At 40.8% G+C, this 138,989-nt stretch overlaps 13 protein-coding genes across 24 annotated transcripts in view; 7 read left to right on the top strand and 6 right to left on the bottom strand.

Moving 5' to 3' along the window:
• Positions 1–27,355: 27,355 nt before the first annotated feature.
• Positions 27,356–39,951, top strand: cunh14orf180 (chromosome unknown C14orf180 homolog). The gene is made up of 9 exons (XM_038728232.1): positions 27,356–27,798; positions 28,583–28,613; positions 31,761–31,847; positions 33,339–33,459; positions 34,946–34,976; positions 35,092–35,200; positions 36,393–36,556; positions 36,728–36,860; positions 38,315–39,951. Exons 1-9 carry the CDS (start codon positions 27,646–27,648, stop codon positions 38,518–38,520), a joined length of 1,035 nt encoding a protein of 344 aa, XP_038584160.1. The 5' UTR covers positions 27,356–27,645; the 3' UTR covers positions 38,521–39,951.
• LOC119909937 (transmembrane protein 179) lies at positions 39,660–53,794 on the bottom strand. Of its 3 annotated transcripts, XM_038728218.1 has the most exons (21): positions 53,672–53,791; positions 53,254–53,412; positions 53,068–53,157; positions 52,834–52,977; positions 52,584–52,742; positions 52,410–52,491; positions 52,125–52,308; positions 50,573–50,716; positions 49,960–50,150; positions 49,698–49,833; positions 49,521–49,590; positions 49,304–49,436; positions 49,035–49,206; positions 48,603–48,939; positions 48,456–48,525; positions 48,267–48,370; positions 47,995–48,173; positions 47,407–47,875; positions 46,606–46,703; positions 44,350–45,192; positions 41,455–41,548 (listed from the first exon to the last, which is right to left on the bottom strand). In XM_038728218.1, exons 2-20 carry the CDS (start codon positions 53,342–53,344, stop codon positions 45,082–45,084), a joined length of 2,964 nt encoding a protein of 987 aa, XP_038584146.1. In that variant the 5' UTR covers positions 53,345–53,412; positions 53,672–53,791; the 3' UTR covers positions 41,455–41,548; positions 44,350–45,081. The 3 variants fall into 3 exon arrangements, with proteins under 3 accessions (XP_038584148.1, XP_038584146.1, XP_038584147.1); XM_038728219.1 differs by lacking the exons at positions 41,455–41,548; positions 44,350–45,192; positions 46,606–46,703 and having other exon boundaries at positions 47,631–47,875; positions 48,267–48,345; positions 53,672–53,794; XM_038728220.1 differs by lacking the exons at positions 44,350–45,192; positions 46,606–46,703; positions 47,407–47,875; ... (15 more) ...; positions 53,254–53,412; positions 53,672–53,791 and adding exons at positions 39,660–41,149; positions 41,236–41,314; positions 42,026–42,438 and having other exon boundaries at positions 41,411–41,548.
• Positions 53,795–54,525: 731 nt separating this feature from the next.
• prph2la (peripherin 2-like a) lies at positions 54,526–58,939 on the top strand. Its single transcript, XM_038728236.1, has 3 exons — positions 54,526–56,060; positions 56,249–56,495; positions 57,404–58,939. Exons 1-3 carry the CDS (start codon positions 55,480–55,482, stop codon positions 57,674–57,676), a joined length of 1,101 nt encoding a protein of 366 aa, XP_038584164.1. The 5' UTR covers positions 54,526–55,479; the 3' UTR covers positions 57,677–58,939.
• Positions 58,940–59,253: 314 nt separating this feature from the next.
• On the bottom strand, positions 59,254–76,945 carry ubr1 (ubiquitin protein ligase E3 component n-recognin 1). The gene is made up of 47 exons (XM_038728217.1): positions 76,790–76,945; positions 75,423–75,682; positions 74,459–74,537; positions 73,849–73,959; positions 72,359–72,486; positions 72,134–72,272; positions 71,922–71,984; positions 71,652–71,775; positions 71,376–71,483; positions 71,182–71,270; positions 71,001–71,099; positions 70,677–70,834; positions 70,491–70,590; positions 70,266–70,394; positions 69,957–70,137; positions 69,813–69,865; positions 69,527–69,637; positions 69,348–69,413; positions 69,146–69,247; positions 69,004–69,067; positions 68,788–68,912; positions 68,543–68,595; positions 68,348–68,450; positions 68,207–68,255; positions 67,936–68,090; positions 67,734–67,833; positions 67,540–67,643; positions 67,321–67,401; positions 66,628–66,809; positions 66,176–66,384; positions 65,981–66,074; positions 65,742–65,894; positions 65,560–65,660; positions 64,952–65,051; positions 64,710–64,858; positions 64,569–64,624; positions 64,366–64,462; positions 64,131–64,198; positions 63,864–64,011; positions 63,646–63,733; positions 62,199–62,335; positions 62,001–62,109; positions 61,841–61,897; positions 61,670–61,747; positions 61,402–61,572; positions 61,166–61,267; positions 59,254–60,592 (listed from the first exon to the last, which is right to left on the bottom strand). Exons 1-47 carry the CDS (start codon positions 76,832–76,834, stop codon positions 60,451–60,453), a joined length of 5,220 nt encoding a protein of 1,739 aa, XP_038584145.1. The 5' UTR covers positions 76,835–76,945; the 3' UTR covers positions 59,254–60,450.
• A 313-nt stretch (positions 76,946–77,258) lies between these two features.
• On the top strand, positions 77,259–82,171 carry atxn3 (ataxin 3). 2 transcript variants are annotated; one of them, XM_038728230.1, is made up of 11 exons: positions 77,259–77,408; positions 77,946–78,110; positions 78,206–78,250; positions 78,340–78,425; positions 78,535–78,601; positions 78,670–78,757; positions 78,842–78,971; positions 79,078–79,241; positions 79,487–79,643; positions 79,984–80,048; positions 80,164–82,171. In XM_038728230.1, exons 1-11 carry the CDS (start codon positions 77,385–77,387, stop codon positions 80,208–80,210), a joined length of 1,038 nt encoding a protein of 345 aa, XP_038584158.1. In that variant the 5' UTR covers positions 77,259–77,384; the 3' UTR covers positions 80,211–82,171. The 2 variants fall into 2 exon arrangements, with proteins under 2 accessions (XP_038584158.1, XP_038584157.1); XM_038728229.1 differs by having other exon boundaries at positions 80,158–82,171.
• An 83-nt stretch (positions 82,172–82,254) lies between these two features.
• si:ch1073-416d2.3 (protein Z-dependent protease inhibitor) lies at positions 82,255–84,451 on the top strand. Its single transcript, XM_038728226.1, has 5 exons — positions 82,255–82,410; positions 82,627–83,259; positions 83,379–83,652; positions 83,837–83,984; positions 84,077–84,451. Exons 1-5 carry the CDS (start codon positions 82,374–82,376, stop codon positions 84,266–84,268), a joined length of 1,284 nt encoding a protein of 427 aa, XP_038584154.1. The 5' UTR covers positions 82,255–82,373; the 3' UTR covers positions 84,269–84,451.
• A 150-nt stretch (positions 84,452–84,601) lies between these two features.
• ddx24 (DEAD (Asp-Glu-Ala-Asp) box helicase 24) lies at positions 84,602–90,599 on the top strand. The gene is made up of 9 exons (XM_038728221.1): positions 84,602–85,150; positions 85,368–86,248; positions 86,347–86,820; positions 86,907–87,060; positions 88,315–88,830; positions 89,433–89,508; positions 89,643–89,831; positions 89,917–90,046; positions 90,142–90,599. Exons 2-9 carry the CDS (start codon positions 85,372–85,374, stop codon positions 90,411–90,413), a joined length of 2,688 nt encoding a protein of 895 aa, XP_038584149.1. The 5' UTR covers positions 84,602–85,150; positions 85,368–85,371; the 3' UTR covers positions 90,414–90,599.
• Positions 90,071–92,596, bottom strand: LOC119909946 (ubiquitin thioesterase OTUB2-like). Of its 2 annotated transcripts, none has more exons than XM_038728234.1 (6): positions 92,504–92,596; positions 92,295–92,375; positions 92,077–92,195; positions 91,907–91,991; positions 90,973–91,164; positions 90,071–90,880 (listed from the first exon to the last, which is right to left on the bottom strand). In XM_038728234.1, the coding sequence occupies exons 2-6, from the start codon at positions 92,373–92,375 to the stop codon at positions 90,674–90,676; spliced, it is 684 nt and encodes a 227-aa protein (XP_038584162.1). In that variant the 5' UTR covers positions 92,504–92,596; the 3' UTR covers positions 90,071–90,673. The 2 variants fall into 2 exon arrangements, with proteins under 2 accessions (XP_038584162.1, XP_038584163.1); XM_038728235.1 differs by lacking the exon at positions 92,504–92,596 and adding an exon at positions 92,458–92,476.
• Positions 92,597–94,343: 1,747 nt separating this feature from the next.
• si:ch1073-416d2.4 (coiled-coil domain-containing protein 42 like-2) lies at positions 94,344–97,359 on the bottom strand. Its single transcript, XM_038728231.1, has 9 exons — positions 97,042–97,359; positions 96,887–96,932; positions 96,544–96,720; positions 96,284–96,441; positions 96,117–96,199; positions 95,811–95,983; positions 95,616–95,726; positions 95,419–95,535; positions 94,344–95,344 (listed from the first exon to the last, which is right to left on the bottom strand). Exons 1-9 carry the CDS (start codon positions 97,146–97,148, stop codon positions 95,165–95,167), a joined length of 1,152 nt encoding a protein of 383 aa, XP_038584159.1. The 5' UTR covers positions 97,149–97,359; the 3' UTR covers positions 94,344–95,164.
• asb2b (ankyrin repeat and SOCS box containing 2b) lies at positions 95,919–106,297 on the top strand. Of its 4 annotated transcripts, none has more exons than XM_038728224.1 (9): positions 95,919–95,978; positions 101,034–101,217; positions 103,603–103,772; positions 103,899–104,054; positions 104,167–104,412; positions 104,496–104,667; positions 104,883–105,477; positions 105,572–105,725; positions 105,876–106,297. In XM_038728224.1, the coding sequence occupies exons 2-9, from the start codon at positions 101,096–101,098 to the stop codon at positions 106,004–106,006; spliced, it is 1,746 nt and encodes a 581-aa protein (XP_038584152.1). In that variant the 5' UTR covers positions 95,919–95,978; positions 101,034–101,095; the 3' UTR covers positions 106,007–106,297. The 4 variants fall into 4 exon arrangements, with proteins under 4 accessions (XP_038584152.1, XP_038584153.1, XP_038584151.1 ...); XM_038728225.1 differs by lacking the exon at positions 95,919–95,978 and adding an exon at positions 100,292–100,530 and having other exon boundaries at positions 101,037–101,217; XM_038728223.1 differs by lacking the exon at positions 95,919–95,978 and adding an exon at positions 100,292–100,530.
• On the bottom strand, positions 106,246–107,982 carry LOC119909945 (protein FAM181A-like). The gene is made up of 2 exons (XM_038728233.1): positions 107,645–107,982; positions 106,246–107,520 (listed from the first exon to the last, which is right to left on the bottom strand). The coding sequence occupies exon 2, from the start codon at positions 107,458–107,460 to the stop codon at positions 106,675–106,677; it is 786 nt and encodes a 261-aa protein (XP_038584161.1). The 5' UTR covers positions 107,461–107,520; positions 107,645–107,982; the 3' UTR covers positions 106,246–106,674.
• Positions 107,983–112,626: 4,644 nt separating this feature from the next.
• On the top strand, positions 112,627–124,523 carry prima1 (proline rich membrane anchor 1). The gene is made up of 4 exons (XM_038728027.1): positions 112,627–113,487; positions 114,355–114,496; positions 116,880–117,009; positions 122,336–124,523. The coding sequence occupies exons 1-4, from the start codon at positions 113,206–113,208 to the stop codon at positions 122,433–122,435; spliced, it is 654 nt and encodes a 217-aa protein (XP_038583955.1). The 5' UTR covers positions 112,627–113,205; the 3' UTR covers positions 122,436–124,523.
• A 2,364-nt stretch (positions 124,524–126,887) lies between these two features.
• LOC119910942 (protein unc-79 homolog) overlaps positions 126,888–138,989 on the bottom strand; it is a 34,122-nt gene continuing 22,020 nt past the window's right edge. For 2 of the 5 annotated variants that reach the window (XM_038729802.1, XM_038729806.1), the window contains exons 26-51: positions 138,976–138,989; positions 138,194–138,262; positions 137,521–137,858; positions 137,199–137,381; positions 136,830–136,992; positions 136,520–136,669; positions 135,107–136,393; positions 133,993–134,094; positions 133,405–133,521; positions 132,815–132,917; positions 132,585–132,725; positions 132,420–132,458; positions 132,179–132,291; positions 131,821–131,906; positions 131,270–131,443; positions 130,893–130,961; positions 130,694–130,804; positions 129,334–129,438; positions 129,155–129,232; positions 128,944–129,033; positions 128,663–128,838; positions 128,347–128,530; positions 128,045–128,248; positions 127,755–127,832; positions 127,619–127,660; positions 126,888–127,500 (exon numbers count right to left, since the gene is read on the bottom strand). The exon at positions 138,976–138,989 is cut by the window's right edge and continues 169 nt beyond it. In XM_038729802.1, coding sequence (XP_038585730.1) covers positions 127,312–127,500; positions 127,619–127,660; positions 127,755–127,832; positions 128,045–128,248; positions 128,347–128,530; positions 128,663–128,838; positions 128,944–129,033; positions 129,155–129,232; positions 129,334–129,438; positions 130,694–130,804; positions 130,893–130,961; positions 131,270–131,443; positions 131,821–131,906; positions 132,179–132,291; positions 132,420–132,458; positions 132,585–132,725; positions 132,815–132,917; positions 133,405–133,521; positions 133,993–134,094; positions 135,107–136,393; positions 136,520–136,669; positions 136,830–136,992; positions 137,199–137,381; positions 137,521–137,858; positions 138,194–138,262; positions 138,976–138,989 — 4,405 coding nt within the window. In that variant the 3' untranslated portion in view covers positions 126,888–127,311. The remainder of the gene's footprint in view (positions 127,501–127,618; positions 127,661–127,754; positions 127,833–128,044; positions 128,249–128,346; positions 128,531–128,662; positions 128,839–128,943; positions 129,034–129,154; positions 129,233–129,333; positions 129,439–130,693; positions 130,805–130,892; positions 130,962–131,269; positions 131,444–131,820; positions 131,907–132,178; positions 132,292–132,419; positions 132,459–132,584; positions 132,726–132,814; positions 132,918–133,404; positions 133,522–133,992; positions 134,095–135,106; positions 136,394–136,519; positions 136,670–136,829; positions 136,993–137,198; positions 137,382–137,520; positions 137,859–138,193; positions 138,263–138,975) is intronic. The other 3 variants (XM_038729803.1, XM_038729804.1, XM_038729805.1) reach the window with 3 other exon arrangements.

Here is a 138,989-nt window from a genome sequence, read left to right as displayed (position 1 = left end):
CTCACGCTGTCAATTCACTCCGATTGATCCATGACCTACTGTAACAGTACCCATCACTGCAACTGCTGTGACAACAGTGTGTCTGAAAACAGAAGAGAATGTTCTGGGCATTGGCAGTGAATCTCTTTTTTCCTTTCAGTATGCTGACATACAATATTCCATGTACTTTGTCATGATAAACTCCACTAGGGCAGTAATGTGCAATATTTGAGGATTGTCTGTAGATTTACAGCCTTTTGTTTGCAACAGTTCTTTTTTTTCCACATACATCACAGTGACATCCTCAAACAAAAGATCTTATTCACCACTTCACCATTGTATTCTACAACCTTGGTTCACAACGTATGAATAAGGACTTCAGTGCTGTCATTATTAGTATACCGTGACAGCTGCTAAATGACAATGAAGGTCAGCACTTTCAAATTTCCCAGAAACTTTGTATTGTCTCTAAATTCGTTTTTGTTTTTTGAGGTACAAAAGCTACTAACTGCTCTGCTGTGTCTCTGCACTTCCTCACTTATGTTTGCAGTTGCATGTAAACCTATTATGTAAATTTATCAGATCAAGGCTTGTTTTGCTTGTTTTTATATTGAGAACTCAAGGTGAAATGCAAATTCACATTTCCGTAGAAAAGGCAAATTCCCATGTTTTCAGTTTGTATCAGGAAGCCAACTTTGCTGCATAATTGATGGTGAGCTTCCTGTTCATGTGGAGTCGATTCCTGTTTTATGAAATTAGAAGACTGAAACCTTTGATGGTGAGTGTTTACCTTACAGATATTGTTTTCAAAGATGCTACATCAGCAAACACTTCTGCCAGTGACTGGCACTTTAACAGCTGCACCATCAGACTTCAACGGTTTTATATATTCGCAAATTGTCTTATCTTGCCATCAAAAGTCTTCTTAAGTGGCATTGACTTGACTATAACAACTTTATCATATTTTTACAATAATCCCTTTGTCAAATAAGAATCTGGGAATAGGTCTTGAACCCTGTCAGTTCATAAAACTTAATACTAGGCCTTTAAAGGTGAATATCACCTTAGAAGAAATTTACAATGCAGGTCATGATTCAGAAACCTATAGCTTACTGTTCATGAAATGCATGCCAATAATTGCCTACCTACATGCTGTACATTATTCTGATGAAAGATGTCCATAGTTAAAGGTGAAATTAGCAGCTTTTTATTCTTATTTTAATATTAAGATATAGCAGCCCTTATATGTCACTGCTGAATGTGTCAGCAGTGTGTTAACATCTATGGTTGATTTACTGAGTGGTTTCTCTAGCTTTCATTGTGACATTTAGAGAGCTATTGAGACCCATATGGCCGAGGATATATCCAGGTCCCTTCTGCAACTTCCCCACAGACCTCCATAAAATCTTCCGCTCCAGGGACAAACAGTGAAATACCAGCAGACATTTGGGGAACTAAGAGAAAATTTGATTGTTCATGCTCCATGACTGGAACTACATTCGACATGCTGTGATTGTGACACCTTTTGATGGTGTGTAAAAGGCCTGTATTTCCCTCATCTCTAGACTCAATCTATACCAATTCAGAGTAGATCAATAATTCACTCTTGGCTTATGATTATGTCTTATTAGGGCCACTGCTCAAAAGGAAACTGTATAATGGTTTCAAAAGTTTAATTTCTGTAGGTTTCAGTAGTTGCTCAGAGCATAGTCTTACACTTACGATAGAATTAATACTGCCCTGCAAAGTCAAAAAACAAAGTAAGTAATACGACTGACTTGCTGACATTTGTTGTCACATAGAAACACTTTTTTATCCATATAAGGTATAATTTCAAAGAAAACAGCTAAAAACCAATCCAGAGAAATAGCCAAATCAGTGAGATTGCTAGAGCTACCTGTAGCTAAAACTAAATTTTCCTATAATTGAAATATAACAATTTTGATGAATGTTTTTGTAATTTATTTCTTATCCCACATAGATAAGCTAAGTCATACATCATACAGACTAAAAACAGCTAAACTAGTAGCACCTTGGTAGCCCAATTGTTTCAGTGCATGCCATATAATTGAAACGTCACTGGATAGACTTCAGCCAGCGACCTTTGTAGTATGTCGTGCCCCATGTCCTGTCTAATAAAGGTGAAAAAAATTAGCAATAAAATTTCACCTAAATGGTAGGGCAACTTGCCGAGTTTAACAGAGCAACAGTATTTGCCATCTCAGCTTTTGACTCTAGTGGAATTCACAATTTGGTGTTAAGCTGCTTTTTAATCACGTATTCAAACATAGAAATGTAAAATAAAGAATTATGTTGAATTCATTGTAGTTATTAATAAATGCTACACGGGAAGCTGAAAACCTTTTGTTAGCTGAAACTGTGTTTTCCTCTCATTCCTTTTGAAGACAGAGCAGATTTAATTTGTTCAGAATAACTGAACATATTATATGTTGTTTACAGATTAATAATATGTGTATTCATTTATTTAAATAAGAGGCAATGCACATGTATAATACAGAATTTGTTTTACACCAGTTACAAAAAACCCCCAGAAGAAATAATTGCTGGAGGGGAGGAGACATAATTGCTGAGCTCTCGTGATCTTTCTTCAGGAGGTTAGCAGTTTGACAATGTGAAACCCCTCTTTCATCTAGCCCATACACATCTACAGTAAGCAAACTGCCGAATGAAATGGTGAGACAATGTTATCTGAAATTGAATTGGTGTATGAGAGTTCATAGTATCATCAGGTAGAGATGGGATTGACCCTGAGAGATAAATGGAACTGTGTAATTATGTGTCTTTATCAGGTCCAGGCAGCCTTGGTGCTAGAAGAAGTCAAATGGGTTGTGTCCTTGTCATCTCTCCATGAATGGCATGCTGGCCAGGAAACACGATGCCAGCGTGGCCCCATGGCACTGTGACAGGAAAGGTGCCTTTCAGGGTACTTGTTCTTTTTACAGTGTATCAAATCATTGATGCATGTGAGATGCCACAATTTAATGTTACTACAGGTTACACTGGCTTTCTTCACACCAGTCAACCACATCAGAGCAGCTTTTTTACAGCATGTTGTAATATGTTTTATTCCACAAGAAGAAAGGGTTTTTCACTTGCAGGAGGCCTTTTAACAGTTATGGGAGTAATAGTAGTTCTGTCTGTGAGCTATGTCAAGCACTCAAATGTAAACGTAGACATCTCATGGTTATACCTGTGCTTCTTAATGGAGCCATGTCTACTCAAACTGGTATTTCAGCTGACTTCATCCATTAGCACTTGCTTCTTGTGGGTAGTCATACACACACACACACACACACACACACACACACACACAAATACACACACATGAAGCAGCCATCATGTTTGATGCATGTGATGTGAGCTGGCACTTTGACGCTTCACAGTGTTCACAGAAATTTTCAGGCCAATGAACCACTCTGGTTGTCAGCAGGGCCGAGGCACAGTGGCAACAGGATGCTCCTTCTATGCTGTGTTAGGGCACTGTCCTGGGGAAAAAAAGGAACTGGGAAGTGCAATTTGCTCCCTGAGTACAGCAAGGTTGTGTTGCTGGAACAAATGACATCATCGAGATCCTGTGTGGATGAACTGGCACACACGTATACACACTTTAACAAAGATTAAATCAATAATAGAAAAGAATAGCAAGTGATGCGTAAGAGAACCTGCTGTAAAGACTAGTCTTGCTTGTATTTCCAGTGTTCAGGTAGATTTTAGCTGAGAGATCTGATCTACACTATATAGTGTATCGCATTATGTGCAGTGAATCACGCTTGTTTTTGTTCATCTCTAATCTGTTTTGCTACATATATTTTTGTCTTCTTCCTCCCTACTATATAGCTTATCTGTACCTGAGTGAAGGTGGCAGGTTATTTTTCCAGCAGCCGAAACCATTTATGAAATAAAGTATAAGTTGAGCTTCAAAAACACACTCGCCGTGTCAGGAAAAGATGAACCGTTTGAAGTGCAGGGAGAAAACAAAAGCGTATTTAGACCCCACTCATTTTCCATCAAATGCCTCAAACCGCATGGGCTTTCTCTTCTGCAAAGTAGCACTTCTAAAATTACCAATAGCTTTGGAAAAACATAACCATTCTCTTGGATAGATTAGCTGTGTAATAAACCCCCTTTATCCCTGAGTATCAGCTGAGTGCGAAGACACCATTGAGATCAACATAAGCATGATTAGGCTATGAGCAGCTAGTCTTTTTCATAACTCGTTTGAGGGCCTCATTCCACTCCAGCTTGTCTTTGAGATAATGTCCTATTTAATTAGAAATTGGAGATATCACATTGTTTTTTAATGAGAGGAACACTTTACCAGAGCATACGAGGCATCAGAGAATCATACACAAGAAGGATAATGGCTGCACGCGAGGGCTTGAGGGATTCAGGCGAGATGCATTTTCACTCAACTGGTCTTTATTCCCTATTCTCTATTCTCAGAATGCTTTCCTCTAATATACCTTAACATGGAGAGAGGGAGCACTTGAGGTGTAATTTTGTACAGTGGACGTGTAAAAGTCCCAGATTCACTCATTACCAGACCAATTTTAATGTTTTTCCAATATCTCCTTTTATCTTAACTGTACACACATGTGCACACTGCATTTCACCCCTGTATAATCTCTTCTGTTCAGTGATTTTTGTCTAGGGCACAGCAGCAGGGTGGAATGCAAATGTATGTGTTTGCTTGGGGAGAACATGGGAAGAGATCGCTGAGCCATGAAACCCGGTGGTGCAGGTTTTCAGCAAGGTCTGTGGCACGCTCACGGGCTTTGACCTTTTTACTGTGTCACTGTCATGAAGTGACGGGACGCAGAAATAGGTGACTCTCTTAAACCAGTGATCACTGAAAGTGCCAAAAATCCCCCAGGTATTTTCATTTCTTCTGTGTCCAGCCCCTTGAGCCACTGAAACAAACCTCAAAGCACTGAAGTTATATTGGAGCGTAAAGGTTGGTAAATGCACCTCTGACTGCATCTCAGTTAACAAGGCCCGTTAATGACTTGTCAGCTGGCAAAAGTTAATGCATGATGTATCAGTGGAACACAAGGGTAATTTATAATAGATATACCTTCTTAGGGGAAAAGCATGCACATTTAGATTTCATATTCAATTAGCAGCACCAGCCAAGTGGAAACTATTGCAAGAGCTTAGTATTTTTAAGGATGTAGCTGGGATTTAAGATGTTACACCAAAAGCCACGGCATTTTTAAATCCTAGCTACAATTAAAGTTTTACTCTTTTTTTTTTCATTCTTGTTTTCACCATTAATCTCTCCTGTCATCTCTCACTCTCTTCCCTCATCCAAAAACACTGCGGTATCTGCATGCATCATGACTTTCTTTCCAACTCCTCTTTGAAACATGTCATTGATTATTAAATGCATTTTTAAATTGTGAGACAGTCTATAATTGTTAGATTGTGAGGTTTTACAAAAGTGAGCCAAGAGGCAAGATAAACAACACTGTTATGCAAACAGTATTGTTATGGAGAATTCTCAAATGATGCAGTCATAGAAACTTACTTATACATCCACTTCACCCTCACTGTGCTTCGTCTACATGACCGGGCAGCTTGTGTCTAACTGTACCATAAAAGGTGCAAAGAGTTTGACATTTTGGGAAATAAGCTTTCTTGCTGAGAGTTGAGAAGATCAGTAACACTCTCATATCCATTATATATAAGACTACAACCAGCAGCCAGTTGGCTCAGCTGGCCTGACTCATCCCAAAACAAAACAAGCTAAGCTAACCAGTTACTTGCCTACATTTTAACAGAGACATATGAAAGTGGGATCAATCTGCATAGATATCGAATCAGCATATTTCCCTAAATACAGAGCTATTTCTTACATGATGGCTGTGAATATGAACTTTATTTCAGTTTGCTGCAATCCGTAAATTGTTCTTTCCTCACAGTGCCAATATGAAGTGGGTAATGGGAATTAAAGCTGTGGAGATGAGAGCCTATATTCCCACCGTGGTGTAAGAGGCTCCTCACATATGATTTGTACTTGAAGGTGTGAGATATTGATGCTGTCGACATAATGATAAGAATTCTGTCAGCGTGTCAGAATGCTTGCCTCTAATAGGAACTGTGCTATCATCACGGTAGCAACCCACAGGCTCTAAAATGTCAATGACAGCATTGTGACTTGAATAAGAAATGTCTCTGTGAGGAGCGTGGCTTGAGCCATCAAACTGTGATCACTTGTAGAAGCAGGCAGAGGATAGATAAAGCAGGGCTGCAGCCACTGACAAGGTGCTGGCAGATACCCTGCTTTGCTCCACACCACATTCCTGTGATTTGTCACCTCACTGACACCATTGCGTCACCACTTCATGGGGGAATAAAATATGATTGACACATGTGCTGGACAGAGAAACAACAAATAATAAAAACTAGACAATTGCTTTAACAGTGCATACAGCAGATCTTCATTCAGTGCATGTTGAACTGTTTGTACCACTGTTTGTATTACCATAGCTAAGGATTCTATGATTCTCTCCCATTTATTATTTTCTATACATTTGTGTGTCTCTTTCTTTCACCATCGTAACGGAAGAATCATCACAGTTAGTTAATGTCTAAAAACAGAACAATATAATATTCTATGATAATATAGATCTATAACAATGTAACACTATGCAAGGAGCCATTCTGCATAACACTATACTTCTACTATACTATAAACTTTTGAATTTTGAATTTAGCACTTTTTCTTGTAATGGACTACGTTTTCCACCACCGATTTAGTTAAAGAAGTAGTTACGCTTACGCAGAAGAGTTAGGTGAGAGAATCGATACCACTCTTATGTGTGTCTGTCAAATATGAAACTACAGCTAGCTGCCAGTTAGCTTAGGTTAGCACAAAGACTAGAAGCATACGAATCAATTTGTGGTTTTAAAAGGGTTATGAGCCTGACTATTTCTTGTTAATGATTAACTTTAGAGGAGTTGGTAGGCAGATTTTGTTACCCTGGATAGAGCCAGGTTAGCTGTTTACCTCCTGTGTCCTGTCTTAATGCTAAGCTAAACTGTCTGCTGACTCTTAACATTAACATTAGATGTGTATCTCATCTAATTTGCAGCAATAAAGTGAATAAGCATATTTTCCAAAATGTTCAACAATTCCTTCAATTGTTTATCTTGGTCCTTTTTTCTTTCTGTAGTGGCCCACTTAAATAGCCTGAGATCTGGGTATTGCCTCCCCTCAGTAAAGTCCAACTGCATTGGCTGACACTGCTGGCTCTGTTAAGATTAGATTTGAATTTATGAAGATTGCCTCACCTGACGTACTGCTGTAATCTATGCTGCTGTAGTAATTCACATTTAGGCCCTAATTTCCAATGCGGTCAAGAAGACCCATATTTCACCATGACAATGTAATCACAGGTCCACATTAAAAAGTCATTATTGTTTAAAATCAGAGGCCTGACTGAGAAAACACTGACTATACTATAGCTGTCTTTCCCATTCACACGGATGTTTACCCAAGAACAGGGGGCAGCGTGATTTAAACACACGCTTACAACCTTATTGATTACAGGAGGCTTTGAACACACACACCACACACACCCGCAGAGTAATATCATTGTCCGTTGGATCCACTTGTGCTTTTTGCACTGATTAGCAGGTAATCTCAGTAACTAGCTTTGATCCCAGCAGATTAGCAGAAACATAAGTACGCAACATGTTTGTTCTGATAGCTTAGACATGCTGTAATCTGTCTCTGCTCGGTTGCCCAGTGGTCTTAAATGTGAAGTTTTTCATGTATTTTTCTCTATTTAGCAGTAATAAAACCCAGCTTTGCTTAATGCTAAAGGTCGGACTATGTGGTTTATAAAGTAATGGATCCGATTAGGTGTTTTATATCCTGAAAACCAAAACATGCTGCTTATTAAAACAGGATTTTAGAGGAATTATTCTGGTATTTTTTCTGCGGATGGAGACACTTGATTATTAATGTTCATTATTTCCAGTATGTAATGCTCACCAGATTTTGCCTGTAACTCCTCATTTCACAACATTTTCAGCTTTTCATCTTGATTTCATCGCATGACAGAGGGAAGAGGGAGTCATTTCCCTACTATAAGCCTGAATAAGTCCTCAGGCATAGCGTTTTACAGTTGACTGCTCAGCGCACAAGACTGGCTTTGATCCTGACCCTGGAGGTCCTTGTCCCGGACTCTCTTTCCACGACAAGGTAAAATTAAAGAAGAAAGAAGTGGTAGGCTCATCTTATGTGAACTTGATATCATCTTTCATGTTTTGAAATCATGTCCTGGGGTGGTAATTTTTAGAGACTCTGTTGTTGTGCATGTGAAAGGAAATTCACATGTTAGACTAACAAATTAGATCAAATCAGTGGTTGTAGTACTTCTTTTTCTTTCTTTTTTTTTGTCGTACCTCACAGTGACCTTATCAGGATGCATTCATTGGTGAACCATTATTGACCTCCCTCTTTGCCCAGACTTTAATCAGCATGATTTCAGCAAGGATCAATAACTTCTTTTCATGTCTCACACTTTTCACATTTTTTATTTTTTTTCACAAATCAATACAGTACGTAATGTGTTGCTCTGCTATCACCTCGCCATCACCACACCAGTGCAAGACTAACATCGGCTCCATTCAGCTTTTACTTGTTCCTGTCAAAACGTCAGATGAAAGTGGTGACATCTTCTCTATTTTTCTGGCTCTTAAAGGTTTCTTCCATACAAAACATATTAAACACGGTCCAAGGAGATAAAGACTGCATAAGGAACGTTAAAACTGTAATTGCTCTTAATCTATATTCTTGTATTTCTTTAATAAAAAAACTCTTGTACAAAGTCATCCCTTGCAGAGCATTTAAATCAATTGAAACGTAAAATCATGTCTTCTGTATTACAGATGCATTATTTCTGCAAAAGAAGGGCAATGGGGTTTCTATGAAATGTATATCCAACCCCAGATCAGTGGGGATTGCAGGGCCTTTGTTAGTGCTGAAGCTTTGTTTTCCTCTAGATTTATGATCGTTGCGGGGAGTTGGCAGGACCTTGTGTGATTACTGCTTACACACTGATTTATACCTCACTTTTAATTATCTGAGGGGGTCTGCAGCTTGCTGATGCCAATACATTGCTTCTTTTGGGACCAGGAGGGGGGAAAGGAGCCCTCACTGGTTTCCACCCCACCTATTCTCTCACTATCTGTGGTCCTGGACTTCAACAGGGATCCACTGAACTCCTGCCAGTGTTCCAGTCCTCCCCAGAGCAGAGCAGAGCAGACGGATGTCTCTGACATTCATACCCAGTGTGGGATCTGAAAGGAGGCTTTATGATAATATGAAGCTGCTGTCCACTGGACATGTAACTCTAACTAACACTCCCCAACAGCCTATAAATTGTATGGTTGTGAGAGCCACACAAATCACTTCCCTAAGCCCATCTTCTCAAGTTACTTTCTACTTTTTCTTTTTTATCAAGTCCTCTACTGTGAAATTACAATGGGCAGGTCTCATTCCAGCAACGAGCTACTGATTTCCTCAACTCATTTAGTATTCCGTTTTCATACCTAGTGTGTAGGATTTTAAACATCTATTAATGACCTTACTCCGCTCTTCATTCTGAAAATTAATTGGATAAGAATGCAACAAGTGACAGGTTAAGTCATTTCAAACATCATTCTCATGATTCATTGCTTAATGTAATTTCAACCCCAAATTTTGTTTATTGCAGTGGAAAGAAACAGGGGCCATAAAGTCTTTGGTAACGAGATGTGAATTATGAAATTAGAAGAGGATATTCTGTGGATTCATACAAGTCAAAGATCTCCTTTTTAAAAATACCCTCTAGATTAAATCCACAGGGAAAATAATTTATATATATTTATAATATAATAAAAGTTATTTGCACTTATAGTGAGATCCAATCCCAGTTTTAATTTGAAAGCTTCACTATGGCTCCGAACCCATAGTTACTAAGGCAGAGGAACTGCCAAACTAACCTGTGCAAAGAGAAAACCTTCCTGATTTCAGTCAGTTTAAGTCTAATTTATGTCATCATGATATCATACTGAATACGAACGAGTAAACACCACATAATGAAAACAAATTCAGTTTCAGTGATGTTTGAAATAACACAATTGTTGTACTGTAATCATAATCCTGAATGCTGGATTTAAGGATGGTTAATTTCTAGCAAGACTGTTTTGTCTTTTCCTAATTATTTTTAATGTCTGTCATTAAGCTGTCCCTTGGGGGAGGGATCCAGTGCTCTGTCTGTCTGTGTGGACCTCATATCAGCAGCCAGGCTGCCTCCCCATTAATCCTCCTATTGTCCCATAGACCTGCTGTGTCTACCCGTCCAATCAAGAAGACGAGCAACGACAGTGAGAGGGCATTACTGAACTGGATTTGAAGAGATACAACAAAGAATGAAATGCTTACCATTCCTCTGTATATCATTATCTACGATGTAAATATCATGAGGTGATTTCACCTGATTTAAATGCACTTTCACTCGCAAAAGAAAACCAAGGTACTGAAGTTGAAGTTGAAGCTGAAGAGAGAAAAAAGAAATTCACTTCACTTATGTCAGGAATATACAGTATGATGCAAGAATGGAATAAAATGGAATTAGCACAATCCATCATGCAGATTTTAGTTTTATAAGAACTGGTTTTTAGATTTAGCATTTAATTAAAGGGTTTTAAAAGATAAATACTTTTAGGATTTTCCATGTCTTTAAGACATTTTCCAACACTGACTACTGCTATGTGAGCCCCGGGATATGCAGGACAGCAGACAGAGTTAGTCGTGCATCTTGAATCGTCACCCACATTATTCTCATTTCCTCCATCCCATTTTTTCTTTTTTCCTTGTCATTTCCTTAGTCTGTCTCCTTGCATCAGTCCACTTCAGTCCTATTCAAAATGTTCTAGTTGAAAATCAGTGATGGGCATATCACGCTATTAGATCAGTACGCTGGGCTCTGTTGTGTGAGCAGATGTGGTGTTCGAGGGGCTCATCTGCAGCTCTTCCACATGGGGCAGTAATGAGATTAATGGAGCCGGCAGAACCCCACATAGGAGATGTGGCGATTAGAGGTCTGAATAGGGGAAAAGGACACTGTAACTTTTAGAGGCCTGTGACTGTTAAAAGGCCAAGCTGTTTCCCTGTAACAAAACACAACCTAAGCAGAAATCTTCAGCTCATTTTGACACTTGGTTTACAGTAGATTTCCTATCCTGGTGTCCCCAGTCCTCACTGTCCACACTCACTACTTGAGGCTAGCTAGGTGTGTACGTAGAGGTGTGTGGTGAAGATGGTGGGCATGGGGGGATTGGTGGTGTCACATTGATGGATAAGTCCGCTCATTGCTAGCTCCAGTGATTAGGTCAGCAGCCCAAGAGACAGCAACACGTCTCCTGCAAAATGCTGATGCTAGACTTACTTACTGATTATAAGACACTGCCAAGCAGAGCTGCACACACTCACCGAGCTGCAGTGAATAATACAACAGTCCCTCTCTGAGAGAAGGGCAACAGACTTCAGAGAGTCGGGGCGGTTTATTTGGTCAAATCTGCCCTCTCTGAGGAAAGCCTGAGATCTCCTCTGTGTTCAAAGCCCATATCCTCTAAACACACGCATGCCTTTATTTTTTTGCCACTGTAAGTGTGAGAGTTAAGAGAAGCAACAAAGGCGCACACACACATTAAACTGCTCAGCCCTCGCAGTGCCATCCTCTTTCACAATAATGCTACTCCCCTCTTCCCAGCAGCCCACTTTCATTTGTTCAGTAGTGAATTCTCTGGCTGTTAAACTGAAGGATTGACTGTGGTGCTTGTCAAGCTTTTATCTTTTGCCCTGATTCATTTTCATTTCCCCTGTGAAAGGGAGGACAGAGCGGCATCCAGTGGCATTATTTTGTCTCAGACGAGCCAATCTCGCTACAAAACCCTAAGACATATCATCTTGTGTGAGTCATCCCATTGTTTCTCAAAGACATTGCAACATTACTGTACTAAGAGAGATGATTGCAGTAGAATTTTATGGACTTTTACAGTGAGAGCGATAGATCTTGTGACCACAGAGTAATGACATCCATCTACCCCACACCACTGGGTTTAACAATGCACAAAAGTGATTACAGAAGAAAAACAGTTTATTTCTATCGTATTACCGCACCAGAAATTACACCATATTGTTTCCCCTAATAACGTCATTTCCTATAAAAGGACCATTTCGTAAGTTAAGTAGCTTGTCTCCTACAGTTTAGAGGACTGTTATTTTCTAATGGCTATTTTCTGTTTTTGCTGTTTCCAGCATGTTCCTAATGAAAGAACCAGTATGATTTCTGAAGAAATCCAATGGCTTTATTAGACTCTTTATTATCAGCAGTATCGTTATTTTATGAGCAGTAGGTCCTTACAGTTCAATGCTTCCATCAGTGCATATGAAGGCTCCAACCTTCACAATAAGAATGTGACTTTTTCTATTTCTGTAGCATGAAAACTATCATGGATCAAACCATAGATTATTCTGGACATTCTATTAACATAGTTATGTGAAGAGGATTTGTTTCTCTACATAATCAAAAGTGAAGCCTGCTCATATTGATGCATCTATAAATGATAACTACACAGTGGCTGACATTAACTCTCCTGGACAGAAAACAAAAGGATGTGAATGAGGGAAACTCCTGCTGTAGTAAAACCCTCAGCCACGGGAATCCACAGCATCATAAAGATAAGAAGACAGGTGTTTTCTCTGCTCTCCAGCCATGTGCCACTGTGTTGGCTTTTGTCTGAACACACACACTTCTTTGGATGGATGCCTTTTATGGCGCACGTCACAGAGAAATACACTTCTATTTCCCCTGATTGCCATTGTCTGCTCGGCAGTTATCATGCTATTGTCGCTGTTATATTGGTGGAACTAATGGATCTGATAGGAGTGTGTTTTCCAAGCCCCATACATTTGAATACAAAGCGGTTTTGTATAGGTGGCTTTGAGTTGCATGTGCTCAATTTCCGAAATTTCTGATAAAATCTATAGTTGTTGTAATGAAAAAATAAAATTAGTTCTTCATAATAAACTGAAATACCTTGTATGGCATTAGCAGATTGTATTACTTTTGTATAAATGTTGTACAAATTAACAAATGTCTGTGGTTGCATTTGGGGAAAACACAAAGGCTGCCAACTTCCATGTTTCACCATGTTTAAAAGAAGACTTTTCTGCCCTCTTCAGGCCTGGAAAATAATTTGGACTTTTAAAACTGCCTGTGTACAGTAGATGATCAGATTTTGAATGTCAGAAAATCCAATTAACCCAACAGGTGTGGCAGATGCAGCAATGGGTGAATCTCAGTAGGTGCACTTTTTCCCCTTGTCTTATTTTTTCCCTTCTCAGAAGCCCTGAAGCAGAATATCTAACTGAACTCACCAGGTAACTTATTTGCAATTAGATTTGTTTTATTTGCCCCATTTCTCCCCAACAGCATCTGTAGCTGCTGTTGGAGCCAATTACTCCCTCTGTAAAAGTGCAAAACAGAGATCTGGTTCTCTCTCTCTCTCTCTCTCTCTCTCTCTCTGGGTGTGTGTGTAGCAGTGTGCAACAGTGCATTTACAATTTGTGACAATTCCCAGCCAGCCTGGCTGGGATTCTCTGGGGGACTTCCAGGAAATTACACTTTGCTCTCATATCATTCCATCTTCCCTGAGCATTTTGAGCTGCCTACTTCCTCACCAACTCCCCCCGCTTCAGCTGACACAGTTACTCTACCACTATATGGCACCAAAATGTTACAGTAGCCCAGTTTTTGAAAAGCCATTTCATTTTTCACTCTTGTCTGGGACTTGCAGTAATGGGCTCCTCTCACTCCACAAGGTTCCATCAGTAATACACGTTCAGCCCAATACCGGCTGGCCTTCTGTGACCTCAGACAGCAGATGCAATTATGACAGGCCTAATGCCCTACTGTACTGCACTGCAAGACTACTTTTAGCCAGACAGAGCCCAGCGCTGTAGTCCCTCAATCTTCAGACCAGGGCCATATAAGTTCTGACAGTAAGCTGTGAGATTGTGTACAAAGATCTTTATGTACATTACAGTTGGATGGTTTCAAAACGATGGAAGCTGGGGATCAGGAATATACTCTTGCAGTAGATTTCTCTCCACTTTTCAGTATGTCATGCTGAGGTTTAGCTCCTGTTGGGTCCATTCTCTTCTGACAAGAAGTTAATCAGGCAAGAGGCATGCCAAACCCACACACAAACCTGCCAGTGAGCAGGAAGTGACTTTGAAAGATGAATGTTTGGCTTTAGTGATTCCCCACTGTGATATACTAACATCACCAGACAAAGAAAAAATCAGGGGAGGAATGCTGAAAATAGTGCACAAGATGCTTTCATGTCAAGAAATCATGTGTAAAAAGATATCTAGACCATCCTTGAGTGGATCTGTCTATGGCTTTTGGAAGCTTGAAGGGGGTTTTCTACTACCAACTGCATCATTCATTCTGATATAAAATTCGCTTCTTCAACCCTGTACAAACTCCTGTTGTGTTTAAAGCTGGAGATTTTCCGCTATAGCTGTGTGGCTCTATTGATGGCAATGTCAGTCTGTCATGCAGATGAGTGGGGCACCATTTTGTACTTTATCATTTCCCAAACAATGGACTCTGGACTTCTTTTACTTTTGTGATCTCCGACTTTTACTTTAACGTCACCATAAGGATTGCCATTTAGTACATGCATTTATCCCCTGTCAAGGTGAATTGTAATAACTTTGGTGGTTCAACTTTGGTGGTTCAACTTTGGTGACTTTTCCTCCTAGCACCACATCAGGTCAAAATTCTCTTTTACCTCCCAAGGTAATCAATAAATTAAATGTTTTGACACAAAAATCTGTTATCTGTGGGCCGTCGCAGTAATATGCATGGCTGTGCTGATCGTCTGGCCTACCTGCCTGTCTACCCATCTACCTGCTTACCTGTCTACCTCTGCCCGAGCACTCACTGCCTATGACAATGTGATTTGGGGGAGTGGCTTTGGAGGAAGGCCTAATAGGAGCGGGTGGGATTTTTTCCATTGGATACTTTCAAAATCTAGCTGTTTCTCCAACATTACCTACCCCTTTAATCATCAGTCACTGTTTTTCTGTCCCCTACAAGTATAGCGATACATCACTTCATGATTATGACATGTAGCTTACAGCATATACATTAAGTGGGTGCAAAACATTTCTTTATTGAACCTGAGAGGAAATTTAAAAATACGAGTGTAAACCTGTTTCAGGCCAGAAGAGTTTTCTGTGACTGAATATAAAACAGTGACTACAACAATTAATGATTTTTTTTGCTTGATTTACAGTAATGCTGTAGTTGGGAAGTAGCAGGAAAGGAAAGTATGCCCTGCATTGTTTGAAAGATAATACATCATCTCGAATCACAAAGACTTTGACGTTAATGTTTATGTTTTGAATGTGAGTTAATGTCTGCCTGTACAGTAAACAATACCATACAGAGTAAGCCTGGACTGGTCTTTTGCTGGTTTTGTCTGAAAGCAGCATATGGTTGGGATACATCCTCTAGTAATAAAACCAATATTGTAGGATAATTATCGTGGATTTTACAATATGCCCACTGCATTTCTCCTGGAGGGGAAACTGTCAAGTGTTTTGCAGATGAATTTTGCTTTTTATTACCTCACAGTTAAACACTGCCCTACTATGTCAGACGTAATACAAGAGACTAGCTTTATAGTCAAGGGAACCTGCAATAAAAAATAAATAAACACGAGTGCTTGCATACTAATGTAATGTGCATATTATACAGGATGTTGTCATATTCCTTTATGTAAAATATTTTGCTTTATATGTGAGATATAACTAATATAACTATCAGTTATATGTCCCCTACAATCCACCAATCATAGAAGGCTAACTCAACTTACCGCCTGCCTTTCTGATATCAATTGCTGGACTTGACCTCAAATGTCCTCAAAAAACTTGAATGTCCTCAAACTTAACAATTACAAAATGGAAATCATTTTGTTTGCCACAACCAATTCGATCCGTCAGATAATCTGCAATCTTGGAACCACATCACATAACATTAAGCCAACTGCAAGACAGTTTGGTGTTTTATTTGATTCTGGCCTTTGTTTTGGAGGCCAAGTAAAGAAGGTTGTTCAGTCATGTTTGTTTCAACTTTCAACTATCAGGCTTTTGCAGTTAACAAACTCTGGAATTTCTTACCTGCTGATATAAGGATTGCTAAATCTATCACTGCTTTGAAATATTATTTTTTTAAAAAAGCTTTTTGTCATTTTTTTATTATTGTTTTATTTTATCTTTTATCTAAGATCATTGGCTGTGACCTTCCCTATGTCTCCTCCATATATGCCACATGCAAGGTGCAGAAGGCATCACCCTGTTAGCTCCCTTTTTAGGAAAGAGAGAAAGTGCTGGACATCTCGCCTTAGCGACATATCCTGAGGATGTTCGACTATTGAACTCTGACGCACAAGCATTTTAAAAGTAGGTATAGTAGCAGTAGCAACAAGCACTTAAAAATGTGATAACTGTCTTTGCTGTTCTACTTTGTATACTTTATCTATTAATGTGTGTATGTTTTGTCAAAGTATTAAATTCATTTTTTCTTCCTGAATTTCTGCACAAAGTTTTATCTTAAAAATATTCAGGTACCTTGGTTTTGATTGCCATTTGAACTTGTAAAATATAAATATATAACTTTAATATAACTATTTCTTGAAAACACTGACATGGTTGTAAGAGTGACAGGAATAATGGGAGTGAAGGAATGATCAACATGTTCCTAACTGCATTAAACCAAAATTATTGGCCAACTGAATTAAGGGAATAGCTTAACCTTTATCATGAAGCATGTCCCTAAAAAGACATGATAAACCAGCTACAGGGCAGTTGAAGATAATTATGTCAACCTTTATAAACACAGAATCCACTACCAGCTGTTTCCAGCCAGCCACATGTATGCCTCAGTTTAATTTACTGCATGAAAGATAATTCTGCAGTTTTAGTATATACCTCAGTATTGTATACCAGAAAAGCAGCAGTACATCGTAACACTCACAGGAGCAGCAGGTTAGTCTCTCTGACTGTCTCATTGCAGCCTGTCAGAATGAGCCATTGCTGAGCAGGTGGGATTGTCCCACCATGGAGATGTATGCATCAGGAAGCTATAAATCCTCTGCTGCCTTCCATTTGTTTACGCCCCCTGTTTCCCGCCAAACAAACTACTAGATTTCCCATGAGAGATCGCAGCCCCCACACAGCATCCTCAGTGGACATGCTTTATGGGTGTCACAGCCAGATCAAAAAAGTTAAAACACCATTTTTTTTTAAAGTGTGTTTGTGCTGAGGAGAGCTCAAGTCTTAGATTCAGCACAGAACAAAAGGGTGTGCTGTAAAACTGCGTGCCGATCATGCCTGTCATTCTTTTGAATGAACGCCCTGATTCATTTCGCAGACAAACTATAATGCTCAAATTTTATTTTAATCCATCTCCTGATTCGTGCATCAAAACCCATAACAGCGGGGCAGGTGGAGAACGAGTGTGAGCTACTGTAGGGTGGGAAGGAAAATTTCTTAAAGCAGTTTCACACTGCTGATACGACATGTGCAGTATCAATATATTAAGTACAATGTTTTTATCTCAAAACATTAGAAAAGAAATCATGCAATTTGGATCAGGTTTAATGTAATTACATGGACAGATCAAATGCATATTTTGCATTTAGGATGTCAGATTATTAATAGTCTGCTTTTCTTTACTTTAGGATCATCTTTCAGATATGTTCTATTTGAAAAGAAGGTTTTCTTTGCTGCCGAGCTCAAGCTCAATATATACAGTATGCACAATGCGGTTTTAATTCTTCTTTACTTAAATGAAAATCCAAATTATGTCAAAGCTGTCATCCCAGATGGTTTGTGTTAATTAGATGCACTGAAATGTCAGCACAGGATTCTCATTTTACTTTTTTTCTTCTTTTTTTTTTTTTACAATGATTTGAGATTATTAAACTGGGGCTAAATCTAGTCTAAACATTGTATTGTGTGTGTGAGTGTGCAACTAATATTTGAGTTTTATGTCTCTGTGCCAGAATGTTTTATTAACGTGATTCCTCACAGACGAGTTGATATATTTCACTAGCGAAGGACGTGACCCTGGTTGTTTATTTCCCATGATGAAATTGTCCAGAGGTTGATGACTCCGTAAATAAACTGTTCATGGAGCAGTAGCTCTTGGCTTCCGGTGACGAATATAATTATTATTGTGTAATCATCACAGGGCAGATGTGGCTGTCTAGGTGTAGGACTCTATTGTAACAATTCCAAGAGACTTTAGACCACTCATTCACTCACGTACTTAAGGGGTAGTGCCTATATTGTAATTTATCCTTCTAAAATTCTGCATTCACAGTGTTATTTACATACTGAAATCTCCTCTGACTGTCCAGCTGCTAAACTAAAAAAAAAGAGAAACTACAATGAGCTTATCTGCATGTTTTTAGGGGGAAACATACTTTAATTATATTTTGATTTAGAGGGGGCAATGTGCAATTCTAAAAAACAAGATCCTGCAATTATAGAAATCAAAGCTAAGGCAGGAAAGGACAATGCTCCTTTGACAATACTTTTTTCGATTACAAAGTTTATTTCCATCTTACTTTTCTATCAATGAAACTAAATATCATTGTTAGGGTTATTGCATTCCGTCTACATAAATTTATGTCACTTTCTTTTAGGCCATTTAAAATGTTCTATTATACCTACCTACCTAAGTGTAGGATACAAAGATCATCTTCATTATAATGTTTTATTTAATATATGTATGTTAAGGGAAAAAAACAAATAGCATTCACATTTTTAAATTTTGTTAGTCTGGTTCAGGAACCTCAGACTTCATTGTGTCCTCTTGGCAGTCTCATATACAATAATCTTGACTTGGTACAAGACAGACAAATGTCTTCTCTCGCATCAAAAATCCAACAATCTCCTCAATGTGGAAGGAACACAACATTGGGGCCTCACAAACCCAATTACACCCAATAAGCAGACCTGGTCATACAGAATTTAATCAAATTTACTAACAATTAATGGACATCATGTGACAGGAGCTGTCTGTTAACACCAGAACAGCTGAAACCGGGGCTACAACACAGAAACAGGAAGTCTGGAAACTGCTGCAATAGCTTTCATCAGCGATTTTCTTCTTGTTCCTCTGTAAAATTAGAAAATCAATTGTTTTGCAATTATTGCATGCCATTATCATTATCTGAAAATATCATCATTACTAAATCAACTGTAGGGTTCAAGAGTACACCAGTATACTTCCTATGGTGTACATTTAATAAAATTACCATTATCTTATTGTATGGCAATGCCACTATGTCATCTCTACTGAGCTCTGTTCTGTATTGCACCGTGTTCTATAAGTCACCAAGAGATGTAGTTTTCTGCCCCGTCCAGCTTACCATGCTTTGTCAGCAGAATTTACTGTCTATAGATCCACTGTTTGAACAATCTATAAAGCCCTCCCTCACACCCACGCAGCTGTTAGAAACTGTGTGGCAGAGGGAGAAAATTAAAGGGCCAAGCAAACAGGGATCTATAAACATATTATGTCCTGTTGTTAATGGAAATGTCATCAGCAGAAATCTCACAGCTCTATTGAGCGATGAGCCAATTTTCCCTGACTCTCTCTAAACCACTCGCATGTAAAATGGCTGGAAATTGCCAGGTTTAAGTAGGTACAGTAGCACCAGTTTGCCACCAAAAACAAAACGACCAAATTTTCCAAACAATTAAATTTAAAGGCCTCTTATCCCAGTTTTGAATGGACCATAAAAAAAAGGAATTTGAGCGTGGAAGTAGAGATCTTCTCTTGGAGGATGAATAATGACACATAAACATTTACTATGTGTGGTCAGTCCCTACTGGTCACTGGCCTTCTCTGCCCTTCCATAATAACATCAACCCCCACCTATTGAGTTGTCATAAAGTGAGGTGTGTGTCTCTGAAGCCTGAATCAGTGGTTGATTGACCGTGACACTGACCGTAGCTACTCCTGAGGCAGCAGCATCATACAGTCATGTGGGTCACTGAATGTGGAAAGAGCCGACGCTTAACCTTTATTTCTATCAGTGGCATTCCTTTAAACCTGTGAGATGTTTCCTATAATGTGAAGTCATGCAGGATGAACAGATAAAATTAATATTTTCTCAGCGTTAGCAGGAGTTGTTATCAGAGTGCTGTTTTGTTTTGGTCGACGAGACTCTGCTGCTCTGATCAACAGTAATATCCAACAAATTACCATTTTACCGGCATGTAATAAAAGTGAAGATGAAATGGATTCTGCAAAGAGCTTCGGTTTATCAGATTAGGGACATGCAGTAGTCCCTGAGTTGTTTCAGGAAAGCTCTAACAACAAACACAAAAGGGGTTGCAAATGCAAATGCACATTTTAACAAGACATCCACATTTCAGTGATAGCAGCTCGATGAGGCTGAACGTTGGCACAGGGGTGTTATGAGCTTAATGCTAATCAAAATGCTAACATGCTCACAGTGACAACAAGCAGACATGTAGCAGGTGTAATATTTCCCATGTTCACAATGTTTGTTTGGCATGTTAGCATGACATTTGCTAATTAGCACAAACACAAACTACAGCTGAGACTGGATTGTTATTTGTTTTGCAGGTATTTGCTCATTAAGTGGTCACATGTTTTTAAGATTTTAACAAATTAAGATTTTGGATTTTTTCTAGATGAAAAGTTAGGGAATGGATCAGGTGAATTATTACAAATTATCCTGAGGGACAAATTACTGTGTGTTCCACATTTCATGACAATCCATCCAATAGATGCTGAGATATTTCAGTCTGCACGAAAGAGGTGGAATGACCACCAGACTGACATTGTTGCTCTCTAGAGTCACACCCCTAGCTTGGCTAAAAATAAAAGAAATTAGCTTCAGTAGGCTAATATGTGTGTTTTAAAGGTTTATGGTTCATACTTCGCATGCTTCATACAACGTCAATTGTACTACATTGTCAGAACTTTTTATTAATTATATTGTACACTTGATAGATTTAACTGCTTCTCGCCCATTGTCATCTGGGATCCACCCCAAACCCCTGTGACCTCAAGGATAAGCTAATATAGCTAATGAAGATACATTTTTCAGATTGTTGTAAAAGACACACAGGGAATTTCATTACAAACACTCCCATTGGTTTATAGTTTATTCCCATTGCAATTTACATATACTATTCATTCCTTATGATTTAGCAACTGCCATCCAAAACTGTTTCAGTTTTTGTCCTAATTTTGTAAATAAAAAAAAAAAGCAATAATGGCACTCATTGCTGTGAATGCTTTTCTGAATAGTTATTATTTTAATGTATCACACAGTAGCTCTGTTGTGACGGTTGTCCTTTGTGGCTCAATTTTGACTCCTAGTGGAGAAAACTGAAAACAGTCTGTTTCTTTTTCCACTCACCTCAGATTCAGCTTTAGGCACTTGTCTATGTTGGAGTGCTCTGCCGACGGAAGCCATACGTTTGTCATCGGCTCATATTGGAAAAATAACTGGGCTTTGGTGTTGCTATGAAAGCCTCCCGTATCTTGTCTTATTTATCCACTCAGACACCCAAAAGGGGAGAAAGCAGCAAAATGCGACCTCTTTGATGGAGTTGCCCACACCTGCATGATTATGCAGGACGAGTGGGAACAAGGGAGAATGGAAATGATGAGCAGCAACAAGGCCAGCGATGCTGCAGGTGTCTTGTTAACACTTGAGCATTATTGACAGGTGGCATGTGGTCTGTTTTGAATTCATTATGGACATTAACCCAGTGACCGATTCCTACTAGAAAGATCCTTTGCTAGACTGATACCAATTGGTATGGCAACCTCCTGTGAGTTGATGCTGTGTGGACAAGACATTTACATCCTAAAATCTAACCATGAGTGTATATTAGGTGGAAGGAAATCAGGAAATAAATTGTGCAGGTACTATAGTTGATACAGCTGCCTCCATAGCTGCTGCCTATGTTTGAGTGCATCTAGCTTATATTTTTGCAATAATGTCTCACATATTTATTCTTTATTAGTTTTTTCTTCCCAATACAATTGAGCTGGGATGCTCTAATAGGATTTTGTTCCTTGGTTTTCTTATCTCCCTCCCACTTGTGGAGAAATAGCAAACAAAAGAAGCAGGTGCTTGGTTGTAATGACTGTGTGCAGTATTACCATGCAGTGGAAAATAGGGTTATGTCTATAAGGTCTGTCAGAGATCCTGTGATGTACTGTAAGCCTCTTGATATCCCTGTTAGAACGAGTAAGCAGCTGTAAGTTTCACTGTTCATATCTTGCACTCTGGCTTCATGTCTCATGAGCATTTAAAAGGACTGAGAGAAAGGGATAAGAATAGAAAAAAGAACTTTGAGTAGAAGCACCTAAATAAATATGACAGATCAGTAAGTATCACAGAACGAATTGGAGAAGGTGCAGTCAGATCTGAGTGGCTGTCACACGTGACTTATAAGTATGTAATTGTCAAAAACATATCAGTTTAATAGTGCAAAGTAAATTCTGTCGTCTGACACTTGCTGTTGTCTTTCAGCTAACAGAGAAAACAAACTCTGACTCTATTTTTCCCAGCAGATGACCCTGGATCTACAAGGATTAGGGCACTAATCACTTGTCTCAGGTGATTACATTTTTACCTGTTTCACTCACATAAACTAACCTAGATGCTTGTGGTGTCCAGAGGCGTGCGACCTCTGACTTACTTGTAAGTTGCTTTGGATAAAAGCGTCTGCTAAATGAATAAATGTAAATGTAATGTTGACAGAGTTTGTTTTCTTGCATGAATAAAGACACAGTACTTTCACTGTATATGCAGTGGTGTATGTAAAGTATGTTAAAAAACGTACATAAATGGGACAGTTCTTTAACTGCAGAGATGCACATTATTTCACCATGCTTGGCAAAGCTTTTTTGAAATACATTTCAACACTATTCAAGATCATCTATGAAATGTCCACTAGGGGGTGGAAGAGTGGAGCAAAAGATTGTCAGCCCCCTTTAATCAACAGTTCTTAATAAATTGACTTTAACATAGTGTGATGAATCATTATAAACCTAGTTAGGAGGCTGTTTTCATTAAGGACTTTTAAATAAAGCTCTAGGCTCACAGTGTTAGTCATGCTGAGGGTGTAGAATATATATATTGTATGTGACTTTCACACTGCGATGGACTGGCAACCTGGCCAGGGTGTACCCCGCCTTTCGCCCAATGTCAGCTGGGATAGGCTCCAGCCCCCCAGCGACCCTGTACGCAGGATAAGCGGTTGACGATGGATGGATGGATGGATGTGACTTTCACAATGAAGCAGTAATGAGGATTCAAGTAATAATAGCCTCACAGATGTAATAGTACAGGATCTATGGAGAATCATATTAGAATTTTCTGCTCAGAACTGAAGGACAGTGATTACATTCAAAGCATTGCAAGAACAAGAACTGACCCAAAAGAAATCATAAAGAGTGTAGGATGATGTATAGATGTGTCATAATCTTAGCTGGGGGATTTACGTTACTGTGTTTACCTGGACAGTGTTTGTCAGTAAAAGTCACTCAGTCAGATAATTGAGTAAAAAGAGACAGATGGTGGCAGCATTTACTGCTGATTACATGGAGGTCATAAACTGCCTTTCAGTAGCTGGGGTGCTTGGTCCAAGCCTATTAAAGTGCCAGAGCCTGAATCTTTGAGGGCTGCAGCTTCACAGGCAGGAGAGTGGAGGCTTTAAACAGTCGGCCAAGACTAGAGACTCCAACATCCAGAGTACAGGCACACAATACGTGTATCTTAACAAGGATGCATGGTTTCATGTCTGTAACAGTGCATATGGTGGGATTTATTTTTTCAACTTTTACGTCTGTAGACTCAGTCCCGCATGATACGTGTAGAAGAGTACTTGATCTTCTCTTCACATCACTGGAGTTGGCATACTGTAGCAAGGGACGCAGCCACTGTCACTCACGCAGAGTAAAATATTCCATACCAGAGGCCTCTAGGCTATAGCAAAATTGCATAGAGTAGCACAATGGAGGAAATATAAATAGTATATGCTGATGTAGGTGCCATGCGCAGTGTTGTGAAATGACACAGGGACGCAAGAGAAGCAATGTTCCTCTGCAAACCTGCTGGACAATGCAAAATTCATTATTGGAACAAATGGTTTATGAAAGACTCCTCAAGATTTAAGACCATATGGTAAATATCAATATCAGATTCTGCAAAACTCTCGCAAAACTGGAGCTGTGGAGTTAAACAAAAGACCTCATTTGATTTTTAACCTGCTGATAAGATTTTGTAGTTGCTGCATATCTAGTTACATACTTACTAGTTACTTATTTACGGGGGCTATACTGTGATATTTACACCAGCTGAAGGATGTACTGGTACAACTGTGTAAATATTGATTACACAAGCATTATCACTAATTGAATAGACTGAGGTTTACTGCATTGCAATAACCTGCTAATGTTGAATTTATATCTATGGATAAGTCAATGTTTCGTTCTACTCTGCATTCTGCTGCAGGGATTACTCGCCATTCATTCACATTAGTCTGGTGTATTGGCTTCCCTGGGAACAGGTGCTGTGGAGTGAGTGTTTACTGATCATACTGATGTATTTGTCCACCAACTCCACAAGACAGGCAATCAATATTCCAATTACAGGTAGATTTCCATTCTTCCACTGTAGAATAGTGACCATCAGTCAATATCTTTGTCAAAATGATTGGCAGTATATCCACAAAAAAGGTCTCTGGAGCAAGATGTGAGCAAATGACCTACAGCTTTGCGGTGTCAGTACGTCAAATTAGTCAATCTTCCAAGCAACAATTCTTTATTAAAATGTTACAAAACCAGATGATGGTTGGTAAAATGTAAATCTTCGCCACTGCTAAAATGTGTTATACAATACCAATGAATTTGCAATGGATTCATGGAGACTATCTCGAATGAATATCAACACTGAAGTCAGAAGTGATCTGAGCCAAGAGCTACCTAAAGAAAAATTGTCTGTGTCATGTGCTATAGACAGTGGATAGCTTTGACCTTTCACCTGCATGATTGGATGTAATGTAAACTTGTATGCATATACCTTGTATGTATGTACCTACATACACTGGTGTATTTTGTTTTACATAGTTTTACAATTTATACTGAACAAAATTCAGGCCTATTTCACTCATTCTCTCATATGTTCACAAATCTGTTCTCATTCTCTCATATGTTCACAAATCTGTCAAAAATCTGGGTTAGTGAGCACTTGTCCTTTGCCGAGATAATCCATCCACCTCACAGGTGTGGCCTATCAAGAGGCTGGCCACAATAAAAGGCCACTAACACAGATTCTGACAGAGAAATAGGCACATATGTGTTCAGTGTACATGCCCAATAAATGTTTGTTTTTAGAAAGTTTAGAAACTTTACAACTCACCTGCATCCGAGAAAGTTGGAAGTGCAAATATCTCCGTGGAAAAAGGGAAACTCTTGAAATGGTCACCTTGTGACAGCAGCTACTTAAGAGTGAGTTCCCAAACTACTTGGCCGTCCATCTCCATTTATGGAAAAATAAACATTTGCAATATCAGAACAGTTCAGACACACTAAAGAAGTGGGTGCATTCACAGATAATAAAATTATCCCAAGACATAAAAACAGTATCTGCTTTAAAAATTAAATTATTGACTGAAGTAATGTAAAGATAAACTGTGCCACCATTTATTACAGTAATTGCAGTAATTGGTTTATGTACTTACTTATTTGTGTTTACTTTTTGTAACATTTATTCTTAGTACACATATTGTCATTATAACAGATGTGATACTGTGTATTATGTGGTTGACACATTTTCAGTTTAAAAGGGTTACAGTCCTGCTTGGGTTTCCTGTTGCATGGTTGTTGTCAAATGTTGTTAACATGAAGACAAGAACATTCAGTACCGCTTCCTCACAGCTGATGTGTGTCTGTTCAGCTTGACTGGCCTGTAATGAGGAGATGGAACCCACTCTTTTTCAATTAGGACTGAACACTGAGTCAGCCAGTGGGCCCTCTAACTCATTCACATCAAATGAGTTGTAGGGCCCATCAGATTCACATCTTTGCTTACTTCCTTGCTGCATTCTAACTCAACACTATTGACAATGCAGTAAAGTGAGCAGAATCAACTGCCTATGTTCCCCAGTTCTTCGGGTGGAGGGGATATAGCGCCCTGCATCAGCATACTAAAAGTCCCACGACTGCTTTAGATGCTGTTCGTCCAAAGAGCACTGTTCACAGTTCCCTGAGTCTGACCTGCCACTGCACATTTACTGTTCTCTGGTCCACTGGCATTCAGAGCCATTAAAATCCCATCTTGCTTAGCTAGGTGCGTCTGACACTAATGGAGACTGACTCTGCCCATTTGCTTTGTGCTAGCCCATTCATTTCCTCCAACTAAAATGCTTGTGTCCAAACAGAGCGAAGGTGGGGGGGATAGCTGCTCTCAAAGTCAAGACCTATTCATGATCCTCTGGATCATCCGTGGATCAAGTGCTGTGGCCATATCTCTTCTTCTCCTTTCCCTCTCTCTCTCCTCGGGCACAGATTGGCCTCACATGATTAGCAGAGTGTAAATGGAAGTGAGCAAACATCCAGGGGTGGCCCTCCTTGTGGATAAATATTTGTTGTCCTTGTTTGGATAGTGAGGAGGGCTTTCTCTCTCTCTTTCTCTCTCTCTTTCTCTCATACAGCACAGTGGCTGTTCAGAATGAATGTTTGTATCCGCTGTCTGCTTGAGAGAATTTGGTTTTTCTGTTGTAATGTGAAACATGCTCACACATCATTTATTCTAGTTTGCTTGTTCATAATTCTAATGCTCATTTATAAATCATGAGTGGGGCTGAAAGACTATCTCTTACACACTGGCATATATTAGATATACATAATGTACTGCCCTGTGAATGTACAGTAGTAGGAACAATTAGGTCAAAATACTGTATGAAATTTAAAACTCATTAGATACTACATTTAGGTATACTTCATAGAACGTGCAAACTATGGTTTTTGTCATCAACGCCTAAAGCATTGCAATCTCCCTTTTCAAGTATTGAGAGAGACCCAATGTGCTAAACACGCTGGCGGAGCTACTGTACATGAGCAGAGCACGGATTGGTCAACAGCTCTGCCACTCAAACAGCAAACACTCTCCCACTTCCTCTGTCCTCCTTTCCTGGCGCAGCCTGGGAGGAGGGAGGGGAATGGATCTTTTCTGTGTGAGTCGCCGGAGCTACCTCAGCCTGCTCCTTACCACCTGTCCTTGACTTACCATGCTCAGACGAGACTGAGTGGAAACTGTGCTGCTTGCTCCTCCCTCTGGCACCTCTCTGTGTGTGTTTATGTGAGCAGCTGCAATTTTTTTTAAATCCTTCACTCTGTGTGTGGCTGTTTCTTTCTACCTGTGGTGCTTCAGTGGAGTGGCGAAGAGAGGAACGTCCTCGGCCGGTGGAGTTCTGATGGGTAGCAGTACTGGCCCTGGCTGGGACTGGGGATGTTGAACGGGGGGAGGGAGGGCCTGTTTGAGCTGGGACAGCAGCTCCAGCAGCAGGGGGAGTACCAGGCCGCCCTCCACTGCTTCCTCAGCTGCCTGTTGGGACTGACCCATGTGCAGAGCTTCACCTCTCTGCCTAACTGCCTACACCAGGTGAGCCAGATGCCTAAAGACACAGGCACACACACACTCTCTCACACTCATAACATTTATGTATCTCTCTCCTATACTTTCACACACATACCAACATGTGTGTGCTTATTCATTCAACATGCTTCTAAAAATTTGCTGTATCATGTATTTGCACAGCTGTATACACACATTTGTATCACTTCTCCTTCAGAGCATCATAAATGATCACACACCTCAGCACACAGGACACATTCAACCTTGATATCAGCAACACCAATGTCAAATCTAACAGTTCATCATGAGTGCTTGTGTTGACACTGTTAGAGCATATCAGTGTCACTGGGACTCATAGTGTGCATGCTGCTAGATGAAGTATCGGATGCAGCCCTAGTGAATAGTAACGGGGTTATTAGACGGCTCACATTGTTAAAAATACTGTAGTATCCAGTCCATGTCTGTCCCCTTTTGTGTGGGCTGTGTTTTGCTATTTTTGAGCTCACAGGCATTATGTTTTGCCACTGTGTAGCCAGGCTAAATTCTTAGCAGATTACATATCGGGGTGCTTTACAAGGCCCTCCTACAAAGGCGAGGCTAATTTTAATTCTGTTTAGTAATACCGGGAGGAATGTCCCTGATGTCAAAACAAAGCCTTTGCTCCAGAACTTTGGAACATCTGGCTTGATGTTGACCAGGCCAATGGTGCTGCGAGGAGAGTAGAATTACTTGTTTTGACAGACCCACGACATCATCAATGAAATATTTAATATTTAACCATGTCCCTTGGTTGTTTTTCTGTGCTTTACAGATTGCAGAACTCTTCATCACTGAAAAGAATTGTATCCTTTACTAACTCAGGGAAAAGTATCACTCACTCCCTCACATCTGATGCTTTCACTTTCACCAATCCTTCAGGGCTGTAAGTGTTAGCAAGCAGGTTAACTATGAAGAAAACTAGTTTTCTATTGCTATGAGAATTATCAGTGGTGGAAAGCATGGCAAATTCCACCACAATGGACGACGTAGACCATTTATAGAAAGCGGTGTAACCGGGGGGGAGTGGATGTCTTTAGACAAGTTCATAATAACACATTTGTCCCAGAATGTCATACATATTGCGTGTAGCTCAGGCTATGTGTCTGTCTCTTAAGAGGATTTGTAGGCTCTTATCTCTGGACAACAGAGTGGAAGAGCACTAATTAACCTGTTTCTGCACTGACTAGCCTGTGCATCACCACTTTACTGCTTCTATAAACTCTAGCAGTATAGGACATAGAGATAATAGAGAGGTGCTACGTTTCAGGATATATTACCTCCATGGCTCTTCTCCCTGTTACTGAGACACTCCAACATTTAACTCGACAGCTCAGGTTATCCACCTCAGCAAGGATCTACCCCTTACTATCCATTTTCCAAAATAGGTCGATTTGCTGAGCTTCACTTCATCAATAGCCATCAGTAGCATGAAATGGTGTCTACTTAAGAGGGTCCTATACCATGACAGGTTTATATCTTTTGACATACAGCACAATATTACATAACATCATCAATGGTAATGGTCTTGTGTAATGTCAAACTGTGGCGTTTTATCTGTGGTAGAGTTATATCATATGTTGTTTTGTAAGTCAGCAGCAGAGAAAAGTAATTGATAATTTAATCACAAACGTGACATTCACAATAATATATTAAAGTAAGTATTGCATATAATGACTGTAATATCACTGTGTGCAGACATTGAAACTAAGTTTTCATTTTCCATTAAATGATTCCACAAGTTACTTTTTACAGTAGTTCTCATGAACGTGAGCTGAGGCAGTGATGTTGTGTTCTTTGCAATGGTCCTCCAGGGAGGGAGGTGAAGGGTCAGTGTGTTCAAACTGAGAGAGGATAGGGGAACTTTGGAGTTTCACACAAATGTTTACAACAACAGAATTTGCGGTGTCTCCTATATAGCACGTTGTCTATGGGTCCAGCCAGGATTAGAGTTAAAGTTGAATTTACATATGCAAAGTATCTTGGTATCGTGCTGGTACACTGGCTTTATTCCAGGCAAATATACTGTAGTAGGTGCAGTTGATAGTGGCAGTGCCACGACCGCTTAAGGCTTGATGTATTGTTATCAGTGCTGGCAGTATCCACAAGTAACCTTTGTCCAAAGCTGGCTGCTAAGTGTTTGCTGATATGTGTTTTTTGGAAAGTATGCTGACCCAGGTCGAATTGACTGTAATCTCAAATAACAGTGAATATTAGATAAAAATCTGGGCATATATTATAAAGTGGATATGCATTGCAGAAAGAGTAGTAATAGATAGTCAAAGGGGGCTTAAGAACACAGTCTAATCAATATAGTAGTATCACAATTAGTCCCATTTGATCAGATGATTTATAATTCCAGTGGAAATCCAAGATTCCTACTGGCTAGAGTAGATGGTGTACTTTGTGAGGTTATTTCAGTGCACTCTTAACAGAGTTATGCGGCACGTGTGACCAGGTGTGCCTTTGAAAGTGCCAGTGTTAATGCAAGTTCTTGTCGAGTTTTGGAGTGCAGTCCAATTACCAGTTCAGGGGAAGTTGTGTGTGTATGTGTGTAGATGGGTAAAGTGGAGCACACGTTCCCTGGAGAGGATTGTGTGAGGTTGCTGTTGTGGCATTGTTGTGGTCCAGCCAGGCTAAAAATAGCAGACAGAAGCGGTGCTCTGACCTTTGGTAATGGCGGTTCCCCTAATCCTCCCTCCCAGATGGTCCACCTCATACTCACCTTATTCCCTCGCTGCCAGGTGACTCCTGGGGCAGATAGGCATCTCTAGTCATGCTGTAGAGATTTTTACAAAACATTCAAATAAATGTGGGATATTGTGTGCAATAATAATTATTGCAGTGAGTTGCAAGGCACTTTATTATTAAAAATGCTGGGTTTTTATGACATGCTGCCATGTCGTCTCTTACTGTACTGTACACTAAATTATTCAGATATACATCTACTAATAGCTTTTCAACAACCACCCCTCACCATCCACCATCTTTTCTGGTATCTTGTGGTGCTCAACAGAAGGAAAAATCTTAATCATTCTGTTTCGTAACTGCCCTTTCCTTTTGAAATGTACAATAGGATTTTAACAGTAGTGTATCTGATGTGTGGCTCGCCTGTCGTGCAGTACTGACTTTATGGTGACACTGAAGGAAACTAGCTGTTGTGGTTTTCAGCCACAAACTTCAGTGTTCTATAAAAGTAGAAACCTAGTGTCCATCTTCCCAACCTAAATATATAAAAAATAGTAGATATTTAGTTTTATTTGAGACATGTTAAAGTATAATTGGCAAGTAGTGTCACCACAGTGATGAAAAGTGAAATACCCAGAATGGACTTTATACATGAGTGATCTGGTGTTAAGTAGAACGTTTAGACAGGCTAGGCTGTATTTATTTTAAGCATTCTACATCCCATTGGTCTTTAAATTCAACTGACAAGCATCAGTGGTGTCATTTTACAGTTGGACAGACCCTCATAGGCTCTATTTTTAGGATCCTTTTTATAGAGTCTTTTCATGGAAACAAAACTGGCACCCAGATCAATCAAAAGGAATCTGTACAAAGCACAACAACTAAAGCTAAAACCAGACAGTGGAATAGGGATATAATATGAGATTATACAATGTGTAATCAGAGACAGCTACACTGTCAGATTCAGCATTTGAACCTGGTTTTGCGTGACAGTTGCTCCATTCGAAATGTAGTACAAAAACCACAAACAATAGATAACACAAAAACAACACACCAATAGTTTATGTATATCGCAAAAGCCAGACTTCAATATCAACAATCTGTTTAGGATTACTACACATTCTGTTTGCGTGGAGGGGTCATTCTTAAGAGAGCTGGGAAAAAAACAAAAAAACTGTGTTGAGCTGGGCAACGAGGCTGTTTTTAACTTCAACTTCGACTAATCCTGGTGACAACTGAGACTGATCCTTCACCCACATAAACAGATGGGAAGGCACTCCAGTTCATCCAGGCTGAAAAAATGTTCTATGAAGTGGCATTGATTGAGCTCACGGCTCTTCAGGGGAGCACAGGCAAGTACTTTTGACCTTTAAGCTATTAATGAAATGTTAATGTAATATGTACAGTATATTATGCAGAAAAGGAATGTCATCTACTTTGACTTTGAATGTTTTTGGTAATGCTTTATTTGCCTAATAATTTCCTAGGAAGTTTCCTGACATTTGGTATCAATTCTAGGTAAAATAGAGTGCTCCTTTCATATACTTCATACATATACTTTCATATACATTTGGTTCCAATGAATTGCTTTTAGTTTGTGCACATCAGGTCAGCTGGACAAGCAAGTACAGTATATAATTCAATAATATATATTCCCTATAATAAGTTATTATTCATATGAAAACTTTCAAAGCTAAACAAAGCTTAACTGTGGAGAAATGGGAAGGGTGATAAAAAATTGTGTGGAATCAAATTTTATTGTTCATTTAATATAGCGACTGTTAGCAAAGCACTAGATACAGTGAAGCTTTTCAGTGGCTTATAGACTGTGTTTGTAATAGGCAGCTCTCCAAAGTAACTGCATCTACAAACTGACCTGCAAATGATATTATACAGTGTGCCTCTGTAACACCCTAAAAATCTCTTCTGTTAACTCATCAAGCCAATTTGAAGTCCATCTTTGTTTACAATATACCTGGTGGAGCTTTAAGGGCGCATTCACAGCAAAGCCACTCATTCATCACCTGCTGCTGCTCCAGACGTCTGCCTCCTACTCTCTGTCTGCTGCTGAGGCAGCAGCGCAGTGTAGCGTGGGAACAGTAGAGGAGATCGGGGACAGACATGGTAGAAGACAAATGGCCACACTTTGCTCATTAGGAGATGCGTGTCGCTATCGAATACAAAAGCCCCTGATTCAGCACTCACTTGGATTGAATGCTGGACTTCTCCAGAGGCAGAGCTGGTACTGTAGCTGCAGCTTACAAGCTTTCATTCACTCCCCAGTGTCTTTTTCAAATGTACCCTTCTCTGTGTTTCCCCACTGAAAGCCAACATAATTGTCATTTTGTGATTTTTGTAATGCAAACAAAAGTCTTAACCTGTTACAATGATTTATTTGCACATGCTCGTGGCATGGATTGCAAGCCACACTATGTGTGTGTGTGTGTGTGTGTGTGTGTGTGTGTGTGTGTTAGGTATTTACAGCGAACACTGTATGTTTGTGGTTTGTCACTGTGTACATGTGTACGTGTTTCGGTGTTCCGGGGGCGTGGTGAGTGCGTTGTTTGACTCCCTTATCTGCTCTGTCCTGCCCTTATCTCTGCTCTCGTGTCTCCAGTCCTCAGTTGGCTCAACTCTGCCGCTCAGGCTTAAAGTCCGCAGCAGTGCCAGACAGGCTGATAGCCAGAAACTCCGGCTTTATTTTTTTAACTCTGTGCAGTGGTAGAGAGGTAAAGAGAGCACAGGACAGTGAGAAGGGAGGGATAGATAGACGAGCAAAAGGAAAGACTAAGCGGTTTGTTGGTGAGCTGACTGTGATTCCATGCCCTGTGTTTGTGTAACAGGGCCTCAGGAGGAGGCTACGCTGGGCTCTGCAGGATGGACAACCCCAGAGGAGCTTTCAGAGCAGGCCTCCCAGGCACAGCACCTCGAACGGCTGGCCCAGCTGTGCATCATGAGCAAACAGTAGGTAAAACTGTGTCCTGCTTTAGCTTGTTTTGTGGTGTAATTAATGGGGCATTACATGTTCGGTTGTATAATAAAAAGCATCTGTAAAGCAAAACCCTCGGCTTAGCTTATAAAATCAAACTGAAATTATCCTGAGATAAAAAAACATTGATGCTCTTAGTTTTTTACTTAATTAAATTAGAAATGTATGCATACCCATGTACACTAGCACGTTCACACATTTGTCTTTCTGGAATGGAAATTTTTGGAACTAGATAAACTCCAGATCCAACTCTTTTTCACTAGAATTGAATTTCCTGTAGATGTGGAGAAAAGAGACACCGCACTCTACGTGAGTGTTACAGGAGGAAAACCTTAACTGGATCTGGTGTCTCCTGTTGCAGGGGTACTTTGTTAGGCCATAGCATGCACCCATTTTCTGTGCCTCTGTTGTCATTGTTGGGATTAGGCCATTTAACCTGATTGCCAGAGAGGGTGACGGGGTGGAAGGTTTGCTCGGCGGAGGGCTGATCACAGTGCTTCATTAATGCAAGGAGCATACAGTAGTTAAACTTAAATGAGATGGTACTGATTGTGCATGACTGTACCCGGAGGCTTGGGTTTCTGGCTAAGCAGGTATTTGCTTCTGCTCTTTGATCTTTCTTGCAGACCTCCACCATAAGCCTAAACCCTCAGTTTTTATTTCTTGTCGACAGGAAGTTGTAATACTTCCTGAATCTTTCAGTAATGTCGCAGGAAGCCCTTTGGGCCGGTGAACACTTTTCTGTCTTTGCAGATCAGATGTCCCCTAAAAAGGACCTTCTGAAGCAGTGCAAACTGACACCTGGCCATTACTAATTGAAGGGAAGTGTGGGTTTTGAACAGCAAAGCTGACATCTGTCACACTAAACAGAGCTTGCTCTACATCTATAGGCACATGTGAGGGTGTGAGGGTCATTAATATCCTTGGCTGACTTTCCAAGGCAGATATGAGCCGAACAGCTGGCAGATCCTCAATGTACCACATCATGTTCACCTAGCTTAGTACTAAGCAGAAGAGTGGTGGAAGGTCAGGCACAAGTCAGTAAACCAACCTGTAAGCACCATGCCTTCTGTAATCCACCCTGGAAAATAGAAAGGGGCAGTCAGTGCTGGCAGAAATAGAAGGTTTCCACTTCCTCCATAAGGCGCCTGAGCACCTGTAGCCCTGCTCTCCGTGTCTAATCACAGTACACGCTTGTTTAGATTTCTCATGCTGCTGTGCTTTAAACACTGAAACAGATACGCTTACGTGACAATGCAGCATGAGCTATTACATTTGATTAAGGTCAGGCATTGTTGTCTTTAAAAACATTTGTGTTTAAATAAATGAAGAATGTGCATAGGTAGATTTCATCTGAAAGTGTCTGCTTTTGTTTTCAGCAGTTATAAAAATTTTACTCCAGTACTACAGAAATCCGTAGAGGTAGCATTTGTTTAATCCTGCCTTTCCTTTTCCTTTCAGACCTCATCTTGCTCTAGAATACAGCGGTAAGGTATGTCAATTTCATCATTATCTTTGCTTCCTCTCTAGTTTTTGAAACGATTCAAACATTTTATACCACTCTTATGTCAACTTCAAATCCCCCTGTCTGATAATTCATCTTTCAGGCTACAAAGATCCACCAGAGGGCCTTTGGTAATGACCACCCCATTACAGCCAGAAGCCTGGAGCTTATGGCCACCGTCTATGCTGAGATTGGCAAGACTGAATATTCAGGTAAACACTTACCTGGGATGAATGCTACAGAGTGGCAACACTACTGCCATGCTGATGTTACTTACTTACTCTATGAAGATTAATACACAGTGAAAAACAAACATGCGGAGGACATCTCTCTCAGCAGTATATAATTTAACACTGTTAACATTTAAGGGCGGAGACCTTGCTGTCTTGGGAGGCATGACAGTAACAGAACAGCGATGTTAATCTCAAGAACAAGTTATCGACTCTGTGCTTTAAAGAGCACACAGCATAGTGAGGATATGGTTTAAAGCAGTTCAGTTAGCCTTTGAATCATGTCAACCGATGAAAATGTTAAATTAATAAACACTTGCAGTCATGTTGGACATGAGTGGTTTTATGCAGAGCGAAAAAGAGAAGGAGCTTTGTGACAGTTTGAGGGCACAGTTGTGGTGTACAGTATGTACGCTTGGCTTGCATTAAAAAGGGAGAAAAATTCTCTGCCATATTCTGAACTCTGCAATTTTAAGAAGACTGCTGTGGTGTTAAAAGCAGTACGTAGAAACCAGCCTTGTTGTCGAGTCAGCTTTCAGAGGCAGTGGTGCTGAACAGGGCCAGCTGCACAAAGACAGGAGTGTACAGCATATAAAGACAAAGATTTACAACACTCCCTGAATTTCACCTCACATGGTCTTAAACATGTTTGATGAAGAAATGAAAAACGAGCAGGGCCAGAGAGCAGTTGTAGTTGTTGCAGATCAGAACACAAAGCAGTCTCTGCGCAATTTGTGCGACCTTTTAGTTTGTATTGTACACAGAGAAATCCCTCTTTGACCCACTGTAAAAGGCTTCAATAGAGGCACATTTAACTACTTAGCCCTCACAATATAAATGAAGGAGCAACCAGACTGAGGCTCATTTTTATCTCTTTGGTAAAGAAACTGTGTTGAGATCAAGTAAAATTTAATTTGAGTATAACCAGAACCTTTTTGAGGTCCTGGAATGGTAAATATGTTAATGTAAACATAGTGGGGAAAAAACAAGTGAGTTGTAACTTGAACCTACTAAGCTGTACTCTACCTGCATAGCATCTTTTCTACGACACATTTGCATGTTTAACTTTGTATGTTTAGCTTCACCTCGTTGTCTGTCTTCAGAGCAGACTGCAGACTCCAGTACGAAGCAGCTCTAGCTCACTACTTATGTATGGTCATGGTTCTCTTCCTAGACTCCCTGGGTCAGTGTGTGTCTGCACTGTCCAAACGCTTCGCTGCTGCAGAGTCCATCAGAGACACCGTCAACTGTATTCCTCATTCCCACCGGGAGAAACACTCAGAGGTCAGACACAGAAAGGACACCCACCACCAACAGGAGGACACACCGAAACATAAGGTAGTGTTAACAACCCTTGCAGGGATCTTCAGCAGTGTTCCCCTAGATATGAGCAGTTTGTTTGCAAAACATTGTTGCCTTCCAGGTGTTTGTTTATTTGTTTTGTATTTGAAATTTTTTTGGAGCTTGTCATGGATATACTTATCTACTACAGAGCTGTATCTAATGCAGGTGACCAATGGCAAAGTCCCCACCTCCATTCTGAAGAGGCCAAGTCCCAACTATGGGTCAGACACAGAACTCAACCACAGACGGAAAGGCGAACGGAGGGTTCGATTCAGGGAGCCAGAGACCACAGTACATGGTGAGACGACAGACGGGTTAACAGTTTGCAACAAGCCCAGCCTGTTCAGTCACAGACAGTCAGATGTGTTTCTACAACAAGAGAGAACATACTGCCCTCTGGTGCTTTAACGTCTGGACCAAACTAATCCAGTGACTTCATATCACCCATAGTTTCGACAGGCTGTCCATGTCAGCAGAGTTTACAGAGGCATTAATAAGGGAATGCATGCATATAGTAACAATATTAATGTAATTTTGATTGTTTATTTAAAATTGGTTCCATCCCAGCTTACATTGGGGCCTTGAACCCATATGTAACAGCAGTGTATGCCTTGCACTCAGCAGTAAAGAGAAAAAACAATATGCATTAAAACATCCTGCGATTGCATCGTACACTATTGTCCTTCGGGAATTCTCTACAATTTCAAAATAATTTAATGCAGAGAGACCTCCAAACATGAGTGTAGGAGCCATATTCATACTCGTAATGCTCCTCTCAAGTGTCAGATTTGTTCCCAGTCTCATCCAGACATACTTCATGTCAAAAAAGAAGATAACAGTGGTTCAGAAAAGAAGGAAAAAAACAACACTGAGAACGATGTAGTTTCTTGTGCCTATGTGTCGTTGGGTCAAGAGTCATGTGAAAACACTGGGGCTGGAGAAGAGGAATGTGTGCTCGCTGTTGTACCAGTTAAGCTGAAGTCTAGGAAGAGTGAGAGATATGTGGAAACATATGCTTTTATAGATCCTGGTAGTACAGCACTATACACAATACAGCACAACATTTTGCACTGAAGACATTCAGAGGAAACTAAATCTACAATGAGCAAGTGATTTGCTTTTTTTTTAGTTAATTATGCATGCAAATGAGGCACCGTGGAGTCTGTTCCAGAGAGATAGTGGAGTCTATATGAGGGCACATCAGCGGGTCTGTGGCTGCTGTACATCACAGAGGTTGGCTCTTGTTGACTGACTGGCCTCTTTTCTGTCTGCTTCACAGACATTCCTTACTGTGACTGTTTAGGTGGTAAGTCTGTCATAAAGTGTTCAGAATCACTATGGTAATGTGCATGAGAAAGTGGCAACACTACTACACTTTATTAAAACACAGTCTGCTGGATGTAAAAATGTGTGGGGAAAGCAGCAAGAAAAGAGATTTAGGTTAATTAGGTAAATCATGTCAATTAAATGTCACTTTCCATTAACTTTGTTGCCTGCAATGCAAAATGGAGTTAAGCCTTTCACTGTCACCCTTCTTTGAATTACGTTTGAAACACAGTAAGCACAGTTTGTGTAATAACGCTCCGCTGCCACATGAAATCCTCAATTTAAAAACTTGCCTGTTGAGGTCTTGACTCTGCTGACTCAAGAGGAAAGAGAGAGAGAAAGAGAGAGGCCCATGCATGTGACAATTAAAATACTCATTTACAAACCAAAATTGTGAAAAACTGGTCTTGGTTTTTATGTTTGTAGCGTATGAGACGACCCCGCCCCGCCCCCACCTCGCCCTGTTCACTTGCCTCTTCCTGCTAATGTCATTCCTGGGTGTGGCCATGTACTGCACAGATCGCCGACGCCCACAGCGAGTGTGCGAGGAGCTGGAGGCCGCTTTGGCTGTGTACCTGCTGCATATGAAACAGCTTCTGTGGGGCTGCTGGATATGGCTGACCATGCAGTGACTGAGACTGACCACAGGTGGAGACATGGAGCCGCCTTTGTTTTTTTTCAGACCCTTCTTTTTTTCCTATCTCTGAAGGAGCCCAGGCCTACAAACACCTCAGCCATTTGGCACTCTCTGTACACTGTCTGTGGTGTTAAACCACTCTTGCAATGAAAAAGGGAAAAATATGTAATCCCAGAAATATGTAGCTTCCATGTCTGTATGTATATATGTACTAAGATGGTGGGCATGCCATTCCTTATCTAAGATGATTTTGCACATCTGCAATGTTGATGCTCACAGATACGCTAACTTAATCAACACAACCATGATTTTTAAGTTCATGTCATAGTCTAATGTATGTGAGTGAATGTTTCCATGGAATGCAAATATTTATTTTGTTACCTTACATGATTTGTGTATATCAGATATTACACAGAACTGAATGTGTATATATGGTTCAATATACTAAGGACTATCACAATATTACGCCTTGTAATTGCACATAAATGAATGTAGAGATGTTTGGAAACACCTTTCCCTTGGCACGGGGCACATTTGAGAGGAGGAGGATGGAAGCACAAATGTGTAAACTGTTCGAAAATGATCCGCGAGATAGAAAACACAGGGCTGCAACACTTCACAGTGCCAGGTTGAATGACTTAACAGATGAAAAACACCTCTTTCTTCACAGACTGTCTTCAGCTGATTCCCAGCTCCACTGAGTAGGAAATCTGCAGCACAATGTTCTCTCTCCTTATCTATTGCTGAAGAGAATATACTCAAACTGAATGAATGCTAATGCTTTTGACACTGTTCCTCTTTATAATCGCTTGAATCCCACAAAATATCCTTGATCCTAAATGTTATTATTCTTCTATATTGTATATCTGCATCTACGCAATTATCCAACTTTCAATTAGTTTAAGTTTTTTTTACTTTTTGTTACCTGGTACATTTCTATTTAAAATAATAATATTCAGGTTTTAATCATGATGTCAAATGCTCATCAAACTTTGGACAAATGTATGGATGGGTGTGGCTCAATAAGTATTTGCAATCTGTTAAAAAAAAACAAAAAAAACAGATGTACTCCCTATATCAACATCATTACTATTAATATGAGGCCAAACACAGAAATATAGCAGAATCAGATACTCATATGTCAGTCCCTTTATCAAATGAAGAAAATAAAATTCAAACAGCCAAACCACCGCACCCACACACCTCATTATGAGCAATAACACACATCACATAGTTTGCAGTAAAACATTGTTCTTTATATAACAGGTTTCAGGGAACTCAAAAGGAAAGCGTTGGATTTTGGAGGTTTCACATATAAATGTCAAAGCAATATAAGGCTAATAACGCCTCTATAGAAGAAAGGAATACTCTCGACTCTGTACTGTCAAACTAAATTGTCATTAGCAATAAAACAATACCCAGTGAACTCATGTCCTGTTTATACACATTTAGGTTAGAAGCTGCATTTCACGGCTGTGCAAACATTTATGGTCACTTTGAAAGAAGTGCCTTTATGAAGGGTTTTCTTTGTTCCTACCGTTTTATGATTTCTGTTGTTTTGAATAAAACTGTCATTGCCTATCAAAGTCAAGCAGATGATTTGCTTTCGTCCTGTAATCTCTGACCGCAAGTGAGTGTGCGATGTGTGTGCAACAGGGAGAGATATGCATGCAGGTACATTTGTGCGTCTGTTCACAGTAACACAGTATATTGGTTTGTAGCCTATAAAGAAGAAGCCTGAGTTACTACTGTATATGGCACAAAATAAGATTTGTTTGCTTTTTTGTCTCACACAGATTGCTAAAAGCATTTTTAGACTGGCTGCCTCATATGTGAATACTCTGAACTACAATTTGTCATTGTTATAAAACACCTTTTGTAACTGTTGATAAAAGTGTGAATACACTGCAAAAGCACACATCACCTTGCTTTGTTGCAGCATGCAAAGAATTCTCACTTCATCAAGTAGTGCGCATCCTACCAGAAAGAAGCCTACTTTAGGAACACATTTATTGGTGTATGAAACAAAAAAACACCCCTTTACATCTAAAACCCACCACCCTATTCATTTGTCATGCATTAGGTCCATGCAGAAGTTTCACAAAGACAACATGATCCAGTCTGTCCAAGCCGTTAATACTGTGTTGCTAAATAGAAATTCATGAGTTGAGAAAAACTGGATGTACATTTCCGTTAAAGGATTTTAATACTATCAGAGCTGAGCTGTGGTTGTGTGTCCTGAAGAGGAGTGCACACTGTGGATGAATAAACTATCAATTACCTTTGGAGAACAAAGCTAAAAACTTTCAGTTTGATTAAATCCATAATCAATGGGAGCAAAAGCCAAATAATTTCGATTGTCTACATAGGCAAACATTGGTGTTGCTCATGGCAGGTGAGAGGACTGTACCGTTGAGTGTGAGTGTGTGTGTTTGTACGTCCTCTGGTTTCTAGATCAGGCCGGTCTTGAGGTCAGAGTTGTGACGTGAGGGGCGGCTGAGCAAAAGCTCCTTTTCATGGATCAGGCTGTCCAGCAGGTCCTCTTGTCTGTAGTTGTGGTAGACCTTCAGGAAGGCCATCACTGCGATCCCAAGCCAGGTAAGCCATGCAGCCCACAGGCCAAACTGCAGGTGGGACATTATTGTAAATATGACTGAGATTCAGGATTTTGTTAAACTGTCTGGATGATATTACCAACAAACAGTCTCACCTGAGCTATAGCAAACTGGTCATAGAAAGCAGAGTTGTCCAGGCCAAGTTCTAGATCAGTGTCCTGCAGGTCCTCGCAGCTAAAACATGACAGACATAAGCTGGTATTCAGGAGGGCCTGCTGCGCTGTATAAGGAAAGTGTCTGAAAAGTTTAATGTGTGTGTTGCTCGCTCACCTGCTGGGCATGGTCCCACTCTCAGTGATGGAGTCACACCACATGTTGAAACCCACACTGACTATGGTGCTGGACAGGAAGATTGTGAACACCACCAGAGAGCTGATCAGCAGGTTGAGGAAGGCGTTGAAGACGGAGCTGCAGACAGGTAGAGCAGACATTGAAGAGGATAAAAGCTGTGCAGTTTCTGCCAAATGTTTACATACATTCCAGTCGTTTCTCTGGGAACATAAGCCTGTAAAACTGAAACACTGTATGATTTGGCTTTCTGTGGTGAATGGTGTCTTTCAGTTATAGCTACATGACACAGGTTGGAAATACTGCATGTGAGGCACAGTATGACTTTGATTTTTCAAAGGCTCACCAGTGTTTCCCCTCCATCTTTATAATGGAGGACGGCAGTGATTAGTCTTTTTATAGGCTCATTCTATGGCGTTTATGACCATAGCATGCAGTGTATATGATTCTGCCACAATAGCGCGCATATAAGAGAGTGGGGGATGGACAGAAAAAAACATATTTACATTTACTGGTGTACCTGAGCCTGTCCTACTGAGCTTTTCATAGTGCTGCTATTGTATTGTGTTGAACGAACACTTGTGAAATGTCACTCACTCGTCGTGCCCTTTGCACAGAAAGAACAGAAGCCTCCATGCCTGCACTGCGGACAGGATGAGGGACGCTATCCCGACAAAAGTGATGAAGCTGCAGGCGGACTCGGGTCCCCACTCCTCCACGATGAAGCGCTGCTTCGACACAGTGATGTTCTCATTTTGCCACATACCCCGCGTGAAGAGCAGGCATTTCCCCCCGAAATCCTCCGTGTTTTCGGACAGAGGAACCACGGCGATGAAACCGAATACGAAGGCTAAAAAATAAAGGATGCACTGGGCGAAAATTAAATTATCGAGGGCCATTTTTCTGTCTCCAACCTCGGCTCTCTGCGTCCTGGAGAAACTGCGGCTGCGCAGTGGGGGCAGCGATGAGCGGAGGCGCAGCATCCGACGACGCGTTCTGCTGCACATTAATGAGGCCTTCAGGGTTCTCCATCTTATCCACACACAGAGATGTGGAGATGGTCCTCTTCACTGGTGTTTCCATTGGGAGCATTTTAGGTATTTAACAGTTAATTATAACATTTAACCTCTTAACATAGCCTTTCGTTTAGCCCTTAGGTAGGAGGACATTGAATCTTACAGGCTGCTACACATATACGTTCAATCAGCTTGTTCGATCTCTACATTGAAGCTATATAAGTTTAAAATGAGAAAAATTGCCAAAGCATCAACTGCATGTTTTTATGGCAGCACAATTCCATGAAATTCAAATATTACAGATATTTTGTGCATCAATAAATCCATTCCCCCAAAATTCTGCTAGACATTTCTGGAAACTTTAATAAATAAAGTTCTGTAAATTTTAATAATGTTAGGCTATACAGTATGCATTTACAAGCTATGCTTTGTACTTACTTATGTTTAAGAGGTTAATTCAAATACCTTATAAAGAAAAAAATGAATGTTTTCTTAGACTGGGCTAGACATTGTAGGGGCAACTCTTCAGATATGTTAATTCGTGTGGGTTCAACGCAATCATGCCCTTGTACATACACCCACATTTCGTGCCCACATAAGGCAGTGCACTAACAAATTAGAGTAATGGTTTGTTTATACACAGTGACAGTCCTTAAGGAAGGGCAGGTAGCTGTCACAGCCATCTGACATGCTTCACTGAGCCCATCTGGTGAGCTGGCCAAGGTGTCTTTCAACCTTGCTTCCTCAGCCACCCAGGCTCAGTGCCTCTCACAGTGCCCTCCAGTGGCCATGGCACCTGCATGGTCAGACCCCTGTGTTTCATGCTTGAGGTATGATCATTGTATTCATGTGCAGTCCACAGATGCAGGATGCTGCAAAAGCTTTGGATGAAAAGATCTTCAGTTGATTATTTTTAAAAATATTTTGATTTTGATTAGAAAACGTAAATTTAATTTTCAGATGGTAAAAGTGAAACAGCAAAGTGGCCAGCTTCTTTAGAGGTTGACTTTGAGTCATTTTGCAACAGAAAATATTAATCGTACTGCAGTTTCTGGGGAAGTATCCCATGCAACACAAAGACGTGTATTTATACAAGAGCTTTCCAGACATCAGACGGCTATTTGTATCCATCATACAAACTGCAGCATTTTGCATCCTCTCCCTTGCACATGATTTATGCTGCACCACAACACTCTAATTTCCATGACGTTATCGGCTCTCACATTAGCTTGAGTTATTGTGTGTCTGCTTATGTGAGCATAGTCTTGACCTCAAAGCTGATTTCATTCCAATGTTCAGAACCAGTTTGCTGTTTAGCATCATTAAGTTGTGTTACTTTTGTCATCCTCCTTGGGCTTTTTTCTTTTTTTTCTTTCTTTTTTTGTGGCTCTGGCAGATTTTTATTCTTGGGTGTATGATAAATATCCCACTTTATTATTTCCTGTGATAAATCTTTTTGCAGTTTCAACCTTTCTGTTGTGATACAGTATTGTATTATATTAAGTATTGTACTGCTTGTGAAAGCATTTTCTCTTTTTTTCTAATAGACAAAAACAAAGCACAGAACAGCCAAAAAAATAGGATAGGATCATAACAAGGCTGACATACTTATGTTGTCTCTGGCTAGAGCTCAGACATCATCTGGTATCAGATGCCACACCTACAAGGTCATAGAGAAAAGCCCAACAACTCCATAAGGCATTCCCCCTTACACAAACAGGAGATCACACCCACATCCACACACACATAACTCCAAACCACACTTTTAAATAATACAGCATGTGTGGGCTCATGAACTGGGCACCCAGGGGAGACCCAAAGCAGAAGTGTGTCAAGCTGAAATATGTGTTAAGTTATTCACCCCCAGAACAAGACACGAAGGGAGGGCGGGAGGAGGATGCTAACCCAAATGCAGTCCCTGGGCTCTGTGCAAATATGGGGAGCGATGGGCAGCAGAAAGCATTGGGAGGTCATCCATTTTTCATGAGATGCAGTGGCAGCAGCGCAAACATCCTTTCCTTTCAAAAGGAAAAACAGTTAAGAATATAAAGTGCAGAATCATTTTCAAGGGCACATCACTGCTTTTTTTTAACATAGTGCATTTAAACTTCACACAGAGAAATATTTGAAATTTTATAAAATTCTTGTAATGTTAGATCAGATAATAAAAATACATAATATAAACCATTTTAATGGAGTTTTATTTAGCAAAATATTTAATAATTTATGTTTATCAATAATTCCTGAGAAATACATCATTGGGTGAGTGACATGTGGTATTACAGTGGAAGAAAATGGGTGTGGCAGGGCAATATCACTGGGTGTGGAAAGCTGCTGCTAGAGGCAGCGGTGGCAGCAGCAGCCGTCAGAACAATCTGACCGACTGATTGATGAGGAAGGGGAGATGGATCGTGTTGGGGTGAAAACTGTATGTGCTAATCATAAAGCCAGTAGTATGATCAGTAAATTCATTGTGGTGTTAATCCGTACTGTATTGCTTTAGGTTAATAAATCCACTCCAGATTTGAAATCAAAATGAATTTCATGTCTCATGCATTGTGTTAAATAGACTAATATATTTATCATTCAGTTCAGATCTCCATGCACTGTACTATGTGTCAAAGATCTACTAAATCTTCATGCTCTCATCACTCTTTTTCCTTTCCTTGATCGCGTTCTCCCACTTCTTATAGCACCTTGGAAAACCTTCCCCAAACTGCTCCAACCTGCAGGCTCCTCTCTGTCTGCCTGAAACACAAAACAACAGCAAAAACAGACACAATTACAGCCTCATATCCTGGGCAGTGATGTGGAGGGCCTGATGAAATATCCTGTACCCATTAATCTTTCCCTAGGGGGCGCAGGAGACTACGAGCACTGATTAAATGCCCCTAATAGAGGCCATTCGTCTCCCCTTGAATCTTGAATGTTTCAACATGAAACATCACCCAACACCACTACTCCCTGCCTCACTCTGTGCAAATATTGGCATTTTCATAAAGCCAGCAATGTCGATAATATTTCACTTTACCATATCTTTTTGAGCGGGCATGATCTCTTTGTGAGCTTCTACGATTTGATCGATGACGTTGTTTTTCACTGCGGTTAATATCTCATTTATAACTGTGCCACAATAACAGTCATGCATGAGGTCACATGGGACGACATCAGAATTTATGGTTTGCACTAATAACTATGTTTAATATCCGGATTTTCTTATCTTTAGCCAGCCGGGCATTAAATAGATGACAGGTTTGATCAGCCATTAAGGGTTTGTCTTAAACTCATTTTCACACATTAGTTGTTTATATTTCTCTTTTAGGCAAATCCTATGTGGCATCATTTCTGGCCTGGATGAACAATTAGATAAGATTAACAGCTCTTCCTTCAAAACAACCCCCTGGAAGCACACTCACACTGAAACTGCAAGTTAATGATTGTAATGCATTCACTACAAGCATGCACTGTACAACCAAAATAGATCAGCCGTGACAGACACACATTGTTTGTACAGTATAGGCTACTCAGGCCCAAGGTATAATCATCATAAATTAACATGGCCTAATTACGTTTCACCTGCCAAGCTCCATATGGTCCCCAATTCTGAACAAAATAATTATGTGACTGCATCCCAATTAAACAATTATCCAATGAAAACTCAGTAAAACAATTACCTGGTCATATCCGTGCAACAAAACTACAGTGCTTAGCAGTGTAATGTTCAAGTTGATGCACAGGAAAGCAGTAAAATTATGCACATAAAAAAGGTGACATCAGATGTTGCATTTATGACAAATAAATAATAGCTACATTCTGTGTTATTTCATGCATATGTGCGTCTGTTCTTCAAGAAACAATTCAAGGGATTCAAATCCCCTGAAACACTGCCCAAATGACATCATTGTAGGCGGAGATCTTAAAAGAAATGGTGTTTATGCTGGAGGACAGGAGAAAGAGGAATGAAGGGTTGTAAAGAGGGCACCTGCTGGGTTGTGATGAAGCAAAATCCTCAGGGACCAGAAATGAGATCATCCAAATCAGAGAGGCTGTCAAGCTTCTTAACTGGAACAATAGTGGCCCCTACTGACCAGACTGGTTTTATCTCCTGTGATGAATACACCACAGCTTCAACATACAGTATGAATCATTAGAGGAAAATACCTGTTTGTCGTCTCCTTTTTGTTTTGCAGTGAAGTCCATAAAGTTGACCAGACTGTAGGAATATGTTTGGCTCAGTACAAGAGAAGGCCTCTTATTATCTGCGAATGGACAGAAACAAAACAAAGTGTTAACATAGTCAGGGCAGTGACTGTGTAATTGCTTCCTATTGACATTTCATCAGTTGTAATCATCCATTGTTGGAAACATCGACCCCAAAATGGAGGAATCTGGCACTATTCTTTTAATTTTATGCAACATTGCTCCACTGTTATGTCTTTAACCCCTGTCCCAGTGACAAGGTTGGGGCGTCAGCGTGGGGCAATAGGCCGTAGGTCCCTGAAGCCCAGCGGTGATCAGCCCAACCCAGCAGATGGAGGGAGGTCTGCTTGCAGCATTAGACAGTACAACCCTCATAGAAAGCATGGGGGGGGGGGGGGGAGTTTTATGGATGACTGATTGCTGCAGCAAGGTTAAGGAAACCAATTTCTGACACTTCACTTCCTCACCAGTCTCCCTCTCCTAGCAGCCAAGACCCCCCGCCTTCGGTACATGTACCTGTGTCCTGCACCCTGCAGTGGACACCAGCACCTCTGACACACAAATTATCTGGCAATGACAAAACCAGTTTTGCATATTGCTAATGGCCATTTGCAATGTTTTGGGAGCGCTAAACGTCAATAAAGCAACTGGTTGCACATATTTCATTATTTCTTCTGACCACTGTACAGCATAGGGTTTTATGTGATTTTATATGTATAGTATTTTTATTGCAAAGATAAAGAAACATCTAAAAATTTTCACCTGATGTGATAGCTGCTCCAGGCTCTGTAGCAGGTAGAAGGCTGCCGATAGCTCTATAGGCTTCCAGGTCCTGTTTCCACCAGCTGCCCATTTTGCTATGATCGAGCCAGGCTGAAGTGCTCTGGACACAGGGTTCATCCACCTTTAAGTGCGCTTTGGGGAAGCTCTCATTGGTGGTGTCAGAAGGAGCAGATGTGGTTTTGATGTTGCAGGTTAGGCTGGGGGTCAGAGGGCTACCAGAGATCTGAAGCTGTGTGGGGTAGGTAGAGCTGCACACGGGGGAGGGGAGGCAGATCTCAGGAAGACCCATCACTGCTGATGCCCTTGAGCCACTGGCTACAGGATCCTCTGACAGAAAGCTCTTGTGAAGGTCAGTCAGCAGTTCCCGAGTGGTTTCAGACATGGCACAGGAGAAGCTTTGACTGAAGCGTTCCACTGCTTCCTCTTGCTGTTGATGCTCAGTTGTTTTCTGGGCTCATACAGTGTGTAAATGTATAAATGTATAACATATGAAGATCCCCATTTTGAAAACAGGTACTGTGATAACCCTACAGTACACAGTGTTTAGTTAAAGAGAGATCTGCCTACCTGATGAGGTTCTTCTTCCAGGAAATAGTTAGGTGCCTCACTAAAACTGAAAATTTTATACGGGATGCAATCTGATTGGTCCTCTTGGTTGAGTGACACTGCAGAGCTCCACATATCAGTGACATCAGGGGGACCATGAACGTTTTTTTCCGACACTCCTTTACAGCAGGCCATTTTCTCTGTGGATACAAGTTCATGCAGTGATGTGAACAATCAGGGAACCACAATTCAGCCTGATCATTTTGTCCCTCTAGCTATATGAACCTACACACCATCATCAGGTGAGTGGAAACTGTGACTCTCCATCTGGGGCTCACAAAGATTGGGCACTGATTGGTTATCCTCACTGCTCTGTAGAAAAGAGGGAAGATTCATTCTGAAACCAAAGGAAACAAATAGCACTGAGTTTCTTGGCAGTGTTATGTGCACTAAGTATAATGTGAGGTAAAATGACCTCTGACCTCTCAACTGCATCAACACTGAGAAAGTCCCTGTTTGAGAAAACATTGGTCTTCTCCCCTTCTTCTCCCTCTAGAAAAGAGTTGAAGTTTCTCTTTATCTTTTTTTAATGTGAAAGGTGGGCAAATAAAATCCAAAACAAAGCTTACCCTCTGCAGAGAGCACCAGCTCTACCAAAGCATCTTTGTTCAAGTTGCTGAGGAAAATGGGGGTTGTGGTGCCATCTAGTGTCACTGTGAGCTCAGCGCAATCTGGAAAAGCTTCAATTGATGAAGGGGTTCTGCGGTCTTCTTCATCTTCCTCTTCCCAGCTGTGATTCTCTCTATCATTGAGGAGAGAAGACATCCTCTGCAGAGTCAAGGTACTTTTATACACATAAGCACAGTCCAGTCTCAACAAAGGCAAGGAAGAGGCCGAGGTGAAGGAGGAGACAGACTCAGAGCTCAGGTCCTCAGAAGAAGAAATCTGCTCTGATGGCTCAGGTTGCTGCTGGGACAAGAACACCCATAAAAAGGGCATTAGTTCAAAATCACATGTGGTAAATATCAATTGACCTTTAGCAGGGACAATGAAATGTATACATTATGGATAGGCTGTTCCTCTTCTCGTTCATCTGTATGTGCTGTTTGCTCAGATTCTTCTACCATGTCCATTGGGGAGGGGCTGGGCGTGAGATGACGCAGAGCCTGGGTTGACAGAAACATCTCTCTGCTGTTCGATTTTCTCTCTGTGTGCTCTGGCCATACCACCTCACTGGAATAAAGAACACGGAATGATATCTTTGAAATACTGAACATATTCTAACGTAACTCAACTTCTGTTATCCACATTTCATCTACAACCTCAGTACCTTGTCTTTGGACGTGGCTTTCTCACTTCCATCACAGCATTTCTAACCAGTTGGACCAGTTCCTCTGGAGACACTCTGTTGACATTCTTAGCCTGATACAGTTTGGCAGACAGCGGGCAGGGTGGACTTCCCGCTGAAGGGTCATTTAAAATAAAATATAATGCACATTGTTTTGTCATGATTCCTTTTTTTATTTTATGAATTTGATCTGCCATACCTTTCTTCAGCAGTAGCAACTGTGAATCTGTAGCCTCAATCAAATTCGCATTTGCATTATGTCCTTGACCCTGATAAAGATTTTCAGGGGGAGGGGACAGTCAGTTCAAGGCTGAACACTTTGGTATATTTTACATATACATACATATATTTTCCTGTATTACAAGAGATGGCTTACATTGTGTCCTGCAGTGATGTACTTTAAAGGCTCTGCACACAGACCAAATCCATTACAAGCCTGTAGGAAGTAAATGGCCAAGTTGTCGCTTTCTGTGTGACCTCTCTTCAGTAGAGCCCAGGCTTCAGAGACACAACTGGAGACCAGAGACATTGACAAAAGCACACAATGAGACAAATGAGGGGGGGGGATGATGATGTGGCTTTTTAATCTTAGATGATCAAAAATATTGCCAGTAAGCCATTAGTGTACCAGAAAGTACCTGTTTTGAATTAGTACATCTGCACAGAGCTTAGCAACCTCCTCGCTCTCTATTGCGGGTCTGGTCCAGTGGAGGTACCTAAATGCCAACTGAGGCTGTTTCTTCATTAGCAGACAGTGGATGATGCAACTATGCTGCCAAGAGAGCCAGGGAACAGCAGCCCTGGGGCTCAGTAATAGCTCCATGGAGGCCTGGGTAAGACGTAACACGACATAAAGCAGCAATATAATGATTACTTTGACTAACATTTATGATGTTGTCTCCTAACATCTCTCCTTCTTGCTGTTATCAAGAAGTAAACTGGCAAATTTCTTATCATCCATGAAAGCATCTCCTCTTCTGAAAGAGAGTTATACTGATGTACTGTTCATCACTAATGAGTGGAACAGTGGAGCGTTAATCATATACGCTACTCAAGTGGCCCATTAGTGTCACCTGTAGACCATTATGGCTGCTGAAACAAGGACACTAATGTAATCAATAGGATGGTTAACTGGTCGTTGAATTGCACTTGCATCACAGTCGGCTTGCATGTGTTCATTTTAATGACTATATCAAAATCTGAATCAGTCACTCACCTAATATACTCTGAATCAGCCTCTTTGTTATATACCTTGATGTGTCCAAGATCGAACATCCAGAAGGCCCTGATTTGTTGGGAAAAACTGGAAGGAATAGTGAAGGCATGGCAGAAAGATTGGAGGAGGTCATCTTTGCACTGCAGGAAGTTCGCCATATCCAGGACAAAGTACATGAACTGTGATACATATAGGTTAAGAATTACATAACTCATATAGTACAATATACAGTACTGTGAGCATCAATTCTTCTAGGTACACTACACGTAGTTTTTGAAGCAAACATCTTGGAGAACTACCCACAGTTTTTCTGTGGATTTATGCAGTCTCAGTTGCTTCTCTCTCTTCATGTAATCCCAGACACACTCAAGAGGGTCCTTGTTTGTTCTTTACACTAAAGATAGTTCTTCATGACTTTCGCTGTATGTTTGAGGTCATTGTCATGCTTCAAAATAAATTTGGGCCAATCAGATGCCTCCCTGATGATATTATATAATGAATAAGTATCTGCCTGTACTTCTCAGCATTAAGGAGACCATTCATTCTGACCAAATCCCCAACTCTGTTTGCAGAAATGCAGCAAACTTGCAAGGAACCTCCACCATGGTTCACTGTTGCCTGCCTCATTCTTGTACTATTCTCCAGCCCTTCTGCGACCAATTTTCTGCACCCCATTTCCTGTGTTTTCGTGCATAGATGTCTCTTGGCCTTGTTTCCATGTCGGAGGTATGGCGTTTTGGCCATTAGTCTTCCATGAATGTCACTTTTGACCAGACTTCTCCGGACAGTTGATGGATGTACCAGGGTCCCACTGTTTTCTGCAGCTTTAAGCTGATGGCACTGCTGGACATCTTCCAATTGCAATGGGAAGTAATCATGATGGGCCTTTTACCTGCTGCAGTAAATTTCCTTGGTCAGCCTCTGCATCTACGTTTCTCTGTGCTTCTTGAAAGAGCTTGGACAGAACATCTGGAAACCCTTGTCTGACTTGAGATTTCTACCTAGGAGAGACCTTGCTGATGCAGTCTAACTACCTTGTGTCTTGTTTTTGTGCTCAGTCTTGCCATGGTGTTTGCCTTTAGACAGTAAACTGTCTTCTGTAGCCTCACCTTGGTAGCTGAGTTTGGCAGTTCTTCACCCAGTTCCTTACACGCTCCTTTCTGTTTCAGTTCATGGTTGTGTGTCAAGCTATATATTAAATTGGGGATTATTAGCACCTGTTTGGTATACTTGGTTAATCATGCATCTGATAATGTGCCTACAAAATCCCTGACTTTGTGCAAGTGAACCCAGAAGAACTGATGCTATTTCAGAGCCAAAGGGTGGTTTTACCAAATATTGATTTGATTCTGTTCACTCACTTTGCATTTTGTTAAGTGATCAATATAATCTATCAACGTCTTATTTTTTAAAGCATTCTTAGTTTACAGCATTTTCCCACACATGCTAAAATGTTTGCACAGTACTGTATATATACATTTATAAAGTATTTATCTGAAATAAAACAGAAAAGAGCACACTAGAAGAAAATAGGGTGTACTGTATGCTCCACAGAGGGCTTTGTCTGTGCTGTATTTGGATGGATACAATTGCTTGGACCGACATGTTGTCGATATGAGGCACCAGCACGAGCTTCAGCAGGGCCTGCAGATTGGGAGGAGGATAGCACTGATCTGTGCAGTCTTCAGAAGTCCAAATGCATCCATGTTGCCTGTCCAGCTGAGACACCATACCCTGTATTAAAGACCTAAATCTTTCTCCCTCCTCCCATCTAGTGAAATGTAAGAAAGTAGAAAAGCAGAGAGAAACTTCAGAGAGAAAATAAGTATAATGGCTCGGAATTCGTCCATCAAGTCAAATATTCTGAGTTACCCAGGTGTCTCAAGATGAGCTTTCCGATGACTGTGATCCATTTCCTTCCACATCTGAGAGATGCGCTTCACCTCGTGAGCCTCTGACAGCAACAGCAGAGAACCGAAAACATTTAGATGTGTCATAGCAGCTGATCCTGTCAATATAATGTAATGTGTGTCATCGTATCTGTACCAGGGTACTTGGGCAGAAGTCCCATGATGCCCCACCACTGAACCAGCCGTCCCAGCCATATGTGTTGCTTTAGAACCCTGTGCTCTCTGGTCCAGCAACCATGTCTGACGTTGGAGGAGCCGAAAGCATCCCTGCACACCACACATGGGACCCCCACACCTAAATATAAACATAAACATTTTAATTCTGGTAAATTCTAGACATATCAGAAGGTTCCAACTGTATGCTGTATGTGTTCTGAATTGTGTACCATGCCAGAGATGAGCTGAACTGAGCTGTTTTCTTGCCCATTGGGCCAGGGTGAGCAGGTTCCTCAGTCTCTGGAGCAGCATGTGCACTCTGGTGAAAGAGCTCCGGTCCAGAAACATCCACAGACCCTGGCATCTGCTGAAACCTGTGGAAAACACAACAGGTACAAAGATCCTTAATGTGTACTTTGAAATTCAAACATTTAAACATAATTAATGAAGAAACATGTTCTTACATAGGGTTAATAACTCCTTTTTAGCAAACTCTGATGTCCTCTGTACCCAGCAGCTGAAAGTCGGTAGGATTTCGCCTATGTCAGCTTTACCTGCAGCAGGGTATTATTGGAGATGAAATGTTAATGCACCAAACAACAAGTGTTGCAAGTAGTGGACAGAATTGTAGTCAAATGCCTATAATGTACCTTCAGCTGTAAGCTTCCGTAGCCAGCGGATGATGGCTCTTATGTTGTTGCTGGCTAACGCCTCAGACCACTGCCCCTCTGTATCCAGCATGACTGACCTCACACCCCAGGCTCCACATGGAGACAGGGGAGTTCACGTGGGAAAAACAATGCTGATACCTATGGTTCATTATAGCAAATGAAACAAATGATTATGTATGAAAGGTTACTGTATTGTAGAGGTGTTTTAACCGTAGCTAATGTCATCTCAATGAGTTGTTAAATAATATGTGCACTTAATCCTGGAAAACCTATCATGGACATGTTTCCATAATTAGATCAATGGATTGTGCAGCAACAGCTTGAAGCGCACATGTGGTAGGCATTATTTTGGGAAGCCCCCATAGAGAAAAAAATTTAAGATTTGTAGAATACTTACTTGGAGACGTGGTTTAGTTGTCCAGTAGCTCTGTTAGACTTCACTCTTGGTCTGTGCAGCAGTGAGTGCTGTGTGTTCTGTCTGTCTTGCGGATTTGCTGACTGGCCCGGTGACTACGGTAACAGTCTCTTCTTACACAAGCTACTTTGGTACATGTTAATCCACTAATCTCACTCTCATTTCATTGGCTGATTTGCAACGTGGCTGTGAGTATAAATGAATGTGTGTGCGTGTTGAAATGAAAGTTGGAAACAGAATAGGTAAGACCAGCCAGGGCTCTCTACAGCTTGAATCTTTCAGGCATTTGGCACTTTTGACCACACTCCAGTCAGTGATGTCACAGCACGTTTTTTCATCTTTTTGAAAAGGCAAAACACCTGCTATGACATCACTCACTGTGGTCAAGAGCACCACACACCTGGAAAGTAGAGCTGCAACGATTGATAAAATTAACTGGCATCTATTTTGATGATTGAAAAATGCAACATTTGCTGTTTCCAGCTTCTCAGATGTGAGGATTTTTGTTTTCTTTACATGATAATAACCTAAATATTTTTGAATTTTGGACTGTTGGTTGGACAAAACACCTTTAGCTGTGGTAAATTACAGCGGCCATTTTTCACTTTTTGCTGACATTTTACAGACAACACTATTAAGGAAGAAATGATTAGCAGATTTATCAATAATGACAATAATAGAGTTGCAGCTCTACTGGAAAGTTTCCACCGGTAGAGAGCAGTGCCGGAGCAGTTTTTCTTTCCATAATTGTGGCAGTACACATGTATCCTTAGTTTATCCTTTATGACCTATCAATTAATCTAGATCATTTTTATTTTTCATTACAAAGTGGCTGAATTAAAATGCGTATTCTGTGCTGTAGAAACTAGAGATTAACTATAAGATATCACTTTTCAGAATGTCCAGTTGGATGTCGACACTTTTCTACTACTTTTACTTGTGAATGAAAACACACACACACACAATGGCCATCATCCATTACTTTCACAGTGCTGGGACAGTCAGATTTGCATAGGTGGCAGAAGGTCCAAATCCCTCGTGGGGCCCAGGGATGATTAATGATTAAAGGAGATTAGGAGGAGGGTCAGGACTTGGCTACTGGTCTAACTCTGATGCGGCTGTGGCTGCCTACATACTATTTGTGTCAATACGACTAGCCTGTCTTGGGACTAAATCTGAGGATGTCGGCGGGAAAAAAACAACTGAAAAGGAGAGGAGAATGATGTTTCTAGGTGAATGCTGACCAGGATAAGGTAGGTACAGTGGACTTAGCTTCTGGATTCTGTTTGATTGTGTCAGTTATTTCTTACATTTTATTTTCAGGACCTTTGTCCAGACAGAAATGCCAGGTTCACTGGATTTAAAAAGGAACTTTTGTTTTTTAAACCACATTACATCTTGCTGATGCTTTCTCAGTTTGTCTCACATAGACAGATTGTTTCACACTTGCGTACTGACCACGTCATTTTATTTTGTCTTGACAGTGTTTTCCACTCCAACAAATTGTGCCTGTCATGTGAGAATATTTATTTTTTTATATTCTCACCACTGTAGTCTCACAGACCAGCCTGCATCTACAGCATAACCATAATGCAGTGTCCACAAGATATCGATCATGACTACCAGGCTAAGCTGCTTATGAGAGGACCTTCAGAAAACTGTACAACCAATCCCCCTCCCCTTGGTCCCCCACACCCCCTGGAGGATAACCTGTTCCCCTCCCCTGCTCTATCTGTGTCCCACCCTTAATCACCCCAAGGATTTACAGAGGATATATATATATATATACGATGGCGGTCTTGAGAGTGAAATTCACCAAGACCAAGAGGGACAAGCTGGCCCAGCTGCTGTGGATCCTGAACTGGATCTCAGTGGTGACAGGGGTCATCCTGTTTAGCCTGGGGCTCTTCCTCAAAGTGGAGATTAACAAACGAGAGGAGCTGATGGCTGCGAGGGACATCCAGTATGTGCCCAACATGCTGATTGCCGTGGGCCTCATCGCCTGTGCCATCAACTTCCTGGGCGGGAAGATCTGCTATGACTGCGTGGACACCGCCAAGTTCTTGCGCTGGAAGCTGATCATGCTGCCCTACATTATATGCACATTTTTCTTTACCTTCTGTGTGCTGGTGGGGGCTCTGATGTGTTACAGCATGCGTGGGGAGCTAGAGGAATCTCTGAACGTGGGGCTGACTGAGGCCATGAGGTTCTATAAGGACACAGACACACCAGGACGATGTTTCCTGAAGCGCACTGTGGACATGCTACAGATAGAGTTTCAGTGTTGTGGAAACAATGGCTATAAAGACTGGTTTCAAATCCAGTGGATCAGCAAAAGATACCTGGATATGTCTCAAAAAGAGGTGGTGGAGTAAGTACAAACTAAAGAATGAGAACAATTTAGTAGAGTGTATACTCACATTCAATTTAAATTTCATCTATAAAAATGATTGATAATTACACCATCACATATTATTTGAATAATACCTTTCACCATAAAAGTTAAATGTCCATTTTTATAGCAAACACAACACAATTATGAATTTTATTTCTTTTCAGCCGATTAAGAAGTAACGTAGAGGGGAAGTACCTGATGGACAGCGTCCCCTTCAGCTGTTGCAACGTCAACTCCCCGCGGCCCTGCATCCAGCAGCAGATCACCAACAACACCGCTCACTTCAACTACGAGCACCAGACGGAGGAGCTGAACTTGTGGATGAAAGGGTGTCGCCAGGCGCTGCTGGAGTACTACACTCACATCATGCAGTCCATTGGCCTCGCAGTCCTCATCACCTGGCTGTTTGAGGTGAGAAGATACAAGATGCTAGTCATCCATGACTGAGAATTTCCACAGACATGTTGGACATACAAGTTGGTAGCAACAACAGCGAAGTTAAAGGGGAAAGTTTTTTTCACACATTAAAGTTTGTCACAGGCTTTGGGGAATAGTAGCCATTGCATATATGAAACTTACACACAGTTAAGTGGCTCCAGAAGATAAATATCCTCGAGTGACATAACTTGAGGCAATGTCGGTTAGAACTGAAGACTACAAATATGAAAATGAAAACAAAAATGTCAGGGTGTCTCCTTAGAAAGATATTAGCTTCCCAGACCTCTGTAGCTTGCTTGTTTTTGTTGTGTTTGAGGCTAGCAGGTCGATGTCGAGTTGGGCTGTGGGTAAAAAGAAAGACGAATGTTTGGGATGAAAAAGACAGCATCTCTGGTTTTGCTGCATCAATTTTGGTACTTTTTAAAACAGTATAAACAATGTTACAGTCACAGTAATGTTAGCTATTTCTACATTCAACTCTTCCAAATTATTGTTTATATTAAAATAATTTTAAACATGGAAGATTGTCTTGTCAGATTTGGTAAATCACTTCAACAGTAATAAGAAAAGTTTGGCTATTGGCTTTTTTCCTTTCCATTCAAAATGTATAGACACTAGTGGAGGACATGAGTGTCACCTCAGCCATTGCATTAACACTGTTATGTCACATCCACCTGCAGTACTAATCCTTGAGTAAATCTCTACTGTCATATTATTTCTTGGTCACACATGCAGTACATGAAGTTGACTTGCATATCAGTTTCTAAAACGTATTTGTCACAGATGGAGGAAACAAAAAACTCCTTTGACCTCTTGCATCATGACTTGAGTTCATATTTTGTGTGATGTTGTCACTAATATGTCTCTGTGTCTTGTTTTAGCTGTCAGTGTTGACAGGGGTTCGTTTCCTCCAGACCTCCCTGGAAAATGTGCTGAGACAGGGCGACCCCAACTCTGAGTCTGACGGCTGGCTGCTGGAAAACAGCTTTATGGAAACGGCCCGCACCAACCTGAATATCATCAAGAGCCTTGGCAAGAGCAACCATATAGACATAGCCAACAACGGAGACCCCAACATTAATGTTCCCTCCACATGTAAAGCACACTATGGGCCAGACAACGTGCCACCGAAGCACACACCTGAAGCCAGTTGACCTTTCTCAGTGAACAGCATCCCTGGATGCCTAAATAAGGTCCTTCATCCAGACTACTTAAAAAGAGTTGTTCACTTTACATCTATTAGTTATTATCTATATGAGTCAAAAAATACAACTGAGAAATGCCCATACAATGGTGTTTGTGGAAATAAAAATATATTGTGGGAAATGCCACACAATATATGATCTGTTTCCGTGACAGGGTCCATATTTTCCTGCTTTGTTGACCTTTTACAATCACTAACTAATCAAAATCTTTCCATAGATATTCCTTTTTACGTTGCAAACATCATAAATCAACACAAATTACATATTCTTCCGTACATCTGTACTGTAATCTGTTGTTTACAAATGATATCTTGTTGCCTGTATATCGTGTTTTTGCAACAGCTTTCCAAAACAGTTTCATACACCTGTCAGCTGCAACACTGGAATCAAAATGAACTTATACCTATTTTATTGTTTGATGAAAACAAATCAGTGATGTGGGTTCAGAGGTTGGGTCACATTTTGCCTCAAAGTATGATAGAAAATGCTTGAACGTTTTACTACTGAATTACTCTAGCAAGAATTTGTAGGATATAATTAAAATGAAATTAAAAGTTATCTTCCACAAATCTAGGCGCAGGGTGATCTGGCCTCAAGCTAAATATTTTTTAGTTTTAGTTTTGATCAATAGTAACATTTTTGGATCTCTTCTGTGCATTTTACCTGGCTTTAGCAAATAAAGTTGTACCAAGAGTAGTAAACAATGGGATAAATACTGTATATTGTTGCTTTCACACTAGTTACGGTAACATAACCAGACAGACATCTAATTGAAAACACATTATATTTTCTAGAACGTTTAAGCTGTCACCACAATGAATTATGTGCCTCAGCAATGTCACCATGGTCTTATGAAAACACCTCAGTCATTTTTGCCAGGATTAGCTACCAAAAACTTGACAATAAACCTCCGAGCTGATGGCTGGGTTTTATTGTTTGTGATAGTTTTGTAAGGGTTGCACACGAGTACATTGCAAGCTAGGCTACTATGTCTTACTTTCTTTTAATGATAAAGCCTTCAACATACTGGCAGGTGGCAGGGTCATGTCTGTTGGTCAAAGGAACTCTGCTTTCTCTGCCTTTGTTTTCAGATATTATAAAGCACATGGCAGCTGAGAGGGCAAATTACAGCTTAAACATTTGGGGGGCGAAAAAAACTTGGATGTTGCTAAATTAAACCATGTTAATAAAGTTTTCATTCTGGCTATGAAACTCTTATGACCAATGTAGTTTTTTGTGTACTTGGCTTCTGCACTTTGTTTCAGGAAGCTGCCAATCAACTAACTCCTCCTATTCAATCTGTGGCAACTGAGCCACCTTCAAAATGCTGTTCCTTCACCTCACACACACACTGTCTCCAGAGTCTGCCAACAACCACTTGTTAATTCTGTTTTCTTTTATTTACTTAATAAACTTGTACTAGTGGTACCATTATTAAGAAACAAATCTAATTCCATAACACATGAGACTTTGTGACAGAAATTGTGACACCAGTGTACTCAGATTGATTCAGGGCACAGGAGCAGTTCATCTGTATATAGGCTAGTGTCTTTATTTCCAACACAAAAAGGAAGAAGTTTTATATTCACACATTTTTTTCCTGAAAAGTAAAATAATGAATGGAGTAACTGAAAAGATATAATATTCTACCTTAGATTTTATTTCAATAAAAGCTACATTTCTTTCTTAAATAAAATATTGTTTTGTTTTTTTTTAACTTAAATTCAATTTGTTTTTAGTGAATCATCACCACATGGTGAAATGTGACTTATAATCTATCTAGCAATGGTCCCTTAAGTTTGAATCATTACAAACACACAGTGGATATCTGATAATCATAAATCTTTTGGCCTAATTTTTTTGGAAAAAGGGCATCTCATAATACTATAGTGATGTTTTCATATACGTCACTCGATGATTCTTAAGATCAGTGAGGACTAGAAAACCATAAATGGCTAAATATGGATGAGATATATGAACTTCAATCTGGTGTCAAAAAGTCTGCTTATCATTAAATGTATATACACCAGGAAATCATAGAAGCAGTTCACTGTATACCTCTCTCAGAGCACTGAATCGGTCTTAAAACAACTTTGAAAATAATGTATATACTATAAATGTTTTACCAGTACATATGAATCCATTAATGGTCAAAAGCAAAAGTGTGTAGGACCTCGGACCATGCTGAAACATTTCCATATAAACGTACCCTCCAAAACAGCAGAATTCCAACAATTATAACTTATGACAAATTATAATTTCTAACACAAAAAAAGAATGCAGAAAATTCACAGCGTTACTGAGGAGAGAAATCAAATACATAAACTGATAACGGAAACATGTTAGTGTGTAGCTGATGTTCGTCTTTATTTAAATGAGCCTCTTTGCAAATAACATTACTTTAGGAGAAACTCATTCTCACAGCAGACAATCAAATTAAAACAAGGCGACTTGGGTTTAATCATTATCCATCACCCTCCATTATTCCTCTTCTTTTGACTGTCCCACTTCTCTAGACTGCAGCAGGGATTTCAACAGGGAGGCATTGGCTGTTCAGGTCTCGTTTGATTGTAGGAGGGTTGTTTGTATGTGTATGTGTATGTGTATGTGTATGTGTGTGTGTGTGTGTGTGTGTGCGCGCACGCATGCCGCAGGACTACTGGAGCAGATTGTGCTCTATGGCTGTGCTCTTTACTTCCCGGCCACCGCAGCTGGAGCAATCATCACAACATCTGCCACTCAAAGGCAAACATAACATTGACCACCTCTAGGCTGCGGGCAATTTCTTCCAGGATGCAGTGCTGCTGCCACAGCTGGTTCAGCTTTCTGTAGCGCTCCGGGCAAAGGTGCAATGGATTGCCCCTTCTAGAATTTAAAAGACAGAATGCCTGATTTAGTCAACAGTAAAAAACCAAAAAAAGCACTATACATTTGAAATGACATGTACTTCATGGACATGGGTAAATAGCTGCAGTCACTACTAAATACAAAACAGCAGAACAGATTCTTGCCGCTGAGTCAGTCAAATGAAGGGGGAACATAGAAAATTTACAAGTAGTAATGATTAGTGGGGATTTTATTCAGTGACTGTATTGTCGGATGAAACTAAAATCTGCAAGACTTGCAAAATAGGACAGCATTACTTAATTTGGTCTAGTGCCGACCAATTTCAAACAAGCACACATAGTGTCACTGATGAAAAAGTACCCGGCCCCAAATATTATCCAAATGCGGGTTTGCGATTCAGGGAGTGTCAGACCTGCAGTTATGTATAAAACTGCAGCTGTAACATTCACTGTCTGCAGCTGGTGTAGGTGTTTAAATTGCTGCAACGATTACTTTTTTGCCTGTAGGAGGCAATATCGCCATGTCTACATTTGCAATTCTCTGCAGAAGTAAAAACAATTCAGCCCCTGGAAAAGAAACTATGGTTATTACCCAAGGTGAGGATCAGTTTCCCCATAATCGTCCAGGTAAGGAGCTGGGTATGTGCTTCCTCGAGTCTTACTGGCCATCAGTACAATTTCACACTCTCTTATCCTGTCAACAAGAAATCAAACTTCATTTATATAGCGCATTTCATGCAAGAAAGAATACAATTCAAAGTAAAAAATGCAGTTAAAAAAGCTGAAGAAGTATTCTCCTGATCCCTGCAAGGCCTAGAATTGACCCACCTGAGGAACATGCCAACTCCAGCACCACAAGTAGCAGCGTGAGCAGTGCAAGCTCCCACATCTTCCCCATCCAGCTGGGTGACACAGCAGGAGCTCTGAGAGCACAGCATGGCCCCACAAAACAGGCACAGAGTTGGATGCTTCCTCTCATCATCTGTAGACTTGGGACACCTGAGGACAAAGTACAGAGGAGACGAGCCAGTTGAACGCCTCTAACAGATATTCCACTGAAAGGTTGTGATTGAAAGGACTTCAATTCCCTACTTACTTAAAATGGCTGGCTTGATTGAGGAGAGCACTGTAATCCTCTGGAAGATCAATCAAACGATTCCTTCTCCTAGGGTATCTGGATAGAGTTTATTGATTATTATTATTATTATTAATTGTTAGTATTACAAAATAAAAGTGGGACTGAAGTAATACAAAGGCCAAAATCTACCTGATTGTCTGGAGTTTGCCTTTCAGGGCTTTGGTTACAGCTGGGTTTCCACACCACCTAAGGAGGAAAAAACTTTATCATGAAACTGCCCACCTCTCCAGTGAATACTAAAAGATCACTAATCAAGTACATCAGCCTTGCCTCAATGTTTATCACCTACCTCTGCACCAGTGGAGTAACCGGTTCTCTGTGCTCCTGGAAGAGCTGAAACACATTGGGGGGGAGTGCCAAGTAGCTACATAGTGCCTCCATCTGTCCTTGATGGGTAACTGCAAAGAATGAGAATCCTAATTGTCAGCTTGAATTCATCAATCATATGCAGTATGGTATGATGATATAATACTTCGGTTTGACCTACCAGCAGTACTTAAAAGCTCCTCTGGAGGATGTACTCCTGTAAGGCAATTGAAAAAGAGAGCAGCACAGCGCAGGAAAGGTTCGATTCCCGTCTTTACTCTTTCAGCCACAGAGCTGCCGGAAACATCTGGAATCGGCCTAATGAGCAAACCACAGAACAACCTGTCAAACAAGCTGAAGGCAGTCTACATTACCCTATACATCGCTGAGTGTGCAGCGTGGAAAGGGCCTTGACCACAGGAAACAAGGAGCAATGTTTGCCTCTACTGAGAGGGCATCTGCTTCCATTACAGAGAGGTCGATTCCTGTCAAGTTTGAAGCAAGCTGATAAAAAAATGAATGTCCTGCTACATCAAACTTTCCCCACAGTGAAAATGTCTGTCTACTTTATTCATGGACTACACAGACGGTGAATTTTTGTAGGTAAAAGTTGACATGCATTACATGTTCCCTGGGAAAAAAACAAAACAAAAAAACAATACATGTTGCCTTAGCAACGGCAATGACTAAAAATGATTATTTTTTGTTTTCTTGTCAAGAGTTGCCATTTATAGAAAGATTAAAAAACAACAACAAATTACAATTCCAGCTGTCATTTACTTCCATGTCTGATATTGAAGTTTTCAGAAGAACTATTTCTTCTTATCATAGGGTAGAGGAATGGCCAAACTGAGCATACAAATTAATGTGGTTTAGTGGAAACGCACATATCAAACAAATCTCTGTTGGGGGGGATTAAAAAAAACAGGCCATGTGACACTCGCCTTCAACAGCAGCATGATAAGTAGCACCATTGGGAAGTTCATGTCTCAAGATACTTGGTACTAGGACAGATTCTTAATGGACTTTGCACAACCAGTCATGTCTGTGTTTAACTGTGGAGACATTTGTATGTCACCTATTCCACTTGAATCGTTGGACGCAGTTCACTACAGTCCCTTTTGTTTTTTGTTTTTGACTTTTATAAACATGTTAAGCTTGCACTCTAATAAGGAAGAGAGAAACTCTTTGAATAAACTTACACATTTCAAGCATAACTTAAAATGCAGTAATTTTGGCTCACATTTTTATTGCCTTAAATTTTAATTGTTTTTAAATTAAGGCGGCAGAACAAACAACCTTTTAGTTTAGTTAATATTCTGTTCAGGAGTTTTGAACTCAAAAGAATTACACGTCTAGACGAGTGATTACAAATCCAGGAAATCTCTGCCCTGCCATGCTTGTCTTTTAATCGTTGTTGCTGCATGTTGTTGGCTATGTTGCTGGTATTTGTAACAGGAATTATTTTGGTTTTATTCATTAGGGAGGGAGAGTGTACCTCATTAACTTTTAGTTTACCAATATGCAAATAAAGAATAACTACAAGCAATTGAATCAATTCACAGATCACAAAATTCTGTTTGTGTGTTTTGCCAGATAAATACAAGGAACATGAGAAACACTTGTACCTTCCAGTGTGTTGTGACACGGTAGTGCACAGCTCGACTGCTGCTCTCGCCTCCTCTGTCTCCTCTCCACCCACTATTGCAGGGAAATCTAGGCAGAATAGATACCATTATTTAATCATCCTTGTTCTTGTTCAGCATTCTGAGGTAGTTCAGTAAATGATACATATCAGTAGTATTGTTAAACTAGAATATATGTTTGAGGTTTCTGCTGTTTGCACCTGTAGAAGACAGGAGGATCTGCAATATGTGTGCCATGGTGACCAGATGCAGGATATACAGGTGGTTGTAGGCAGAACTGACAGCAGACGGCTGTAGGTCTACAGCCTCCTCCTGATACAGTGAGGGTACAGACAAGACCAACCCTACCTGACAAAATACAAAAGAACACATACACATTTAACAAAAAAGAAAATTCTAGTAAAAGCTTTACATTGACAGAAACTTTGTAACTAACTTTGTAGCTTTTCCCTTTAGGGGAAACCTACCAGAAGATGGAAGAAGTCAACCTCTAGAAGAGAAGGGGTGTTCTTTCTGCTCATGACCGGCAGCAAGACTGGGGACAGAGGTGGCAGGGCAAATTCACAGGAAGTCACCCATTAATTAGAGTATGTAACAAATTTCATACAAAGGGAAAAACACAATGTACTTTTCATGAAAAGGAAGTGTACAATTACATCCAATAGACAGATAAATGTGATGTATTCTTAAATGACCACATACCCCCCAACATGTCTGCGAAGTGCCTTTGAATGACAGCCTGGGAGCTCTTTAGTCTCTGAGCTGCTGAAAACTGAACAATTGCCTTCAGACCTGCAAGCTAAAACAGAGAAGCATTTCACAAAACTGACAAAATATTAAGCCCAAACCATTATACATTGCACACACTGTGTCAGCTGTATGGTAGTGAATATGTGGCATCCAACCTGTCTGTTTTGTAAGGACCCAAATAGTGGCTTGCCCTCTTCCTGCAATATGTTTTCTGTGAAGACATGCAAACATTTTATGAGACTTGCAAAAACAATGAAATGGGAATGAGTGACACAATATGCCAAGGCTTACTGTACCTATGGCCTGAATAGTGAAGGCACATGTGTTCCAAGTCATAAGGGGCACACGTGGGCATAGTTCATTGGGTGCCGTCTGCAATCCCACTCTGTGGACTGTGGTGGCACACACAACCAACATCTCCACTATGCTGTCTGAGAACTTCCTCCTAAAAACATCCAGCAGCAGACAAGTCAGCCTGCTTCACTACAGGAAACACAGATACTTGAGTAATACTGACAAATCTGACAGTGCCACTCACGGTTCTTGTACTCCATAACTCAGAATGGATCTAAAGTCTGGCTGGCCTTCTGCACACATCCCCACATCCCCATCAACACCGCTGCCTTCTGTGTTGCAATCTGCACGAGAGAGAGACAGAAAACCATCAATCTCATGCCACATCATCAACAGTGTCACACATTCCAAACAACAAGGCACAATGACATTTGATGGCACTTATAAGTAACTATTGAAACAGAAGAACTGGTAGCAAATTACGAGGTGAGCCAATATCAGAAAACAGGTGCATGCAGAGACTAGCATGTGAAGACGGTTTGCTGCAAATAAAACATTTTCTGCAGCTGCTTTACAGGAAACGCCCTCTAACAAATAAAGCTCATTACGGGTATTATTGTGAAGCAACTGCAGTGTTAAGTTGACGTATACATCTATAGTTGGACATTTTGTGCATGTTTTCCATTGGCAAATCTGTTTTACACAAGTGACACTGTAAGGCAAAGAGCTGCAGTAGCTGAACCCAAAACCTCCAACACACATTAGCGATGCCACATAAAGCCTTTTCCTGTGCCACTGCTGTTCACCCATCCAAAGAGACGCAACAATTGTATGTTAAGTATGTCCTCTTACCATTATCCTGAGTGACTGACTTGAGTCCTTTAATCCTGGCAGAGAAGATCTGGATCCAGCGAGGGAGGGTCAAATGCTGTCCGATTATCTCTGCATTTTCACTTCACAGAGGAAACAAATATTCACACAACTTCTATACATTTGAACTACAAACAATTCATGATGAGGTGGACTGGACTTACTAGTTAAACATTAGTGGTTCCAGTGGGATGAGCGGGACAACAGTATTGCACAGACTCTTGCACAAGGGACACAAATACTCCCCATTCTCCAGGTCGATGATCAGTTCAGCATGGAGCCGGTTCCTGGTCGTATTCTGAACAGCCTCAAAATATCTGAAAAATGCAGAGAATAGCAAAGAAACTGTCAATGGTGCACTGAAGGAATAATAATTAGCTAATCTGTTTCTGTATTAACTCACTTCTGCCAGCATGTGGCATGCATAACATGTCCGCAGCTGCCAGTGTGGGTCCCAACTGCCAGTTCAGGAGGCATGAAGACAGGATATGATGTCCCTGTCCCAAAAGAGGGATAAATACAATGAACGTTTTTCATTGTGCCCATGAAATTACAGTTGTTAACAATCACATTAAATGCTTAGCAAATGGAGACTGACCATCTTCTCTGTTGGTCGGTATCTTTCCTCTGCACTGTGTCAGCACTGTAGACCTCTGGACACACGCAGTCAGTACCATGGCTTGGGCCTGGGCCACCACTTCCTGTTCTTCCTGGCAAAGAATGCAGGTGAGCACCTCCCTCTCAGCTGGAGTGGACCCTCGGTGGGGCCCGATGGCTACACACAGCTCCATCTGCTCTATGGCACAGCTAGAGGAATAAACATAACACAAATTGCTGAATTGTTGAATTGCCCTGAGTGTGTGCTCTTGTTGTCTGACGTGCAGAATGATGTGAAAAATATATTATATTGAATATATAAAATATTGAAAAATATATTTTCTCTTTGGGACAATAAAGTCTAAAGTCTAAGTCTAATTTGGTTTCAATTTGATCTCAAGCCAGCTAAACACAGCAATGTTTTGTTATTGGTTTATAAATAGTCCTCCTTACCTATCTGTGGTTGTAACAGGCTCTCCCTGTGTCCCGCTCTCTGGCATGTTGTCATACAGCATCTTGTTTGATTCAATGAAGTTTTTCTGCATTGCTGACATCTGGGCCATAATCTTCTGCCGGTGGAGTTTGGCTGCCTCTGCCTTCCTTTTGCGCTCTGCTTTCTCCTTGTCCTGAGCGCTCTGGAATAATAACAAAACTTTTCTATTAAATCGATTCTATTTCTTATAATTTCAGAAGAGGGCCTGACTGACAGCTAGACTGCTAGACTGTGTTTGGCCCCTTGAACTCAGATTTCTGTTGGGAAACCAAATGAATGGTGAGTCAGTGGGATGCTGTGACCTAGGGAGGTTGTGTCATGTAAGGACAGAACATCTCTGAGTTGATCAACAAGGTGCCTTTTAGTTTGGATAATTGTACATTTTACATTTTATCTCTACATTTCTTGATGACTCCATCCCTGAAACACAAACACTTTATTGTTGGAGATAATAACAATGAAGTTCTCTTTAATCTGTTATTCCATCTCCACTCATCCAAATGCTAAATCTTCTAGGTAACATTGCCCAGGGCCCTTGTTGTAAAAGGCAGTCCATTATAGAACCTACCTCAAAAGTCACCCAAAATAGAATAAAAATAAAGTCATGTCACTTGTATTGGTAGATTCAAATTTTAAAAATCATGTTCTTTTACCTCTTCGGGCTTGGTTGTCTCCATGCTCACAGAGGCTGTTGGACTGGACTTCTCTCTAAGGCACTTGACAATCTCAAACATCTAGCAGAAAAACATCAATATAAAATTGTGAAGGTAACTGGAAAATAAATGCACCAGTCTACGAAAATGATGTAATGTAATGATGCGATGTAAATGATAAAAAATACTGAATGAAAATTGGCTAATTGAATAGCCTACCCGCAGAACCCATTTGATCATGTCTTTTTGAGCTTCAAGGGAAGGAACAGCCATAATCTTGGACAACAAGACGAACAGTGACTTGCTGTGTTCTGAATCGATTTCTGGAAGAACAGACATTAATGTCGCAAGATTCTAAAGTTCTTTCAGAACTATGATGAAAAGATGACAGAAAACAATTGGTTTTCACTCACTGCGGGCCTTTTGGCTGAAATCAAAGGTCACTTCCTCCACAGTGCTATCTTCAAGCTGTGTTTTCTCTTCAAGCAATGCCTGACCTATCAAGTGCAGGGCCTGTATGGTAAATGCATACATTTAGTTACTGCAAATAGTTTGAGTTATTACCAAAATCAAGGTAAACTGGAAAGGAAAAAAAAAAACGATGTAATTTGTTACCCTCTGGATCATGGCTTCTGTCCAATGAGTTGCCCGGTCCTCTGCAGCTCTCTCCAGGACTCGTCTCAGGATGTGGACAATAATGTCACAGCAGAGCACACGCACTATACTGGAGAAAGCTGGGCAGAAGGCTGGGGGCACCGGAGGACGCAGAGCTGAGGACAAACACAAACAAAGGGAATGTTCATTACTTTCATTATCAACTGGAGCAGAGAAGACCACATATGTTGGAGCTGTATGGAGGCCTGTGCAGAGTAAAGACATCAGTCACCTTTATCATTGCTCTCCTGAGTCCTCCTCTTTTTCTGAGACTCTTCGGCCTACAGCAAGTAAAGATGAGAAAAAAAATAAGGAATATTCGACAGAAGTTATGTCCATTTAATGTAAAACTGGTGTTGAGACATTGCATTACCTTGCTGTGCTGAGATCTTGAATAATGGTAAAAGAAAGGGTTGAATTCTGCCAGACACTCTTTTTTTACTTCATACAACCCATGTCCTGAAACTCCTGGTTTTCTGAAAACAGAAGCAGAATAGATATTAATAATTATTTAATTAATAAAACCTACTGGGAAATGACTGTTAATAAAACTCGAGTCTTTACATACCTGAAGGTGGCAACTCTGGCAATTACAGTTTCCAGGTCTGTTCCATGGCTCTCCTACAAAGAAAACATTTTAAAATGATTATTCCCTAATAAAAACCAATAAATTAACTCTATAATTTAGACTGTATATTTCATTTCATTTCATTTTTTTATTTAAGGACAGTGCACTTTAATAAACATTTCTGTAAATGTGCCAGTGTTAGCCAGCAGGCTAATTTTCAACTGTAGTCCATATATGACGCTCACGTTCTCTGGCAGACCCTTGATCAGGCTACTATGAGCCATGGGCTCAATGCACAGCAGGTGGATAACCTCCCGCATTGTCACGTCCTCTTTGGTCACCTGACTGACACCGGGGACATAGCGCTCACCTGCAAACACAACACTGGTCAGACACTATAGTATGGGTTATATCCAACCAACTAACTTCCCAAGTTTGATTTGTAGAACGTGACACTGTACCAACGATGACGATAATGAGAAACAGCATCTCTTCTGTCAGACGATTCCACTGAGTGAGTTCATCCTGCAAATTGAGTCGCACCTTGTCAATAAGTGGAGCGTTTTTTCTTATCTTCTAAAATATCACAGATGGGTTGCTTACCTGGTCTTTGCTTGAACAGCTTCCGTTAAAATAATCTAAGAGCTCAAATCTCAACAAGATCAATATGAGGAAGTGGTTGGGGTCCATTTTGGAAGCAGCTATCTGTAAACAATTTGTAGGGAGGGTCATGTGTCACCACATTGTGTATACATAAAAAGGTAAAGGGTGAGAACATGAGAAACATTCTCTGTATGTCACCAACCTGTAGCATGAGAATGTCCTTGTCGTACATCTCGTCCCTGCATTTAACATCCTGATAGTAGTAGACCTGATCATGTTGAACAACAATTAATTTATTTGTCATTTATTAACTGAAGAATATGAATATTAACAGTGAGAGAATGAAAACAATGCCTTGAGCATCTAACAGATGTAGTATACCTGGCTGACCAGAGAGAGCCCGTTACGCCGCCACATTTCAGCTGAGACCTGTGCAGCCAGCACCACACAGCGCAGAGGATGCTCAGCCAACTGGGTGTAGTCATAGCTCTCCTGCAATAGACACAAAGAAATTGAAAGTCTAGAAAGCCAGCAGTGGAGGTTAAGACCTGTTCCTTCAATTAACACAACAACACAGTACACAATGAATATTTGCTCGCTGACTCAATGACGGCAGTAGCTTATTAAACAATTAAATCAAAGTTGCTGTTTATTTTGTGTCACTTACAGGATCCTCCAGACGTTCTATTGCCCCTGTTCTGCACAGAAGTACATACAGGCCTGGGGGTCACAATGGACGGAGTAGTAAGTTCACAGCTGACAGAAATAGAACCAATGAATCACAGATAGTCTCAAAACTTAGTTAACCTACCAGCAAGTAGCCTGGAGATGGGCAGATGTATGCTGACAGGCTCCTGAGACACTCTGTATGGACAAACATGGAGGATATGCTTGCAAGTGTAGTTGTCAGTGGCCTTCTTGTGAAAGGGCTGGTTATTGCACTGCATCAGGACTTTGTGGCACTCTTTAAATGCAAACAGCAAGATTTCGTCCTGAGGGGGCAAACATACAATAAACTGACCACCGCAATTCACTTCTCTCAGTGAGGGGCCTTTACAGTCATGCTCCCTCTATTGGTGGGATAACTATTGCTTGATGGACAAATTGCATGACAACTCACATCAGAGGAACACCAGTCCTGAAACATCGCAAGAATGTGGCGAAGTTGGATCTGAAGAGAAAAGCCGGCTTCCCATTCTGGCTCTACCGCAATGTGTTGACCAGACTGGCGAATCACCTCCTCCATACCCTGATAAAGAAAGTGAAAGAAATTACAGTAACCTGACATAATAGTCCTGCTATTACTCACTATCAAAGAATGAATCAGGTTTGAGATAAGTATTACCTGCATGCATTTGAGAAACCCAAGAAAGACTTTGAACCCCTCCATGAACTCTGTCCGCAGCTCGTCAGTCCATATTAAGGGTTTACTGATCAGAATATACCTGAGAGAGACATCACTTACTTCTTATATAAAGACCAAAAATGTTAAGAACTGAGATTTTGTTAAAATTGTTTCCTGTTTAATGACCTGAGGTCGTGGAAGATGACCTGGATGCGTGAGAACTTGTCTGAGTTGTAGCCAAGAAAGAAGAAGCGATTGTTGCCATCCAGTTGTTCACGCAGCAATTCCATGACTGTATCAACTATCACTTTAATGACATTGACCTCTTCGATCAGCTGTCTGGCCTAGTGGAGGAACAGGATTGTAACGACAGAGATGGCTGTTAAGGCACAGATATGTATGAGTATGTATGTGGTCTTCTTAAAGAATCACAAATACTGAAGACATATAATACTTACCTCACTATAGCATACTATCTACAATGATGCCCTAACAACAAACAACACTTACCAATGTGGGCACAGTGAATATCTGAACAGAGAGAGCAGTGATGGATATACTCCTCTCATGGTCATCATTTATGAAGTCCTTTTGCAGCTGCTTAAAGTGCTGAAAAGAAAAAGATGGGGCATGTATCAATTTAAGCAAGAGAAAGAACTGCAAAATAAATGTTAAACACTTCCTTTTTTACCTTTGTAAACTCAATTGCAAAAAGCCTCTTGAACTCGGTCTCCATTAGCATGCTACAGAAAATCAGTTCATGTACTATCTTGCGAGCTCCTTGAGGAAATAAGAAAAACATTTTCACGTTAGTATCGAGTATCGAGGAATCGAGTTGATATTAAGTGCGTACTCTGTATAACAATCAAGCTTAGATCTACTTGCCTTTGTACATCCTGGCATCATGCAGCATGAGCCTGCTGATTAGGCAAGGCTGGTCTCCGTTTGCATCGGTCTCTAGTGCCACCTGACAGAATGCCTGCCTGAAGCCCACTGCACAAGACACACACAGGTTCCCAGTCACATAACATACAATTGTGCAAGTCAGAACTATGTTGCAGACACTTTTTCTAAAAAATGTGAAAATGTAAAAGGTGCAAAATCAGTAAATAAATCTGTGAAGTCTGTGTGGAGCAAGTGCGGTGACAATGACAGCAGCACCTGAGTAACTGATGATCCTTTGGAACCAGGAGCCGAGGCGCAGAGCAAAAGTTTGATGAGCCATTACCGCTGCATGAAGGATCTCCACACGTAGTGGCTGCAGGGAAATGTGCTCCGAGTTGGACTGCAACACAGCAGTAAAATAGTTAAGGGCTCACTTACAAATGCACAACTGGAACACATAATGTAATTTCAGGTTCAAGACTAAACATCATTCTAAATTTCTAAATCGATGTCTAAACTGATGTAGAGTCAGTGGCTGGTGTTTACCCTGATGAGATCTTTTGCTTGCTGACAGGAACGAAGGGTTCCTCTCTTTACTGCTCGCCGACCCTGTGCAACAGTTAACAATAGTTACATAATGGTATAAGATGCAATAGATATGATGAGTGCAATTATGGAAACTGATCTAAATCAGCTTCCCTTTGAGATCACAGTGTAGTAAAAGAAAAGGCAAGAGCAAATGAAAGCTAAATAAATACCTCCTTGTCAATAAGTGCTGTGTGTGTCTGTGCTTCAGCCAGATTACAGTTAACAGAATGCTGCAGGGTGTAGATCACATGGTCGTACGAGTGGTGCTCATCATTGTACAGTACACAGTAGTATGCATTGTCTTTTGTCCTGCATGGATAGAGAAATCCCCTGTTAAGTTGAGTGCTTTGCATATGGATTCGTGTATTTGCATGATGTGATTAGACAGGCCATACCGGGGCTGGAGTTCAGCTGACAGCTCCAAGTTCTCCTCCCACACCAAGAAATCTGTGACGTACTGCAGCAGTAACCGGAACAGCTTCTCAGTGCGCTCATATAATTCAGGCTCCAACCCGTGCTCATCCTGCACAAAATGAGAGAATCATACGGGACCCACATTTTTGAGCTCACCACCAACACGTAACACTGTCTTTGATTTCACAAACAGAAACAAACCAAACAAAGTTTGTTGTAATAACCTTTTCTAATTCCTTATTTCCTGTGTCACCAGCAGTGATGAACATGACAAGGAACCAGTCTACATATTTTGCTTAATAGGAGTTGGTAAAGTTAACATCAACTTCCCTGAGAGCAAACATTTCACATAGCAGCTAAGTATTTCATACAAATGGCTGACATTTGACACAAACCACACGAAACATACCCGTGTATTTACACCAGTCTCTACGTCACACTACTGTGTGAGAACAAGCAGCACTGGAATCTGCCACAATCTATACAACAAGTGGTCTAAAACAGCATGAGGGGTTTTCAAGTTCAGTTTTGGAGTAGGGCTGAACGATATGCAAAACAAATCATATTGCAATATGAGTTGAGATTTTAATGGGAATGGTTATTTTTGCACATAATTTTCACTGAAAAAAATATAAAAAACAATGACGGTTTTTGCTGGGGTCTGTACCAAACAAGCAGGTTCCCTTACATCTAGAGAATATGATTTGTAGGCCAGGGGATCTTTGTAACACCACAATGCTTCATTTATAATGATATGTTGTGACACTTTTTACCCTTTATAAAAAAATTGCAGCTTTTGGATTTTGCCCTTAGTTATATTTTAATTTCAATAATATTTAAATGAATTGTTCAGTCCAGGTATGGAGATGCTTTTACGGTTGTGATGTGTCACTTATTGTTAAGCACAGGTTCAGATCTGGTGTAAAAAACACATGGCAGCCTCCCAGGTACGGGCCAGTGATGTCTCTGTTAAGAGAAGCACCTGCTGTTTACGGAAACTGGCACAGAGCCGTCAGGCTGTACGTCTACTCAAGGCCCAGAATGATCTTATCAGAGACAAGCCCAAACACTGATCAGCAAAGAAAGGCCTGACAAACAACTGCTGAACAGTAACAACCAATCATCAAAATGTGTCCTAGCAGCAGTTTGGAAGGAGAAGCCATAAACTGAATATGTTTCAGCAGGATTTAAGCAATTGTAGAAGAGCTGCTCTCAACCACTCTCTCTGACAACTGTTTTCCTCCAGCTTTCACGCACTCAATCACCCTCCCAATCTCTTAAAGTAGTTGTAAATTTTCTCTGTTGGTGCAGGTCAACAAAGTGCTTTTCTTTCTCATTTCTGGAGCAAGAGCTACAGCCAAGAGACTGGAGGGACTACGATGGGAAAATAAGCATTCTGGGGTTCACTGACACAGAATGGGACAAGTACGCCCCTCCCACGTCCCTCTTTCCGCTCTATTATGTAACTCACCGTTACCATGGCAGTGGCTGCCCCTGGGTCGTGTTTGGAGCAACAGGGGCCAATCTTCCAGGCTTCTACATCCCCACAATCACAGAAGCCCCCGCCTGATGACGCGTGCATCTGGGGGAAAGATGCACATACTGTAAGTCACTGACGGTGAGTAATGGATACACAACAGCAATTAAGTTATACAACTGCTTTAACTGTGGGAATGCACTATTATGAAACACAAGGGCTGCAACATTAAAGGCCAAATATCAGTCCTATAACGATTTAAAATGAATCAAATCATAGATTTTAGTGTATCAACAAATATGTTGTGTTTTTTCCCAAAGTTTAAGGGACATCAAGGAGGGCAATCAAGTTGACATAGCACACTGTGCATAGGAGTGAATCAGAGAGACTAGGGATTGACAAGAGCAAGGTGAGGATGCTTTAGTTTGTGTGGGTCCATATAGTGATGTAAATACTCAGACAGTGCAGAACAGAAAACCAATGATGAGTTACATTCCATTATTCCCACTTTCAAGCGGGAACAGGTTGACTGCGGCTGATTACTCAAATAAAACATGTATGTTTAGATTTCATTAAAAATTTAACCATTTGTTTTGACACCAACCTTGTAGCGATGGCTTTTGTGAACGCTATCCTGGAAGCAGTCCATACACAGGACACAAGTGGGATCTATTGCACAATCCCTGCAATAAGAAGACAGCTGCATGACGACCTCTCCTGCATTCACCAAACTTATTTATTTCAATGTAAACATCCACAGTGTTAACATGATGAGCACAGATCTTTAGCTGTATTTTGTGCTTATTTTAATTCACTGTCATTGGCTTTCAGACACTTAAACGTACCAGTTATCTGTCTGCACATCTCTATGTGCTTATTTTAATAAGATACTTTTTTTAAGGTAGCATGCACACACACATTTTTATAAAACTGAGACCCTTTATCTGCATTCCTTTTTTTATCTATATACAGTGACAGTGCCTTACCTTGCCCATAGAGAATACTTCCTTAGATACATCACCGCACTTTTATTATGTCTCCAATTATGCCAGGATGAACCAGTAATTTCTTAAATACAACATAAAACATAAAATGCAAACGTTTAAAAAAAAAAAAAAGAAAAACGGCTGCAAAAACTGATGAATGAGACGACGCACATATCTATGTGAGTGATACGGGATTTCACATCCTTCAGATGCACTCGCGGACTGCCCCAGACGGAAACCTGAGAGAGTCTACACATTAACTATTTATTTTTAACACTTAACCTAAATACTGGAGGTTTGTCATGTAATTAGATAACAACAGAACTAAAACCTATGAAGGACAAACTATTCCTTCCAAAAGTACTCAATGATGTCAAATAGCCTCCATGTACGTGCATTCCTGTATTAAAGCTCTCTGGCTTTCCACCTCATCCTCTAACCCCAGATTCCACTGAGTACTGTGCGAATAATTTTTGATACTGGCATTACATGCCTAAATGTTAGTTAATGATCATAACTACTATTATTATTGCATACTGTTATAACTTATTTGTTAAAGAAGATCAGAGGGTCTATTCAGACCTGCAGGAGTAGACAGTCTCTCCCTCTTTGAAGACACGTCCACAGAGCTGGGAGGAGGTGCTGCCCTGCTTGAGCTTTTCCAGACCCTCCTGGGGATCCTCTCCAAACAGGAAACACTCCAGAGGGCGGAGGAGTCGGCTCTGCATGAGCTCCTCTTCCTCCTGTGGGCTGGACTCCTTCTTTAGGCAGAAGATCTGCGGCACCTGCTCCTTCAGATAGCGGAGCAGCTCCGCCCTGCTGTCTGCAGCCTCCAGCCATTCCTGCGGTACAAAGAAGAGGAGCATAACTTGTTTTGCAATGGCTCAGATCTGTCTACATAATGACACATGGCTGCATGTGTAAGTCACCATTCTCCTAGCGATGCGCAGATATATACTTACCTTTAGCAGTGCATGATGTTTGCAAATCAATTTAAACTTAAAATCTTGGTTTAAGGGCTTCTGATTAACAAACAAAAAATTAAGATCTAAACTTTAGTGAAGAAGACAAAAGCATGTTATTTTGAGTTGACTGCTGATGCTACCACTAAGTACAGTTTTCACTGTTCAGTGGAAAGATGTGCACCACAACCAGCCTTCCCATGTGAAATAGCTTAAGTAAAAACAATTAAGAACTACCACTTGGTTTCTATTAACTTCAGTTATCAGCAAGAAATGTGTCCCTGCTTCCTCCTGATTTCTGCTTAATTACTGAAGCTTCTTCAGTTCCTGTAACGTTACTGGCTGGCAGCCGAATGATAAGCACCGTCTACAGAGAGATTTTGTTTTGGTGTTGGACCACCCAGACACATATTTATTAAGAATAACTAGCATTGGTACTAATCTATATTTTAGATTTACAGCATATGGCAGAGCACAAGTCAAGAAGAGTGTAATTTCTGTGTTGTCTGTTGTACTCCATCAAGTAAATTTAACCACAAGTGTCAAACTCTTCACATTAAGGAACTTAACTTAGGCCAATTTCACTTTCCCACTCATCTTGGACAACGGTTTACAAAAATGCTATAAGAGTTTTGAGTCCGACAACAGTCGGGACAATGGTGCACAGAATTTATAAACTAGTGGCAACTCATGTTGAGGCGTTTTGGACAAATGCAAACACCAACACCACAGGATGGAGGTTAGCACACTACGGATACACTCACTGTTGGTGAGCATTAAATATTGTAGACTCTGCAGAGAGATTTTAACCATTTACGTTGCTAGCAAAAGAGCTAACCACGGATGCTAGCCTGGTAACTAGATAACGTTACCTTTTAACTGCGCGGTTAAACTATATTAAGCAAATTAACTACTGTACTGTACTTCTATGCTTAGTCCCCGAATCTCAGTATCCACTGACAGATATATTAGCTAATTGAATCATACCTTGCTGAGCTCCAGTCCGTCTAAGGATTTCTCACCCTCCGCCATATTCCATTTGCCGTAAAGGAGGCGGTGTCACTAGGAGACTAGCCTTGTAATCGAAAACCTTTTGCGACTGTATTAGAACACAATTACAATAGTTAGATGTGTTTAGATGTAGTTAAGCACTCATACCTATCCTGGTCTATTATTCAAAAAGGACACATATTTGAAAAATGTATCCTTCTTTGTAATAGTTGCATGCCTTTGGTCAAAGTAAGCATTTTGTAAACAAGAAAATCTGCTAGACTCGCCCTCTGGTGGTAGCCTACAAGTTCTGCATACATGATTTGACAGTTGTGTTTTGAGTCCATGGATGATGTAAAAATGTAATGGTCTCTCCTGTATAGTATTTACTTTGCTCTGTGGATGCCACACTGCCACTACAATGATGTCGTTGGTATTAAATATATCAATCCGCCAGTGGAGATTTGAGTGTAGGTGGTGCTGGAGGAGGAACTCAGCCGCTAGAGGCCGCTGGTCGGGTTTTGCCTTTCTTTCCCCGGTGTTGAATGCAGCGGGGCTGGAGGTCAGAGTTGAATGTTTGACAGAGCTGAATATGGATTCCATATTTCATGAGAAAGTAAGTTAAAACGTTTAACTTATGATATTAAACTACAAGTAATTCGTCGTGTTTATTTGGAAAGCCTTGGACCATCTTGCGGCGATGTGTTTACCGGCGCTATCCGGCCGGTGTTAAGAGATTTGTGGTGGTGTTAGGCAGTATTGTTGTCCAGACAGCTAAAATGCTAATTGCACCTGCTAGTCAGATATCATGAAAAGTTTCTTTTCAACTAGGAGTAGCAACGCAGGAATCTTTATAACAACCGCAAGCATGCTATTTTAGTCAAGTTTGTAAACGAACTGGTTTTACATTAGCTATGTTAAGCCAGTCTGATCTTAAACGGGAGTATTAAGAGTAGTTTCACGTAAGCTAGCTGTATGTAGCTCTACTTGTGTGTGACTGGTAACGTTACCGTGTGGACAGATTTTAGTATTAGCTGATTCCAAGAACATAATGCTAACTATGCTGTTAAGAAAACAACTATTTCATCGTACTATCATGTTATAAGCGTCATTTGCGCCGGTGTTTTAACAATAACTAATCCTTTATTTGTAGCAAGAGGGCTCTCTTTGCGCCCAGCACTGTCTCAACAACCTTCTGCAGGGTGAGTATTTCACTCCTGTAGATTTGTCCTCCATTGCTCATCAGCTTGATGAAGAGGAGAGAATGAGGATGGCTGAGGGAGGTATGGCCAGTGAGGAGTATAGGACCTTCTTACAGGTGAGGAGACATACTGTAGAAGGTGAAGGTACAGTAGACAATGTATACATGCTAATACCAAACAGTAACTGTATGTTCTGTGAATGTGTTCCCAGCAACCTTCTGGGAACATGGATGACAGCGGATTCTTTTCAATACAAGTGAGTTTAAGAGATTCACTTTTTATTGTCACAACAAATTAATAACCATTATAAGTTAGTAATATCTGTTTCCTGTTTAATTCCTCTAGGTAATTAGCAATGCTCTGAGAGTGTGGGGCTTGGAGCTAATCCTCTTCAACAGCCGGGAATACCAGAGCCTGATGATTAATCCAATGTAAAGTTTCTTTGTCAAGACTTCATCGTCTGATGTCTTAATCTGTATTCACATAAGTACTTCACATTTGAAGTTGATGGTGAAAACTATCCCTGCTCTTGTTTTTTAGAAATGAGAAAGCCTTCATTTGCAACTACAAGGAGCACTGGTTTACTATACGCAAACTTGGACAACAGGTATGAGGCACTTGTCATCAAAAACAAAAGCTTGATTTACTAAATACAGTATTTTGTTTTCATTGCAGTGGTTTAACCTGAATTCCCTATTGACTGGACCAGAGTTGATATCAGATACCTATCTAGCCCTTTTCCTTGCGCAGTTACAACAAGAAGGTACTGTAAAATTGACTTATATTCAGATACGGTATGTTTAGATGTTGCAATGCAGAAAAGGTTGTAAAAGTTGTGTTGGTGCAGGTTATTCCATATTTGTGATCCGAGGAAACCTCCCTGAGTGTGAAGCAGAGCAGATCCTTGGGATCATGAGAGTGCACCAGCAGCAGCGGCCAAGGCTTATTGGAGAGGATGAAGCCCAGACAAGTGCAGGGTATGTACTACAGACAGTACAGTATGTAGGGCCCAGAAATGACTCAAAAAAGAGTATCACTTTTGACTTACTTGTGGCAACTGATTAAGCCATGTACTATGAGCAGCAGGTCAGCAGCTCTGAATCAAACCGAGATCGGCTTTGGTGTGGAGGATGAGGTTGTGGATGATGATGAAGAGCTGAAGAGAGCTCTGGCACTCAGCAGACAGGACATAGATGTTGAAGATGAAGAAGCTGATCTTCGCAGGGCCATACAGCTCAGCATGCAAGGTAAAGGATGAGTCATCAAAGGTTTTAAAATATTATCTTGTTTCTTCGTCCAGACTAATTGCGGTTTATAAATGATACGAACAAAACAGTTGATTTATTAACATTTATGTCTACTCTGCAGTATTAATTAGGCTTAATCCATGGTTAATATCAATGAGTTAGTTAGTTTTCCGTCTTATTTTCACACATTATATTCCAGGTTCATGTCAGTAATTGGGTCTTTGTCTTTTTTTATAATATTACAGGAGCAGTGATGAGCAACAAGTCCTCAGAGTCTGAAATGGGAAATGTGAAATCAGGGAGCCAGGTAGCAGGGACTGCTGCAGGAGGACAAAAAGAAGGCCAGAGTGACGCACTCACAGCCGAGGAACTGCGAAAGAGGAGACAAGCCTATTTTGATCGGTAGGTTTAACCAACCACTGGGTGGTCACAACGTTATAAACATCTAATTCAATAGTCCTGCAAAAACCACTGCATGTGCATTTTTATTATTTTAAATTTTATAGTGCAAATGTGTCCAAATTAAAAGGTATTGTTGAAAATGACAGCTTATGTCAACACCTATTCATATAAACATTATTGTGGTGGTATTTTTTGGGGGGGGCCATCATTTTTGTTGTTGCATTTTATTTATATATAAATATATAAATGAAGAGCTCATGATATTGTGTCCACGTCCTTTGTGTGAACGGAAAATGAATGCATGGATTCTGACAACAGATTCTTTCTGTTGACGTCTTAGGCAGCACCAACAAGCTCACCCGAACATTCCTCAACAACCAGACACAAAATCAACAGGTGGCTCAGGTAAGTACATCTGATTTTTACTATAAATCTAGTGCAGATTATTTAATAAATTTTTATCAATAAGCCTATCTTAAGACGTGTGTATATAATAACCTAAGCCCTCTTCTAGGAACAGTTAACACCGGCTCTGAAGAGGACCAACAACAGAAGCACAGCCAGTGAAGAAGGTGTGAAAGGTGTGCCTATGCTGTTTACCAGCTACCTGGATTGGGAACCCCATACAGGGAGCTTTGCTCCTTCCTCTTAACCTTTTGCACATGCGAACATAAGGACAGTCAGAAGGCTGACACGTTTCCCCTAGTTAGTTCGCTGACAGGCTATAGGGAAGAGAACAAAGACAAAGAAAAGTAGCAGTTAGTCTAATCTAACTCACTGAGGCTGGGAAAAGGGTGACCACAGAGCTCATGATGCAGTTAATCCAAGTTTGCAATTGCCTTTTTACCATGGCGCCTTCTATTTCTATTATATACTGTTTTTTATTCTAATTTTTCCTCTGGAAAAGATTGAAAGGAATTTTCAGCATACAAACAGTGTGTTTACTTGAGTGGGGGTGAATACTTCCAGAGATGGGTGTTCTGTGAAAGCCATAGGAGACCAATGTTAAGACCACATTTAAAAGTTTGATAGCTAATGACAGAGCCTCCTTCCTTTATATTGGATTTGCATTTGTAGGACATAATATGTGATTGCAACACCTGCCCCACAAGAACACCATTTCAGTTTTAAAATCATTTCTTGTTGCAATGTACTGAAATATCCTTTAGCCAGCAGCACTAACATGTGTGGGTCATTTATTCCTGACATCATCAATCATTTTACTTATGAATGTCTAAGGGTGAACTCCCTAACTATTTAGACAACAACATTAATTTAATGTTGTGGCTTTTTACCTTTTAAGCATATAAGTAGGCATAATGAATAATGTAAGATCACACAAACGCTAATTGTGTTTTGTCCATTTTTGAAGGACAGGAAACTAAATAATTCTATAGAACTATTGGCTGAGACTAAGATACTTTTGACTGATGCATAGTTTTCATATCCTGTCCGGGAAAAGTTGACATGTAATGGGGAACAAAGAAGCAATCTGTTAACACCATGAAAGTGCAGCTGATAGATAGAATACATTGTTCATTTTTCCAGCACAGTGTGATCACCTAAAACCAAACAAACAGTCTTACATGTCCAACCAGCCTACATTGTATATGACTTCATCTCTTGTTTCTCTTCATCAGTATTTGTCATTCACCGTTAAGGGAACTAATTATAAAGAAAATTTTGTTGTTGATTTTTTTTCTTCCTTTAATGCAACTTCACAAATTGTTGATAGTTTTACTCTCATGTATTATAGCCCCTGAAATACATGTTTAATTGCACTGATTTGACTCATCCTGTATTCCAACAATACTTAGACCAATGTTACAAATTAGTCATTGGCTGATTGATGGCCTTTGGAAATAACAGTAAAATAGTGACAATGACGGGTGACTGTTATTTAACCTCATAATTTGTATAATTTTAAATCCAAAGAGAAACAAAATATCACAAATGTGTCACTGTGCATACACTTTGTGTGTGTGTGTGTGTGTGTGTGTGTGTGTGTGTGTGTGTGTGTGTATATATATATATATTTCTTTTTGTCATTGTTTCTGACCATGTCTTGTTTTAGAAACTCTCTAATATCCAATACAAACTTCATTGCAGTCCTAAAAAAAAACAAAAGGTGGTTACAAACGCGCAATGAATAGACCACATTACAGCATTACAACAGTGAAATTTGTTTACAGTTATTATGTTTTCTGGAACCAATGACCATTCAGCATGGATATATATTGATGTCTCCACAAAAGTATTGGATGTCATGCAATGTTTGACTTGTGCTGGATGAACTCCAAGAAGATTCTGTGATTTCGTTACTGTTTTTCTTTCCTTTGGATCTTTAAAATGCACTTGTGAAAGAGTATAAAATGTTGGCTGTTGGGTTTATATCATTACATTATTTTCAGTCACTACATCCTTACAATAAGTACGCATTGTTTTTATTATATTTCACGTTACCATAGCACATTCTTTCATTTAATGTATCAGTTCTTGCTCCAGGATTAAAGTGACATTCACTCCTCCTGAAGTTTCTCACGTGTCATTTTTTGTGACTTAACGTTAATATGCAGTTATTGATGGTTCTTGTTTTGTCACCTCTGAAAAAGAGGTCCTGAATGTTCAAAAAACAGCTCTGACTCCATTTGGAACAAGACAACAGGCGGTATGTGTTGGTTAATATGTAACGCTCAGAGCACACTTGCACTTTGTTTCCCCAAATAATAGATGGAGCTTTCAGACGTAATCGTGCCCAAGTGGAATGGTATGTATGATAGTGAATTATGGAAAAAATGTATTTCAGTCAACTATCTTTTACCTTTTGTAACTGAGTTTATGCTAGTGGTTTTGGTGGTAACATAAGTGGAACAAATAATGTATTTATGAGATCTAATCTGCCTCATAATTTTTTTGTGGATGGATCACAATTCAATTGTGCTTTTTTCATATCTTTTGATATCTACATGTCTTTGTGTTTCAGGTTGTGCACCCAAACCTTCTTCGACTCAAAATATGGTGGTACACAAAATGAAGATGGGATTTATTTTCATTGTAACCATGTGCTTCCTTGCTCCTGTCCACCAAGCACACCATCCAAGTGCCACCATCTCAGATCTTTCCTTCAAAAATGTGGACTTTGCCATGGACCTCTACAGGAAAATATCCACCTACCATGACAAGAACATCTTCTTCTCACCTCTGAGCGTCTCTACTAGCTTTGCTGCTCTCTTAATGGCATCTGATGGTGTCACACATGAGGAAATACTCAAGGGACTCAACCTGGAGCAACTGGAGCGGGATGACCAGCCCGATCTTATCCCAAAACTCTTTCAACTCCTTAATGACAACATCACACAGAATGGATCGCTGAAACTGGACCAAGGCATGGCTCTCTTTATGCACTGGCAATTTGGGTTGGAGAAGACATTTGAGGACCAAATCAAGAAATTTTTTGACGCTGACATCAAAAGAATTGACTTTGCGGACACAAAAGGGAGTATCCGCTTCATCAATGAGTATATCAAGCGCAAGACGGAGGACAAAGTGACAGAGATGATTTCCTCCCTGGATGCACTAACCCAACTCATGTTAATCAACACAATTTTCTTCCAGGGTAATTTGAACCACTCTTGTATGCTATTTTGGGTTGTTAATAACTGCTTTAACTCTGTTTAACTGTTTTGACCTTTGACCCTTAATAAACTAAAAGTAGACCTACTTTTTCCTCCACAGGAGCCTGGCAGATGCCTTTCAACCCCAATTTCACTGAAAATGCACCCTTCTACATTGACAACTATAGTGTTGTGCAAGTGCAGATGATGTTTAAAGAAGATAAGTTCTACACAATAGACGATATCCCTCTTGGTGCCAGAGTGCTGAAGCTACCATACCAGGAAGGAGTTTCCATGCTTATCCTTCTACCCAACAAAGGCATAGACTACACAGCAATTGATGATGAGATAACTGCTGAGAGGTTCCTCAGCTGGATCAGAAAGCTGCAAAAAATGTAGGTGCATAGAAACTCGTGTTTTACACCCACCTGTCAGTCGTTCTTTAGCTTTTTCTACTATTTTAAAATCCATATTCTCTAGAAAGGTGCTGTTAAAAAGCACCCAGCAACAAACATGCAAAAGTATGATATAAAATACCTACAGCTAGATAACAAGTAAGGCTATACGTCTTGTTCACAGCAAACTGGAAGTCAACATGCCCAAATTCAAGATGGAGCAGTCGTATTCCCTTCACAATCTTCTACCAGATATGGGCATGGCCAGTGTCTTCAGTAATTCAGCCAATTTGACAAAGCTGAGTAAGGATGAAGGGCTCAAAGTGTCAGAGGTAAGTTTTCAATTCCACCATGCTCTTACAACATACTATTCCAACCACTGCAGATGATGATTTAATTTTTAATCTCTACTGTAAAATCACAGGTGCTGCACAAGGCTGTGATTGAGGTGGATGAGACAGGGACCACTGCAGCTGCTGCCACCACAAGTGGCATTATTGCATATTCCTTACCCAGGACCTTCATTGTCAACAGACCATTTTTCTTCTTCATATACCATGAAGACACAAACTGTCTGCTGTTCATGGGCAGAGTGATCAACCCCACCGAAAACTAGCAGTCATGACTTCATGACATGTACTGTTGAAGTTCTGAAGTGTTTGCACATGACACTGTGTTTATTCAGGCTTTTAAAAGGTTTATTTTTATGCATTTTTAAGCTTAAATCTGGCTTAGAATGCATGTTCTAGTCTGTTTGTAAGCCTGTGTGATCCCTAATAATAAAGAATTTACATATTAAGTGTGCCTTTCTTTTGTATTTAATCAAATCATTTCAGCTTTCAAACAATGATGTGGGCAAAGCACATACTAAATAAAAGCAGTGCTGGGTAGATACATTTGAGCGCCACAGTAATTGTATCACTTTCCATATAATGAGTAAATTAATAAATTGTTTTCAGTCAAATACATCAGTACCACTTTCCAATAAGGTCCTATTTATGGGGTTTGGACAACAACCATTAAAAATATGTTAACATGATAAACTCCAGACTTGATTGAAAACCACTAACAAATTAACTATTTACATTTATAATTGTATGTAGATGGCCTGTGAACCTTTGCTGTCTTAATTAGATGTGTGTCCTAGCTCAAACATTGAGCTCAGTCAAATTAGTTTTACTCTGTCTGAGTTGTATTAATTTCTGACTTTATGAAGATGATCACCAGATCATTTCAAATAGAAGATTTTAAAATATTTTGATTGATAGACAGGACAAATAGTTGCAGGAAGTACTTGTTAATGCCAGTTTAGTGTGTACATGTTAGATTACATGACTTCACTGTGCGTGTGTGTGTGTGTGTGTGTAACCCATAGACTGTCAAATAAAGTTTTTCAAACCATGTGATCGGCACTGTCATGGCTGCCTCCTCGTGTCATGCGTAAATGTTATCGTTTGTAACACTATTTTGTCATTTCAAGAAACCACAGACGGTCAAGGTAGTACTTTTTAAATATGTGTTTTTATTTCTACTTATTGTAGAGTTGTTTATGGTTTTCCAAGCCAATCGAATCTGTTATATTTACGTGCATTTTAAATGTAGTTACAGAGCCTCGGCACCCAGCTGCTACTACTAGCTAACTTCATACACTTTTAACAGCGCAGTTTATGGGAGGCAACATATTGGCGTAACCTGGTTAGTGTGTTTATTTGTAGGAAAATGAAGACAAAGAAGATGAAGACGAAAAATAAGCATATGTCCTTCGGGCTGAAGAAAAAGGACAAACGGAGTATCCATGTGAAAGGCAAATGGAAAGCCATAGAACTTGATCCTAGTCTCTTCTCCGAGGAGGGCCTGGAGGGCCTGGTGTGTTTTGAAGAGCTGACAAATTACAGTCTGATAGACTCCGAGAAGGCTGCAGCTAAAGCAGCACAAGAACTGAAAAAGGAAAAGAAGACGAAGAAAAGAAAAGCCAGCGAGGGAGAGGAGGCTGGAGAGAAGGTAGACTCGGCGACCAAAGAGAGAGATAAATCAGCTGAACCAGCCAAGAAAAACGCCAAAAAGAAGAAGAAAAATAAGAAACTGGCTGCAAAGGAGTCAGCCCAACCAGGTAAAATTTCTGCAGAAGTCACACAGGAGGATGCAGGTGGGGAGAGAGATGAAGGTGGAGCTGCTAAAAAAGACACATTAACACATGCAGCCATTAGCTCAGAACCTGATGCCCAAACAAAACTAGCAAAGAAGAAGAACAAAAAGAAAAAGAAACCGAAGGAGCAGAAAGAAACAGATACAGTCCCAGAAGAACAGCCAAACCTGGAGTCTCCATCAGAACTTAAGACTCTAGAAAAAGAAAAATCAGCTCAACATAAAGTGACAAAACTCCCCAAAAAGCAGCAAAAGAATTGGACAAATGCAGCACTTAATGGCTCTAATGACAAAAATATTGATGTGAGTGCATGGAAGGACCTGTTTGTTCCCTCCCCTGTGCTGAAGGCACTGAGCAGTCTTGGATTTGGGTCACCAACCCCTATTCAAGCCCTGGCTTTGCCTCCAGCTATCAGAGATCGTATGGATATCCTGGGGGCGGCAGAGACAGGTAAGAATGTCAAGAATATAAAATACCTTTTGGTCCAATAAGGACCAATTTGTCCTCATATTTCCACATGTGAAGCTCATGTAAGCATGTCATTACAGGAAGTGGGAAGACATTGGCTTTTGGCATTCCCATGATCCATACTATCCTGGAGTGGAGGGCTGGTTCAGAAAGGCCTGTTGATGACAGCACAGAACCAACCAGAGAGGTGGTGAGTTTGTATTTACCATCTGTAGATGAGTCCACAAAGTCAGGAGACACAGCTGAACCCACAATAGAAAAAGACGAGGACGACGACGTGAAGTCTGAGGAAGAAGATGGTGCAAGCATCACAGAGCAGGATCAAGATGATACAGATGAACATGACGGTGAAGATGAAGAAGATGATGATGATGAGAGGCTTAGGTGTGTTAAAGTAATCGAAAATGCAGATTTTGACTTTGAGCCCACCGCTGAAGAGGAAGAAAACCCTGTTGGTAGTCGGAGTCAGCCTCTGCTTGGACTGGTGCTTACCCCCACCAGGGAGCTGGCTGTTCAGGTCAAGCACCATATTGACGCTGTCGCAAAATTCTCTGGTAAGTCATTCAAGTTTTAAAAATGTTTTAAAATTAATTTAACAGAATTATTAATGTCTAGATACTGAAATGTTGCTGTTGTGCAGAAATCAAAACGGCGATAGTGGTGGGTGGAATGGCACAACAGAAACAAAGGAGGATGCTGAAGCGAAGACCAGAGATCATTATTGCCACTCCAGGACGTCTGTGGGACTTGATCAAGGAGAGGCATCCACATCTGCTGAACTTGAGACAGCTCAGGTAGGTCACCCTTCACACCTCCTTGACCAACTATACAGTTCAGTAATCAGTACAAATTAAGAGTTTTGAATTACAATAATTTGGAAATCAGAATTTTTTATTTGTTATGATCACATCATCACAACACAAAGCCAGTGAAAGGTCGGTGGATGGCCATAAATGTTTTTTTTACCGCAACATGTTCATATTTAGAGTGAAACATTAATACGGAGCGTGTTTGGATTTTTACAGGCCAGTCAGGAGGGGCCATATTAGCCCATTTCTATACAAGATGTAAAACACAGATAAAATATATACTGCATCTAAAATGCTCTGAAATTATGCATGAATGGTATAAAGAAGAAACAATCCAAGATATCCATGCCTTTTGATTAACATCACATAGCCTTAATGCTGTGTTCACATACACCGCAAATTTAATCCTCATAACGCTTTCCTTGCGCAGGTTTTATCGCTGGACAACTGCTGAGTGTTCACACACAACGAGATAAGCACACACACACAACCTGCGAATATTGCAGCTATGTGAACCCAAAGTAAACATTTTGTTGGCATTTAATTGCAATAAACAGATCAAACTGATACCAAAATAACTACAATATGATGCCGATTTGTTAGACATATGAATTAATGCCTTGTCAGGTCTGTCAGCAAGTCAGCAGGACAACAACTTTTTAAATGTTTTTTTTCTGAATGGAGTTTGGATCGATCAGGGCTATGCTATGCTAACTTGTTGACAGTAAAGTACAACGATAGCTAGAATAAAGTTACACACGCATATTTTCTGAACTCACCAGGTAGTTCAACTTCCTCGCTTTCTTTTTGCTAAGCAATGTCCAGTTTTGTCCGTTTTTTTCTATATAAACATGAAGTAGTAGTCCAGCACGTCCAGACAGTCTCACCGCTGATAGGCTTTCGCAGCATAGCGTTATGCAAATTTGTCCTGCGAATGTCGCAACAAACGCATCTTCTGCACCACCCGGAGCGAATTTGCCTCTTTGCATTTATTTTGTATGTAATCAAGCCACTCAAATGCTGGATTCGCTTTCAGTGTGAACACAGCATAAGTACAACCAGCAGTGAAAGCAGAGACACCTAGCATTGACCATGCACATTATTGTTATTTGTAGGAAGGGTCCCTGTGCCGTCATTGTCAAACAAATGGCAGAGGCAGCAGCAAAATGTTTGAAAGCTAAACTGGTACCACTGGTTCATGCTACCTTTTATTAACTGCTCTCAGTTGTTATTCCACAGGTGCCTGGTCATTGATGAAGCAGATCGCATGATTGAAAGAGGCCACTTTGCAGAGCTGGAGAGTCTGCTGGAGATGCTGAACACCGTGCACTTTAATCCCACGAGGCAAACATTTGTGTTCTCGGCCACACTGACCATGGCTCGCAGCCTGCCCACCCGCCTCCTGCAGAAGAAGAAGAAGAAGAATCTGGACCAGAGGAACCAGCTGGAAATTCTCATGGAGAAAGTGGGCATCAAGTCCAAACCCAAAATCATTGACCTGACCAGGAAGGAGGCAACTGTGGAGACCCTGACTGAGACACGAATCCACTGTCAGAAGGAGGAGAAGGACTTCTACCTTTACTACTTTTTGCTCCAGTATCCTGGCCGCACCATGGTGTTTGCCAACAGTATAGAATGTATCAAGAGACTGAACTCCCTGCTGGTTATCTTGGACCGTACTCCTCTGCCGCTTCATGCCAACATGCACCAGAAACAACGCCTCAAAAACCTGGAAAGGTTTGCTGAGAGGGAGAGGTAAGTTTTGCACACACTTAGAGTAGCGTTCTGAAGGTATTTTCTTTAGAATGGGACTTAATCTTGTAATTGTGTACATATGATGAAAAATAAAAACCTGTTACCTGCAATTACAGGCTTAAAGGTTTTATCAGGTATGTGCGAAGAGCTCTGGATTATGTTTCCCATATCCAGTTCCATCATGGAGAGTTTTATCATTCATCATTATATATTGATTTTATTTATGTTATGTATTTTATTTATTTATGTTATAAGTTTGCAATCACAGTAGTTTCGCCAATTAAAATAAGCAAGATATTCAATTTTTTTGGGGTGGGGTTTAATGGGGAAGAGCTTATTCACTCAAAGTGGAGAAATAACTTGAGGGCTCTTTGCCTGTACTCGCGCTGTTGTTGCTACCATCTTGGCAAGGTCTCCCTTGGTTAAAAAAATAAAATAAATTAAAAAATCGAAGTCAAAAAATGTAGAATTATAATATAAATAAAACACACTGAGATATGTATTTTAAGCTCAGATTATTTGTTTGGTTCTTGTAATAAGTAGTAGCCACGTGCTCACTGTCATATTCCTTACAGCGCTTAAATTTCAAATTTTATTTACAGTTGTGTTCTACTGACTACTGATGTGGCAGCAAGAGGACTGGATATCCCCAATGTTCAGCATGTTATTCACTACCAGGTAAGTTTTTTTGACTTTTCCATATTTATTTATTTAAACAAAAAAAAAAAAGTTTATACCAGTACTTCTATTCAAACATATTAATTGTGACCTATGAAAAACGAGGGGTACTGTTTAACTGTAACCCAAACCAGGTTCCCAGGACATCTGAGACTTATGTCCATCGGAGTGGCAGAACAGCAAGAGCCACCAAAGAGGGTCTCAGTTTGCTGCTAATAGGCCCAGATGACATGATGAACTTCAAAAAGATTTACAAGGCCCTTGGGAAGGATGAGGACCTTCCCATGTTCCCTATAGAGATCAAATGCATGGAAGCAATCAAGGTGAGACCCAGCATTAGGTCCTGTCTTTATGGGACGTTGAAGATTATATTTAATATTTTTGATTGTCGAGTGTGTTCCTCCACAGGAACGGGTGAACTTGGCCAGACAGATAGAGAAGATTGAGTTCCACAATAGCAAAGAGAAGCACCACAACTCCTGGTTCAGACAAGCAGCAGAGGCCCTGGAGGTGGACCTGGATGATGATCTTTTAATTGGTTAGACCAACACAGCACAAAATCTCCAGTAGTGTTTTCACTTTATTTTAAAATGTTCAAATACAGACAACTAAATATGCAATCTATCTCCACAGGCAGAGCACAGGATGAGGACGGTGACAGAGAGCAGCAGAAGATAGTAAAGGGGATGAAAAAGCATTTGAAGCATTTGATCTGCCAGCCTATATTCAAGAACGTGACAAAGACCAAGTATCCCACTCAAATGGGAAAGCTCTCCGTGCCTCACATGCCTCTAGCAGGGATGGAAAGTGCCCTTACCAGGATTTCAATACAGGAGGAGAAACAGAAGTTAAAGAAAGGGGTTCCACCACAGCAGAAAAAGCAGAAGAAAAAACAGCAGCAGTGACATGTTAATGGGGAATGTGTGTTTTAAAAAGTCCATCTTTGACAGGATTTATGTAATTGTTTGTTTACATAAATTCATTTCAAATCATTTATATACTTATTGCACAATGTGCAAAAATTGTATTTCCAGATGTCGTTCAATACGCTGTACACTGCAAGATTTTATAAAAATCTGTTTTCACAAGTGTCTTAAAGCCCAGCTGGGATTTTTTTTTTCAACCTATGTCAATATTCCTGAGTTGAGTCCCACTGGATCACTGGTCAGTGTTGAGGTCGTGGGTAGAGAATGTTATAATGTGACGTTTGGAAGAGGAGGTGCAGGGAGGGTTCTGCACCCTCTGGAATGATGTGATGAGCCAACTGCTGTTCATCACCCTCCATGGAGACTATGTGAATGCAAATATCCAGGGCCTGTGAAAGAGCTAAGATGTCCACATGGTCACACTCCATCGCCATGGCCTCCACTTCCTGAATGAAGACAACACCGACATTACCAAACTTGACAGTTGCATTTCCTTGAGAATTTTTTCACTAGATGGCAGCAACAACTTGTTACTAACTTGTTGACAGTAGGCTTGTAGATTGGGTGCCTCCACAAAGTTGCAGAAGAAGTCTGCATGGTTTTGCAGGTGTGCCGACGTGAGCAGCCGGAGATACTGCACCACGCTGTCGGAGGTCATCTGTTCATTGAAGAGCCTGAGCAGCCTTTCTTCTTGCTCATCAGCCTGGCACTGCTCAACTACATTTACGACCTTCATGGGAACAGCAGCAATTAGGTATTTCCAGTCATTGGTATTACAAAAGCTCTTGCTCCTAATTGTACATGTGTGCCTCGTATAATCTGATTTCATTCGCTGCACTTTATTAATAACTGGACTACCAGATTAATCACACACAGCAAGGAGCTATGTGTAAGTACTTACCTCATTCATGAACGTGAGATTTTCAGATGGTTACAAATTATCCCTCTAAATATACAGAATGTTTTACTTTTAAAAATCTGCATGTTTTAGTTAAAATGGTGGACTGACTGTGGCAGGCTCAAGTACAATAACAGTAGGCTATATTAGAAAAGTGACTTTGCATTCTGGAAGATAACTTGTGACTGAAATGACGTTATGCAGTAAGATTTTAGAAAACTGAGTTGAGTTAGATATAACTTGCATCGATCTTGTACTATACACTACCCAAAGGCCCAACATGGAATTTTGAGTGTATCGTACAAATAGGTCCCAGGTCACTTTTGTCATAGCTTTGTGTAGGCCTACCTTTTTTTCCAATTTTTAAATTGGCTTGTCTTTTGCCTAACTTTCCTGTTCTTGTTTGACATTGCCTACAGTGATTTCGGATTCCCATTGCTCTCTCTCTATCCATCTATCTATATATTACCTTATCGTTCTTATCTAAGCCTGTCATTTATTTTAAAGACCTAATGCTATCTTTTAGGTGAAATAGCCTAAATGGTGTGACTGTAAAATGAAACGCAGTATTTACTGTGTTGAGGTGGTGTTTGAAGGAACTCTCGTGAAATCCCGCAGAAGACAAGTCTTGGCAGGTTTGAATAATCTTCTCCTTAAACCTGAAAGTGAAACCAATAAGACAACGCCACTATACATCTGAAGTGACTTCAGTTGGGACAAATGGCTTTGATGGCGACAACTGACCTCTGCAAAGCCCTGGCATTGTGTAGGACTGACTCCAAGTGTGCGAAGCAGAGGGCTCTGTAGAAGCAGTTCCCATCCCCGCTCACTTGTCTGACGGAGGAAAACTGGCTGCTTAAATCCTAACAAAGGACAATGGGTGTGATTAATATATGGTGGATTCGTTGAGTTAAGAGGGATAACTATGCCCACCAGCAGTACACCAACCCACCCCTGCCTACTTTGTATTTGGTACCCGGCGTTAGCTCAGGAAACAGCGAAGAAATGTCCTCCCTGGACGAGACAAGACAGCCAGCCTCCATCTGTCGACAAACAAACAGCGTTACTGACTACGAGACCAAACAGCAGTTTCAAGCGTCGGCTGGCCACACGCCATAACGTTACCTCCGCATTTCAACAACATGGAAACGATGTATGAAAGCGTAATTACAATTTGGCAAGACTCCGTGCGTCAACGCTGTGTGTCAAAACATTGTTGCAATTGTATTTCCATTTTTCTGCAAACCGGATGTTTGCAGGTACCACGTGTTCGTGTTAAAGGGACAGTAGAATACATAGTTTGATTAATGCTGGAGGCATGCCTTTGTAAATGACTTTTTGTAAACGAAAAGTCATTGAGCCGAAGAATCATTCTAAAAATAGAAACTAGTGTAACATGTTTTAGCTCAAAACGTGGCTAGTCACATTAGCCTATTATTGTGGGTTAGCCTTCTCCCTGTTACTTCTAGGCTACTGCAAAGTCAAATTAGCAATAGCCTACTTAACTGTAAAAATTAAAAAAATTTAAAAAATTTTAAAAAATACTTTAATAGTAAAATCCTACATTCAAAATCTTACTCACGATTAAGCAAATTGTACCTAAAATATCACACTGTTATACTGTATTTCAACCTATCAGGTCGAAGTGGGGCTAATTTTAACTATTTTATATACAATAATGCATCATATGTGTTGATGTGTATCTCCAAAGTAACAAATAAAAGCTGTCACATTATTGCAGTGTAATGAAAAGTTGAATATTTCCTCCATCAAATGGAAAAACTCAATAGTAGCCTATAGTAATAGTATTTCAAAACTGTCTACTACGTAAAATACTTGAATAAATGTACTACTGGGCTACTACTAGTAAATGTAACTGTCCACCGCTGGTCATCAGTAAGTGGGTGTGCTTGGAATCCCTGAAAGTATAGGTGTCAAACAGTCCATTGGAGGTACCCTTTCTCTTTAATGAAATACTAATTCTTCTTCTTTTTCGTCTTCTTCTTATTATTATTTTTATTAAAACCTTTTAATTAACCACATAGTCTTAGATTAAAATCTTTAAAAAAACATTAAAAATCTCTTTTACAAGAGCATCCTGGCCAGGACAGGCAGCAGCACAATTAACAGGATTGCAGATTAAAAAACATAACAATTTACATTGAAAATAAATAATACATTACAGGATCATAAAATATCAAATATTCATCACAAGTCATCAACTTCAGTCATCAAACAGGGGCAATATGAATCGATCAAAACCTCTACACCCAGACGTGCCCGCCTTTAAAATCACTTTACTTGCACCATGCATGAATTAATAAAAGGATTAACGTGTTTTGCTGCTTCAGCTGCACTGTCGAGAGGAGAAGCATTACATCATAGCTAGTTGGTGATCAAATGGTGATCACTGTCTGCACTACAACGCTGTAAGAAAACCTGTATGGCAGTGTCGAACAACATGGAGCAGCCCAGAATTTGCTTTGCTGCTAACATTTGGTGTTTAGATGCAGAATGGGAAATGCACATGTGCGCAACACTTGGCCCTGCATGATATGATGTGATACAAGAGGAAAGATTATCTACTACTTTATATTTACTGTAGGGGAGAGCAGGGTAAGTTGTCTCGTGTGTAAGTTGTCACACTGCTCATAACTCCCAACACTAGAGGCTCTATGTCAAAAATCAAATAGCCATTTTGTTCAACTTCCTGTTCTGTAGGCATGTAGTGTGTTAGTAGATACAAACAAACAAACACACAAACAAACACACACACACACACTACATCATTCAGTTATTAATTTAGTTAGGCAACAAGGGTAGTACACAAATAAGCCTGTAATTATTATTTGCAAGGAGGAATGTGTTTTTGAAGGAAGGACGAAAATTATCAGCAGAAGACAGAGAGATTACACCACTTGACATGATGCTAAAGGCAGCCAGGCAGGTGAAGTTGAACAACAAATCGATCAAAAGCTGCTGACATCTCTTTTGACTTCATCTATGCGGAGCTATTTTCATACAGTATTCCAAAGAAGACGTGGTTTAAGTGTGTCAAATGCAACAAATGGGCCTGCGATGCTTGCACCTCAGGCCTGTTTAAACACCACATCTGTTTAGTTAAGAAGTTATGCATTTAAGCAAGTTATCTGCAGCATTACATTCAATTACCATAGATCTATTTGCACTCCAGAGAACGTTTGATTTTAAAGTTCAAAGAAAGACGTTGTGCCTAAGTGTTCTAACTGTTAGATAATCTAGTGTGACAACTTGCCCAATGCAGTGTGACAATTTACCTGCCAATGGGGCAAACTGTCACAAGTGCACACTCTCTATTCAACAGTCTACAACTCCATATAAGATAAGATATGAAGATGTAATGAATACAAAATCTAAGAAAATTGCATACATACCATGTCACACTCCATTTTGATAACTCCGTGCTGTCTGTCTGCATTATTTGATTGCGAGCATTTTATTTTTAAAATGCAACAATTATTCCATTCCAGAGATACACAGAGTAAAAATGCACAAATACAAAAGTTCTAATGGTCAAAATTTTTAAAAAGCTGAATAAAAGTGCAAAATTTGGTGTATAGGATTTTCCATAAAGAGTTTTGAACACTGAGCCTCTGTTACACAAACTCACACAATTTATGAGTCAAACAACTCTTAAATGTCAACAAAAATATCTAAAATGTCCACTGCATCTCACAGTCTTCATGTTGTCATGTTCTGTTACATTTCAAAAGTAAGCTATTGTCAAACTACTACTTCCAAGGTCAAAAATGAACTTTCTGACACAACAAACTTGAGATCTAAAGGTTGTACATCAACTCATTGTCTCACTCTTTCTGCTGACTTTACTTTTGATTTGTATTTTACTGCCGATGCTTTTCACTGATCCCCTCTCTTTTTTGTCTGTCAGAGCTGTTCTACTCGTCATTGCAGACCCTGACTCCATCAGTCTCCTTGCTCTCTTCTCTGTGTCTGCCTTGTCCACAATGTACTCCTGAAATCAAATCTGTGGTTAGGTCAAGGAGCTTAAATTATTAGCATAGTAACAACAACTTATGAAGATTTTACCTTCACCATGTCCATCATTGTCAGTATGTTCATGTTTTCCAGAGGTCCATATGCTGGTAGATAACACTGCTCTGCAAGGCTGTTGATGGCCATAAGCAAAGTTCCCACTTCTTCAACCTGAGTGATAAGTATATATCAAAACTCCTATCTGCAAATAAGCTAAGGGTCATTGCCAACTCATAATCTTGAAGGCACACCTTCACTCTGGACAGGCCTTGCTCCATCAGCAGGTTAACCTCTGTCTGCTTGTTCTTCTCTTTGAGGGTTTCCAACTCACTCTGGAGTTCAGACAGTTCCTTACTGATCAACTGCCACACACACAAAAACTTGAATACGTTGTTCCTTCAAGCACTGGTAATTAAGAAAAACTGCAGTGAATATCTGTGTCTGACCAATTTTTTAATGCTGTGTTCCTGCTTCATGGTCTGCAGTAGTCGCTGGCCCTGCTCCACCTCATCCTCCAGACGCCCCAATCGCTGCAGCAGCTCCTGGTGGGTGATGGACAGGGTCTCATGGCGCCGAATAATGGGCATAACCAAAGATTCAGACCCATTATCAAGGTAAACTGAAAAAAAATATATATTGTGCAGTTTGGTCCATCTTACAGCCAGTGTGTAAATAACTCATAAGGATGAGCAGAACAGGTAGATGTAAAGGTGTCACTCATGAAATGCAACACATGTCAGTTCTGAACTTACTGCTGGGGAGATAATCCAGTGTTTTCATCAAGTAGTCCTCATAGATTTTGTATTTTGCCATTCTCTCCTTTAAAACATGCTGTCTGTGAGTTGAGACATGGTAAATCTGAGGTCAAATGTGACATATTCAGTATTACCATATGAAGGCTTTGGTTTAAAGTTGTTACCTGTTCCGGAGTTGTTTCAGCTGTTCTGTCAGATCTTCTATCTCTCTCTGCTTCGATATGTTCTGCTCCCGTGCAGCCTCATACTTCTTCAGCGCTCGGCGTCGCTTCACTTCATTTTCAGCCACAAACTTCTCAAATTTAATCGCCCTCTCTTTAGTCTGGGTAAACAAACCCCAAAGGAAAACTGTTTTAGGACGCTGCCAGTGACAGAAATCCACTCCCTCATTCTTGTGTTGTAATTTTGGGTGGTTTCAAGTCACCTGCTGTTGTTTTTTTTCCTGTTGAGACCTTCTCTGAGCTAGAGCCTCCAAGCAGCTCTTAAACTCTTGCTGTTTGAATGCGAGTTGCTTGTCCACCTCATCCAACTCAGCCTGTTTCTTCAGAACCAGAGTCTTTTGCAAAGTGTTCACTCCTGCTTCAAGGACTCTGCTTGAAGTCTGCACATGTGAAAAATACAATTAGCTGCATAAACACAAAGGCTTTTCATGCACTAAAAGATCCTACAAAGTGAGTCATCATCACAGGCAACAAAAATTTAATTTTCTGTATTTATAAATTTTATTTCTTAATTCCACAGGTTGAAAACAAATCCTTTTTACTTACCTCTGTTACAACAGGTATGTAGTTGACATTTTCCTGCTTTTTATGTCTGAGGAGAAAATAGATTTTGTAATAACAACGCTATTCAATAGAAACGTTCATAAAAGGGTTTTAAAGAGAATGGAAGTTTATATAGGCTAATAAAAGCACTGGCAAACCTGGTGTCTTCCGACTGTGTTACAAAAATATTTCTTTTTCTGTTCTCCACCGTCAGTTTTAGACGAGGGTCGCTGTTATCCAAGACAGGAAGGGGAGAAGTCGTCATGTTTTTAGAAAATATAAGCTATTGTCCAGTAATAACCAAATCCTGCAGTTATTCCACGTACGGAAGATCCAAGGAATGACCAGAGGGTCTTTTCCGGATGTTTTCCTGGATTTGTGTAGACGTTGTCAGGGAAACGCGGACGAGACAACAGGGAATGGATCGGGATCGTTTCTCCGTGGCAACTGCCGAGGAGGCGGTTCAGTTTTATTGACTGAAGAGAGGCATAGAAATGAGATCGTTAGAGGTCTGAGAGGAGCAGAACATTTAGAGCGCCCACTCCGGCCTGGTTCCCGTGAACCAAGTTGCACAGAGGAGCAAACAATGGACTGCTGCTGCCTCAAGTCCAGATCAGGTTTGGGATGCACAGTTATCAACTCAGTTCACATGATAAATTCTGCTTCTCTGCCGACGTTACCTGTGAGATATGGCTGACAATTGATATGGAATGATACTAAAAGCCTAATAGAAGCATAATAAAAAAGGCTCCTGCTTTCCAACTTTCCATTAACATTTCATGCATAAATTATTAAAAACATTAGGCCTACCTAGATTTTTTTAAAGAATAGCCTGTTTTTATCACTCAACATTGTGCTAAAATGGAAATCCATTTGTTTATTTTATTGTTATTATTTATTTTTATATATTTTGGACAAAATTTTATTTTTAGATTGTTTAACTGTCCAGGTATGTGGTCACAATGCAACAAAGGTGTAAAATGCCACACCTGACAATATGGAATAGCTATTAGGCCTATGTTTTTTATGTCATGTTATTGTATGTATTTAAGCTCAATTATTGAAAACTAAAAGGCAAGACAAATCTATTTATAGAGTGCATTTCATACACATGTGCAATTCAGTGTGCTTTACATAAAAACACATATTTCAGAGGAAAAACACTTACTGTAGTATTTATAACTGTAGTGACATGTTTGCGGAAACCCAGTAGCATACTTTGATCCTTATCTAACTTCATAGTGAATCATCTCGGTAATAACATATCAACATCCCAGATGTAACAATTACATAGTTCTAGTTTAAACTGAGTACAATAGGGCTACTTATTCTTATTTCATGTGAAAACCTGCAAAGCCATCATATGTTGCCATTTAATGCTTTAATATCCACTATGCATTGTTATTTATGTTCTTATATTTATTAAAAGTGTTATTATAATACAATTTATCACCTTAAAAAAGTGGAATAGATATACTAGCAGGTTACAGAAATCAGACTTAATGACTTAATGCTATCTGACTCCACTGCATGACGTCCACATACATGGACAGCTGATATTTGGTGCATAAAAACTACATTTTAGTTTATAAAACATTTATAAAAACATCAGTCATACTTTACTGTACATAATACTAGGGCTATTTTGTTTTTACCTCGATTGATCTCTTTAAAAGTTTTGTACAGATCTGCCTGAGGCATTTAGCAAATGGCCATCACTACTAGTCTTGGATTGATGGGGTCATCAAGCAATGAATATTTGGAATACAAGATGGGAACCACTTTTACAATATTGTTATCAATCATCTGACACTGTCCTCAAGTGGCTCGGAGAACATAACCATGATATATTATCATAAAATGGAGTTAACTGCCCACAGATGTGGACACCATGCATGAAAAGGTTAAGATCTCCATTCATGTTTTTTAGACATAGGCCTAAAGAAATAGTTTGTTTCTAAATGATCATTTGTGTCCTATAAGTTTTTTTAGACAAAAAAAGTTAACTTAACTTGTTTTTTACATTGCATCTACTAGCCTTCTTCCCCCTCATTGAAAAGTCCGGAATCTTTGAATATGCTCATATTTTTAATTTCAAAAGTTTAAGTGTTGAATGCAAGGTGTCTACTTCATTGAAACGTCCATTCCCAGTGTGTGTGCTCTGAGGTTTTCTTGTTTCCACATCACCCTTGTGTAAGTTGCATATTGAACCATGATTGGTTTCCAAACTAGTTGTGATATCCCGCAGTCATGCTCATAAGAGATGTAACCCTAAACTCAGATTTGACGTAAGCACAGAGAAACGTTCCTCTTTTAGCAGATGAATGTGTCAAACTTTGCACATACAGCATTCTGCACAGTGAAGTAACAATTAACAAAACACGTCTTTGAATGGAGGGGGACATATGAGAGAAATACAAGACTTAACAGACCTTTTTTGATATGTCATAACAGAAAAATGACATGTTAATTTAATGAGTGTGGCATTCAAATTAGTTTTGCCAAGAGATAGCAGGATAATAATAGTAGGCCCTGTGTACGTCTGCTCACTGACAAAAGTTGCTGATACAAGTTATGATCTGTGGTTATTAATCACACCTGCAATGACAAGTCAAAATGTCTGCTGTAAAAAAAAAACACTTAAGACACTTAAATGGAGCAGAGACATTCCTAATGGTAAAAGTGTCACCTACTGCATGCATTTCCTGCTAAGACCAGCTTGAGATAAAAGATCTATAATTACTGTATAAACAGAAAGCAGAAGTGCTAGTAATGTTCAGAGGAAAAATTCCTTGTTGCAATTATATACCACCTCACAGAAGTTCCACTATTCTCTCTTATCGTGTTATACAACAGCCCTACCTTTGTGACAGTTGTAATGTTCAGTTTTTCTTAGAGGTGTTGATTCAATAACCTTGTGGAGACTGAAAGTAGTGATGTTTAATTGTATTGTGCTATACAGGTGTTTCTAATATTTTGTCCACTCCATTTAAATTAATGAAGGTGGAGGGATCAATATGGTTTCATATCTTCTAGTTTGAATGTTAATGATATAGGCAGGAAACATTTTTTAATCGTTTGACAGAAACACATGCACTAGCATCAATCTACATATTATATTTTACATATTTAGTTTGATGATTGATTAGAGCTACATGGTGCCACGATCGTGCTTTGGATTTATTTTTATGAATGTATAGTGACTTTGCTGTGTCTGCATTTTTCTGTCACATTTCAACTGAACATAAAACTAAACTGTGGGTGCTAGCTGGCCTTTTTGTAGCATTAGCTGGAATCAAAGTATGGGGCAACTTTCAGCGTTGTTTGTCTTTGTTGAAGCTGCACAGAAATTTAGACTACCTAGACTCGTTCCTCCAGCTGTAAAAAGATATGATTGTTTATAAAAACAGAGACTACTTCCAGTTTAGATGCAGGAAGCATTTTTCACACACACTTCCGACGAGGTGATTGTGAAACAGAGAATCAGCTGTCATTGTTATGTTCTCCTCAAGCACATTTTCACACTTTGTCATGTCACAGTAAGAGCTGATAGAACAGAAGGATTTTAGATCGTGTTATAAAAGTGGACTAACACATTTTTAATGTTAAAGCAACTGTGAATGAGGAACCAGGAACACTGTCACGTGGTGAGTTGAATTATGGTTCATACTTCTTTAAAATATACAAATGTGTTCACATCTCTCCTATTTCTCTCTCAGTATGTATTTGTGCATTTCATCTTCAACTGTATTTTCTTAAACGATTAAGCAGGGTCATAGTTGAGCAAATAAACTAACTCCAGCTTTATGTGTTATTCTAATGTCATATTTCTGCTGCATAACTCACTGTAGCACCACACACGACCTCACATCAGTGTTGTCTCTGGAACAGCAGAATCAAGTGGAATCAAACACAGTTGAACATGCCCTTAAAAGGCATCTATCCTCATCGCCTGAGCTGCAGCTCTCTGATGTCTGCCAGTGCGGACTTCAGCTCTGTCAAACGAGCTTGGTCTCTAATTCATACAGAATGACTGTATAGTACGTGTTTGTACCTGTTTTTACAATTGCTGCTATTAGTGTTTGTGACTTTGGTTTTCTAATCTTCTGGTCTGGATCATCATCATCATCCTCATCACTGCTATATAAAGAAGACGGCAGAGCACTGTTGGATGTCCAGGTCCTCAGACTAGACAACACACTTCCTTCTGCGATGATTGCAGTCAACACATCCAGATCTCTTTACCAGAGACTAAACAGTGATATCAAAGACAGGCTGGCTGTCTCCTCCCTGAGTCTCCACACTTCAGCCAACTCTAGAGTAATCTTGCTCAGGTGAGAAAACATTACTTTATGAGGCAGTTTTTTTACAAGAGGTAATATAAAGTATGCACATGCCCATGAGATTTTCCTTTGCAAATGTGTTATAATAAAAGGATCCCTGAGTAATCCCTTTGAAATGTTGAAATTAGTTATTTATGTGGTTAAAAATGACAGTGGTCATGTTCTACATAAATCAATGGTTATACATTTGTACTACAATTGATCAGCAAAAATTGTTGTTAAAACAAACAGAAAGGAAAATTATATAGAAACTTGGGTGTTTGTGAAATTATTTAAATATGTGAGGTTCAGTACATGTGACTAAACATGTGACATAAAAAAACTCCCCTTATGGTGGAGTGCCTGGAAATAAGTGTAAAGTTAAAGCTGGGTCATGTGAGGGAAATAAATGATAAAATCAGATTAAAAAATAGTTTATAATCTAACATTTGTGTTTAGAGCAACAAGCTAGAGTAGTTAACATACTCTGGAAGTGAAAGGGGACAAAATGACATTACATTATTATAAAAAAAATTTATTTCAGCTAGTGTGTAGCATGTTTTACATCTAAAACCACAGCTTGAATAGGTATTGCCTGCAGGTGGACTGCAAGAGTGCAGCAGATATTACTTTCTGCATCAGTAAGAGGTGACAGTGAAATGTACATATCTGCTGCTTTGACTTTAAATTCCTGTAGATGTGTCATGTGTGTCAGCCACAAAACACCCCCCTCTTGTGGAGAAAATACCGCCCGCTGAACATGATTTAGTGAGTCCGTTACAAGCCATTATCAGGTGCAATTGTTTAGACACATGAAGTTCAGAGGTCATGAACATGAATACTTATGTTACTGTGCCCACGTGACTTTGGTGGTCTTAAAGGGAAAGGAATCTTTTATTAGGTGTCATAGTTCTCCCAGACAAATGCAGCCAAAGCTAAAAACCGTTTTTTTTAAGTTATGACATAATTTGCTCACTAGTTCCCTCAATAGGACTTCATTTTGAACATTTTAGAAGGGATATGATGGGAAATAATTTTCTTAGAAGGGGATATAAAATGATTTCATATTCTGTGGTGTAAAAATATCCCGAACAGAGGTCATGGTCATGCCTGTAGCCATCATTGAGGGCACAGAGGTAACAACTTCAGTGTTGTTTCTGGGGATTTGAATTGAATATGATGGGTTTTTAAAGGCATGATTCTCATATTTTAGATGAAAATGGATTCTCTACGGATCCACTTCAGCAGTGTGCTGCTTTGTGGATCCAGGACAGCAAACTGAAGTGATGCTACTCTTTTTTTTTTTTTTTTTTTTTTTTTAAACAGCTTCTAGACCATCACTTTGGGGCACTGAATTTGCTGAAAATACAATTGCCCTGTTAAATTAATAAAGAAAATGTCCACGACAAATTATATCAGAAAGTTTTACAGAATGGGAATACACCAGCTATTTCTAAAATCCTGGCTGTAGCCCAGGTTACAGTAAGATGTAGGCTAGTCCGTTTATTTTCAGTTGTGGCATTCAAAAGTAAATAGTAACTCATGAATTGTGGTGGATCTATCTTTATTCTTCTGTAATAGTCATTGTTATTGCTTGTTTTATTATTCATACCAACAAGTCCCCTTTAAGATTAGTGCTTTTTTATTATCTGGTCGTTTAATGTGCAAACCAGCCAATGACATAAAGGCTTCATGTGAATAACGACATCTCGGCTAGTACTGCATTATCTCCAGTGCTGTTCGCCTTATCTCTGGATGACTGAGTCTCTTGACATATATGGGTAAACCCGTCACCCTGCGGCCTGACAATACGGTCCCAAAATAATCTGAGAGAGCACAGCTGAGCCCCGCTCGGCGCCGCACGCTGCTCCGCCGACGCGCCGTGTGTGGAAACACTGCCGTGAAATCTATCATCAGTAATGACGAAATTCAGCTATTCTGAATACTTATCTCAGTTCCGTAATGCTGGAGGTAAATGTAATTATGTTCTGCCGCGACTGCGAGGAGATAGGAGGAGAGGGGACAGTCAGAGCGACGTCACGTCTGAGCCGGAGTGAGTCTTTTGTTGTGGTGTTAGACACAGAGGCTGCTTGTATGTGTGCGCGTGCGTGTGGTGGGGTCCTTGTGCACGACTGAGGTCTTCTGTGTAACTAGAAGAATATGAGTAAGATGTGTTTAATCTTGATTCTTGATTCTTAATTCATTAATAACATATCCTACAGTATTATTTGCTTATTTAGGTTACATAGACCCCCTAACATCAAGTAATCGCCTAAATTTAAAGATTTAAGGTCCATGGTTGCATCAGAACTGCTGCCCCCGAACAGTGCTGATGTCTGTCTAAGTTTACCCTTAATCAAATTTAAGTGTAAGTGGTTTGTTTTTTCTCCTTTCAAGGGATGTTGACCCCGTGGTCTTTGCCATCAGGAGAGGGGATGTTAAGGCTGTTAATGATCTGGCCACATCTGCTCCTCACAGCCTGCTGAAGGAAAACAAAGATGGCTGGATATCTCTGCATGATGCTGCTTTCTGTGGACAGACAGAGTGCTTGAAGACTTTACTGAGAGGTATGCCATTGAAAGTATTATTGAGGGTGCATTTGTTCTGTGCATTGGCTCAGTGTGATACTATAGGATGTATATTTTCAAAAGTCAGGCAACTGGTTAGTGTGATGCCTATATTTTATGCTCCAGCCCATCCAGGTTCAGTAGACAAACGTACCTTGCAGGAGCAGACGGCCTTACTGCTTGCAGTGTCTTGTGAACACTTGTCATGTGTGCGGTGCCTTCTGGAGGCAGGCGCCGACCCTGACATCTGCAGCAAGAACAAAGAAACCCCTTTGTACAAAGGTACAGCTGTTAAATTCAACTGTATACAGCAGAACTATTTAGAAAGTATGGATAAGTGTATATCAGCCAGGCATTTGACAGAAATGACTCAGTGTCCTGTCTGTTTCTGTAGCCTGTGAGTTGGAGAATGTGGAGATGGTGAGCCTCCTTCTGTCCTGTGGGGCCACTGTGAACCAACGGTGTGGTCAGGGTTGGACAGCCCTCCATGAGGCTGTATCCAGGAACAACACAGAGATCTGTGAGATGCTAATAAGAGCCGGCGCCTCAATCAATCCACCTAATACCTACAGCATCACACCACTCATTGTAGCAGCTCAGCGCGGACAGATGAGGGCACTGTGTTACCTTATAGGGAAAGGTACTTTCCTGCATAAAATGTCCCTCCTTGTCATGTTTCTGATCCCCTTTTAAATGTTTTAAAGAACAAATGCTTTTCTTTAGGTGCAGATGTGAACATGTACATGTGTGATGGTGTCACAGCATTGCATGAGGCTAGTAAAAATGGCCATAAGGAAAGCGTTGCAGTGCTGTTGGCTAAAAACGCCGATGCCAACAAACCCACTAACTCAGGACTGCTGCCGCTGCATGTTGCTGCCCAATATGGACACCATGAGTAAGTTTAGAAACTTGAACTAGAAATTTGTTAATTAGGTAATGTTATAATAGAAAACATTGATGAAGATGTAAGTGCTCAGATACAAAATGTGTGGTCAGAATGGACCACAGAGTGGTTACTGTAAACAGAGCTAGACTAAGAGTTATAGAAACTGCTTTGTATTTGTTGTCTTTGTGTGTTTTGTGTTATTAACCTCTTCACTTTGTGTCCAGGATTGTGTCCCTGCTTGTCTCAGTGACAAGTCGAGCCAGGCTCCGCCACTGCTGTATCAGCCCCCTGCACCTGGCAGCAGAGCACAACAGACACACAGTGGCAGCTGTGCTACTGAAGACAGGTGTAGATGTAAACGCCACACTGGCCCACAGTCACTCTATCCAGTATGCTGATCGGCGCGCAACAGCCCTCTACTTTGCTATAGCAAACGACAGCACCGAGACAGCAGAGGTGTTACTGAACGCCGGCGCTAGTCTAAGCCTGGACCCAATCAGTCCTCTACTAATGGCCGTACGGCAGGGCTGTGTCAGCACTGTGTCATTACTGCTGGAGAGAGGGGCCGATGTCAATGCCAGAATGGCGGCTAATACTACTACGTTCCCTGCCGTTGTTGCACTTTGCATGAATAATCTGCCTCTACTCAAGTGCCTTCTGGACAATGGCTGTGATGCCCTCTCCTGCTTTAGCTGTACACATGGCAGAGCCCCTCACCCAACATCAGGAGGATCCCCTATAAGAACTGGCGGCAATGGATTGCAGAATGACAATATGTTACCTTTAAACTGCAGTGAGCCACCAGAAAGGGCATTACAGGTGTGAATAATAATCAAAAATAGTCTAATGGATTTCACAATGACTGAATGTTCTTTATGAATAATTTAGCTTTGTTTCTGATTTTCTTCTCCAGTTCTGTGAGTGGATCTCAACATCAGTTATGTGTAAGTGGGCAGGACCAATTATAGACTTGCTGCTGGAGCATGTTGGTCATGTTCAGCTGTGCAGTAAGCTCACTGAACAACTGGACAGCCGGGAAGAATGGCTCGCTGTTAAGAGGAAGTCATGTACGTATCAGAAAAAATCTCATCATTTACTTACATCCTAACATGCAAACATGTCTCTTTCTGTCTTTTCACTTCCTCACACATGCATTCAACACAAACGAGGTCTACAAATATGCAAATCCTCTTTGTCGTTTCTCTTCTTGTCAACAGTGTCACCTCGTCCACTGCTACACCTTTGCAGATTGAGGATTAGGACCCAAATGGGGAGACACAGACTGAAATCTCTCACAAGTCTACCTCTGCCGGACAGACTGATCAGATACCTGAGTTTGGCTGACTGACTTTTAAAATTAACGTCAAGCATTATAGGCATCAGAGATGCGACTAAATTTATCATTTTGTGTTTCTTTTTTTAGTTGTATCTAAAGTTTTGAATCTGTAAATGCTCCTCTCAAAGCTGTTCTCTATGTATAAAATAGCTATTTATATGCAATCTAATGTTAAGTTTCTTTAATCTGTCTGTTTTGTAGTTTCACAGAAATGCTCGGTGATAGTGAAAATGATCTAATGCCCAAAGGAGTTCTTTAGGGAAGTTGAATCATTTATTTAAAAATAAAAGTCATTTTTTCAAATGCGCCTATCAAAGATTCCTTGGACAAAGAAAAAAGCAATCTATGTCCCATATTCTATTCTCACAGTCGAAAGAGAAAACTAAAACAGGATGCTTTCATTCATTTGCATGACTTTTGGTACTTAAAAAAAGAACAGTCATTCTCTGTAGACACCTAAAAGTGGACACCTTTGAACAGTATTGAAGTTATTCTGCAAGTGCAACTTAGTCCTTTAGATTTAAACAATAAAAATAGATGAAGCATTCCAATAAGTGCTTAAGAAGGTGTCTCATGTAGAAATGCTGAGAGAAAGAAAGATTTGTCTGTGTAAAACACAAAATGAAAATAATTAGTCCTATTTGCACATTTTTTGTGTGACTGGTCCATTAGTAAGGTAATTAAATGAATCCAAACACACTGAAGATCGGTGAAGGGACAGATGGTTTGGTCGGTATGGGTTTGACCACAACGTGCGTGTGAATTTTCTGTCCATAAGGATGCTCGGGTCTCTCTGTCTGGGTCCCTGCTGCTTTGCTCCACACTCCCAGAGGCGGATGGGGGACAACAATGTGACTGTGGAGGACCTGGTGTCCGTGGTACTGAAAGGGGCAGCAGCCGCAAACACTCACACAGTGATGAGAGGTCAGGTCCAGTTTCAGCGTCTCTTTGTCCGCAGAGCTGCGTCGACTGGACGCAGACATAGTGGCCTTTGCAGCATCATCATCATCATAACTCTTTTTCCTCTTTTCGTTTTCACTGCCCTCAGATGGGCCCGTGTGGTTCTTTCTCAATCCTAAATGTGAGTGCTCCCTCTTAGTTGGGGTCAACTTCGGTTCCTCCCAAAATGAGGCAGGTAGTTGACGTTTCCTCATGGGCACCTGCTCTACAACGCTCCCCATATTCTCCACACCTTGAGCATCCAAACTGGCTTTCTCTGCGACCTTCACCCTCTGGTGAGCTGTTCCCACCGGTTTGGTGCACCCATACTCAGCAGACCTGAGCGTGTGGCATCTTGGCACTCTGGAGTACTTCTGAGAGAAACGCTTCAGTTGTTTCTGCAAATATTTCCTGTGGTCCACAGAGCGTCTGCACGGAGCAGACTTGTCCAAGGCCGCTTTGATATCGCTGGATGCCAGATTCACAAAATTCAGCAACGTCTTGACCTCACTATCTGCATTTGCCATCTTTGCCAAAGATTTTGATCAAATCAGTCCATGTTATAACTTATAGTCCACCATCCAGATCTAAAGGAAAATTAGAAAACACATTTAGACTTCGCGTAATTGCGCATTACTCAGGAATTCTGCCCTCAAGCCAGCACTGAAAGCTTCTCAATTTATATATATTTCTTTCATAGTAATGACCTACCACTGCTGACTTCAGTCTCTCTCGCAGCCACAGTCCAAGCACAGACTTCTCTCCAGGCTGCAGCAGGAGCACTTCAACAAGTTGAATGAATATAAACTCCTTGTAGTTATGGTGCTTTCCTTGAACCAATCAGCGACCCCAGGCCCCTCACAATGCACCCCAATCAGCCTCCAAGCGTCCCGGTATCGAATTCTTCACCATTGCAAATTGTTGTCATGGAGATCTGGAAAAAGCAGCTGAGGGGATGCGATATTTTTCCTACGCTGTGATTCGGCGCGTTGGCCAATCCTCTCCTAAAAGTGTGCATGAATAAAAATAAGTGCAAATTCAGCTGAAATAGGTAAGCATTGTAAATTTATTCTGGAGCTGTTAACGTTGAGTTTGTAACATAGATACCCCCTGATACCCTCCCCAAGACTGATGTCAGCTGTAGGATTTGGTGAGGGGGGGATCTAAAGAGTGCATAACCATGGAAAGGGGCTTGAACGCTCAAGAATCTTGTCTTTCTGTTTGCCCCCTCAATCGAGCGACACAAAGGCTGAATTACTCATTCAAACCTCGCGGGACAAAGGGAAAGGAGCTGGATAGCACTCCTGCATTTGTAGTCAAACATTTAGAGACTTAAATCGAGTCGTCATGAAGGAGAAAGAGTCGGACAAAGCCCATAGAATTGCCATCAGCAAACATTTTCCTGTGTCATATTATGGGGTCTCCATGGCTCCCTCTGGCCCGCGGACAATAGCACAAGTTTGCACACTCGAATACTGTCACCCTGCCAACGGCACGGCAACAAGGGCCCAAAACAGGACAATCCCCAGAGAAAGCAGGGGCTCCGCGGGGAATGTTGCAATGGAGGAGGAAAAGGGGACTTGTGAAATGCTAATTGAGCTTCATCCCCTTATTGAAGTGAGAAAAGAGTAGGCCTACCTATCGTCCCATTGAACCGCAGAGTGAGATGTGAGGAAACAGTGTGTCTGTTAAGTAACACCTCGTGCTTGTGCACTATGCTGCTTTCAGGGCATATCCCCTGAACCACTATAGCAGCAGGACAGATAATTTAAAAAATATTCTGCAGTCTACATTAAGGCTACAGGCCATTTATTTTGAGTGAGCTGCAGGCTACATGATTGATTGCCTCATTCACTCAGTTTGGGGTTGTCTGAGGTGAGCCCCGCAGGTCTATATAGGCTCTGATTGGTCTATCTCTTAAGGCGGTGCATCCCCCTTTTCCTGGAGAGGCAGTGGGCCCCTATTGTTCTCCTCTCTTCTTCTTCCCTTCACCTCTCTGTTCAGCTGAAAAGGCCAATTAACAATGGAGCCCCCCTCCCCTGTGGCCTGTCACCCCACTCATGTGCTTTTGAAGTGAGAGAGAAAGAGAGAGAGAGGAAGCATAGTGGCATCCATAAATCCCACAAAGTGTCTCTGTCCTTGTGCCAAGACAGGTGGATGGCATGTTTGTTGATCCTTTCAGGATATTTGGAGGGTTGAGCTGATTTATAGAACTTCTGAAAATTTTACTAATTTCTATGTTTACCTGTCCAGTTTAAGAGGGTAATGGGAACCGGCCAGACATACCAACATACAAGTTAAGGTGTTACTTTAACTGCTGCATGTGTGCACCAAAGATATGCACCTAACTTGCATATCTTTGGTGAACATGCAAACTGCACTCAGGAAAGGTTGCAGCCAGGAAGTGTTTGGGGTCTTCAGTGATGCACAGTGATGTTACAAACAAATGAACCACCATTCCTCACCATGTTTGCATTCTGTAACAGAAATGTATATCCATCTATAGCTATTTAGCAGAACCCCCGTGGACCTCTAATACAATTAAATTCCGATCCTGTGCGTACTGCCTTCTTGGCAGAAGCTACCCAAGATAAATCCATTATGGAACTTTCCATGGTTAGCATTTTGTTAGCTAAAATAAGTAATATATAATAATATAATAAACACTGATGTGCAGGGAAGAATAAAGTGTTACATCAGACCAGATAAAGATACAAAAAGATAAGAACAGAGAAAAGAAAGCAAGAAATAATAATGTAAGTAAAAAAAGAAAAGCTATACACAGAGCAGGGTTTACAGATCCATAAAGATAATAGCTCTCTATAAGTAAAAGTGGGAATGAAATCTTAATGTAGATGTAAATGTTCGTGACACAACACCCTTGTGCAAATTCCAGGAAATGGAGAGACTTTGGTTGCAAGAATTTCATTTGTTTCTTCATCATAAGTCAAAATAAGAAAAAACAACTCTATACTCAACAGCGGTGTTGGAGATGAATGCTAATCATTCTCACATCTTCTGTTCACACAAACACATTATCGTATTTGGCGGAATATATTTATATATGTATTTATGTATCTTTATTTTATATTTCTAAGGACGGTAAGAGAAGTGTTGGATTGATAATATAAGCAGTCGTGCTGAGAAGCGACCCTCATCTCTGTGAAATTCTACTGGTCTGCTGCAAGAAAGCATGCAAAAACTGCCATAAAAATTGATCCTCCCAGTGTTGAACATTATGCTGTGGACATAGCTCATATATGTGACGGGAAAAATATCATTATCCCTGATGAAAAAGGGAGCGATGGATCACCTTCATTGCACACAACAAGGATTCTATATCTGGATCTGGGTAAATGGACAATATGGACCCCAAAAAAAGACGTTCATTGTATTGCCAATTTGTTTCCCATGTTTTGTTGATGTTATATACAGATACAAAATAAGGACAGAAGAGTTTACAATAATTAAAATAACTGTAAAATAGTAGTGCAAAACAAATCCAACTTCAGGCAAAACTTCACTTTCCTCTCATTCTTTTGAAATAAATGTTTCTTTTAAAATAATACCTTTTTTATTTGGTGTTTTAGTTGTTTTGTTATGTAGGTAGTAATAACAGGAAAAACTGCTTAATTTAACTATTTGCACTTGAACTGTTAATATGTTTATATGGAGAGCCTTAATTTCATGTGTTGCCAGAGTTTCCCACTAGATGGCAATCTACCTCTACTGGGATCCAGCCAAGCTGTCCTTTGTAGCATAAAGAAGAAATGCACAGATAGTAAAAACAAATCTCTGAACATAAATATATCTTAAATGACAGAGGGTTTTAAAATCTATTTTTGTTTGGTGCAAACAATATTTGTGGGCTTTGTTTGTTTGCACAGATGCTGATTAAGTACCTTGGCAAGAATAATAACACTAAAAGACCACAGTAATCTTATTAAGAGGTTTTCTTATCTGAGTCTAAAAGGGGTTGTGATGTATGTTGGGCAGATTGCTCCTTGTTGGGATGAGTTGAGGCAGCAGGAAGGAACCAGGAGGATGTAGTGCTTTTCTCTTGTCAGATAATCGATACTGGGACAGAGTGTAGGGGAGGATGGACGAGCTGAACTGCTGGGCACAGTGTATGCTAAATCTAGGTCTGTTGTATACTTGTTGTAAACTCTGCAAAGTCTCTGTGTTGTATGTGCACATGCAATTTAACAGCAGCTGTGGATTTTCTACTCTAAAAGTCAGCCACAGCTCTTGTGCATGAGCTCACCCCATTACTGTCGGTGAAGAGCTTTTTGATAGGCAAGAGATGTGATAAATGCTTGGCCGCAGCAAAAGGCTGTAGGGCAAGATGCTGAATCCATTGATCTTAATCCAAAGTTGTTCAGATAGTTGGCTTAGATGCTGTTTGCGTTAGTTGAAATAAGCAGGCTGTGACACAACTGGCTGTCACTTCTGTTATTTAAACCACAAAAAATACTTTAAAACTTTAGTCCTTTGTGCATGACAAATGATTGTGGATTTATGAAACATGAAAGAGCAATGAAAATGATCAGGCTGGGGAGAGACATTGTCCTGCCAACCCAACACCTCAGCTTCAAGTAGTGACTTTAAGCAAGACAATGGATCTTCAGTTTAAGGGATGGTGTTTGGGCTCCACAACAAAGATCCCTCTAGAGGAGACAGACGGGGAAAGTATTTTATTTGTGTAGGGCTGCAACTAGTGACTATTATCATAATTGATTGAATTCTATAAAAATAGTGAAAATGCCCTTCACCATTTTCTAATGTCTTCAAATGTCTTGAAGATATTCAACTTACAATTATTAAAACAGCAGTTATCAACTTTAAGAAGCTGTAACTTGGTGTAGTTTGTAGTTTTTTCTTTCAGAATGACAATCAACAAATTAAAAAAAATAGTACTCTAATAGTACTAATTGCTTCAGCTCTAGAATTGTGATCAATAAGGTAACCCATTGCACTTTTACTACTAGGAGTAGTTAGTGCAGGGGCTTTAAGAAACGTGGTGATGTAAAATAATGTGGTGGTGTCAAAGAATTATTTCAAGAAAAAGCAGAATAGGGGTCCAAACAAAAGTCTTCTATTGCCACACTAAGACAAGCACCAAGGTTTTATTCCTACTGTCAGTTAACTGTCTTAGTAAATTCCAATAAACTGTGAATGTCACGTTGGCTCTCTAGTACCATGTACATGGCTGTGGGCTGTGGGATAATTTCATAACTGTGCCTAGTGGAGACCAACGATATTATGCAACTTTGCTCTTAAAAACTACCCATTGCAGTCAGATTCTTTGTGCTCTGGCCTACAGCATCACCTCTTAAAAACTACATCAATATGGAGTCAAATGTATTGTGGCAAGAAATCAACTGAGACTTGGGTTTAAAAACAAACATCTAATAAATATCTTATAAATGTCTTTGCTGTTGAGCTTTGCTTTGGGACATTGGACCACAGAGTGTTTTTGCAGGCACACAGCACATCAAACATGTGTACGGCGGTGTTTTCAGTCGATAGGCTTCTTGCACACTCTCTCTCTCTCTTGCTCTCTGTCTCTCTCCACATGACTTTAATTCGGTCTAGTGCGCGTCATCCTTACGGACTCGCCTCCACGCACTGTGGGATTATACTTTATGCCTGGGCCACTATAAAAAAAAAATCAAACATCAACATAAAGCAAGCAAACAAAAAAACAAACAAATCCCAGCTGACATAACCGACGCCTTCATAACCTGCCCCCCTTGTGGTTTTGGGGCTAGGGAGGGGGTGGAGGGGACTTTTTGAGAAGCGGAGGGTGAATTTATTTGAGCACACGCTGTCAGGATGAGCTGATGTGAGCGCTGTATCAAGTGCGCGGTGGTGATGCTCCAGTATAAAACGGTCCGCTGTATTTTGGCACAGAGGGGGATACATCAGTTTAACCCTCGGCTCTGCCCTCCGGACTCGCCCATACAGTGTTCAGCCTAGATAAGTTGAGGGCATGTGTAATCCTATTGTGAGGAATCCTGCCGCACGATATTCCTGAGGATCTCTCTCTGTTCGTGTTTTTTTTCTCTTCCAACTTCGATGGCTTGAGTGGCCCATTTGCACTCATGCTTGCAGCCGAGGAGGGATGTAAGGTACGGGCCATCTACCGCCCTCACATTGCACGGAGTAGCGGCGTGATTCAGGTCGCTATCTGAGTGCCAATAAGAAAAAAAACTACTTTCGAGATGTGAATTATCGAGACTTGCTACTCATTCCAACGGCTCGCCTGTCCTATGCTATCGACAACGGGATTTCAAGAGGAAAATGATTGTGGCATAAACTATTTCTGGAGACGCTTGTCACAGATATCGCCGCTGAACTGGACAGGGTGGATGGTTATTTCCCAAACTGTTCAACCCTATGTATACTGCATTCATTTGTTGGAAACGCTGCCTAGTATCTTCGAGAACAGCGCAAGAGGAATGCTGGTCCAAGATCTAATGCCATATACTTTAAGTTTTTGGCCTTTTTTCTTCGGTCATTGCCTTCTCTCACTGTTTTTACTCTCATGCCAGGTAAGGACCATGTTCGGGCGCGCCACTTGTCAATTTTACGCATGAGGAGAGGTTACACGAAATGTAACTGGAGTTTGATTTACTGATGGACTGTGCATAGGAGCTGTGGAACTGATTATCTTTTTCAAGTGGACTAACTTATGTACTTAGCTTATCATGCTGCTATTAAAATACAATACATTGCATGTGTGTTTACATCAGATGATGATCAGTCCGGGGCACACCTGTGTTAAGGAAATACTGACAGGCATGCATGTGTAGAGTTTCCAGTAAGGCAAGAGAGATATAACTATGCACTCACTCACACACACACATGTAGACACTCAGCTCTCTTGTAGTGGGAACATGGAGTAGCCAACTGTGTTTTTATGATAACAATATTCAGTTATCCCACCAGGATCCCTGCAGCAGGCATATGTTACTGATGAGTATTCTAACCTCTGCCCTGTGCTGCTGCCTACAGATAGTGTTGAGCTGTTGTTCACACGCACACAGTGTTGCCAGGGTTCATGTGTAATGTGATCTGCTTGAGTTTCCAAGTCCACCCACGCACACTCCTCGGGGCAGCCTGCTGCCCACTCTGTTGGTGGGTGGTTTCTTACAGGGAGCGCGCTGCAGCCATAGACGTGATACTATTCTGCATGTACTACATACACAGCAGCCCCGGTGACAACAACACTGGAGCTGCGATATGAAAAGACTGCTGAGAGGATATCCATAGTGCTGCTAACTAAGAGGCTTCTGAGTGCTCAAGCATCTCCATTTGTGCTGCACAGCATTGTGCTGATGGTACTTCTGAGTAATGCGCTGAAGGACGGTGCCTCAATCATTTCATTGCCTCTCTCTTTCTCTCTCCCTCACCATAAGGGAGAACTCCAGAGGTCATGCTCACAGAGTGTGGCGGAGAAAGTTAGTGAACAGTGCCAGCTGGCATGCCACTGTAGAAGATACCCTCCCCTGCCTCCTCCACCACCTCCGCCGCCTCCCCCTCGGCTACTGGGCCCCGTAGGTAAGGCTCCCAGCTCACACTCCCAGGTTTCACACCTGTCTGTCTCACTGTCAGTGTGCTTTTGCCCCGCAGTTGGATCTCAAGTGTCAAGCAACCGGCTAGTCTGAAGAAACAGTTTTGAAGTGAAGCATTTCCTTTTATGCTCAAAAGAAAAATGTGTCATCAACCCCCTGAGATTACTGTGAGACTGCCCGTGCATGGGTGCAGTTTTGCGTAGGGACATCTGTGCATGTGATAGAGCCAGCAGGATGTTGACAGCTGAACACAGTACTAATTTATGTCGGGTCTGACCTTGGGGAGTACCCAGCTGCCTGTGAAATCCATGCCTGCTGGGCTGCCAAGCTCAGTGGTTCAGTAGTAGGGTTTCCCCCGGAGGACCCCTGATTAAAACACAGATGAGTTAATTAAATTAACTGTAATTTAATAGATATAAGGGGCTGAAGAAGCAGCCCAGGAGTTCCAGCTGCGTTTTGAAGTTGAGCTGGCGGCAATAAGGGTGTGTGTGTGTGTGTGTGTGCTTTTATACAACAAGAGCGTATCCCTATGTGGATCCACTGCCTGTTGCGGGCAGTTTTCTCTCTGACACTCTCTCTTTTGACCCACTCCGAGATGGTAAATCCTTTGACAGATAGACGAACATATTTCACCAGCCTACTCGCTGAAGGTTGATATGATTTGTATGTAGTCTCAAGCACCTTAATGAACAGTGCCCTGAAATATGGGACAGGCGCTGCTGATGATGCAGTCATTCTGAGCTATTACTGTGACTCTTTAGAATTACTCACCCTGATCCCTTAATATTATGAGTAGGGAGGAGTACTTAATCATTAAAGTCTCAATAGACAGGAGTGTAAATGTTTTAATCAATCAGTTCCAGTGATTTTTCCTCTGTCTGGTCAATTTAGATGCACCTCTTTTTCCCTCACCGTACGAGCTATCTATGAATTGAGATTTAACCCTGAGAGTTGACCCTTCTGTGAATGTTGGTCACATAAATGCTGCCAGGACCATGTGACTGTAAGCTAAGGTGGGGTTTTGAGAGCTCAATTACAGCCAACGCATGATGAAATCTGAATGCTGCATGTACAGTGTTCGATAAACAGCAGTATGTCATGATAAAAATGATAAGCAGGCCAATTTTTGTTCCTTTTTCAGCTTTACAAAGTATTTGCAGAGGGAGGAGACACCATGAATTATTCACTTATAGGGAGTTTTTTTCCTCAGTTCTCAATTTAATCTATACAGGCACATAATTATCTTGATATTCCTTCAGTAGCCTAATTTGTAGAATGATTAGAGCTGAATTTTTTTGCTTTAAACTGTAGTTGTTAAAAATGCAAGGAATATGCATAGCCAACGTGAAAAACTGGGACAATGACTGAGAACTTATCTTTCTTCTAAAAGTAAAAAAAAAACTGAGAAGAAATTGGCAATGTTAAGTAAGTCTGTGTGTGCTAAAAACGGTTTGGAAGTCCTTCAAAGGACTGTGCTTTATCACAATGAAGTAGATCCTTACTTCTGACTGAATTAAATCCTACAGCCGTTGACAAAATGCAGGATTAAAATGGAAGTTTGGCTGAGAGGAGCTTTTAAATTCATAGTGACTTATGACGTGGTGTGCTGTACCGGGGAGAGCCGTGCCTTGTTATTTGCTAGAAATGTGCTGTGTTGGAAAATAGTCCACAGCATTACTAAGGAGTATTTGTTGCTATGGTGTAAACCCTTCCTCTCATTCATAACGCAATGACTGTAAATGCAGGAGCTAGGAGTTTGTTATTGTGCATTCAGTGCAGCGTTTTTTCTCAGGAGCATAAAACTGGAACAAGCCAACACTCGTATAGATAGATATGCACATGACTAAACTGATTTATAGATGGTCGGAGGGCATCAAATGCTGCAGAAAGAGAAGGGGAAAGTTCTGCATTACAGACACGAAGTTGCTGATGCACATAATGTTATTCAACATTCCTGGTGAGTGGTCTTACTGCACGGATCTAATGTGGAAAGAGCAGCAGGTTCCTGCAACAGTAATTGGTGTGGACAAGAGTGCTGGTGTGGGGAAGGCTGACGGGACCTTAAATGATTCATGGTGTCGGGTTGGATATCTTTGAACGTTGAACCGAAGACCTACAGAACAGGCGAGGACACAGCGTCTTCCCAACTCAGAGAGCAGGGAAGAAAATCACCTCCATGCTGCCCTGTTATTATGTTGTATAATACAATCACTAAGACTCTAATAACAAGACTCGAGTCAGGGTTTTGTCTAAAGTGATGAGCCGTGTAATCATAGTTATGTTTTTTTTTATTTTGAACAGATTTTATTCATTCTTTTCTTCTGCTTCCACATCTCTCTCCTCTTGCCCCTCTTCTCTTTTTGTCTAAGTGGAAGATCCCATAGTGCCGTTGAGGCCCTGGTGGATGGAGATGGACATTGTAGTGCTTGGAACGGTGGGCTGTGCCTCAGTTGTCTTCCTTCTCTCGGCCATCATCATCTGCTACAAGGCCATCAAGAGGTGGGATGCCACTTTTCTTTTTTTCTTGTTCTGGTCTCACACTCATGAATCTCTGAAATATTTGTGTGATGACAAATGAAATAGGAACCGCCACCGCCGGGCTATTTAACATGTCATGTGTAATTTGACCCATGGAAGGCTGAATGATCTCTCCTGCCTTCGTGTGTGAGTGACGCAGGAGGCTACGGTGACCCTGTCATTGCCCTGCTGGGTCACACTAAGGTCGGAGGTTAGTGGAATGGGTTGTAAATGTCACAGGAAGATCCACTACACTGAGTCACAAAGAAATATCCTATATTCTAAATGTATGTTTTAAGGTGCATGAAGTTTCTTCAGCTTCAGCTGGATTCACAAGGAGTGAAAGCAAGAGGAATCCCAAGACGCTGCTGTTGCAGCGGAATTGTTTACCCCATTTGGCTTATTAGAGAAAAGGGCTGTGTGAGGTTTTAGCCTGCAGCACAACCCAGACCCAATTCTTTGTGTGACGTTCAGGCAGCATGGTGTCACATATGCACTCTGACATCCACGTTAATGTTTGCAGACATTTAACAAACACACGTCCACATCATGCAAAGCAGTGCACGTGCACTGAGAGGCATGTGGAAGATACTTGTGTGCACCCATCCATGAGCACAACATCTTTTCATACAGAGATACATCGTCTTGGCATATTTAACATTATAAAATATGGCAGAAACATAACGCTTTCCTCAGCAGAACTCTGTTTTTCCTTCCTTTAAACAACAAATAGGCAAAGTCAGGCTGCGGAAGTAATGGGTGGTTGGCTCAGGAATTCATTATGGCAATTCTTCAGCCCCGTGTGTAGCCAAGGGGCACCTTTTTTAATGCAGCAGTGGTAGGAAAGTGTTGTTGCAATATGGGCTCTAGCCCCAAACCCAAGTCATTATTTATGAATTAATTTGCGCAGTCATTCAGTCGCAGGCCACATCTTTTATACATGCAAGCGGGTCGTGTCCTGAAGCTCTGTGGGTTCTAGACTGCAGACTTTGTGCCACGCCGAGCTGCCCTCCACTCTGAATGAGAAGGCGAAAATACACAGGTCCAGCCAGACTGGCCTCATTAGACATTCATTATTCTCCAGCCAATAGGAGAGCAGTCCGGGGGAAAATGCGATTCCTTTAACATTTGTCATGGATGCTCTAATCAGCCATCATTCCTGAGAGGCAGCGAGAGGAAACAACACAGCGAAAAGGACAGAAGAAATTTTGCCTACCAAAGCAAGCAAAGGCAGTAATTGAGCATCTTAGTCAATAAGAATGTGAGAGAGGGTTTGTCAGTGAGAAAAACACAACCAGTTATATATAGCCCTTCCAGCCCCTCAGTGCTCCGGGCTTTCCCAATGAAAATCAGCTGGCCAGGGGCCAAGGCCTTAGCACCACAGACAGCAGAGGAGCTAGCTCTGCGGGTCCCAGCCCTCCAGGCCTTTTGTTATTTTTTATAATCTTTGTCTGCCAGTTATCTGTCAGAAGCAAAGGGGCTGGAAAGAAAAAACACGTCCATACAATTCTATTCAAAGTCCACAGCACCGGGGAGGCTGGTGTGTGCAAGCATAGAAAAGAGGATTCAGACACATGCTGTGTTTCAGTGTTGCTGTGCCATCCAAAGCAAAAGACATGATGCTGCAGTCCAGGCTGTCAGCCATCTAAGAAGCCAAAACAAACACAACACAAAACAACTGACTAATGAAGCTAGATGCTTTTCCCAATCTTTTACCGCTCCGGGAGGCTTGTCCAAAGACAGATAATGCATCACTGCTGGTTCTGGCGAAGGGCAATGCAGCATCTCCTAAATACTTAACCAGAGATACAATAAAAGGGAAATACTTGCCAGGCAAAATGGTTCAAAACCCAATATTGTATGTAAGTACTAAATCAGCACCATCAAAACTGGTGACAGATTTTTACAGTGTTTACAGTTTTTTAATGCTTTTTCTTTGAACCGTAACATGTTACTCTAATTTCCAGATGGCTGGAGTATTTGTAAACAGCTCAACACATGTCCCAATTTTGCCATGATCCATTCCCCGAACTTCAAATAGGAAAGTGTGCTGTGATTGCACAGCTTTGATATGAAATATTCATCTAACCTGTGAAGTGTTGTGTTGCCACCTGCCATGTGTCAACAGCATGGCATCTATTATTGAAGGCCTGGGTAGGGGTCGGTTTGAGGCCCCAATGCTCTGCCCTGTGTGGTGGCCCAAAGCGACATGGTCAGTCTGAGCAGTGATTAGATCCTGGAAGAAATAGACAGGATTCGAGGCACCTTCCAGCAGGCTATAGATCACCAGTGTCCAACCACATTTTCCAACACAAATACTGACCTGTCAAAACTATTCAAAATGAAAATCATTAGTGAGCTGCAAGAACATAGCATAACGTTAAATGAATATTGACCTCATTGATTTTCTGTTCCAAGTCGAAGAATTCCCAGACTGGCTGTAAACAATGCCGTCTGTCCCTTTGAGGAAACTTTTGGTATATCCCAACTCTCCTAGCTGTAGCTGTATCAGCCAATCATCTCCCCCGCAGCAGAATGTGTTTCCACCCTGGGGCTGGACAGTTTCCTTTTTGAGGCTTTCCCTGGGTCCCACAGGGACACAGCAAGCATCATCTGTCCTACATGGCCAGCATGTATCCCTTGTGTCCTAAGCCATATGACCTCTGCCAGCTGACAGTGTCCCATAGGAAGTCTTAGTCATTGCCTAACCTCCAATGACCCCAACCACCATAGATTATATGCAGTAATGATGTTCAAAGTTTCAATTAAAAGTTTAGGATAGGAGGGATAGGAGGAAGGATATTTAGTTTTATTTATATGACTTTTTTAATGAGCACTTTATTACAAGACTCAAAGTCTAGAACCGCAGCTCTGTGAGATAGCAGTGCTTTGAGCTAAATGCGGATACATGCTAATTTGCTTGCTGTAATGCTAACTCTAATGCTAAGCAGATGTAATGTTTACCATTATCACCAACTCAGTTTAGCATGTTCGCATGCAAACTTTTGCTTATCAGCACTAGATACAAAGTAGCCACAGCTGAGGCTGATGGGGGTGTCATTAGCTTTGGAGGTATTTGGTCATAAACCAAAATATTAGACAAACTGATATGTTGACCTGATGATGGTGCTGAAAGAAAAGTTAAGGAATCACCAAAGTTATTACAGTTCATCCTGGAGGGAACATGAATGCCTGTACCAAATTCCATGGCAATCCTTCCAAATTGTTGCTGAGATACGCCAAAAACAACACATTTCAAACTAATGATGGCACTAGAGGAAAGGTGGATCACAAAAGTCATTAGGATTCATCCTGTTGGGAATGACCATGAATGTCAAAAACAAAATTCAAGTCTGGACCAGAGTGGTGGACTGACAAGAGTGAAATTACTATCCCTAGGGCCATGTCAGTAGCATAGCTAAAATTACAAAGGATGCATACTGAGTGTTTATCTTTTAGACCACATTGTGATTGTTTTTGTGTTCGAGTTAAAACCCTTTAAAGACCCTTGAAAGATCCTGAGAGTAACTTTGGTGACATATGACACGTGTATCTTCAGTTATAAAACTGGATGGAGTTAAGCCGAGCAGGATTTCTGAATAGCTCTGATGAACACAGGGGTGGAGGTGGTTCACAGCGCTGAAATGACAGCTGAAAAACAGCCAAGACAGGAACTGAAAACCTGACAGCGCCAAGATGGTTTTTTAACATGTGTAGTGAAATTAGATTGGCTTAAATGTATGCTAGCAACAAAAAAAGACAAAATGAGTTGACATCAAGGGGGAAATGAGGATGTGCAAGTAAAGTACACATCCTAACTGAACATTTTCTAGACTGATCACCACCAAGAAATACTCATATTAGTCATGTTATATTCTAGAGAAATGTCACAATAAATAATAAAAATATGTGATGGACTTGTACATTTAGCATAACAGAAATTTAAAGACTTCACATCAGCTGTTGTGTCTGTTTTACAGTGTCAGATTGATTATGATTCAGCAAATGTCTATTTAAATACACATGGGGGTTTGACTTATAATGCAATCCAATGTGTTATGCATATAATAAAAGCTACAGTTTTGAAGCTCACAATGTGTGAATGCATGATGCAATTTTTGTACAAAGATCTTGTCAGAGATAGCATAGCAGAAATGTAGTGTCTCAACGTCAGTTCTCTAATTTAATCATTTCAGTTGCACAGTAACACCTATGCAAAGTTAGCTTACAGTTGCTACTGGTCATACCAGACCAGAAAAGGCTGGAGCAGTGTATTAAATTGAGCAACAGTGCGTTTTAATTTTTATGAATTAAATTTTTCAATTGTAAGAGAAATATTGTGTAATTTCTTTTTTTTTTTCAAAAGATACATAGTTTCTTTAAAAAGATAATTACATTTATTATCTTCACCTTTCTGATACAGTCTCAACAAAAACCAAACATAGGATGGCTGGATTGCATTATGTCATGTATGAGCTCATTTCACACTGTAAGGAGTCTCTCTCTGCACGATGCCCGATAAGGGAAAAAGATTTTTTCTGGACTGGACTGGGAATGACTGTTTGTCAAAGTTGGACTGGTCAGCCATGGCTTTCAGAGGAGAGGAGAAGAGACACTGAGCTAAGATGTCGCTCAAGGGTCCTCTGTGGCAATGAAGGCACTGTACAGTGTTGAGTGGGACAATGACTGTACTAACTGTATTCAGATCTGTCTCTGAGTTACATAAGCCAGAGCAGGGGAGAGCAGCTGAGGGGGTCGGTGCAGAAGCCACAGTACACTGGACAAATATAATAACCACAAAGGCACCGCAGAGTGCATGAAAGGGGCTTTATTGAATGATATTGCTCTTCACAGGCCAGTAGCAGCAAGGGGATCATGTGTTGTACCTTTATTTTGCACCAGACCAGACTCATAGAAAGGATGGCAGTATTACAGCGCAACCAGAGGTGACAGGGAATTTCACAGGAGGTTATGTATCGATGTTATTCCCAAGTTGTTTTGACAGCCACGTACGTACTCATTACTTAGAGGGAAGATTGCATCTGCCAGTCAGCAAAGGTAATCGCCTTATCTCCTATTTTGTAATGTATATTTCCCTCCTCTCTCTTTGCAAAAGTGACCTTTGAACATTGGGCTTATTAGAAAGGATCGCTGAGACCAGCGTATCCACCCAGAGCAGCCTGTGAAATCAAATCAGCCTAAAGGTTAACAGTCTAGAAACTCTGTTTAATGACAGGGCCTTTAGCTAATGTCAAAACTCTCTTGTCAAGGAATTTGAATTTCACTTTATGAAAATGTTTATTCGCAGGAAACCACTACGAAAAGAAGAGAACGGGACAAGTCGCGGGGAATATGCCATGAGTATCCGTAACAAGAAGGCTATGGGTACGAACAACACTGTGGTATAGACTGACTCTCTGTAGATGAAGGAAGTGACATCACCATTACTGTCTCTCACCTTACCCCAAATACAACAATCCCTCCTCACCCAGAATGCAACAGGGTTTTTACATGACGTTTAAATAAACCTTCCCTCTTTGCTTGGCATGTTGCCCGGACTGAAGACACCATTCAGTTCAAGAAAAACTGTAAAAGATGGAAGGAAAAAAAATCAAGGCAGAAAGAACAGAGAGAAAAATCCACAAACCCCCATGGTGTCGAAAGTGGCACAGCAGGCTGAACATTATGCTCTTAGTAACAGCAAGTGTTGCTGACAGGCTGGTTGGCTGCTGGCTGGAGAGGGACTGTCTGCCAGTCTGCCGCAGATCCAGACCTCACACACTGTTGACATCTGCAATGGAACAACAGACAATACAGCAGCCCTGCAGTCCCATGGGCGGCCAGACAAGACAGCCCATCACACACAATAAATAACGTGCATGCAGTTTTTACAGAGAATGCAACATTTTTATATTCCAATCCACACACATTCCATCTTTTGTTCTCCATTTTTGAGACAGATACTTTGTGAGAGGCATTATGTTACTGTCGGTCCTGGCTCTGAGATGTGGATTCATCTGACTATGCAATTTAAAGAAATCCATATTTTAAAAAGAGAGGAGCAACGACATCAACATGGGACGTTCTGGTTATTTTACCATGCCAAAAATGCCAATGAAGACAGAGGCTCAATGTATTATACTTCAGTCATTCATCGATTTATTTCCTCTATTTATTTACTTACCTTTGAATTTATTTTTCTACTTAAAAAGAAAAAAACTGTCTTGTAAGTTACTCACATCTTTACAAATCTTGAACATCTTGATGAATTCATTTTATTTCTTGATGGCTCTGTTTTTTTTAAGTGAATAATTTATAAACCATATAATTCATTTGTGATGCTCCAATGCTTTAAGCCTGCTGTCAGTTTGTTGAGACACTGATGCAGAAAACACGCTTGCTCTGCAAAGAGTTTTGGTATCAGTTGTTTTTGTCTCTGGGTGTTTGAAATGCTCTTCTCTGTTTCCCGGAGACTTCAGCTAAAAAGTCAGGGGGTCTTTATGATGTGCTACGTGAATGTGTGTTTTCAAAACATTATTTCTGTGCTGCATCATATGCCAGCCCACATTTTGGATTTGTTAACTCAACGCAATACCCAAAAAAAGTTACATCTGCTACCACATGTTATTTGGTTAAATGTTTCAGAGTCTTGGGGTCAGCTAGATGCCTTCAGCCGTGTATTGTTTGGATTTGACAATCTTCGTTTTTCTATCTGTCAAGAAGGGCTTAGCCCATCGCTATAGAAACAGGGGACATGAGCCCAGGGCTGACCTTGTGACTGGTGAGAGACAGGAGACTTAGCCAATAGCCAGAGATCAGGTTGCACAGAGGATGGCCTCAGCAGGGATGTGTGTGACTCAATGCTGTCACAGGCATCCTCCACATCCCCGCTGGAAAAACACAACTGAGCTGAACTGGAGCATCACTTAACGCTGCTCTGCTTTTTCTTCTTCTTTTTTTGAACATTAAATCTGCGTGTGTCTGTGCGTGCGTGCATGCATGTGTGTGCGTGCGTGAGTGTGCTAGTCTGTCTGTGAGTGTGCATGCTGATGAGTGTACTGAGTGTAGTGAGTGTGGGCTGTACTCTGGCTGTCAGTTAAGTATAGATATTGGCTGTGGAAATTTGGAAAAACACATGCTTGCATCTGAACATGCAGACGTTATTAGCTAACACTATATCCCACCATGTACCTATATGAGAGAAATGATGGATGCATGAATGTAAATATTGATATTTAAATATCTGCCTTCTGGACTGTTAATTAATGTATATTGTAACAGAACATATGTTTATACATAGTAAAACTTAAAAAATGTGCTACCATTTAGAATTATGTCAATGTTGTCATGTTGATGGAGCAAGCCATTAATGTATATATGGCAATCAATAGTACATACGCAATTTATGCATTATACCAAACAGATAGAAAGATGTGCATAAGTTGATTTCATTGCTGAGTTTTTCAGTTGTAAATAAAACTGTACATAACAACGGAGCTACAGTCTATTTTGTTTTAAGAGATATATGTGCAGAAACATGTTTTTATGCTTTGGTAGACAAATTGTCCCATGTGTGGCAAAAGTGATAAAAGTGAGAATGTTATATTTAGCCTGTGCCCATCTTGTCTGTACTGAGCTTTTTTGTGCTGTTCATGTCTAAGGCAGAGCTGTGCTGGCCGTGTCTCCTGGGCCCCCCGCAGTGGAGGACATGCTCTCAGTCTGTCTCACACAGTGCATCTTTAATGAACTGCGATTATCAAGCGTATTCCACTCCATGGGGCTTAATGATGCAATCAAGAAAACTTATAGGTTACATATTGTGCTAGATCTGGGCTCGATAAATAATAACGTGGAAGGAAGAAAATCCTGGAAGCGTGCAAAAGATTCAGAGTTAGGATCTTAAAGGACTCAAAACACCTCTGTGGAAGAGACTACATTCTTACATTAAATCATGTAGACATTCTCCCATTTATATTCTAATCTGCACGTTATACATTAACTGCGGTTACTGATGTGAAACAAACAAGGAGGACAAACCTGTAAGATACAGGCTGAAGCAGAGGTGCACTGAAGAGGAATGTCAATGAATTGCAATGTGAATGAGGGACCATAGAGTACTTTGCCTTCTCTGCTTTAGATGTGCCACTTGATGGTAATGCCAATGGACACTGAGCAATTTAAACATTCATGCATTGTCCAGCCAGGGCACTGTGGATTTCACTGTAATAAAAGCAATGTGACAGCACTAGGCGGGGGGACCAGGGATTGTCACTGTCTCAACAAGCTTTACAAAGCTCTCAGAAGGTATTTCCACAGAGCAAAAGGACGCTGATACACAGATTCTTAAAAATGTGGGTTTGAGTTTCTGTACAAAACTACTGGTTATTTTGACCTGCTGCAGCCTGCATGAAATTACATCTATCAACCTACTTTTTAATCAAGGAATGTCACCAATGCATGCACCTGCTGCATGAGTGTGTGTGTGTGTGTACATGAGTCCTTTCGTAGCTGACCTTCACAATCTTTGAGGACCCACTCAACACCCTCTCAGCCTGAGAGGCCTTTGGTCAGTGTTAATTACCCTCAGTACCTCCAGCTGTCTGCTCATCAGGTCAGCGCTCCCATATGGTCCTCCAGGAGGCAGCAGGCAGGCGGGCAGGGGCGTGGAAAGTGCTGGATACCTGTGGGACACTGATTACATAAGCTGCTGCTAATGAGAGAGGTTCTTTCGAAAAGGGCTGCAAGTTCAAACGATCACAACGGTGGCAGTGGCTGACAGATGCAACCCCAGAGCAAGGGGGACTTGATTAAACACACACACCTACGCACATGCTGGGACACATGCACATACACACCTGCTTCGAGCCTCACTTTAGTACACACTCATACACACACAGGCACACAGCAGGAGAGTTGCTCTTTGATGAGCCAAGTCTAGAGGTTGATGAGAAGGGGCACTGCAGCCTGATTCAGCTAGCTTGGGGTCACCCGGGAGTGTGTGTGCATGTGTGTGTCATTCATTAGTCATATTGTGTGATATCATTAAACTGGTGACTCATTTGGTACACACCTCTCAACATGGGTACTCTTATACATGCAGTGACTAAAAAGCTAATTTTTAAAAAATATATGCAAATCAAATTTGGCATATTTTGGTCCAATAAACACATTTCATCTTGCAGAATACGTTCATATCATTAGATATAATTTGCCTTAAAGCTTGTTAATGAAATCCTTGCAGCAGTGAAGATCAAAACAAAGATTAATGTGCTGTTCGGCTCTCTAGCCCTGCTGTCATGTCATCTGTTATACTCAGACAAGAGCTTCATGGTAATGCAGTTAGACCTCACAACAATGCTTAATCACAACAAACCACATTAGGCCAAAGGTAATTGTGTTTGCTTGGTATATGCGCAGCCCAATCTGTTTCGTTGCTGCCAATGAAGAGGAGGGATGGAGAGGGGGGGCTTTCCACTTTGGGGCGGGGAGCGGGGTACAACCAAAATAGTCTTGTTTACCTCCAGTGTCTGGCTCCACCTTATCGAGTTACAAAGCTGCTGCTGCAACTCAGATTGGCCTCTGATCGATCTGAGCTCTGATGGCGAGAGGCAACGTGACTGACAGTCTGACAAGGATCTCAGACGGCAGCTGAGTAATGCATGTCATGTGATTTTCCCGGAGACACCTGAGGTTCGTTTCTCATCCAGAGCAGTAAACAACAGAGCTGATTTTATCAGCTCTGCCAGCTGCAATATGGTAAACTGGACATTTTCCACATCAGTCGGGACATCAAAGAGCAGTAAATGTCACATTTGAATTTTCAAGGGGTGGCCAATTCATATGAAAGAACAAAACATCTCAACGTTAAGAAAAACTCATACTTTTATTATCCAGTTTGCAACCAAGCAACTTAAAAAGTGATAGAATATGGATGACCATATCTAAGATTCAACAAGCATTTGCTTTCAGACCCTCACTATTACACGGGTCCATAGAAATTCTCATAGTTATCTATTGATTCTTCAAATCTGTTGAATTCAACAGATTTAGGCCCCTGATACAGTTCTCACACACAAGCCTGCCAAAGCTTTAATTACTTTAAAATAGCATAGATTTACTGTACATATACAGGCTTTATACTAAAGGTGCTGAAAATGATTCAGTCCAAATGAATCCCACACACCATCATTTTACAGAAGTAATTTTTTTGGTCAGGGTTTCAGCCAAAGAGGACGCATGCATTTCTAACGACCCAGACTGGACCCGAGGTGACCACAGAGCAGGTCACATGGGGTAGAACTGTGAGGCAGCCTCAGACGACTGGATCTCCACCTGAGCCATCTTGAACTGGGTGCACTGCAGCCATTTGCGGAGAGCAAACGGAGGGGCTCCGGATGTCGGCCCCTGCAGACACTGGTGGTTCACTCGGTTCTGAATGGCCTGGAGACGCAATTGTAGCCCTGCAGACAGATGCTGATGAAGCAAGAATGGGAAGTAAACGTTTCAGTGTGAAATCCACTACAGAGTCCATAGTTAGTTGGATATTATTAATCTGTATCAATAATGGCGCACCATTTTTTTAAAGTCTTACCTTAAGGTTTGACTGAATCATGGGTAGCCACATAGGAATAAGCTTTAGTAAAGATGAAGATGGACAACTATTACTATTATGCTACATGTTAAGGTGATCACACAATATATGTAGAAAACTACTAGTTATAGCAAACCTTGACAAAGATGGTAGAGTTGCACTCCTGCAAGGCTTCCATCAAACTAATGACATGAAGACACACCATCTCTACCATCTAGGAGAAAAAATATGGTATAAATCAAAACTGTTATTTTCTCTAACGAAGTTGACTCATTATACATAAAACAGGAATTAATCCAATAGTTGAAACTAAACTCTCTTCATATTTCACATATAAACAATCACACCACATTTGCATGCCTCTAGTCCTAGCTTAGCTAGTTTAAACAGATCCCCAGTGGAAAAAGGATAAGGCAGAGCACTCACCACTTTATTGTGAGCCATGAGCTGCAGGATGCTGGGTGTAACTCGACTCCAGAACTCCAGACCAGTGAGGATGGCGCTGGAGGAAAACTCTGTCTGGTTCTGGTTCAGAAGGGACGGCGCAGCGGCTGCCTGCTCGCAGTAGATGGTCCACAGCTGGGCAAACATGAAGGCATGGAACAGAGAGCACATGTGCAGTACTGACGTCTGGGGACAGAGATCAAGACCAAAACAGAAAAGGTGGTTATGAATCCTATTAACAGAACCTAGGTGGGGTCATTTGAGGGGATTTGTTCCTGCCAAACCTTTGACTGTTCTGGGAAACCAATAAGGATGACTATAAGATGATCTGCGATGTGGGAGCCAGCATCTAGAGGGATGGGCATACAGGAGGTGGAGCCCTGGTGCAGGGCACAATGTGTCAGGGAGCCCAAAAGTAGCCAGGACAGCTGACGAATGTGGGACACACATTCGATAAATTCTTTTGGTCTGCAGAGAAGAAAAACCATTGAAATGCATTTTTACAAATCAGCTAAATATTTTTTTTTTATAATTTAGGTGAACAGACCCTTTAAGTCATTGAATCAATACCAAACTTGTCCATCCTTATGTCATTCTTACCCTTGTTGCATGGTGGATGGTGGATGATAAAGCCAGGGAAGATAGCGGACTACAGCTTTGTTATCACGGTGATTGCCTTTGCTGATCTCCATGGCGGCAACTTGTGCCAAGCCCACTTTCAGGTTCCCCCCGAAAGTGTCCTCATGCAGTGGCTGACAGCAAGCCTTCATATGGCTCTGAATAACAGGTTTGGGAGGAAAAGATACGGCTGAACAATGGGCAAAATATGAAAAAAAAACTCCACATATGATAGAGCAGCACACATAAAGAACAAGACTTACTTTAAGTTTGGTTAGCGTGTGCATATCTGCAATAAAGTCCAGGAGTTCACTTATGTATTGTCTCATGCATTCCATGGCTGCTGTTGTGCACTGTTGTGAACAAAAACAGTTTATCCTTGAGGAGGAATCACAGCAGGGTCTATCTTTATTTCCTGCTGTTTTATGAAGCTGATTCTAATAAGATCTAAACACACATCCATTTAAGTCTTACCCCCGGCAGCGTTAGGATCATATGTTTTTGGATGATGGTGGATTCTGCTAGCCGTGTACCAATATCTGCACAAACAAACTGAGAAATTCCACAGCAAATTTTAGAATTGTATTCAGAATGAAACACTATAATGTATTTGTTTCTTGTAAACTGAAGTGCAAAAAATACAGTGTTTTTACCTGGACCAGCAGTAACAAGTTTGTGTCAGGCAGAGGAGACTTGAACTTGAGAGCCTGCAGAAGCTCTAACACCACAATGCGGGACATGTAGAACTTATCTCTCTCCTGGATGCGATATAGAGAGTGGAGTAAATGTACTGATGCAGCAAGACTGCCTTTTTCTATTATCACTCTCCCTTACTCATGCTGCGAGGAGAGCATAAACTCTGTAGTCTGAATAGAGGGGGAAGGACAGGCAGCGAGAGGGGAGGGGAGCAAGGCAGGGAGACAGAGAATAGACAGAAAATAGTGGAGCTGAGGAGTAGATTTAGGCCAGTCCAGATCTCTCCTCCCAGAGTCCCAGGCAGCTCAGATGAGGCTGTCAGGCTGCCTTCTCCCTCCCAGAGGACAGGCTGCTCTCTTTGTTCATCCCTTCCACACAAAGCCCAGATGCCTGTTTACAAACCACACTGTCATCTTCTGGCTTCCACTTTGCCTCTCTCTTTCTATATGCAGTCATGTTTGCTTATGGTAGGCACAGGCACATGCTCCTCCGCACTTACAGAATGCAGAGCTGCTCCTGACTTTTTCTCCATGAGGGGCTCATTAATGCGTATACCTGTACGCGGCACACTCATAATTAAAAGTTAATGGAGAATGTCTGTTTGGTAAATAGCAAATCATAGGCTGCTCTTAAGCTAGAGGGCCCAGTCACATTTGGTGTATAGTGCAGTGTAGCTGCGACAAATGCTGCATGGTACTACTCTGAGCTCCAAAGATAACGGAACCGGCTGAAAATCCTCCCTGTGCTTCCCAGAAACCTCACCTCTCCATAAAACAACAGCACAGGACAGGTACCAAAAGCAATTGCTCCTAGTGACTCTGGGTTTTAAAAAGCGGATATTATACGGCGAGGAATTAAAGAGGGTGTAGAAAATCAATACTGCAGGAGACATAAAGCATGCAGCGTTGACAGTAGTGAAGGACTGAGGCTCCGTCTGGCTCAACAGTGCAGACAGCCCTGGCTCCATCTCTGTCTGAGACAGCCACACCACACTCTGTAACACACCGTACATCCTCGGCCCTAGCACACCAACTAATCATGTTAATCAATACTGGCTGATTGCCTACTTAATCATCTGTGACACATGGCCACATTTCTGGCTGACTAGAGAGTCAGTGAAGTAGGTGTAGCACCAAAAGAGTGATGAGCGAGAGGCCTGTGAATAGAAGCTCAACATTTTTAACACTGCAGATTAGTTTAAAAGGATTAACTCATTCAAGACCGCATAAACACAGGATGTCAGCACCTGTTTTATTCCTAAATGTGAAACTCTGTCTTTTATACAGAAGGATGTAATGTCAACACATTCATGAGTACCTTGCTGAAGGCTTTGTAACACAGTCCACATAGTTCTACGAGGTAGGAGAGACTGAACATGCCATACTGGATGACAAAGCTCAGCAGTTTGGAGAAGGGCTCCAGGAGGCTCTGTAGGATGGAGAAAAAAGAGAAAAAGTTAGACATTAGAGGCCAGAATTTGGACACTTCATAATGTACAATTCTGCTCTGGGTTTACCCGGGTTGCGTTTGTAGTTGGGATTTTCAGTAGACAAATGATAATCCTCAAGCTGGAATCCATAGGGCACTAATGAGACACACAAAGAACAGTTGAAAAATCTGTCAGTAGGTTTTAAAGTGCAAAAGTTGAAAATGATTCATGGTGTAAGTCCATAGTCCTGGACTTTGTGTTTTAACTGTGTCTGCAGTGATACATCGATTAGAATACACTAATCTGACCTTCAAGGTCAAAAGCATCAGAGTCAAATTAATTACAATTTTAAGACTCAGTCCTATTGAACCCGACAAGGGCACTGCTAGATGCTTTTCCCTCAAGCCATAATCACATTAAACATATCAGACCATGACTAAGTGAACGGAAGAGTCGATATCTACCTTAAGAGGAAGCACAGAGGGCAGTTTTGTGAGGAAGGTCTGGAACTGGTTGCAGATGGTGGTCCACAGGTTGCTAGGAGAGTCCATGGGGAGAGCCTCCATGAAGGTGGCAATATTTTCCAGGCAGTGCAGCATTGTGCCCCCTGCTGGCAGACTCTTCTTGTTGTTCAAGCCCTGGAGGGCATAAAACATAACACGGTTATATAATGACATTCTATAAGCCAAGATATTTCCATTTAAATGATCATTCAGTCCTGATCAATGACAATGCTTATGATGAGAGCAAGGGATTCAGGACAATGAAGCACAGATGATTGCTCAAGTGAGCTCATGCATCAACGGGTTCTTATCTGCGCAATTTATTTAGCTTAAAAGTAACAATAAACTGGCACAGTGGTGCAGAGTAAGCCAGGTTTTGTTGAATGCCCCAGTGATATGTTGTTTTAGAAGGGCTTATGCTGTTACACGTAGCTGGAGCCACAAAAGCTTTTCGTTTGACAAGAGCTCCTCCTGCTGGTTGAATGACACAATTACATGAAGAAAAATCCCACCTCGAGCAGCATGTTGAGGGCAGCGACAGAACTCAATTCATTGAAATCTATCAGAGAAGATGCCAGTGTTCGCAGAAAACTTCCATCTGCAAAAAAGAGATGGATAGACATCACATAAAAAGAATGACAGCATATCCAGTGAGAACCTATTAAATTAGAATCATCATTATGGAAAATAGATACATCAAAATAAATATGTAAAGAAAGAAGTAAATGCATCTACTATAGGTTACAAAATATTAACCTTAGTGCAAAAAAAGTCTAAATACACAGGCATAAGCAGCTAAGGAATGCTTAAGTCTCTACAGAAATACATTTTAAGGATTTTTGAGTTTAGTAGTCAGTGGTATGAGCAGACCTTTGATGTTACTCTGGAAGAGTTGGGGCAAGATGCCATTAGGGGCCAGCTGGTGAAACACACAGCGGAGGAACTGCTTGGCTACACCTGCTACATTCCCTGGGATCAACATACTGCAAAACATCACAGGGAGAATGGCTGTGTTGGACAGGCGGCAACACTTTTAAATTCATTTTTAAACTCATCTGTAAGCACAGTGAATATTTGAGCAGGCAGGTGTGACGGCTTTAATGTCTCATACCTCTCAGCTTGACCAGAAAAATTGGCACTAGATGCCAACCTGAAAGATGTCAAAGCAGTGGATTAGGACTTGGTGATGAATTATGCATGAGTTCTAAGGGTGAGTTATGAAACTGCATTTAACGGTGAAGTGCTGTGTGGATGTAGATTGCTGGAGCGGCTGTACCTGCCCACAGATTGCATGATGTCGAGAAGCATCGGAGCAGCCAAATCAGGGCTGAGGTGGATGAACATTGAAAGAACGACCACTGCCAGGCCGAGAGTCTCCTCGTCGTATTCCTCCAGCACGGCTGCACAGTCCCGACACCTGGGACATCACATAGAATAAAACAGGTCAGTTTAAGCATTAAGATGACTTGTTTCAAGACAAGTATAGGTGCTGATTGATTCATCCACCTGTCAGACATTGTGGTTGGCTGCTCATCAATGAACTCCTCAGGTGCAGGGACAAACATGCTGACTGTGCTCGGCGCAGAGAGCAGACTCGTCTTCGTAGGACCTAAAAAGGAAATAAAAGAACAGTAGGCTTTTAGTAAAATTCAATGTATTTTATTAGCTCTGCACATCTGTCTAAAAAATAAGTGCACAAATCATAATCTAACAATTTCAAAGAAGAGATATTGAGGCTACTTGACTATGTCGACTATGTCGAGTGTTTATAGAGCTTGTCATTATTCATTAGATTGTCTGGCTTTTAGAGCAAATTAATCCAAGCACTCTTAAAAATGAGAATAAATATTCAATACTAAAAGCAATAAACTTGTCAAAAAAAGGCTACTTTTAGGTAACTACTGAATATTTATGAGTGCTTGCTTATTTGCACTTTTATCCTTTTCTTCTTTATTGTCATGTTTTTGCCGCATTTTGCAGTCTGATTTCAATTACTGGTCAATAAGTGTCGCTTTCCATTTACTTTATTTCAGTTTCTTTTTGTTACGTCCACATATCTTTCATTATGGAATAAAGAAAACTCTAAAGCGACTGACCCGTCTCCCAGGTGCTGATGTTGTGTGGCGCACTGGATTGATGTTCCAGCTGTCTCTTCATTAGCTGGCTCATGGTCAGCGCTCCCAGAGAGCCTCGCTTCACCTGGCGGTATTGAGCTAAAGGTCAGAGAGAAAACAACACCTGGGTTGAAGTATCTGCTAAGACCGTTTCAGCAATACCAACAAGTGTGTGTGGTTACATGAAAATAGGTAAGACACACATGGAAAGAGATGGTCAATGTAATTTTATTATATCAAATGGATGAATTAAGTATTTAGCTCAGTCTTTTTAAGAGACTACAACATTATAACAATACTTCAGAGTGAAATAAAACATATTTTCTCAGGGATTTTATTGCCTTTATAATAATAAGTAAAATAGTATGTGATTTTATTGCATATCTCCAGCTCCAATATGAAGTTTGCAAAAAGAAAGTGTAGAATATGCTTTTTTGTTGTCTGCACAAGCAACATATCAGACAGTCCATAAATATTTTTTAAATAGTAAATTAAGGCTCAATTATGAAACGACAACAGTCAAATTTATAGAAGTTTATAGGAAGACTAAGAAGTAAAGTGTTTGATTACTTGAAACTGAAGAGCGGTGGCTTGTTTCAGGCATAGCGGCTTCAAGCGTTGGGGCTGAGGCAGATTCTCGTGGCTTTTCCAATGTAGACAGAACTTTGTGATCTGCAAGGCAATGTGGGAAGAATGGGCGCAATCGGCACTGGCATCAGGATAAATGCCGTTTTATGCCAATAAAAAAACTGACATAGACATTCAGTAGTAATAAGCACTACTTTCGCTACCATTAACAGATAGTTAAAGTTGATTTAGAGCTAATTTAATGAGGGTGTCTTATGTGAAGTTTAGTGTTTTGTTTCGCTCACCACCTCTTCTACTTCTTATAAGTCAGATTATATAGTTTCACAGCTTCTGATGTGTGCTGAAAAACCTCTGAAGTGTTAGTATGAAAGGAGAGGAAGAGTGAATACACATACATAGAAACACACCACAGGACACCACACAGCTGGAGTGGTTGGTTAAGTAAAGATCTGAGGCAGTTTGCACATGTTTCAGCAATATTGATCTCCTTTACTACCAATCATGTATCCTTTACATTTATGCTATCCATTGTCAAATGCTAATGCTATCATCATTACTCGTAGTACGTCGGGCTGCCACTGGTTTCAATTTTATTTGAAATATGATGTGAAAATCTATCAACTAAATGCAGCATCGCTGTAGTTGATGTGAGAGAGTCAGCAGAACACAGTGATCTGTTAGGCACATATACTATGAGGGGGTCACTGATTGAGTTTGCAGTGAGACTGTGAAGTGATTGAATATATGTTCACAGACTCTGCTAATTTGTACGAAGATGGAAACCACTGGATGCCTGGGACCATAGAAAAAGAAATTCTAAAACACACCAGCATGGTTTGCAAAATGGCTAACTGTGAACCTAAAGTATAGATGATTTGTAGTAAATGTGCTTAAACTGTATTACTGTAGTTTAAATGGTTAAGGTTCACACAACCACACTGGTACAAAAGTGATTTTTATGCTTTTAAAAGAGTTTGGATAAGCCTCCTCAAATCTTAAGACACTTTCGTAAAAGATCACCATAGAACAAATTGCACAGCACCTGACCAGCACACTGGTAAAGTAGGAGCTGCCCTTATCGATCCTTCCTCCTTACCAGTTTCTGTGGTCTGCTCACCACCCAGCTTGTCAAACATATTGAACGTGATGTCCAGGTATTCCCTCTGGATGGCACTGACAGCTATCTTCCTCTGCTTCCGTTGTCGGGGAACAATCTGGATTTTAAACTCGGTCTCATCATTGTCGTCTCCATTGTCAGGTTTGGGGTCGCTGTCCACTTCATCGCCCATGTCATCATCGTCTTCATCATCCCCGTCCTCTTCTTCTTCATCGTCGCTATTACTCTTGCTTTTTTCTGGTGAGGAAAGAGGCTTTGCTTTGTCTTCTGGGATGTCCAAGAAGATGGTCCTACCAGAGGGATTTGTCCCTTGTCCCATCCCAGTCTTTACCTCCTCAGTGGTGACAGCTGTGTCGTCCAGAGAGGTGAAAGGGGCATGTTGGGTCTTCCTCAGGAGGTCTCTCTTCTGCTTCAGGGTCATGGGGCTTTCATGGCAGACATTTTCTGGACGATTAGGAAGATCCAGGGAGGTGCTAGGAGTCACACGGTTCAGCCTCTTTTCCAGAAACCGTTGCTCTGAGCCTCCTGTTCCCACCAGAAGGTCCGGGGTCTTTTTGTCACTAGAACAGTCCTCTACACTCACCTGGACAACAGGAGACAGTCGCAAAGTGTTACTACTTGCAGGGGAAGCCGAGAACTTTGGACTCCCGTTGAACTTGGAGGCTATGATGGTGTTAAGGTCAAACTCCTCATCGCTCTCTACGATCCTCAGAGGAGGCAGCGGCTCGAACACCAAGGAGTCGCTGTCAGACATGGAGAGCAGTGAGTGTTTCTCTGGAATGGAGGTGCAGTCAGAGGAGAGATCGATGAGGTCTTGGTCCTCCTTTCCCTGAGCTGATCCTTCTAGCGAGCCCTGATCAAACTTGTCCTCAAAGGTCTCCATACAGCTGAGGCGGACCTCTGGGATGACAGGCTTGGAGGTGTCAGACTGGCCGCCTCGAGAGCCTCGCCTGTCCACGGCATCACCACCCTCCACCCGAACCGAAGAGCCATCGGACGACCCTTTACCATGATGCCTGCTGTGGGACGTGGATGAGGATGGGGGCAGGACCACAGGGGGCGGCTGCATGTCACAGCGATCAATGCAGGATTTACGTCGATGTTCATCCAGATTAAAGAGAATGGAGTCAGTGTTGGAAATGTCCAAAGACTTCTGCTTGTGCATGGCCTGCAGCCGCTTCTTCCTGGTGCTCTCCTCCCTCACACAGTGCAGAATGCTGTCCTGAAGGGCGCTGGCTTCACGGTACTCTGACAGCTCAATTTCACCTGATACACAGAAGAAAAATTAGACTTTATCCCAGTGAAAGCAACAAGCCTCCTGCAGTCTGCTGAAAAAGATTCAATCGACATGCTGTTACACTACACTTTACTCTGAAAACCTCTTCTTCTTACTTTTCTTGGCATTCAGCTCTACCGGCTGGTACTTCACAGACTTGCTGCCACCAATCCTCTTCAGGCGGGCAAAGAAGGTCTGTGACTCCTTGTTAGCAGCACCGGTCGGCGTGTCATGGACGTCAGATTCATCAAATACACTGTCCTCTTCTAAGATGGAGAAAAAGATTAACAGTAGTACTGCATTTTAGAGGCAAACAGATATTAAAATAGACATCCACTAGGAAGCGTGTAATTTTCATCCTATCTTGCTTATTTTCTATGTAGTTGTCTGGAGTTGAGATAACCAACATTCTTCATTTTGCGTCACCTTTTTCTTTCTCGCTGTAGCGGCTCATGTTAGAGTTGTCACTGTAGAGTGGTCCCGCTGTAGCGTGGGGGCGACAGCTATGATACTGTGCATTCAGTGTGTTGATGGTGATATGGATTAGATGGATGACCACTTTGCTGCCGTCCATGTCTCTGTAAGGGTACTGTGGTGCATAGAAAGCTATAATAAGCTTATGTTGTATAACTGGTGTTCCTTTTGTAATTCATGTATATCATAAGACGTAAAGAAAATATGTAACAGCAAGATTCAGCAATCACATGGAGGTGAAATAACATGTTATCTAGGAGACTGAATGAATAATGATCCATGCCATAAAATCCCACGGTCACATAGTAAAACAAAAAGTACCTTATAGAGGATTACTAGCAGGGCTTTGAGCCACATCTGTCTAATGTGTGGCCTCAGGGCCCAGAGAGAGCATCTAGGTGGCTGCTGGAAATAGTGTCTCAGCTGGGGACACGTGCAGTACTTCAACACCTGGACCACCAGGGGGAGCAGCTGCTTCCCCAAACCAATATTGTAGTCCATCACCTGGAAGAAACAACAGTTAAATTAATTAGCATTCATGTTTTACTGTTACATTCCTCTTAACATTCTCTGAAACATACCAGTTAATTTCTAGCTACTAAATACTAAATACTAAAAAAGGTAATAATAGATTATATATCACTTGTGCAATGCCGGCGATGAAGGCGTTGAAGCAGGTGGAGGTGCGCATCTTCTGAGGTGCAATCATGAAGCAGCCCTCCTGTTGGTCATAGCCCAGCAGCACGTACAGATGACGCTTCACTGTGTTGAAAGCCTTGGCACTGCCGATGTCGGCCTCGGCGCTGCTCTGGTCCTTGGCCATAAATTTCATGAGCACCATGATCAGCTGGTGAACCGTCTGGTGATCTATGCCGGCATCCTCAGGAAGCAGGTCTCTGATGACGGTGTCATCCTCAGGAGACGGGGTCTGGCCTGCAAGAGGGGCTGAAGCGTCAGGGTTAAAGTGCGGGAGGAAACGTGCTGCAGATAGGGGAGAAGATGGGGAGAGGGAAGGGTGCAGGAGCAGAGGAGGTGACAACACAGAAGGTGGGGTGCGTCAACTCATCCTGTCCACTTCTCTGTCAAGAGAGGTGGAGACATCGCCATGCAATATACATACATAAGTACATCGTGTTCATGGAATATGTGAACCGGATATACACAAAAAAATGACCAGCTAGCTGTTAGCAAGAGTGTTGCTTCTCACTCTTATCAGTCGGAATTCAGAATTAGGGTAAGCCCGACTGTGTACTTTTTCTCCAGTATGATGTGATTGTCAAGAATACTGTAAGTTTCAGATTTAGGTTGTTATTTACCTGGCAGGACTTTCTCTATCATATCTCCCAGTGTCGGGGCAGAGTGCTCTTGCCTCGTAAGCCTTAGAGCTAAAAACCACATATGAAGAACACAATTTAGGAGAATGTACAGGGGAGGTAGTACAGGACACGTGTCTGAGCTTCATCGTCATCCAACACATGTGCACACACAAAAACATAAACACACACACACACACAAACAAAAAAAAACTATATGGCCTCAAAACATCATACAATCCAAGTGTTAAAACAATTAAAAAGAATTAAAACTGCATTTTGACGAATCACAAATCACCACATCATGTTTGAAGCCAACACAAGTAGCATCTCCCAGAAACTCAGACAGCCTTCTGTGCAGGACCAAAGATAAAATGAACAATATGGTGGGGAGTTCCTACTTTATTAAACAAAGACATTCAAGTGAAATGGCTGTTGAGAACAAACGAGTAAGGAGAGAAACATTAGGAAAATGGGACCAGACTTTGGCCAAATAGTATTTGCAAATAAAAGGCATTTGGTTTCACCCACAAGACATCTAAAAGGGGCAGTTATCAACACATTAGAACAATGACACTATCAGGTTCTTCTCTACATAAAGGCTGGTAATAAACTAACTTAAAGATACAGTCATGGATTGTAATGTAATTGTCACATTGGACAGATCACCTATGAGGCACTTAAATTTTTGGAAGGTATTTGCAAACACTGTTAAACCACAGACTGAGTGAAAGTGACATAGGTTCAGATTCAAGCTGATAGACAGGCTCATCTGTGTTACTCACGAAGTCGGTTGCTC

The sequence above is a fragment of the Micropterus salmoides genome, unplaced genomic scaffold (assembly GCF_014851395.1).
Source record: "Micropterus salmoides isolate LMB-PRFRI ecotype aquatic unplaced genomic scaffold, ASM1485139v1 Ms_hic_scaffold_19, whole genome shotgun sequence".
In the NCBI taxonomy this organism is placed as follows: domain Eukaryota; kingdom Metazoa; phylum Chordata; class Actinopteri; order Centrarchiformes; family Centrarchidae; genus Micropterus; species Micropterus salmoides.
The sequence above is the reverse complement of the archived record's forward strand: the minus strand, read 5'-3'. Positions and strand labels throughout refer to the sequence as shown.

Coding starts and splice junctions, on each gene's coding strand:
- cunh14orf180 (XM_038728232.1), top strand. CDS start 27,646: ATGTTGAACGGGGGGAGGGAGGGCCTGTTTGAGCTGGGACAGCAGCTC. Junction 34,977..35,091: donor CTCTAGAATACAGCGGTAAG/GTATGTCAATTT, acceptor TTCATCTTTCAG/GCTACAAAGATCCACCAGAG. Junction 36,557..36,727: donor AGGACACACCGAAACATAAG/GTAGTGTTAACA, acceptor TATCTAATGCAG/GTGACCAATGGCAAAGTCCC.
- LOC119909937 (XM_038728218.1), bottom strand. CDS start 53,344: ATGCTGGATACAGAGGGGCAGTGGTCTGAGGCGTTAGCCAGCAACAAC. Junction 52,492..52,583: donor ACTTCTGCCCAAGTACCCTG/GTACAGATACGA, acceptor TGTTGCTGTCAG/AGGCTCACGAGGTGAAGCGC. Junction 50,717..52,124: donor ACATGTCGGTCCAAGCAATT/GTATCCATCCAA, acceptor TATGTATCACAG/TTCATGTACTTTGTCCTGGA.
- prph2la (XM_038728236.1), top strand. CDS start 55,480: ATGGCGGTCTTGAGAGTGAAATTCACCAAGACCAAGAGGGACAAGCTG. Junction 56,061..56,248: donor TCTCAAAAAGAGGTGGTGGA/GTAAGTACAAAC, acceptor ATTTCTTTTCAG/CCGATTAAGAAGTAACGTAG. Junction 56,496..57,403: donor TCATCACCTGGCTGTTTGAG/GTGAGAAGATAC, acceptor GTCTTGTTTTAG/CTGTCAGTGTTGACAGGGGT.
- ubr1 (XM_038728217.1), bottom strand. CDS start 76,834: ATGGCGGAGGGTGAGAAATCCTTAGACGGACTGGAGCTCAGCAAG. Junction 70,835..71,000: donor TATTCACTGTGCCCACATTG/GTAAGTGTTGTT, acceptor TTCCTCCACTAG/GCCAGACAGCTGATCGAAGA. Junction 66,810..67,320: donor AGACAACCAAGCCCGAAGAG/GTAAAAGAACAT, acceptor TTATTATTCCAG/AGCGCTCAGGACAAGGAGAA.
- atxn3 (XM_038728229.1), top strand. CDS start 77,385: ATGGATTCCATATTTCATGAGAAA. Junction 78,758..78,841: donor TGCGCAGTTACAACAAGAAG/GTACTGTAAAAT, acceptor GTGTTGGTGCAG/GTTATTCCATATTTGTGATC. Junction 79,644..79,983: donor AGACAAGCCTATTTTGATCG/GTAGGTTTAACC, acceptor TTGACGTCTTAG/GCAGCACCAACAAGCTCACC.
- si:ch1073-416d2.3 (XM_038728226.1), top strand. CDS start 82,374: ATGGAGCTTTCAGACGTAATCGTGCCCAAGTGGAATG. Junction 82,411..82,626: donor AATCGTGCCCAAGTGGAATG/GTATGTATGATA, acceptor TTTGTGTTTCAG/GTTGTGCACCCAAACCTTCT. Junction 83,985..84,076: donor AAGGGCTCAAAGTGTCAGAG/GTAAGTTTTCAA, acceptor GTAAAATCACAG/GTGCTGCACAAGGCTGTGAT.
- ddx24 (XM_038728221.1), top strand. CDS start 85,372: ATGAAGACAAAGAAGATGAAGACGAAAAATAAGCATATGTCCTTCGGG. Junction 89,509..89,642: donor AGCATGTTATTCACTACCAG/GTAAGTTTTTTT, acceptor AACCCAAACCAG/GTTCCCAGGACATCTGAGAC. Junction 90,047..90,141: donor GGATGATGATCTTTTAATTG/GTTAGACCAACA, acceptor CTATCTCCACAG/GCAGAGCACAGGATGAGGAC.
- LOC119909946 (XM_038728234.1), bottom strand. CDS start 92,375: ATGGAGGCTGGCTGTCTTGTCTCGTCCAGGGAGGACATTTCTTCGCTG. Junction 91,165..91,906: donor TCAAACACCACCTCAACACA/GTAAATACTGCG, acceptor GTTCCCATGAAG/GTCGTAAATGTAGTTGAGCA. Junction 90,881..90,972: donor TACAAGCCTACTGTCAACAA/GTTAGTAACAAG, acceptor GTCTTCATTCAG/GAAGTGGAGGCCATGGCGAT.
- si:ch1073-416d2.4 (XM_038728231.1), bottom strand. CDS start 97,148: ATGACGACTTCTCCCCTTCCTGTCTTGGATAACAGCGACCCTCGTCTA. Junction 96,933..97,041: donor ACACAGTCGGAAGACACCAG/GTTTGCCAGTGC, acceptor TTTTCTCCTCAG/ACATAAAAAGCAGGAAAATG. Junction 95,536..95,615: donor AAGGCCTGTCCAGAGTGAAG/GTGTGCCTTCAA, acceptor CTTATCACTCAG/GTTGAAGAAGTGGGAACTTT.
- asb2b (XM_038728222.1), top strand. CDS start 103,125: ATGACGAAATTCAGCTATTCTGAATACTTATCTCAGTTCCGTAATGCT. Junction 103,773..103,898: donor CTTGAAGACTTTACTGAGAG/GTATGCCATTGA, acceptor TTTATGCTCCAG/CCCATCCAGGTTCAGTAGAC. Junction 104,413..104,495: donor GTGTTACCTTATAGGGAAAG/GTACTTTCCTGC, acceptor GCTTTTCTTTAG/GTGCAGATGTGAACATGTAC.
- LOC119909945 (XM_038728233.1), bottom strand. CDS start 107,460: ATGGCAAATGCAGATAGTGAGGTCAAGACGTTGCTGAATTTTGTGAAT.
- prima1 (XM_038728027.1), top strand. CDS start 113,206: ATGCTATCGACAACGGGATTTCAAGAGGAAAATGATTGTGGCATAAAC. Junction 113,488..114,354: donor TGTTTTTACTCTCATGCCAG/GTAAGGACCATG, acceptor CCTCACCATAAG/GGAGAACTCCAGAGGTCATG. Junction 114,497..116,879: donor TCGGCTACTGGGCCCCGTAG/GTAAGGCTCCCA, acceptor TTTTTGTCTAAG/TGGAAGATCCCATAGTGCCG.